General features: G+C 42.8%; 2 protein-coding genes across 2 annotated transcripts; both read left to right on the top strand.

The window, feature by feature from the left end:
• Window positions 1–51,465: 51,465 nt before the first annotated feature.
• Window positions 51,466–86,185, top strand: glis3 (GLIS family zinc finger 3). The gene is made up of 10 exons (XM_056290985.1): window positions 51,466–51,575; window positions 52,139–52,679; window positions 54,188–54,386; window positions 54,500–55,655; window positions 67,371–67,532; window positions 67,824–67,934; window positions 77,587–77,722; window positions 77,867–77,939; window positions 84,310–84,467; window positions 85,116–86,185. Exons 2-10 carry the CDS (start codon window positions 52,298–52,300, stop codon window positions 85,229–85,231), a joined length of 2,493 nt encoding a protein of 830 aa, XP_056146960.1. The 5' UTR covers window positions 51,466–51,575; window positions 52,139–52,297; the 3' UTR covers window positions 85,232–86,185.
• A 2,997-nt stretch (window positions 86,186–89,182) lies between these two features.
• On the top strand, window positions 89,183–138,847 carry rfx3 (regulatory factor X, 3 (influences HLA class II expression)). The gene is made up of 17 exons (XM_056290916.1): window positions 89,183–89,219; window positions 94,317–94,444; window positions 98,269–98,351; window positions 107,038–107,299; window positions 120,756–120,830; window positions 121,133–121,314; window positions 128,314–128,433; window positions 128,535–128,659; window positions 132,246–132,361; window positions 132,706–132,821; window positions 133,068–133,222; window positions 133,331–133,428; window positions 133,632–133,781; window positions 134,020–134,228; window positions 134,333–134,486; window positions 137,943–137,985; window positions 138,567–138,847. Exons 2-17 carry the CDS (start codon window positions 94,322–94,324, stop codon window positions 138,845–138,847), a joined length of 2,292 nt encoding a protein of 763 aa, XP_056146891.1. The 5' UTR covers window positions 89,183–89,219; window positions 94,317–94,321.
• Window positions 138,848–144,134: the final 5,287 nt, after the last annotated feature.

Raw genomic sequence — 144,134 nt, 5'->3', positions numbered from 1 at the left:
ACAATACTCAGGTAGGCTGTGGCGTTGACACGATGCTCAATTGGTACTAAGGGGCCCAAAGTGTGCCAAGAAAATATCCCCCACACCATTACACCACCACCAGCAGCCTGAACCGTTGATACAAGGCAGGATGGATCCATGCTTTCATGTTGTTGACGCCAAATTCTGACCCTACCATCCGAATGTCGCAGCAGAAATCGAGACTCATCAGACCAGGCAACGTTTTTCCAATCTTCTATTGTCCAATTTTGGTGAGCCTGTGCGAATTGTAGCCTCAGTTTCCTGTTCTTAGCTGACAGGAGTGGCACCCGGTGTGGTCTTCTGCTGCTGTAGCCCATCTGCCTCAAGGTTCGACGTGTTGTGCGTTCAGAGATGCTCTTCTGCATACCTCGGTTGTAATGAGTGGTGATTTGAGTTACTGTTGCCTTTCTATCAGCTCGAACCAGTCTGGCCATTCTCCTCTGACCTCTGGCATCAACAAGGCATTTTCGCCCACAGAACTGCTGCTCACTGGATATTTTCTCTTTTTCGGACCATTCTCTGTAAACCCTAGAGATGGTTGTGTGTGAAAATCCCAGTAGATCAGCAGTTTCTGAAATACTCAGACCAGCCCGTCTGGCACCAACAACCATGCCACATTCAAAGTCACTTAAATCACCTTTCTTCCCCATTCTGATGCTCGGTTTGAACTTCAGCAGAGCGTCTTGACCATGTCTACATGCCTAAATGCATTGAGTTGCTGCCATGTGATTGGCTGATTAGAAATTTGCGTTAACGAGCAGTTGGACGGGTGTGCCTAATAAAGTGGCCGGTGAGTGTGTATATATATATATATATATATATATATATACATATATATATATATATATATATATATATATAAGTAAAGACAGTAGCAGTTAAGCAGTGAGTTTTTCGGTATGGTGCATGAAACTGTAAGTGCAGAATGGCCTGTTTATACTTTTCGCTATCTCTTATGTGGTATCGCAAAAAACATTTTTCATCATTTGCCAGTGGGGTGCAATCATTTTTATCAAAACTTTATAAAGGGAGCGTTTTGCAGTGTCAGTCAGTTGTAGCTTGCATTGTGTTGCGCTGGTATCAGAAAAACACATTTCTCGAGATCCTGCCCACTCATTGCACATTTATTGAAAATGAAATGTATTTGTAAGCAATGTGACATTTGATTATCTTCAAGACTCAGTCCCTCGAGCTCTGATAATGAAGCAGTATTACCACATTTAAACAGGCAGGGCCAGATAGACTCTCATAACTCAGAAAGGCTATCCTCTGACAGCAGACATAGATAAATGTCAGCACTGGGGAAAGGGCTTTACTGAACTAGAGCCGCCATGCTGCTCGGCCATGATATTTACACAGCCAAGTCAACTCAGAAGGATCAGGGCACATTGCCAGCCGATAAATGAGTTTTGGTAGGACAACAAATGATATGAGAGAGTCCAGGTAGCATAGCAGTCTATTCCGTTGCCTACCAACACGGGGATCGCTGGTTCGAATCCCCATGCTACCTCCGGCTTGGTCGTGCGTCCCTACAGACACAATTGGCTGTGTCTGCGGGTGGGAAGCCGGATGTGGGTATGTGCCCTGGTCGCTGCACTAGCACCTCCTCTGGTCAGTCGGGGCGCCTGTTCAGGTGGGAGGGGGAACTGGGGGGAATAGCATGATCCTCTCACGTGCTACATCCCCCTGGTGAAACTCCTCAATGCCAGGTGAAAAGAAGCCCGGGGACTCCACATGTATCAGAGGAGGCATGTGGTAGTCTACAGCCCTCCCTGGAGCAGCGACCAGGGTGGCTTGGAAAATAGGGTAATTGGCCAGGTACAATTGGGGAGAAAAAGGGGGAAAAATCTGGAAAAAAATAAAGAAAGGAATATGATATCAAAAACAATTAAAATTAAAATAAATGGTCATAACAAATGTAAAATGAATAGTGAGTTGCCCTCACAGCCTCCCAAGTAAATAAGCGTAGATGCAAAACCTGATTAGCTAAATAGCATAACAGTAATCAGACTATCAATGTGAAATAATCCATGAGTAATAGTTTAAGTATACTGCATTGCTTCTATCCCCCTAATATCTAGAAAAGAGGGGGTCTTTGCCTCTTTATTGTGCCCAAATAATGGTGCCATAGCTTACGGACTGACGCTGTCCTCGGCCGGGTTCATTAATCCTGGGAGAACCTGAGGCACGTCTCTGTGAGAGGTTATCCCCAGAAACCCAGATGAGGGATGGGGGAGGGGGGGGGATGAGAGTGAGCAGGAGAAGGCCAATTTGTGCGTTAGCCCCTGCAGCAGGACAGGCAGCCACTTAATTCTGTGGAAGCGCATCATTATACGCACCATTTACCAGATGCCCATTTAACATGCAATAATTAGATCACTCAGTTTGGGGAGGAAAAAGTGAAGACACGGGCTACTTAAATAGAGTCCCTTGCCATAACATTAGCAACCCCCCACAGGGTCACTTGTCAAAACTGTTTGAGGAATTAATTCTTTGGAGTGTCACGGAGCACAAGGCATGGGCAGGCTCTTTGTGTTTCTCTCCTTTGTTCTTCATGCTAAATGTCAATGTCAATATGGTATTCACCAGTTGAAAAAACTGCTCTTGCAAAATTGTGGATGCTGAAGTAACATATAATAAAACATTTAATGGATTGCACTGCAGGTTAAATTTATGATTTGCAAAATGTATAAAGTGTGGCGATTAACACAAATATGTTATTTACACCTTTTGTTACATTCTTTATTAGAAGGTTAATTCCTTACAGCAACCCCTCTTGCCCTTTTTGTTGCGATCTCTAATGAAATAAGTTTATGGATTCCGCTTATTCTGTTTATTGATTTATTATTCCGCTTCCGGTGTGGGAAGATGGCGGCGCGAATTCACGTTTGCGGCAGCCTCACCCGGTACCGTTCATGCAGTGTCTTTGTCCACGTCTGCATCTGGGTTTGTGTCTTGGTTTGATGGCTGGGAGAACTGGTGCTGGATTTGCTGCAGCAGTTCTGATAATACCGAGGGCGGTCTGGCGGTAGCCTCGCCTAGCGTTGACTGTGTTTTTAGTGTCACCGTATGGAGTGCGGGGAGGTGTGTTGAAGGTGTCTGGCTGGAGAGCTAGCGTTGGACCGGCTGAGAAAGCCTGGTCTGTTGCATCCGGTGGGCTCAAGGACCACGGCCCTGCCCGGAGCTGTGACCAAAGATGAAACACCGAGGGTGGTCTGACAGGACATGGAAGCAGGGCAGGCCAAGCTAGCTGCTAGCCCATGCAGACTGGCAGTTCTGACAACACCAACGGTGGTCTGGCAGCTGCCTCGCCTGGCGTTGACTGTGGGGATTTTGGTGTCATTGTGTGGAGTGCAGGGAGGTGTGTCATGGGTGTCTGGCCTGGAGAGCTGGCATTGGATTGGCTGAGGGAGCTTGGTTTGGTGCATCCAGTAGGCCCAAGGACCATGGCCCTGCCTGGAACTGCACCAGAAGAGGAAGCACTGAGGGTGGTCTGACAGGATGCGGAAGTGGGGCAGGCTAAGCTAATTGCTAGCCCATGCAGACCGGCAGTTCTGGCAGTCATCCTGGTGTTCGTTCTCTTGAACAGGGATTTTTTGTTTAGTTTGGCTATATGTGTTAATTGGATATACTATGTGTTAGTTTGGATATGTGTGTTCTTGTTGTTCCTGTTGTTTTTTGATATGTGTTTTTGTCTTTGTGTTGCACTGCTGTGGGCTGGGGGAAATGATATTTCATTTCATTTCATGTACAGAAGTACATGAAGTAAAATTACAAAAAAGTGTACTTGATTCCTGATTCCTGATGGCCTATCTTGTCATTATAGTTCCTCCCTTATCAGTGAGGGTTTTATTTTTTCCATGTCATAATTAAAAATGGAGCCTCTCTGTCAATCTAACGTGAAATCTTTACTTTGCAACACACTAGGATTTTTGTGGTGCATCCATATACAAACCCCTTCTTCTATACCCATAAATTTTGAATGGAGAATCAATTCATTCTTCAGATAGATATCTCGCCCAGTTCATCACACACAGCCCAGAGTCCATTGATCCAATCCAGGATCAGACGATATACTACAGATAAAAGTGGTCCATAAGGTGGCTTCACAGGAGAAGTATTGCTTTGGCATGATGGACCAAATCCTGGCTGCTCTGCCGCTCCTGAAGAGCAGATGTTTCCATGCCTCAGTTCACTATCTTCTGCGTTTGCTGGTGTTGTTATGGCGATGTTAATGGTGTAATTTATGGAAGATATAAAGAGATACGGGTCTGCATCAGCTTCCAGCCCTCTTAATGTCAGTGTGTGTGTGTGTGTGTGTGTGTGTGTGTGTGTGTGTGTGTGTGTGTGTGTGTGTGTGTGTGTGTGTGTGTGTGTGTGTGTGTGTGTGTTCTCCATTTAGCTGAGCGAGGCCATCAAACACTGGCCCATTCGCTGGGGTGGGGGAGAGATAAAAGGCTAGAGTGTAACGGCTAGTGGAGGACATGGTCCACCATGCCTTTATTCTGTAAAGGTCTATTGAATATACTAATATGGTGAAAGAATAAAGAGTGTCATTCTTTTATGACAGGTGAATCTTCGGAGCGAGCCTTCACACTTACTTACTGACGTTTGAGGAGAGTAATACCTTTGTATTACATACCACAGTAAGCGTGCAAGTGTAAAAAGTTGCGCATTGAAAGTTGTGCCTAAAGAACTATCAATTTGGAAGAAAAAAAGATTGTGAAGCAATTAACTGAGACCTGTATTATTTCCTTCACAGCTTCTTCTCTGTTGCCATCTTCTTTAGCTGCTCTATCAAAATGTGGTGATCTAATCTCATGTTTCATTTGTGTTTTCATAAAATCCCCAAAAAAAGCACAACAAAGTTGACATTGGACCTGTTTGTTAATTTTTCACTCAACAAATTACAAATGTTTATTGTTATTATTATTATTATTATTATCAATCCATCCATTATCCAAACCGCTTATCCTGCTCTCAGGGTCGCGGGGATGATGGAGCCTATCCCAGCAGTCGTTATTATTGTTATTATTATTATAATTTCTTTCACGTTTCCTGTTTTACATCCTGTAGAGCCGGGTCCAAACTATGGACCTGAGGCACTATAGGGCAGATGTTACTTGATTGACAGTACTCGTCGTAATATGTGGGCTGTTCCGAGTAGGGCGATCTTCTGGACTGTATGGATGATGATGTTGCCTGGGATACGGTTGGTGAACTTTTCCATTCCCTTCTTCATGAGTCTTAGAGCTCCGATGACCACTGGTTTTGTCTCAGTCTGCATTCCCCACATCCTGTTGATTTCAATCTCCAGGTCTTTGTACTTGGTCAGCTTCTCTGTGACTTTCACTGAGGTGCTTTTTTTCAGATGGTATTGCAATGTCGATGAGCATGCACCTCTTTTGCTTCCTGTCCCTGATAATGATGTTGGGCTTGTTGGCTTTTATCTCTCTGTCAGTGTGGATATTATTATCATTATTATTATTATTATTATTATGGCCCTGTGATGGACTGGTGGCCTGTCCAGGGTGTCTCTCTGCCTGCCGCTCAATGACTGCTGGGATAGGCTGCAGCATCCCGCGACCCTACTTAGGATAAGCGGCTTGGATAATGGATGAATGGATTATTATTATTATTATTATTATTATACTAGTAGCAGTATTCATGAGAGATGTTTGTCTATATGTTTAGAATCATATAATTAAACAAAATTAAAACTAACTTGTAAATAACATTTCATTAATACATGAATTTCAACACTGTATGGTGCGTAGCATGACAATATTTAATACATGTTAGTTGGAAATGGCTGCGCCTGTGTCATTCATCCAAATGCCTATTGAAAAGCTTAAATTGTCAATAAGCTAACTGGATGCCATCACAAACCATCAGAGAGCATTGTCACCATCAGTGATAGTGAGTCAACATTAATTTAGAAATGAAAAGTGTTGTGTGAGTAATGCATCCATTGTCATCTTTGGCTGTGTCAGCGAGCAATGATATATCCATCTAATAATAGAAAGAGCTTTTATATGACTGTCATAGATTGGCAGACTGATTAGGTGGCAAGACCATTTGGGTTATCGGATGAAATTAAACCACCTTTCCCATAATTTATAGATGCAATTTTGCAGGACAGTCATATTTGATGGGACAATATAAAGGTGTGTGTTGTGGGGTGGGAGCCCACACAAATACATTCGGAATAGAGCAATTTATTTCCAAAACTGGGAAATTTAATCTGAAGAGATAACAATCGTATTTTTATTATATGCAAGTTCAGATTTGATTTTAGTCATTAAATATCCGAGAGCTACCCAAGCAAAATATGTTTTCAATTTTAAGCAATTATTAATTGTGAATGACGATGATAAAAGACAATTTACAATAAAGTCCCTAGATTAAAATGAACTGTTCATCATATTTTAGAGGCAAAGTAATCTAAGAATAACTAAGGGTAAAATTATAGTGAGCCTAGTCCACCAAGATTTTATCATTACAATTTAAAAAAAAAAAAAAACAACCAGTAACATGCAGCAGATAAGCTTTTGTTATTATGTCTTTAACCTTCAGGGCCTATTTCTGCAGAGGTGTGTGTGGGTGTGTGCATGTGTGTGTGTGTGTGTGTGTGTGTGTGTGTGTGTGTGTGTGTGTGTGTGTGTGTGTGTGTGTGTGTGTGCTTAATATTGTCAACTATGTACAGAATTAAAGTATTCCAGGCTTACCATCAGATATGTCAGTTTCTCTCCTGCAGCAGCAACAGTTGGTGCCCGCCTCTTATGTTGATATAGATTTGAACAGTCTCGGAGAACCACTGCTGCTATTGATTAGCTGTCATCTGTCAAAAAGTGAGTAGTTCTAAAGGCTAAACATCAATCACCTCCACAAACCAGTGGCCCTCAACCAGAGCGAGGGCCGGTGCAATCGCTTTCCCCGTACACTATTAAGACACATCACTTGAACTCTAATGAAATCTAATGCCCTTTTTGGCTGGACTTTCAGACAACTAACAGAATTCATATGAATCTCTGCACACAGCGGCAATTAAGTTAGGAGAGAGCAGTGCACTGGGGGGGAAACAAATAATCATGCAAGCCACAGATGTAACGAGTCAGTGCCGGGCCCCTATTCAAGATGGTCAAAGCGGGCCCTGCCCTGCCCATCACAATCAGACATAACATAGCATGTCAGTAGCAAACGAAAGAAGTGAAACCACACAGCTTTAAAACGACCAGCAACAGCGAAATGCACTGCACAGTTGATGCCTTAAATGAAAGATTACTAGGAAAACAGACCGCCGTGCTATAGAAGAGGATTCATAATAACAAAGCCAAGATAAGGTGGCATGGTGGCCCAGTGGTTAGCACTGTTGCCTCACAGCTAGAAGGTCTTGGGATCAAACCCTAGGGTTGTCCAACCTTGGGGGTCATCCCGGGTCGTCCTCTGTGTGGAGTTTGCATGTTCTCCCCGTGTCTACAGTGGGTTTGCTCCAAGTCAAAAAGACATGTGCATGCATGTGATCGCCGGTTCGAATCTCCGTGTTACCTCCAGCTTGGTCAGGCATCCCTACAGACACAATTGGCCATGGCTGCAGGTGGGAGGCCGGATGTGGGTATGTGTTCTGGTCACTGCACTAGCACCTCCTCTGGTCGGTTGGTGCACCGGTTCGGATGGGAGAGTGAACTGGGGGGAATAGCGTGACCCTCCCATGCACTACATCCCCCTGGCGAAACTCCTCACTGTCAGCTGAAAAGAAGTGGCTGGTGACTCCACATGTATCGGAGGAGGCATGTGGTAGTCTGCAACCCTCCCTGGATTGGCAGAGGGGGTGAAGCAGCGACCGGGATGGCTCGGAAGAGTGGGATAATTGGTCAAGCACAACTGGGGAGATAAATGGGGAAAAATCCACCCCCCAAAAAAAAGACATGAATGTTAGGGTTAAAACTCCTGTCTGTGCCCCTGACCTAGGCATGGCAAGACGAACTGAAGTTGGTCCCCAGGCACTGCACGGCGGCTGCCCACTGCTCCTAGCTACACAGCTAGGATGGGTTAAATGCCGAGGAAGAATTTCCCCATGGGGAATAATAAAGTAGTTTAAAAAAAGATAGTGATAAACTAGCCTACTTAACAAAATCTGGTGTTGATGCACCATAAACAGATGAAAACATCGGTGACAGCGCACTTTGACACAGATAAAAACATTATCAGTGATGGCACATCCACACATAGACAGCAATATGCATATCATTGCATAGGCCTTATAAACACAAAACAGAAACGTGTAGGTATTAGTCAAATAAATAATAAACAAGTTCTACTTACATCAGAGGCGCATTCTCCATGTTTTTCGCTGGGTCAAGTCTGGACACCACGCCAGCTAGCCAACTCCTCTGTGTGGATTTTGCTACACAGTAGAATGCATATCCATAATTACGTGCAGGCACAGTTTGAACATTTTTTAACATACCGTAAAAGAGATATCCGTGCATGCAGGCCCTAAAACATTGTGTGCCCCAATGCGGAGCGGCTGCATATATGGTAGTTTTGTTTACTCCGTCAAGAGAAATACCTTTGTTGCAGATTGCATACCACTCAATTATTTTTGCATTCTATTGTGCATATACTTACAGTTTCTATGTGATTCAGAAGCATCTGCTTTGGTGTGAAATCAAAGAGGAGGGAATTGACCAGAATATTTGTGAGTTAAGGATTCATTCCCCATCTGTAGATAAAAACTTACCTCTTAAGATGACTTTAACGTTGTGTACATCCTCTCCGATAGCCCTAGAGTTGACAGAGTCTCTTCGCAGTAGAACAGCCACAACAAATGGCTGGAGGGACGTTAGCATGTTAGCTAAGATAAAAATGACATAACTCAAAGTAGGTCACGATATAAATTTCTACACCCAAGGACAAGAGCAAAGCTATGATCTACAGTCCAATGTGTGTATATCAGTTCATCAGCAATCTATCGATGTAGTATCTCATAAATGCTTAATTTTTTCGATGAACTAATCAAATTTTGAACTAATCAAAATTTATTGACAGATAGCTTTTGTACATAAAAATTAAATTCAAAGCACTTCACATGAGAGTAACGTAATAGTGAGAAAAACCTTAACCTATACATAGAAGGGCAGACAGGGTGAAGTCAAACTTTAGATAGGGTAAGGGCCAGGTGCATGCTCGTATGCATGAGATGCTTGTGAATGTGCTGGTGGACCATGTTGGGGCAGGATATGAACATGGTTTAAAATAGAGGAAGGGAGACATTGGGTTTGGGTTTACCCTGGTTTCATATTCGCTTGAGAAAGTGAAACCTGGATGATTATTTGTATCTCAAGTCACTGTAATGCCAAAAATGTGTAAAATTGTTCAGAGTTAGACCACACCATGGGAAGTGATTCCATGACATCATTAAACTGGGAGCTCAAATTAAACACTAAACTGAAGAAAAAACATTACTCTGGTGTTAGCATGTTGTAGGCTCATGCCAGCTCAGGCTCACAAAGGGGGCAATTTGGGTCCTCTGCCAGAGGCTTGGGAGTTTAAGGATTCTGTACTGTATTTTAGCTGTCCCTAGGACCACACTCTTCTGGACAGAGACCTCAGATGTTGTTCCTGGAATGTGCTGGGGCATCTCTCCTAGTTTGGGGGTCATATCCCCTAGTGCTGCTATTACCACTGGGACTACTGTGGCTTTCACCGTACACGTCTGATCTAGTTCTAGCTTCTCGTGTGCGTTCTTTCTGATGTTGCTGTCGCTCAGGATTGCTACATTGATCACAACTGCTGTCTTCTGTTCCTTGTTGACTACCACAATGTCTGGTTAGTTAGCCAGCACCTGCTTGTCAGTCTGGAACTTGAAGTCCCACAGGATCTTAGCTCTGCCACTCTCAACCATCTTTGGTGATATTTCCCATATGGACTTGGGGACTTCCAGTCTGTGTTCAGTACAGATATCCCTGTACACTATTCCAGTCACTTGGTTATGCCTTTCAGTGCACACTTTCCCAGCTAGCATTTTACATCCTGCTACTAAGTGCTGGACTGTCTCGGAGGCGTCTTTGCACAGCCTGCATCTTGGGTCTTGTCTGGTGTGGTAGACCCCTGTTTCAACCGAGCTGGTCCTGAGTGCCTGTTCTTGTGTTGGTATGATCAGAGCCTCTGTGCTGTTCCTCAGACCAGCCTTTTCCACTGGAAGGATTTCTCGATATCAGCTACGTCTTCTCTCTGTTGATAGAGGGGCTTGATCTTCCATGATACCTCAGCTTCTTCTTCCTTTCTTCTACTGCCTCAGCAGTTCATACTGAGGGGCCATCTTTCTAATGTACTCATGGATGTTCCTTGTTTCATCCTGGATATTGGCCCTGACACTCACTAATCCTCGGCCCCCCTCTTTTCACTTATCGTACAGTCTCAGGCTGCTGGGCTTTGGGTGAAACACTCCATGCATTGTGAGGAGTTTCCAAGTCCTGTTATCTGTGGCCTTTACCTCCTCCTTTGGCCAGCTTATTATTCCAGCTGGGTATCTGATGACTGGTAGGGCATATGTGTTGATGACTTGGATCTTACTCTTACCATTGAGCTGGCTCCTCAGGACCTGCCTCACTCTCTGGAGGTATTTGGCTGTAGCTGACCTCATTGTTGCCTTCTTGTGATTTTCATTTGCCTGTGGAATACCCAGGTACTTGTAACTGTCCTGTATGTCTGTTGTCCGGCCTTCTGATAATCTAACCTCTTCAGTGCTCACCACCTTTCCTCTTTTTGCCACCATTCGACTGCACTTGTCCAGTCTGAATGCCATCCCAATGTCGTCACTGTAAATCCTGGTAAGGTGGATCAGTGAGTCAATGTCTCACTCATTCCTTGCATACAGCTTGATGTCATCCATGTATAGGAAGTGGTTGATGGTAACTCCACTTCTGAACCTGTATCCATATCCACTCTTTGTGATGATCTGACTGAGGGGTTTCAGGCCAATGCAGAACAGCAGTGGGGCTAGTGAATCACCTTGGTATATGCCACATTTAATGGTTACCTGCGTGATTGCCTTTGAGTTGGCCTCTAGTGTTGTTTTTCCCTGCTACACTGAGTTTTTGATGAAGGCTATTAGTGTCCTGTTGGCTTTGTATACTTGTATATCATCATTTGTATGTCATCTTTCATCACCATAGCTTGGTAGATAACTCCTTTCGTCTGGCATTCTCTTTCAAGGGGGCATGAGTCGTTCACATAGCAGTTGCAGTTGGGGGAGTCCTGTTGTGATGAAGGTTTCATTGATTTATTCATGAATCTTGTGTTGTGGGATTATAGTATTTGTTGAATGTTAGGCATGCAGCTGTAACTAATTTTGATGGTGTTCCTACAGAATATCTGCCTCAGCTGATGGTCCGGGGTAAAGCACTTATCCAAAAGTTAAAAAAACTGCTCACCGATGTCTGTGGTCACGGTATCACTGTAGGGCGAGTTGTACCAGTTGATGTTTCGTTTTGATGATTGCTTATGGTATGAAACAAGCTGGTACTGTCTCATAAAAAATGTACTTGACTGACTGGATTTTATATATATATATAATCCAGTGAGTCAAGTATGTATATATATGCGCCCTGTGATGGACTGGCGGCCTGTCCAGGGTGTCTCCCCGCCTGCCGCCCAATGACTGCTGGGATAGGCTCTGAGAGCAAGATAAGTGGGTCTTGATAATGGAATGGAAAAAATATATATATATATAGACAACGTTCTATTTTCAAATTTAAACACGGCAAAAGTGAAGTGAGGCATTATTCAGAGTGAATATATGAAATGTATTCAAATGCAGAAACATTTTCTTTGATATTCAGCTAAAAAGAGAATAACTGAGACAGTAATGCATTAGTCATATGGCCTACCATTTATTTTCGGACAGTTACAGACAGAAAACCTTGAAATCTTGGCGTAGCACATCGGAGTGCTTCCTAGTAATATGCTGATTGATAGTTTATAAGGAATCCTTCTTCATAGCAACTGAGTCCCCTCATTCTCTTTCAACCTTGTTTGTTTACTTAATTTTCATATTACAATTTGAATGAAATATAATAATAATAATCATCATCATCATTATTGTCGTCATCATTATTGTCATCATCATTACATTTATATAGCGCTTTTCTAGACACCCAAAGCACTTCACAGTGAAGGGGGCAACTTGCTTCAACCACCACCAATGTGTAGCACCCACCTGGGTGATACACGGCAGCCATTTTGAGCCAGAACGCTCACCACACATCAGCTCGAGGTGGAGAGGGAGGAATCATTGAGCCAATTACATGGGGGGATGATTAGGTGGCCAGATACAGAGTGCCAGGTTGGGAATTTTGCCAGGACACCGGGAAACCCCCTACTTTTTGTGATAAGTGCCATGGGATCTTTAATGACCGCAGTGAGTCAGGACCTTGGTTAACTTCTCATCCGAAGGACGGCATCTCCTACAGCAGTGTCCCTGTCACTGCACTGGGGCATTCGGATTTGATAGTTGTTGTTGTTGTTTTTTTAATTAGGACCAGAATAAAGACTGCCCCCTACTGGTCCACCAACACCACTTCCGGCAGCAACTCATTTTCCCGGAGGTCTCCCATCCAAGTACTAGCCAAGCCCATACCTGCTTAGCTTCCAGAGCCAGGGTACATGTTGGTATGGCTGCTGGCAATATCTCAGAAACTATATATTTCGCTGCCTAAAATTCGATCTACCGATAATCATGAGTCGCAAGGCATTTAGGGCTGTACCAGAGCAGCAACATCCCAATGTTGTAGAAGTGCACGCATCACTCTAATGAAATTATGACTGCTCCTTGCTCTTTGCTACATGCTCTGATTACATGTGCAACAGCTGAGGGGGCGCACAATTCATTTGAGGGGGCATCGCCGGCTTTTGCCCCCTCGTGTTGTCGAGACCAATGCTGGCTCTGGGTATGGTGTAAAACTATGGTTTGCTCAGTGCACTCTAATGGGAGCTGCCCCCTGGCCCAAAGGGTCCCATTACTTAAATCAGCTCCATTAGTGACTCTGTGGGGACCACTCCTATGCCTGAACCAAACCCACAAACCTGCTCGCAGTCTTGAAAACATCTTTTGTTATGCCATCCCTCTATAACCCTCCAGTTTCTTACTGATTTACATACAAATTGATCTTGAGGTAAATCAGATGTCACTTTACTCCGGGTCACAGAGAACACGCTGAGATAATGAAACTAGGGTCCGCTGAGTGCCACACTTGCACAGCTACCAGATGGGTCTCTCCTTTAATGCAATGCCTCAATTCGTGTGTGTGTGTGTGTGTGTGTGTGTGTGTGTGTGTGTGTGTGTGTGTGTGTGTGTGTGTGTGTGTGTGTGTGTATGTGTGTGTGTGTGTGTGTGTGTGTGCACACACATGTGAATGTGTGTATATATGTATGTGTATATGGATTAGTGATGCATTGTTTGTGTGTGTGTTGGTGTGTGTGAGAGTGCCCGTGTAAATGTGTCTGTGTGTCTACATGTGAATTTGTATTGTATTTGTGTGTGACTAAGTGTGAGTGTGCACACATGGATGTATGCAGTGTTGGGGAGGCTACTTTGAAAGCATAGCTCTGCGAGCTGCCAACTACTTCACACTGGAAGAAGTTAAATTACAGCAAAGCTCCCCTAGGCAGAAATCTAGTTTGGTTAACTAAAGCTACTTAGAAAATAGTTCAAAATACTTTGTAAAAAAATGATGAAATTGACGATGTACATGTGATACGAAATTATAACAAAACATAATACAAAAAAAGTCACATACCAGCAAAAAATTACACTCAGTTGAGTTTATTGCAAAAAGTGTTCACAGATCATACATTAACCCTAAAAATAAAATACCCCACTATTCATGGGAAAGTGCAAGGAATGTCAGCTTTGGTTTTGTATACACTCACTGGCCACTTTATTAGGTACACCTTGCTAGTACCGGGTTGTCCCCCTTTTGCCTTCAGAACTGCCTTAATCCTTCGTGGCATAGATTCAACAAGGTACTGGAAACATTCCTCAGAGAGTTTGGTCCATATTGACATGATAGCATCATGCAGTTGCTGCAGATTTGTCGGCTGCACATCCATGATGCGAATCTCCCGGTCCACCACATCCCAAAGGTGCTCTATTGGATTGAGATCTGGTGACTGTGGAAGCCATTTGAGTACAGTGAACTCATTGGCATGTTCAAGAAACCAGTCTGAGATGATTCGAGCTTTATGACATGGCGCGTTATCCTGCTGGAAGTAGCCATCAGAAGATGGGAACACTGTGGTCATAAAGGGATGGACATGGTCAGCAACAATACTCAGTAGGCTGTGGCGTTGACACAATGCTCAATTGGTACTACGGGGCCCAAAGTGTGCCAAGAAAATATCCCCCACACCATTACACCACCACCACCAGCCTGAACCATTGATACAAGGCAGGATGGATCCATGCTTTCATGTTGTTGATGCCAAATTCTGACCCTACCATCCGAATGTCACAGCAGAAATCGAGACTCATCAGACCAGGCAACGTTTTTCCAATCTTCTATTGTCCAATTTTGGTGAGCCTGTACGAATTGTAGCCTCAATTTCCTGTTCTTAGCTGACAGGAGTGGCACCCGGTGTGGTCTTCTGCTGCTGTAGCCCATCTGCCTCAAGGTTCGACATGTTGTGCGTTCAGAGATGCTCTTCTGCATACCTCGGTTGTAATGAGTGGTGATTTGAGTTACTGTTGCCTTTCTATCAGCTCGAACCTGTCTGGCCATTCTCCTCTGACCTCTGGCATCAACAAGGCATTTTCGCCCACAGAACTGCTGCTCACTGGATATTTTCTCTTTTTCGGACCATTCTCTGTAAACCCTAGAGATGGTTTTGCGTGAAAATCCCAGTAGATCAGCAGTTTCTGAAATACCCAGACCAGCCCGTCTGGCACCAACAACCATGCCACGTTCAAAGTCACTTAAATCACCTTTCTTCCCCATTCTGATGCTCGGTTTGAACTGCAGCAGATCATCTTGACCATGTCTACATGCCTAAATGCATTGAGTTGCTGCCATGTGATTGGCTGATTAGAAATTTGCGTTAACGAGCAGTTGGACAGCTGTGCCTAATAAAGTGGCCGGTGAGTGTACAGTGCCCATCAGTCAGACACCTGCCTTCCGGAAACTAGAGTCCAGTTGGGGGTATTGCAACAAGCAGGATTACTCAGTTAGCCGAGTAACTTGAAGGTTCCTTGCTGGTTCCTCTTCCTCATTCTGAACATGGGGTGGCTCACAGTTGCCATGAGGCAATTGATGCTTTCAAACACATCGTCAAACCTGAAAACAGATTAAATATATTTTATTTATTATCCAAGGGGAATTTATGAGTCTCTTACAGTAACCTCTAAAAATGGTAAAGTACAAAATATTCATTTAAGCAATAACCATAAAGAGACAAGACCAAAAAGGAAATTATGGGTAAAATAGGTAGTATATTGGAGCTTGGATTCTCTCTTGGTCTTCCACAGTCTCTCTATGAGGGTTGCAATAGTGGGCAGCAGCACTCCATAGTAGGCCATCTTGTTAGATTTGAGGATATCAAGGGCTTTTGCCAATGGAGCAACCAACTGAAAAACAAAGTGATTCAATTTTTAATAAGATGTGATATGATTGAATCTGAACATTAAAATATAGCCTTTATGATCCTGAGAAGTATCCTCTACAATGCACTGCTAGAGGCAATATTGAATTCTAATCACTGGATTTCATGTTCTAACATGACTTCAAAAATTCTCTTGCACTACAACAAATGCTGAGAGTATATTGCACACTTGTTTGAAAACTGCTATATTAATAATATTTACTGTAAACATATCCACTGATGACTGTCTTCTTTGCTTGTTTGAAGCGAGGTACCTCAAGTGTCTTGATGCTGAATAATCCAGGTAAGAAACTCAAGAAGGTTGAATCACTTCATCTGGACAGAACGTTTATTGACAGATACGTTTAATCACTCAACCAAGTGACACCTTCAGTCTAAACTGACTGCAGGTATCCCACCCTTATAAACAATACAGCTGCATAACGACCGAAACCAACAACCAATTTCATGTGCAAATACGGGTGTGACCATTAACTACAGTTTCAATGGCCATGTGTACTATTCACAGAGGATTTGGGAATGTAACTAACCGCAGCTCAAAGTCTACACCTTTCAGAATCAGAATTTGGACATGATTCAGAATCAGAATTTGAGAATTTTTGTTAAATACAGATGGTTTTTAAAAATTCAAAGTCTCTCTCTATCTGTCTATATATCTATCTATCTATATATCTATCTGTCTCTCTCTCTCACACGCTCCCCTTTATTGTTAGGTAGACCTAGTTTGATTATATAGTGTGTAAATAATTTTATAAATAAACATTTTTGATTATATGTGCTCGTGGTCGGTAGACTAGAAAAGTACTATATAAAATGCAGTCTATTTACCATGTAGTCTGTTTAATGTTGCACAAAAGTGCATGCTGTCAACCGCTACTATTCAGAACTCCAAAGACCTTCAACCTTTGCTATCTATTGATAGTTTAATATATTTTATGAGACTGATTCATGAGATTGATTTTATGAGACTGATTTGATTATTCCATCAATTTTAGTAGTTTAATTATAAAATATTAAATACCATAATTAATGGTTGATAAATTTATGGGACTGATTTTATGAGACTAATCTGACAACTCTGTTGTGCCCGCCCACACTGGCATGCCTCTGTCATCATTTCCCTCAGAGTCACTCAAGGCAACAATGGCAATCGAACAAATCGGCTCCCTTTGCATCTTCTAGGGTCTCTGATTGTATAAGTTGTGCCATGCATCTGAGATAGAAGTCCCTCACTTGATTGCCCTGTGCAAATATTCATGTAGTTAACCTACCAGCAAGCTACTGCAAAATGTGGTTAAACTACTAGTTTAATTACGTGTAGTTCACTTCTCCCCACAGTTCACTGCATGTTTGAATGTGAAAATTACTTAACATTTTCTATTTATTTCAGGTATAAAGGAGAAAATGTATGTCATCATGAGTGATCATTCGTTTGACAGCGCAGTATAGAGTACACGGCTCTACTGACTGAGTTCAGTGATTGCTTTGATGGCTTGGCGATTACCTGTGTGTCATTGCCAAGTTGGGTTTTCATCTACACCGGCTTCATGGAAGCATGTAAAAGCCATTCGTTTTTCAGTCCAAATACAACATCAGCCACCCGTAATCATGTAGCTCTACAGTATCATAACCTTTTTGCATGCATTTTTAACTTTACTTTTCACTGCCAGATTAGTCTAATTCTCAGAGATTTTGTCCAACACCAAAGAATGAATGAATTAAATGATGCTTCTCTTTGAAATAAAGAACAGTAAGAGGATTCTAGGGAGAAGGGCCAGTCAGACTATACTTTGGACAAAAACTCAGTGGACCTTCACACCCTATTAATGTTGGGGAAAATTAATGAATAAGGCATTTTGAGCCATGGTTGTGTGATGGCACAGACTGAGAATGGAGATAGTCCAAAAATGACTGGGTAAGCGGTTACTGTAAGCATTAATCACAGAAAGGTGAATCAGTTCATCTGGACACAACGTTTATTGGGAGAAAAGTTTCATAACTCATCCTAACTGGGCATTTGTCAAAGCCAGGAAGCCGCCCAAACAGTGCACCAGCTGATCGAAGAGAGAAGGACAACAGCTGTCTAGGCGAAAACCAGTGGTGATTCCATATGTGGAGGGAGTTTCAGAACAGTTGAGATGCCTATTTTCCAAACACCACGTCTCAGCTGCTTTCAAACACCAAAACTCACTGTGTCAGAAGTTGGTCCACCCCAAGGATCAGGTCCCCTGGCACAAACAGAGCAATATAGTGTACACTGTTAAGTGCCGGGATGATTGCCATGACGTGTACATCAGGGAAACCAAACAGATGCTGGCCAAGAGGATGGCACAACACAGAAGAGCTAAGACGTCAGGCCAGGACTCCACAGTCTACACCCATCTGCAGGCCAGTGGCCACTCTTTCAAGGATGAAGATGTGCACATCCTTGATAGGGAGGAACGCTGGTTTGAATGGGGAGTCAAAGAGACTATCTATGTGAAGAGGGAACGACCATCCTTGAACCGGGGGGGAAATACATCTGTCACTATCTTACAATGCTGTGATTGCAACCATTCCTGAATAGTACACATGGCCATTGAAATTATAATTAATGGTCACGGCAGTTTGCATGTGAAACCAATCATTGGTTTCAGTCGTTATGCCGCTGTATTGTTTATAAGGGTGGGGATACCTGCAGTCAGTTGAGACTTAAGAGGTCACTTAGATAAGTGATGAAATGTTTCTCTCGCAATAAACGCTGTGTCCAGATGAACTGATTCACTTTTCTGTGAATTCCTTACCTGGCTTGCTGAGCATACATAAAGACATATAAGCATTAATATGTGCTGATAAAAGAATACTTTTGAAAAAAAATTTGTTTTTTAATTTTCTCCATAAATAACATTCAGTGTTCAAGTCAAAATAGAAGATACTTTTCAGCTTTTTGTGAATATGCTGTCCTCACTGAAATAAAGACACCATGGTGGTGTGCAGCATGGCTGAGCTTGTACTTTCCCCACATATGTCCCAGTAATTGACAGTCAAAATGAGGATTTGAAACGGAAGGACTCTGTAGACCTTCTGTGTGGTAATTCCTCAACTCATCTTAGATACAATGGAGAGAGAGGGAGAAATGATGTAAGGCTCTGAAGTCATCAGTCAGACTGACAGCCTTGAAATGGAACAATACTGTGGTCCCCTCCCCTCGTGGTCTCCAGACTATTTTGGTATTTGTTAAATAACTCCTCTATTCATGAGGCTCTTTCAGAGCACTGGTTCAAAGCTGTCCTTTCACGATCAAAAAAATAAGAAAAATGACTACCCATTCTTACTTAATGGGCTCATTTCAGTTTAATCACCAGCCCGTTACATGTTAAAAATATACAGTGTGTGTGTGTGTGTGTGTGTGTGAGAGAGAGAGAGAGAGAGAGACAAATTGTAGTGTATTGTATGACAATAAATAATTAATGATTCAGAAATGGAAAACAGTTCAAAGGAACTGAGGTAAAACTTCTTGTATATCTTGCATAATGTTCCACGGGCATTTTTGTTGCCAAATTTTGTTATCAGATGGGTACAGACTGGAGGTTTCATGCTTGAATGAGCCAGTATATAGATCTTCCTCTATAATGTTGTCATCAGTCGATAAGAAAGGGGTCAGAATAGAGCAGTAGTTCATTTTACTCTCGGTGGGCAGTAGAGTAGTTCTCTGGCCAGTTCTCTGTGCTATGAGGGAAATAAATCAAAGAAAACAATAACAAAAATGATCAGGACCCTCTTAGGGATCAGATTGCACTACCGAAAGTGATAAAGGTGAAAACCTGATGATCTCTGAACCAATGGAAGCACACCCTGGGCATAATAAATTTAACACAAATCGTGTACTTTAATTGGGTTCATGATCTGTGGACCTGGGTGTCAGGAGCCTCCAGTAAAAAGGGTTGACAAATGGAACACACAGAATTCCCCAAATGGTCAATGCTTTTCTAAAGATGAAAAATATGGGGTGTCTGGGTGGTGTGGCGGACTATTCCAATGCCTACCCACACGGGGATCACCAGATCGAATCCCCGTGTTACCTCCGGCTTGGTCGGGCGTCCCGTCAGACATAATTGGCCGTGTCTGCGGGTGGGAAGCCGGATATGGGTGTTTGTCATGGTCGCTGCACTAGCGCCTCCTCTGGTCACTTCTGGGAACACAACATCTGACTGGCACCTGCTTGAGAAGGGGATTATAACTGGGTGTACCATCTCAGTTACAATCTTCACCCTTGCCATGAATATGGTGGTCAAGACAGTTGAAACTGAGTGCAGAGGCCCTCTGTCCAAGTCTGGTGTTCGAGCCTTCATGGATGACCTCACTGTCACCACATCATCACTGTCTGGTGGTAGGTGAATCCTCCAAGGCCTGGAAAAGCTCATTTCCTGGGCAAAGATGAGTTTTAAACCAGCCAAATTCAGAGCCAACGTATTGAAGCGGAGAAAAGTGGTGGACCGGTTCACTTCTTTTTGGATGGCATTGCAATCTCATCCATTAGCGAGAAATCAACCAAGAGTCTAGTCGAGGTCTTTGACTGTAGCCTTAGGGATGCAGTGGCAACCCAAGCAACCATCAGGAGCTTCAGACTTGGCTCACCACAGTAGTCTGGCCTACCTCACAGGTTCAAGGCTTGGCTTTACCAGCATGGCATCTTACCCTGAGGATCTGGCCTCTGCTGGTTTACGAGGTAACCCTGTCGACACAAGAGGCCTTGGAGAGGAAGATCAATAGCTACCTCCGGAGATGGCTGGGTCTGCCGCGCAGCTTTAGCATTGCGACACTATATGGGAGGAGCAACAAACTCCAGCTCCCTATCAGCAACCTCGATGAGGAGTTCAGGGTTTCTCACTGAGTCTAGAGGTGTATAAGTCCTGAATGGAGGGCAGGTTGGCACCAGTGATTTTCTCTGTCCATTGTAGTCTGTCCCTGTCCTGTTTCGTGGCAGATCCAAACCAGGCAGTGCTGGATGTGCAGAGAACAGACTGGGTTACTGCAGTGTAGAACGGAATCCACAGTTCCTAAGGCCGGTTGAATTTCTTGAGCTGGCAGAGAAAGTACGTCCTCTGCTGGGCCTTTTTTATGATTGCGTCTGTGTTGGATGTGCACCTTCACACCTTAGGTCCTGGGAGATTGCAGAACCCAGAAATCTGTAGGTTTTCACCATAGACACCATGCTGATGAGTATGGTGGGGGGAGGGGGGGCAGTGTTGGGGGACTCCTCCTGAAGTCCACTGTCATCTCCACTGTTTTGAGCGTGTTCAGCTCCAGGTTGTTATGGCCATACCAGAGGGCCAGCTGATCAACCTCCCATCTATATGCCGATTTGTCACCATCCCGGATAAAGCCAACGATGGTTGTGTCATCCACAAACTTCAGGAGTTTAACAAACGGGTCGCCTGAGCTGCAGTCATTTGTATAGAGGGAGAAGACTAGAGGGGAGAGCACACATCCTTGGGGGACGCCAGTGCTGATTGTCTGGGTGCTGGATGTGATTTTCCCCAGCCCCACCAGCTGAAGTTTTTAATCCACTGGCAGATGGTGACTGGTGTAGTGAGCCGGGTGAGTTTGGAGTGGAAGAGTGCAATGCAGGTGAATCATTGTTCAAAACTACTGAAATGTTAATTAATAATTTCAGCAACAGTGCCGGTGCTGCTTTGTGGTATCACAAACCTACTGAAAGCTAGCTCCATGTCCAGCACTTGGCTGCCAAAGTAGTAACACCATGGCAGATAACAAAGATGTAAGAGTACAATGCACTTATTGTCATCTCATGAGGACACAAGTTGTATATAGTTCCTCCCTGCAGTGGATATGGACAGCACCTTATTAATAATTGCCATAACATACACATTCGGTCTCAAACTCCTGAAAAGATGGACTCACATTCACACACACGAAGACGTGCACACACACACATGCACACACACACACACACACACACACACACAGATAAAATTCACTACAGCAGTGTACTTTCCCCCTGAAGACCAGTTCAATGTCAGTTTTACTCAACATACACAAACACACATACAAAACAAGCACATGAACACACATGATCTTTAATGCACTTACACAAAAGCACACACATACATACATACATACATACATACAAACAAACAAACACACACATTGATGGGGACCCTGAAGTGGGGGAGGGATGAGATACCGAGATCCATGTCCACTGATATCATCCTCTGATAACTTTGTGCGAAGGTCATTTGTCCCCCGCTTTGGCAAGCCTCCCCATAAATCACTGTGGTATTTTCCTGATGGGTATTCATGGAGGCAGTAGAGTGCCTCCTGTACCTCCCACTCCCCCATCCCCTCCTTGTCTCCCGTAACCCACGCAGATGTGTATAATAAATAATGACACATCAGGACAATTTCATCTATTACACCCTTGTACCAGTGACATGCCTCATATTCACCATCCTCCCCTCCACCCTCCCCTCCACCCTCCCCTCCTCGCCTCCACAATCACTCTTTTTCCAGCCTTGCAGCATCCTGACATTTCACTCCTTTTTTCAGTATCGTATTTTCAGTGATATGAAACTGTTGAAGTTAATCTTCTGCCTTTTTGGAGGAGTTTTACAACACAGTACAATAAGTTGCCAGAATAAGTCAAGCTTTGTTTTTATTTTGTTTTGTTTTGTAGGTTTTGTGTAAAGCCGTCCCTCGTGAGTGATTCTGGATATTCAGTCTTTGCTTTAGTAATTTGCAGTATGATGTGCACGTTCCTGTCAGCTTGTTTTGCTCAGTGAGTGTGTGTGTGTGTGTGTGTGTGTGTGTGTGATGTACGAGTGTGTGTGTGTGTGTAAATGTATAGTGTGTGTATGTATGAGTGTGTGTGTGTGTGTGTGTGTGTGTGTGTGTGTAAATTTGTAGTGTATGTTTGTACGAGTGTTTGTGTGTGTGTATGTGTAAATTTGTAATGTATGTTTGTACGAGTGTGTGTGTGTGTTTGTGTGTGTGTGTGTGTGTGTGTGTGTGTGTGTGTGTGTGTGTGTGTGTGTGTGTGTGTTTGTGCGTGTCTGCATGCACAGAGACAGAGACAGAGAGAGAGCGGCAGGTTTGGGCCCCTGAGGCGATGACAAAGCGATCAAACACCACGTGTCAGATATAAATTGCTTTGACCTTTTTTCCTCGCGGACTCGTGGCTCGGTAGTAACAAGGGACATTTTACCCAACTGGAAATATTGCTCATGTCCGCAAAACACAGGGAAATGGCGAGTGAGGAAATTAACAGTGGTAAGTATTTGTCCTCTATGGGGTCTAAACTCGCTTCTCTACTCCCCCGGTCGTGCGCTGTGCCAATTTCCCAGAAGACATCAGAGAAACCTGACAGAGAAACCTGAAGCATTTATTGATTTTTTTTTCTCAGAGTTAATGGCATTCATGCATTGCATCTGAATTCTGAAGCATATTGTTTTCTATATTAAACACTGCTGTTGTAATAAGCAGACAGCTCAGCAACGTTACATCAGATGCAACAGAAAACCCTGCCGATGCAGAATTTTACAGCATCACACCTTCCTGTGAAATGAAGTGGCCATTTTAGTTAAGACTCCTCAGTTACAGTGGCTTGCAAAAGTATTCATACCCCTTGAACTTTTCCACATTTTGTCACGTTTCGACCACAAACATAAATACATTTTATTGGAATTTTATGTGAAAGACCAACACAAAGTGGCACACAATTGTGAAGTACAAAGAAAATTATACATGATTTAAAAACATTTTTACAAATAAAAAACTGAAAAGTGCCGTGTGCAAAAGTATTCAGCCCCCCTGAGTCAATACTTTGTGGAACCGCCTTTTGCTGCAACTACAGCTGCAAGTCTTTTGGGGTGTGTCTCTACCAGCTTTGCACATCTAGAGACTGAAATTTTTGCCCATTCTTCTTTGGAAACAGCTCAAGCTCAGTCAGATTAGATGGAGAGCGTTTGTGAATGGCAGTTTTCAGATCTTGCCACAGATTCTCAATTGGATTTAGGTCTGGACTTTGACTGGGCCATTCTAACACATGAATATGTTTTGCTGTAAACCAGTCCATTGTAGCCCTGGCTTTATGTTTAGGGTCATTGTCCTGCTGGAAGGTGAACCTCCACCTCAGTCTCAAGTCTTTTGCAGACTCCAACAGGTTTTCTTCCAAGATTGCCCTGTATTTGGCTCCATCCATCTTCCCATCAACTCTGACCATCTTCCCTGTCCCTGCTGAAGAGAAGCACCCCCAGAGCATGATGCTGCCACCACCATGTTTGACAGTGGGGACGGTGTGTTCAGAGTGATGTGCAGTGTTAGTTTTCCGCTACACATAGCGTTTTGCATTTAGGCCAAAAAGTTCAATTTTGGTCTCATCTGACCAGAGCACCTTCTTCCACATCTTTGCTGTGTCCCCCACATGGCTTCTGGCAAACTGCAAACGGGACTTCTTATGATTTTCTTTTAACAATGGCTTTCTTCTTGCCACTCTTCCATAAAGGCCAGATTTGTGCAGTGCACGACCAATAGTTGTCCTGTGGACAGATTCCCCCACCTGAGCTGTGGATCTCTGCAGTTCGTCCAGAGTCACCATGGGCCTCTTGCCTGCATCTCTGATCAGTGCTGTCCTTGTTCGGCCTGTAAGTTTAGGTGGACGGCCGTGTCTTGGTAGGTTTGCAGTTGTGCCATACTCTTTCCATTTCCGGATGATGGATTGAACAGTGCTCCGTGAGATGTTCAAAGCTTGGGAAATCTTTTTATAGCCTAACCCTGCTTTAAACTTCTCCACAACTGTATCCCTGACCTGTCTGGTGTGTTCCTTGGACTTCATGATACTGTTTGCTCCCCAATATTCTCTTAACAAACCTCTGAGGCTGTCACAGAACAGCTGTATTTGTACTGAGATTAGATTACACACAGGTTGACTCTATTTAGTCATTAGGTCAACATTCGATCATTCAGCAATCATCAGACAACTTCTGAAGGCAATTGGATGCACTCAGAGAAAAGGGGGCTGAATACTTTTGCACACCGCACTTTTCATTTTTTTATTTGTAAAAAAAATGTAAAATCATGTGTAATTTTCTTTGTACTTCACAGTTGTGTGCCACTTTGTGTTGGGTTTTCACATAAAATTCCAATAAAATATATTAATGTTTGTGGTCGTAACGTGACAAAATGTGGAAAAGTTCAAGGGGTATGAATACTTTTGCAAGCCACTGTATCACAGACGGGGCAACTTTTAACCTGTCGGTTCTTCGTGGCTGTGTAACTAGCTGTCATACACAACCCTGTTGTCTGCTGTGGCCATCTGGACAGAAGTGATGGACCTCTAGACAACTTGGTGTTTTCAGCAGTCAGACATAACTACTCTGTTGGCCTACTATGATATCCATGCATTAGACTGGGCATACATTACTTCCTTTCTCTTCCTCATACTGCTGCTAGTAATTGAAATTTCTGAAGTGTGGCATGTTTAATAATAGAATTAATTTCCCATGGAAAGTGCGAGAGGTTGACCGTGCACAGCTTAGGCAGCAGGCGCTACTTCCAGAGAGAAGAAGGAAATAGCAGGCTCAAGCCATGGATGTTAGGACAGCGGTTCTCAAACTTTCTGAGTCGTGACCCCCCCAAGAATAATCAGGTTGGTGTTCATGAAACTGTTCAGACCCACGGCGCGCCTGATGCAGAATATGGGTGTACTGTCTCTTTAACTGCTGTGCCGTCACCGTATGAAAGGTAGCGCACTCAGTGCTGGCCCTCAGCTGGCATTCAGTGCTGGCCCTCAGCTGGCGTTCAGTGCTGGCCCTCGTGAAAGGTGGCGCGTTCATTGCTGGCCCTTGGTATACAGGTCGTCCTCGAGTTATGAACGAGATCCATTGTTGAGTCTGTTCTTATGTCGAATTTGTATGTAAGTCGGAACAGTTACATACAGTTCACATCTAGCATCAGTTAGTCAAATGTTTAGCTTTTTGTTTAGTGCCTATCACTTGCTGTTCCCCATCCAACATGTCTATTCTCCTTTCTTTCTTTTTTTGTGGCATACTTGGTGCATTTTCTATATATGTGCCATTATATTTAAATACTTGGCAGGAATGGTGGCCTCAGCTAGAACCAATGAAAAATAGCATATAGGCAGCCGGGTAGCGTAGTAGTCTGTTCCATTGCCTACCAACATGGGGATCGCCAGTTTGAATCCCCGACACAATTGGCCGTGTCTGCGGGCGGGAAGCCGGATGTGGGTATGTGTCCTGGTCGCTGCACTAGTGCCTCCTGTGGTCGGTGGGGGGCGCCTATTCAGGGGGGAGGGGCAATTGGGGGGATTAGCGTGATCTTCCCACGCGCTACGTCCCCCTGGCGAAACTCCTCACTGTCAGGTGAAAAGAAGCGGCTGGCGACTTCATATGTATCAGAGGAGACATGTGGTAGTGTAAACTACACAAGACTCAGCGGCCGATCAAGCGGTTAGCGACGTTGCCTTGTGGTGAAGTACACCTTGGATCGAATTCTGCACCGGACGAGAAAATAGTTCGGTGACATTGGTGGCACCGGTGGGATCCGGAAGTGTCCGGAAGCGTGCAGATCCTTTCTCTTCGGAGCGCTGGAATAACAGAGCGCGAGGGCGTGCTTCCGGGAGAGGGTGACTACTGTAAGCTACAAAAAGACTCACTGGCCGATCAGCTAGGAGGTCAGCCCCTTTAGTCGAGCACTTAGCGACGTCACCTTGTGTTGCAGTACACCTTGGATCGAATTCTGCACCGGGCGAGAAAATAGCTCGGTTACAGTAGTCTGCAGCCCTCCCCGGACCGGCAGAGGGGGTGGAGCAGGGACGGGGAAGGCTCGGAAGAGTGGGGTAATTGGCCGGATACAATTGGGGAGAAAAAGAGAAAAATCCCAAATTTAAAAAAAAAATTGAAGAGCAACCGTGTAACGCTAATACTTTAAATGGCTACAAAAAGAGGTATCAAATATGCCATCAAAAAATTGCAGATTACATCTTTAAAGCGTATATTAAAAAAGGGCAGCGGGGGAGAGGGAAGGAGACAAAAAGGGGAAAAAAACTGAAGGAGGTGGCACACAATATGCCAGGCACTTTGAAATAGGTGATAAATTGAAAAGAGAGAGGAGGGGCAAGCTGGGTTCCTTGTAAAATGTAATGATCAAACTGGTTTGACCCGTCATGCAGTTAATGTGGAGCAGACTGCTCCCGGTGAGCCGTGTCTAAATGACAGGTCATCATGGCGTGAGGACAAAGGAGGCGCTCTCACATGAGCATCTCTAACCGCTGTCTGTGAAGGCAGGGAATAACAGAACACTGTATGTCGCCCCTCGCAAGACTAACAAAGTTATGCTCGATTTTCCCGCTCTCGTGCTTCACTGCTATAGCCGCCCACATCCACGTCGTTCTGTTGTCTCCCACCGTTCTGTAAAAATGGCAGACTCTCGCCCCCCCCCCACCCCCCAAAAAAAAAGAGCAAGAAAGGAGGACCTTAGTAAAGATAACCGAGCTGGTTAAACATGTTTATCGTGCGGATGTGTGATGGCTGAGTGTTAAAAACAACTCGGTCTTCTCTGGAGACTTGTCTGAGGAGATCTTCCAGTCGTTTTTGTTTCACGTCTTGCTTTTGCTTTTTTTCCCCTCAAACATGAACCCAGCTTTGTTTTGAAGATGCTCTCAGTACTTCGTAAAAAAAGGAGATGCTCGCTTTGAGCACAGGAGAGAGAGAGAGATAGGGAGAGAGGGAGGGAGGGAGGGAGAGAGAGGGGGAGGGTGGGAGAGTGGGGAGGGAGAGAGAGCGAGACAGAGGGAGGGAGAGAGAGAGAGGAGAGAGGGGTAGGGAGGAAGAGAGAGGGGGAGGGAGGAAGAGAGAGAGAGAGGGAGGGAGGGAGAGAGAGGCAGAGCGAGAGAGAGACACACACACAGAAAGAGGTGATGGAGATTCAGAAAACCACAATTGTGTGCGTGTGTGTGCGTGCGCGCGTGTGTGTACCAGGTTTTTCTAATCTAATGAGGACAAAATGTCCCCATTTTGATACAGTCACCTGAAACCACCTCCCTGTGGGGATACTTTAGTATGGGTCCCCGTGACGAAAGAGTATATTTTAGGGTTAGGACTTATGTTAAGGTTAGGCATGCAGTTATGACAGTTAAGGGTTAAGGAATGAATGTAGTGAGTGAGGGGTCCCCACAAGTAAAGGGGGACATGGTGTGTGTGTGTGTGTGTGTGTGTGTGTGTGTGTGTGTGTGTGTGTGTGTGTGTGTGTGTGTGTGTGTGTGTGTGTGTGTGTGTAGGGGTGAGAGAGAAAGAAAGAGAGAGAGGAAAAGGAAGAGAAAGTTATAGAGAGACGTTATGTGGAGAAGTGAGCTGAATTCTAATACCCGATGATTACATCTCTTAACGTGTCAAGTACATTTCCATTTTAAGTGCTTGCTTAAACACCAGTGAAGAGGGGCTGTCTGGCTGCCACGAACACAGTTGTGACAGGGGAGTCTCCAAAGACCCTGGAGCCACACAATCTTCACTTTCTTCCTCACTCATCTACCTCATTCACTGCAAATTTACACTAATGGCCCTCATAGACCTATGCAAAATGGCAAGGTACCTAGAGATGAATATTCATAAGATGTTAGACAGCATATAGTTGAGAAGTTCTCTCGTGATGGGCACACATTTCCCATTACAATATACATAGATTGTGATTCAAGAAGTCTTTGAGAAAATAGAAAAGAGTAAAGTTAGAGTAAAGAGAGCTTCCAATTACCCCATTCTTCCGAGCTGTCCCGTCGCCACTTCACTCGCTCTGCCGATCCGGGGAGGGCTGCAGACTACCACATGTCTCCTCCGATACATGTGGAGTCACCAGCCGCTTCTTTTCACCTGACAGTGAGGAGTTTCACAGGGGGACATAGCGCGTGGGAGGATCACGCTATCCCCCCCCCCCTCCGAAAAGACGCCCCGACTGACCAGAGGAGGCGCTAGTGCAGCAACCAGAACACATACCCATATCCGGCTTCCTACCCGCAGACACGGTCAATAGCCTGGGTGCGTAAGATGGCGTCGTTCGACACCCGACGTACGAGTACTTGCACAAGAATTTCCGGTCTGATTTGTTGCGAGATGAGATGGCTTTGTTTTACACTCGCTGTTTGCAGGACTTCCCTAAAATCACGGTCAGCGATGTACATCGCATCGTGAGTGCTTCCACGGTAGCTCAGACGAGCAAAAAAGAAAGAGGTTTAAGATGTATTTTAAGATGTATATCTCGATCAAGCGCCAGATGCACATGGAATGCTCATAGGTAGCGAACCTGAGGACACAAGCCATAATATATGACATGGTAGTTTCACAGTGTATCTTCTGTACAGTTGTTAAAGTATAGCCCAGTACTTACTGCAATCTACTACGTGTAGGTGTGTGTGAGACAGGCATGGTGGGAGGTGGAGAGACTTAACAGGTGAGTTAATTTGGCAGGGGCGATTAAAGGAAATGATACAAATCGGACATACCTGGTGTAAAACCGAATGTCCTCATCGGAACCTGCAAATCGCCTCATGCTGAATTTGGACTGTAGCTGGACAGTCTCTAGTTGTTTCTGGAGCACTTCTATTTGTTTCCTCATTGACTCATTTTGGGCCAGGGCATCATCCAAAGCGGCAGGATTTGGAGCCACGCTATAGTCATGCTCTTGAAGGCGCTGCTGACATCCATGTCATTATCAGAGGAGTCCAGAGCTGGCAGAGGGGCGACAGCAGGACCTTCCCGGCACTCCCACACACCTAGCCTGGGTGCGGGTTTGGAGTACTCATTCCACGCAGAGTGTGGGGACAGCTCCTTTCTTGAGCCTCCTTAACACACCTGTAGCTGGCCCAGCAAAATCACCCGGTTCAACATGCCGACTACGCACTTTTGTACTCTTGGTGACGGTAAATGCATCCCTCCGAATCGTCGCTAGCCACTTGGCTTTCCTCGCAGTTACTAGGGAGTGAATGGAAACTTAAGAGAATTATAGCGCGCCGAATTCGCACACGGTGGCACACAACAGTGCTCAGTGGAGCCTGATCCACGGCGTTGATACTTGAACGCCCTTTTTTGCCGTTTGATTCATTGATTTTTCGGACGAAATTAAGATTTCGGACGGATAACTTAGCAGCTAGCTAATGATTCAGTAGGACGTAAGCATCCGGTTGTACCGGAAGTTCTTAGGCAAACAGACACACCCGGAAGTTCTGCAGCGCGACATTAATACGGCGCCAGGCATACCAAGCCGGAAGTAACACGGGGATTCAAACCGGATTCGAACCGGATCCCCGTGTTGGTAGGCAACGGAATAGACCGCTATGCTACCCGGATGCCCAGAGCGTCCTGTTTTTGCGACTTAATGAATGCCTTGGAAATTAATAATCCAGTCACCACTTGCAGCTCAATGTATATTAACATGCGGCGCTAATGTGTTTTGCCTTTGTGTGTGGCCTTTGTTAAGAAAGCACCCTCACCTGCTAACACATTACAGCTCGTAAACAACATGAATGATGTGCCAGGCACTGCAACGTAACACTCATTTATTAAATTACACTTTTCAGCCACACATCAGCTTTCTCCTTTGATTCATTTCCTTTAATGAGTTTGCTGATCCAGAGTGGCATGCTGTAATGAAAAGGTAAAGACAAGCAAGCAAGAGAGCCATAAATAAGTCTCCGAGCTTGAGGAATAATGACAAGAGTTTAACGTCCAATTAGATTAAAAGGCTCACTGACACAAAAGCAGGATGCTGGCCATGGTGAGTGCACTGCTCAATGAGGCTGTGAATGACATTGATTAACACTAAACAGATCTATTACTCCCGTCTATGGTAGTGACCAACAGCTCCACCTGCCACTTCCCTCACACGTAAGTGTGTGTGTGTGTGTGTGTGTGCAATTGTCGACTTTTGTGTGAGTCCCTGTTAGCAAGTTATAGATTAACAGAGTTGGTAAACGATGTCCAAAATAGTCATACACGTGTACCGTTCTCTGGGGTTTCCGGCAGATTTTTTTTCCGTTTGTGTTTTCTTATCAATTGGAATTGTAAACAAAGAAAGCAAGCTGAAACGGTTTGGTTTTACAATCAATTACATTTGATGCAAGAGCCCCATAAAGCAAGGAGGAGTTTTCGCCTTTCTGCGACCCAAGGCCTGTCAGCAGCCCCATTGCATTATTGCCTTCACCAGCTGAAATCTTAATGATTGTTTTGTGGGATCTGTCTCTCGTCACTTTAGCTTGTAAACACTCGTCGTAAGCCGAAAGATTTGAGGTGAACTTCCTGGAGGCGGTGTCTTTATGCATGCTCAATAATCCAGGTAAGAAAAGGAAAGAACGTTGAATCAGTTCATCTGAACACAACATTTACAAGGCGTCCGGGCAGCAGGGCGTCCGGGTAGCGTGGCGGTCTATTCCGTTGCACACCGACATGGGGTCGCTGGTTTGAATCCCGTGTTACCTCCGGCTTGGTCGAGCGTCCCTACAGACACAATTGGCCGTGCCTGCAGCTGGGGAGCCGGATGTGGGTATGTGTCCTGGTCGCTGCACTAGCGCCTCCTCAGCCCCCGGGGGGGACTGGGGAGACTAACGTGATCCTCCCACTTGCTACGTCCCCCTGGTGAAACTCCTCCCTGTCAGGTGGAAAGATGTAGCTGGCGACTCCACATGTATTGGAGGAGGCATGTGGTAGTCTGCAGCCCTCCCCGAGTCGGCAGAGGGGGTGGAGCAGTGACTGGGGCGGCTCGGGAGAGTGGGATAATTGACCAGTTACAGTCGGGGGAGGAAAAGGGGAAAAATCAAAAAAAAAAAAAAAAAGAAAGAAATCTTTGATGACACAGTTGGCGTTTTTCCATGCGGGACCACCATGTGATAACGCAGTCACACAAAGACAACAAAACATCGGTGAGGTCATCAGTGTTGTCCACCTTATCACATCCCTGCGAACTCCAATACATTGGCAAGACAAACAGACGACAGCAAATAAGAATAAATGAACACACGACTGCAGCCAGAAGGGGTGAACGCCACTCTCCAGTGGCTAGGCAATTCAAGGAAGCAAAAAGTAGCTATCAATTTTTTTGTAACTACTATACTATACAATGGTGTAAAAAAAGAAAGAATAGGCACCCCTGGTTTAAATCTCTGTTGCAATTCATCTCTAGGTGATCGAAAGCAAACCTGAACTCTAAATGGTACAAAGTTAAACGTGAGACCTTTCTGCAAATTTTAAAGCAATTTATTTTCATATTTTACTGTTTTTAATTATAAAAAAGGAAAGGGGCCCTGTACAAAAATTTGAGAACACTTTTGGATTGTTCTTTACTTTTTAAAAAGGTGATTGCTAAGGGGATGTCCGGTTAGCGTGGCAGTCTATTCCGTTGCCTACCAACACAGGGATCGCCAGTTCGAATCCCCGCGTTACGTCCAGCTTGGTCAGGCATCCCTACAGACACAATTGGACGTGTCTGCGTGTGGGAAGCCGGGTGTGGGTATGTGTTCTGGTTGCTGCACTAGCGTCTCCTCTGGTCGGTCGGGGCAGTAGTCTGCAGCCCTCCCTTCATCGGAAGAGGGGGTGGAGCAGCAACCCGGACAGCTCGGAAAATAGAATAATTGGCCAAGTACAATTGGGGAGAAAAGGAGGGAGGGGTGATTACTAAGGCCCAGACCCAGGTGATTTACTGGTTAGGGCTTCAGTGAGTCCGGTGAATATAATTCCTGGGCTGAACTCTTTATTCTGAGGTAACTCCGTGCCCTCTAAAGTTTCTGACTGTGGTGGTGGTTCTGTCTGATGTTAACAACCATGGGTTCCTCTAAACAGTTGTACAAGGATGTCAGAATCAAGATAGTTCATTTCCACCAACAAGGAGAAGGCTATAAAAAAACTCAACATTTCAAGCTACCTATTTCCATTATGTAACCCTGGGTTACATAGTAAGTTTCTTCTGTAACAAGTGTTTCAGTATTGTCAGAAACATTATCAGAAAATGGAAAGTAAATGGAGTAGTTAAAGTGTCAAGGCTAGGCCTGGAAGACAAAAAAAAATCAGATTGAACGGCCCAAGACCTGGTGAGAAATGCTCGGGAGATCCCACACCTCACTGCAAGAGAGCAGCAAAAAAGAGTAGCAGACACTGGTCTAGTTGTTCACAGGGCAACAACGGGGCGACATGGCTCAGGAGGTAGAGTGGGTCATCTAGTAATCAGAAGGTCGCTGGTTTGATCCCCGGCTCCTGCAGAGAATGTGTTGAAGTGTCGTTGAGCAAGACACTGAACCCTTAACTGCTCCCGGCGAGCAGGTTGGCGCCTTGCATGGCAGCCTCCACCATCAGTGTATGAATGAATGTGTGTGTGAATGGGTGAATGCGAGGCGTACACTGTAAATCCCTTTGAGTGGTTGGTAGACTAGAGAAGTGCTATATAAATGCAGTCCACTTACCATTTACAATAATACAACATGATTTAAACAACTAAGACCTACATGGCAGAATTGCCAGAAAATAAGCCTTTCTCATGGTCTCAACATAAAATTAAGAGTGTGAAGTATGCCAAAGAAAACCTTGAGAAACCTTAAGTCTTTTGGAGCAGTGTGCTTTGGACTGACCAAACCAAAATCGAACTTTTTGGCAACAACCAAAGAAGTTAAGTTTGGAGTAAAAAGGGTGAAGCACCTTGCCAACCATTAAGCATGAATGTGGATCCATTATGCTTCGGGGTTATGTGGCAGCTGGGGGCATAGGAAATATTGTGTGGGTGGAATCCATTCTTCCTTCCACGCAAATTTCAATAAATTCTAGAGTTCGAAGGTCAGTCCAGGCATTGAAGTTGAAGAGAGGTTGGGTATTCTAGCAAGACTATGATCTCGAAGCATACACCCTGAAATCAACCATGAAGTTCCTCCAGGAAAGACGGATGAAGGTTTTGGAATGGTCACCACAGTCCCCAGACTTGAATATTATTGAAAATCTGTGGAGAGATCTCAAACATGCTGTGCATGCAAGGAGGCTCAAGGATATTTTGTAGCTAAGAGGTGTTCTGCCAGGAAAAACTGGGAAAAATTCCAAAAGCAAGAATTGAAAGACTCTTAGCTGGCTACAGGAAGTGTTTGCAAGCTGTTATAGTTGCCCGAGGAGGAGTTACAAAGTACTAACTGACAGAGATCCCAAACTTTTGCACAGGGCCTTTTTCACTTTTTTATCATTTTGAAACTGTAAAAATTTTAAATAAAAAGTAATCTTGAATTAAAATTTGAAGAAATTTGTCATGTTAGACTTTGTCTCATTGCTAGGTCAGGTTAGTTTCTGCTCACCTAATTATTAATTGTAAAAGGCATTTTGACCAGGGATGCCCAAATGTTTGCACCACTCTAGTTAAAATATTTTCATAGACTGTGCTTATTTTACTCAAGAGCCAGTGGGATAATTTCAGGTAAATGAGGCCAATAGACTAAAGAGAATTGTATAAGATAAGAGGGTGTCTAAGAATGGAGTTGTAATGCAAGTTTAGATGATAATCTATGTTTAATGATTGATTTATTAAGATCTTTAAATGAGCTGCCCAATTTAGGACTGGAAATCAAACAATAGAAAGATGGAATGAGCGCCACCCAAGGGTAAACCAAGTTCATCACATACAGAACACAAGAGCTCTGGTCATTACTTCATATTTGAAAGAAAAACCTTAGACCCAGTCTTCTCTTACATGGGCCTCTCTAGAAGAAAATCACATCAGTGTCTGGGAATCCTGACGCTGTCTGAGTATCTACACTGATGCCTATCTATTTAGCCAGACTTACAACAGACCTCAACTCTTCCATGAAGACCATTCCTCTCTCATGCTTTGGTTCCCTACTCAAAAAGGCCTCTAAGCTCTTCTTTCCAGTCCATCATATACTCTCTTCTCCTTAAGATCACCCTGGTGTACCCATATGTTTCCCCCATATCTACTTAGGTACTCCATGCACACACCCATTCACACTTTTGCATACACACATACTTATTATTATCAGTTAATTATATAACTTGTGACTTGCAATACCTTGTTATACTGAGGGTAAACATCAGGTGATTTCATTAAACATCAGATTTACTTCCAAATCTGTTATCACATTTTCTACCTTGCCTGCATGACACCTATCAAACACACATCCGTCCTATGAATAAACATGACTTGACTTGACCTGACTTGACTTGACTTGACTTGTCTGACCTGTGATGCATTATCATAGTAATTAAAGCAAAAACTCAACAGGATCCATCTATAACAAAGGATTACCAATTAAGTTACCTCGGATTTGGTCTCAACCTATTAAACCTTGGGTTTCCCAGATAGCCAGCAGTGACATTAAGTGTTTCTAGAAAGAGAATGAATGATCTCAGGCTCAGAATAAGGAACAAAATATAGGACCATCTTGGAGAAAGGCATTTAAGGCATATAAGTTGGATAGTAGGTGATGATATGTGAATATATAGTGTATACTTCTGGTACAAAAGATAATCTAGGGTAATTATAGGGGGAGTACATAGTATTGTATATGGGCATGATAGGTTGTGGGGTTGTGGTATGGTACATGGTATAGTGCATGGTTAATATGGTATAATATATGGGCATAGGTTGTTGATTACTCAAACAACAAAACTCTCCATAATAGTGACATACCTGTTGTGCATACATGCTTGCCTCCAATGTCCTGCTGTTGTTCCATTTATTTCTTCTGCTTTTTTTCTTTTTTGTTTGTTGTTTTGTTTTGTTTTGGTTTGTTTTTCTCTCTTTTCTTTTTTGTGTGAGTGATGCGTTCAAATAAATGTGTATCATTGTCAAATAAAGCCAACCATTTTGTATAAACTGTATTGTGCAATGTACAATACAGTATATACAATACAGTACAATACAACTGGTATACTCTGTCATGTCCATCTACCTCAGGCATGTATGTAAGTAACCTGCTAACATCTACTATAGCATCTCTGATATATTCTCTGCACCATTGCACTTTATCACCTTATTTCACCTGTATAAGTCAATCCTTGTGTATATATCTGAAGATTGTTGTGTTGTCGTGTTGTTATTTTATGTTAAGTACACTGAGAGACCCACGTGCAAACCTACATGGCCAATAAACGTGATTTTGATTTTGATTCTGAGTGATGTCTGCAAGTCCTAGAAGCTGCTGTGTCCTAAACTAAGCAAACTAAACACACAAAAAAAATTAAAAAATCACTGTCCAGGAGAACGAACGCCAGCCAGGATGACTGTCGGAACTGCCGGTCTGCATGGGCTAGCAGTTAGCTTAGCCTGCCCTGCTTCCGCGTCCTGTCAGATCGCCCACGGTGGTAATCTCATGAGAATGTAGTAGCAATAATGTTGGTCCTTCATACTGAATCTGTAATATAGCTATTTTAAATGATAGACAAACAGTCAGAAGCAGAGAACAAACGACGTTTTACAAATGTCTTCTGTTGGCTCAACGGCGGTCTTTTTACAGTGTTTACATTAAAACGTTCCCACCTAGTCAGTGTTTCTTTTAATTTATTTTTTTCTAACAGGTGATAGTCACACCCACCCACACATTTCTATATATGTATCTTCTACCTTTCCACCTCTACATGGAGTCTCAACTTAATATCACCTACGAGTAGACATCTCTACTGCCTAGTCCATGAAATCAGCAAAGTTTGCTTTTCAATTACTTTTTTCTTTTACTTTTACTGATACTGTCATATTCTTGGCATGTACCCACAGATGACCGAGTAGCATCATCATTACTTCTGAAGCAAGTCTCTTAGAATGTTTATACTATATATGTATATATATATATATATATATATATATATATATATATATATATATATAATGTTAATGAAAAGAGTAAAGACTAATCTCCACACACAAGACAGTCATTTTCTGAAGAAGAAAAGTCTGTTATCCCCATTGCAGAAGAAGAACAATGTCTGTTATCCCCTTATGGTAATAGGGAATTAGCTTTATGGAAGAGTAGAATAACAGGTTACATCACTGCAATGGCAGAAAAACTTAATTAACTAGGTGAGCCTTGGGGGCTCTTACAAAATGCCTCCCCAAGCAACGGCAGAGAGCAAGAATGACCCCCAGCTACCACAGACCTGCTTACTGATACAGAAAATATGATTGCTTTTCATATTCCACTGAATTTTCAACATTTCCCATTTTACCTCGGGACACACAGTCGCCCAGAACACATTAGAAAGGGTGCATTGCGGGAAAGGGGGCAGTGCATGTGGGCGTTATTAGTTAAATGCATTTTAATAAATAACAGTGGAATATAATGAAACATAAGACAAAATAAAAGAGGAAATTAAATGATTGTTGAAGTATGCAAGATGTATAATAGGATATAGTAACAGAGGCAGATTAGTTTAAAGAGGTGTGTTAATGCCGCTTGTTCAATTTATATGCAAATCCAGCCACCTAATGGAATGACCTCCACCAGGTGCCAGAGGATAGGAAAATGATCCCACCCAAAAGCATTTTAAATTCGAAAATCTCATGAGCCTTTTCGGGAACAGGATGTCATCCTGTTATTACAGTAACCCATTAGAGAACAGACTAATAATGTGATCTATTTGTGTTTCTCTGTGTACCATCAGAGAGTGCAGAGCAGCATCCAAACTGTCTATGCAGCCACAGACAGTACGCTTGTTTGTGCCTCAGTCTGCACAGGGTACCCACATGATATTGCACCCATTAGAGAGCAAATTGCCCCTTTCACCCTTTAGTGTGTGTGAGCATAAGGTGGATTGATGTGTAAGCCTCATTTTACCCCTATCTGCCACTTCTCCCTGTCACTTTGTTATCCTGTCCAAAGGGGACAGAGAAATACTATGTGCCTGTTATACCGACTCCTCATTAGAGAGACAGCAGACAATAATCAGTAGTGAACAAATGACAATGTGATCCCAAGGAGAAAGACCTTTGACCCTATGTGTTCCCTCGACATAACAGCATGGCTACCTGATTTCTTTGGCTTACACTACCTAGATGAATGCATGTGATAGGTAGATGGTGTGCATCGGAAAATTCCAAGATCTTCTCTTTTCCTCGACTGCAAAATGTGGGAGTGTGTGTGGGAGTGCAGGATAAAGGCGTCAGTCCCACCGTCAATCAGTCACTAATTGTGTGGAGCAGAGGGAGGCCAGGACACCTGCATCTGCTAGCTGATAATGAATATGATGAAGATGGATAACACTTTTGCCTTTCTGAAGCCCTGTTCTCAGCTAGGGAGTGATTACTGCAGTAATTGGTATCCATGGTGGCTGCCGCTGGAGAAACTCATGATGTGGCTGCTCTGGCTAGACATGTAGATAACATTGACATTACTCATCTCCCTTCTGAACTCGAGACAGAGAACCTCACAAATCATGATCTAATGTGTGTTTACCAGATTCCCAGCTGTGTTGATGTTACATCTTATATGCTTTATATAGATAAAATTATGAATTGATAGGTTTTCAGAAGCTTGGGAATGATATAGTAAGGCTGCATGTTTGATGTTTCAGGTTTCAAAAGATTCAGATGAAGAGATCCTTCCCTCACACTGCCAGAAAAAAAAAAGTCCCTCTTCCAGTGTGGGAAGATGGTGGTGCGAACTTACGTTTGTGGTGACCTCAAAGTTGTCTTCGTTTGATGGCTGGGAGAACTGGCGCTGAATCGGCTAGGAGAACCTGGTCTGCTGTGTCCTGTGGGCCCAGGGACCACGGCCCTGCCTGGAGCTGCACCCGAAGAGGTAACACCGAGGGTGGTCTGACAGGACGCAGAAGCGGGGCAGGCTAAGCTAACTGCTAGCCCATGCAGACCGGCAGTTCCAATAACACCGAGGGCAGTCTGGCGGCGGCCTCACCTGGCGTTGGCTGTGTTTTTGGTGTTGTCGTGTGAAGTGCGGGAGGTGTGTCGAGGGTGTCTGGCTGGGAGAGCTGGCATTGAATCGGCTGGGGGAGCCTGGTCTGCTGCGTCTGGTGGGCCCAAGGACCACGGCCCTACCGGAGCTGCACCCTAAGAGGGAGCACCAAGGAAGGTCTGACAGGATGCGGAAGTGGGACAGGCGATGCTAACTGCTAGCCCATGCAGACCGGCAGTTCTGACAGTCATCCTGCCTGGCGTTCGATGTCTTGGACAGTGAAAAGCTTTTTTGGATATGTTGGATATATTAGTTTTTGTAGTTTTTGTTGTTGTTTGGTTTTGTTTTGTTTTTTGTAGTTTATGTTCATAAGTGTTCTTGTAGTTTGGATATGTGTTTTTCTCTTTGTGTTGCACTGTTGTGGGTTGGGGGAAATTATATTTTGTTTCATTTTATGTACACAAGTGTATGAAATGAAATAACAAATAAATGTTTCCTGGTTCCAGATCACACATACACCTCAATGTAGTGGGATCACAGAGCTGAAAATTGGACCGAATTAGTAATCAGACTTTTTACTCCCCTTCTCTTGCCTAAAAACCTTGAACATAACAGAATAAAGCATTCGGCATCATCTTACTTATTTGTAAACAAATGATTTTGTGTTATTTATATATTTATCTATAAATATTCTCAATTGTGTCAAGACGAGTGAGGGATGGATCTAGTCCTCAGTGATATCCATGAGCTGACCTTTGAGTGACAATTGCAAGCAAGGGCTAGCTGCAAAGGTGGGTGGTGTTTCATGTTTTGACGATTTAATGTATAGACTATATGTAAGTGAGTGTGTCTGATGACATCATGACTTTCAGAAAAAATGGCTTTGAGAAGCTGAATGAGGGGGAGAATTTCCATCCATCCATCCATCCATCCATTATCTGAACCGCTTATCCTGCTGGTCACAGGGGATGTTGGAGCCTATTCCGGCAGTCATTGGGAGGCAGGCGGGGAGACACCCTGGATAGGCTGCCAGGCCATCACACGGCCAACTCACATTCACACCTAGGGGCAGTTTAGTATGGCCAATTCACCTGACCTGCATGTCTTTGGCCTGTGGGAGGAAACTGGAGCACCCGGAGGAAACCCACGCCGACACGGGGAGAACATGCAAACTCCACACAGAGGACGATCCGGGATGACCCATCAAGGTTGGACTACCCCAGCCGGGGCTTGAACCCAGGACCTTCTTGCTGTGAGGCAACCACGCTAACCACTGCGCCACCGTTCCGCCCGGGGGAGAACTTAAAAAAAAAACAGAAAAACTGAATTCTACTTTGTTTTTCAGTGGAAAGAGACAGGATGCATGACGATTAAACAACTATGAAATCTCACTCAGGTTGAGAAGGGAAAGACAGAAAGATGTACAAAAGGACTTAAAAAAGGAAAGAGTCCTCTTCTAAGAAGAGGAAGAGAGTATCAGGGGTAGAATAGAGGAGGGGAGTATAACCCCATCCTGGAAACACTGCTTCTTTTGGTTGTAGGGCTCTGATCACTAAAAACCAAACACAAAACTCGGTCATAGAGGTTAATCTCAGTTGTTTTTGAATTATTCCACCCCATGAGCTATCATCACTCCTCACACTATTGTTTTGAAAATACAAGGATGCCCGGTCACCATCATCATCGGGTGGTCTCACGGGGCCCTCTCCATCCTCTCTGGCGACGTGTACCAGGACTGTGATGGGTGTCCTCTAGGTACTGTCCTGATACATGGAGGGTGTGCCCAATGGGGTGGGGGTTGTTAACGGCCATCTGCTCAGAGAGCAACCTTTTAATGAAGACTGATGTTGGACGAACCTGACCAGGAGGTGCAAGGCAGGGGTCCTAATGACACACCCTCCGATGTCTGATGGTCTGCTTCTTACCTTCATCAGCGCACCCCGCCACGTTGGCATCTATACATGCAGCTGATTGAGACCCCGCCTGGAGCTACACCACTGGCATCAAAGCAGACATGTCTACTGTACATACACAGTACCGCTCAGCTGGGGTAATTATAATCATATGCCACATTCATCCAAGGGCCTTTAAGATATTCATGTCTAATATATTCATGTCTCCAACCATACTCCCATAGCTTTTCATATACCATCGATGTGATGTAATAAATGCAAGCTATGAAATACTTCCATATGAGTCTCCTCATTAATAGAAGAGCAGATTTGCTCATCCATTAATGTCGTCTTCAAGCACAACGACAGGAGGGGAAATCTGCAAAACGTTGTGCTTTAAATGGACTGCAGGCCTGAAATGCAGAGTTGCTGCATTGTTCTCCTTCACTTATTTCCTATTTGTTTAATGTTTGAGCGGGTCCCTGTTCAGTGTTAAAATGATCACGTGGGTGGGTTTTACACCTTCAGTGAGGACCTTCAACCTTCAATAAAACCAAAAAGTGTAAGTAGATAGATAGATAGATAGATAGATAGATAGATAGATAGATAGATAGACAGATAGATAGATAGATAGATAGATAGATAGATAGATAGATAGATAGATAGATAGATAGATAGATAGATAGATAGATAGATAGATAGATAGATAGATAGATAGATAGATAGATAGATAGATAGATAGATAGATAGATAGATAGATAGATAGATAGATAGATAGATAGATAGATAGATAGATAGATAGATAGATAGATAGATAGATAGATAGATAGATAGATAGATAGATAGATAGATAGATAGATAGATAGATAGATAGATAGATAGATAGATAGATAGATAGATAGATAGATAGATAGATAGATAGATAGATGTCTTCTGCTTTAAAACTGAAGCGCTGGATTGTGTTTCTTTTGTTTGGCAGGCTCAAAGTCAAAACTGTGACTATGATCACAGAGAGTTGAATCAGGACACAACGTTTATTGAGAGAGAAACGTTTCATCAATCATCCAAGTGTCCTCTTCAGTCTCAACTGGCTGCAGGTATCCCCACCCTTATAAACAATACCGTGGCATGATGACTGGAAACAATGATCGATTTCATATTGTCACCTTCTTAAAATAATGGCCCTAAGTCATATTTTCAACTTTTTAAAAAAAAACAGAATAAACTGAAACAAATATAGAATATATGATATTTCTTAATCATTTCACACAAAAAGGTTATGACAATGTACAACTATTGACATACAAATAATTGACAGACAGCGTTATTTCCAGCGTTTATTCTGGTTATTTTAAAACTTGGAAATATGACTTAGGCCATTATTTTAAGAAGGTCCTGGACTGTCCCCATGGCATCTGGACACTGCTTGGTATCCTGTGCATCATATTCTTCATACATTTTATGTCCATTATAATTCTGTTATCCTCTTTCAGTGTTGTATTCTGTCAATTGTGTAAACACAACATCCATTGCACGTTGTCCATCTTGGGAGAGAGATCCCTCCTCTGTTGCTCTCCCTGAGGTTTCTTCCTATTTTTTCTTCCTGTTAAAGGGTTTTTTTCAGGGAGTTGTTCCTTATCCGATGAGAGGGGTCTAAGGACAGGATGTTGTGTTGCTGTTAAGCCCACTGAGGCACATTTGTGATATTGGGCTATACAAATAAAATTGATTTGATTTGATTTGATTTGAAGGTGACAATATGCAAATATGGGTGTGACCATTAACTAGAGTTACAATGGCCATGTGTACTATTCATAGACGCTGGCTAAGAGGATGGCACAACACAGGAGAGCTAACACGTCAGACCAGGACTCCGCAGTCTGCACCCATCTATCTACAGGCTAGTGGCCACTCTTTCAAGGATGAGGATGTGCACATCCTTGATCGGGAGGAACGCTGGTTCGAACGAGGAGTCAAAGAGGCCATTTATGTGAAGAGGGAACGACCATCCCTGAACTCTGTGTGTGTGTGTGGGGGGGGGGGGCTAAGAATACATCTATCGCCATCTGCAATGCAACTATTCCACCTATTCTCCCAATAAACGTTGTGTCCAGATGAACTGATTCAACTTTCTGTGATTTCCTTACCTGGATTATTGAGCATGCGTCAAGACAAACCGTGAATGTGCTTCACGGGGTCTCATCATACATGCAATCCCAGAGCTGCTCCGTTAATAACGTTCAAAATGAAGAGAGGACGCCTTCAGCACATGCACCCCCAAGGCTTCTCCCCGCAGCTGTGCTCAAATTAAAAACAAGCCCTATGGCCCAACAGCGGCGTTAAACATGGAGGGTGTTGTGTCAGCAATCTTTTATTAGAGTCACCCTGTTCATAAAGAAAATAAGGCCGGGAAAATGAGGAGCCGAAGGAAGTCGTATTTCCTGCCGCCCATTTATTTTCATCAGCTGGTTATTATTTCTCTGCAAAGGTTATTAGTGAAATCAAACGAGATTGATGGATAGGAATAAAAGACATGCGGGAGCTCGTCTCTCTCCTGGTCGCCTTTGTCTGGAAGTGAAGGCCAACATTAGAATAGTAAGGAATTGCTAGAATAGTTACTTTTCTTTCCCTACCTACTGCTAATTAATATTCAGTCAGCGGGACAATACTCATTGCTTTGAGGAGACTGCATAAGATGGCTACCCTGCATGTGTCCTCGTTAGTGGTGAAATCAGATTAGATCACATTACTTCAACACAGACGGCTACAATTTCCATTTTAATGTGACTCTGCAAAATTAAATGCAGTTTCAGATACTCCTGTATTCCAGGCTGCTGAGTGTGAGCATCTATTGTACCTAAGGATAATAGGAGCTTTGGTGATGAAAGATGCCTCTGATAACATAATATCTGTAAATTGCCACAGCTCTCTCTCTCTCCTCTCTCTCTCTCTCTCTCTCTCTCTCTCTCTCTCTCTCTCTCTCTCTCTCTCTCTCTCTCTCTCTCTCTCTCTCTCTCTCTCTCTCTCTCTCTCTCTCTCTCTCTCTCTCTCTCTCTCTCTCTCTCTCTCTCTCTCTATGCCGCTATGGTAAAACAGTCGACTCAGAGTTCACTAACCTTGTGTTTGCCCAGGACTGTCGTTAGCAAATCAAAAGTAGATTAATGAATTTGAGGTCTGAAGGGGCATGTATTACCCTAAGTGACTATTGTAATATAACTCCAAGACAAACGACCAATGATCTCGCTTCTTGATACCAAAATGAGTGCTTTACTACTTCCAGTTCCACCCATGCTGTCATCAAGGATATGGATTTTTTTTTGAGTGTTATTGAGCCAGTTAAAACATTAATTCTGTATAAAGTGGGCTCTTTAGTTGCCATTGACCCTGCCATCCCAATTCTCCTTCCTGGATTCCCTCTATTATTCTGTCCTTTGTATTTTACTGATTGCATTTACCTATTAGCTTATTCACACTTAATCGATAACTCCTCATTGGTTGAATCTATTAGTCTACAGTAAGTAGGAACAGTACACTTTGCACAAAGGAGCAGATGGAGACTATATCAACAACGTTTTTTTAGAAACAAAGTGTTAAAGTGCTTGAGTTTGACTGAGAAGGTAACTTTATGAGTTATGAGCATGGAAGCTCTGACTCCAGGTTGTGTCATTGAGAGGAAGACGGCGCAGCTATATGTCTGTGTTGTTGATCTGCCTCCAGCTCCGGTGATATTCCTGCTGCACACTCCTGACATTTGGAAACACACCATGACTCATTTAGCGAGGGAAAGGAGAGGCCAGATCACCATGGGAAGGCTGAATCACTGCTTGATGCAGACAGATCCTACCAAGCTTATCGCATTTCCCGAAATCATTCAATCAACATCCACACTAATCTTTATGACCTTCACAAGTATCAGACTTGCTCATTTCTGATGTCTTTTGATGGTCTGCTTGATTACATATGATGGATGCATGTAAGCCATGTTGCGTTCATGTTATTGGTGAGCTAAGAGTAATCCCTGCTGGCGGAAAAGGGAACTTTTCACTTTAAACTATGGTTTGGGGGGGAAGTCATGGCGTGCTGTTATCTGTTCTGTCTGAAAACATTGCCATGATAAACATTTGTTGTCAAGCAGCTTTATAACCAAATGTGTAATGGAGGGGGGAAAACTATATTATAAGCATCTGACAAATTGGAAAAATATGAGAACGTGAATGCGGTGGGAACTACCTATGTGCAGCCACCAGAGGGCAGTGGTATATTCACTAGTTCAGACCACGGTCCTAACCTGAAAACTACCTTCAGTTCATCTGGATACAAGGTCTATTGACACATTCAACCTTCTTTGATTTGCTAACCTGGATTATCGAGCATGCATCAAGACAGATACCTTGCAGTGCCACTCGGCTGGAGGTGGCGAGCAAAAAAAAAAATCACCACATTTATCACATCTTAATGTGATAAATGCACTTAGAGCACTTAGGTGTACGTCATAGATTTAAGAGAGAGTTACAGTAGGCAAGACAAGGCAAATTTATTTATATTGCACATTTCAGCATCAAGGCAATTCAAAGTGCTTTACATAAAACATAAAATACATTAAGAGAAACAACATAAGGCAATAAAAATTTTAAAAACCAATAAAAAGAGAGTAAAAGTTACAGTGCAGTGTAAGATGAAAATCAAAAGCTTAGAGTTTTATTTAATAAAAGGCAGCAGCAAACAGGAAAGTATTCGGCCTTGATTTAAAAGAGCTGAGAGTTGCAGCAGACCTGCAGTTTTCTGGGAGTTTGTTCCAGATATGTGGAGCATAAAAACTGAAAGCTGCCTCTCTGTGTTTAGTTTTGACTCTGGGGACAGAAAGCAGACCAGACCCAGATGAGCTGAGAGGTCTGGATGGTTCATAGTGTAGCAGAAGATCAGCAATGTATTTTGGCTCTAAACCTTTCAGTGTTTTTTAAACCAAGAGCCGAGTTTTAAAATCAATTCTTTGACGGACAGGGAGCCAGTGTAGCGACCTCAGAATCGGAGTGATGTGATCCACTTTCTTGGTCTTTGTAAGAACTTGAGCAGCAGTGTTCTGAACCAGCTGCAGCTGTCTGATCGATTTTTCAGGGTTAAAATACTGTGGCGAGCTGGCGTGGAAGAAGGAGTCAAGAGGCAGAGATCTCTTTTTAAATGGCAGCTCCTGTGTCTCATACACCGCACGACTCCGGCAGGGCTCTTTTATTTGCCCCCAAAATAGCTGCCAAACAATGGCTTTCCCCCCGACCTCTCTAATAAAAACATCAGTCTTAAGTCACGGTCCTATAGTCAGTCAGTCAGTCAGTAAAATGGTCGTCTACCCAGTCCAAAACTAAATCCCAAACAACACAACACAACAATGACCCAAAATATGAACACAGCATCCCTAAAACACAATTTTAACATGAATGTTAACAGTCCCATCAGCCTTTGCACTCCCCCAGCGCAGACCCACTGACAGTCAGAGTGACCGCCTCCTCTGGTCACTACATAGCCCCCACCTGAGGAGTCAAATGTCCTCAACGACCCTGTCTTCCAACAGATAGTCCCTCAAATGTCCAGGGTGCTGACACTGGTGAACAGGCTGCCTGGGACTCACAGGAAGCACTACTGGGGGAGAGGCACATTGATCGGTGCATAATGTGCTACTGTCATCCCCATCCCCAACAACAGTAGGAGCAAGGGGGCAATATGGGGAGAGTCTGTCCTGGTGCAGCACCCCTTGCCAGGCCACCCGATACACCACCTCAGACAGCCGGCCCATGACCGCGCCAAGCCCCTGTCAGTGGCTGTGAAGCTTGGGGGAAATCCCTTCTTGCGAACGGGACAATACACCCATACTTTGTCCCCTTGCACAAAGGCCTGTGTGTCATGGGCTCTCTTCTGCTGCTCTCCGAAGTTGGTCTTGGCCCAGCGGGTGTAGTTGTGGACCCCCTGCAGGCAATCCCTCAGTCTCCAGAGCTAGTCCATTTCTTTTCCCCCGGTAATCTCAGGCTTAGCCGGGGCCCCAAACACCAAGTCCACTGGTGTCCAGAGCTCCCGCCTAAACATGAGGGCAGCAGGCATGCATTGGCTGGACTCCAAGACAGCAGACCAGTAAGACCACAGGACCAGGGCAGGTGGCGGCCCCAGTCCCACTGGTGTTGGCTGGTGAGGATGGCAAGCTGGGTGACAAGGGTGTGGTTGAACCGCGCCGCCAACCTGTACTTTTAAGGATGAAGTGGTGTCATCCTCATCTTTTTCACCCCCAGCCGCTGGCAGACCTCACTGAACACCTGGGACTCGAAGTTCTGCCCCTGGTTGCTGTGGAACTTGGCAGGAACGCCAAACTGGGCAAACATCTTGCCCGCCAGCCTCTCTGCAGTTGTGATGGCGCTCTGATCTGGCATCCCATATGCCTCTAGCCACTTTGTGAAATAGTCCATAGCCTGAAGGACGTAACAGTTGCCAGAGTCAGTGATGGGGAAAGGCTCAAGGATGTCTACCCCTACTCACTCCATTGGGGCCCCTACCAAGTAATGCTGCAGTAGGGCGTGGGAGCGCTGGGTCGGCCCCTTCTGAGTGGTGCAGGAGTTGCAGCAGTGCATGTGCAGCTCCATGTCTTGTCGACAGCCAGGCAGTAGAACCGCCCCCGGAGGCGGTGGATGGTATTGGTGTTCCTGTAGTGCCCCGCCTCCACCAATCCGTGGACCATCTGGAGAACCTAGGGATGGAGCACACGGGGCCCCAATAGCTGCAAGAGGTTGCTCCCTCATCCGGGAGCTTGCCACCTCTGGTACGCCAACCCATTGTTGAGCTCGAAGTTGCCCCATTGAGAGTGGTAGACCTTTAGCTCAGGCTTAGCGCTGACACTTCTGCACACTCGGGGCACTGCCCCATCTCCAGTCAGCCCCTCACCAGCACCAGGGTCGAGTCTGCCTCCTGCTGCTGCCTCAGTTGCTGCGTGGTCAACGGGAACCACCTCTCCTCATTGCTGGCGGTCTGGACAGCCACCACTGTCGGCATGATCTGTCCCCACTCCTCTTGCTGCTGGCAGTAGTGGCACTCCAATACCAAACAGGGGTGCCAGGAGAGCACGTCGGCATTGCCATGCTGTCGCTCCACCCAATGCTGGACTTCAAAGTCATACCCTTGAAGGGCCTTCAGCCATTGGGCCACCTGATCCTCAGGGAGCTTAAAGTTCAGGAGCCAGGTAAGTGAGGTGTGGTCAGTGCAGATGAGGAAGTGGCTGCCACACAAATATGGCCGGAAGTGTCATACTGCCAGAACCACTATCAGCAATTCACATCGGGTGATGCAGGCTGCAGCACAGGGGTTTTCCCAGTCGAATGGCCAGCCTTTGTCGGTCAAGTGGTGGAGTGGACTGGCGGTGGTGGTGAGGTTCCGGATTAAACAGCAGTATTATGACGCCAAATCCAGAAAACTTCACAGCTCGCTGAAGTTAGAAGGGGTTGGTCACTCTTGGAAAACAGCCACCTTATAGCTGGGGCAGTGGCTACACCACGCTCACTGACTTCATGACCCAAGAACTTCATCTCCCTCATCAGCAGGTGACACTTTACAAGGTTCAGCCGCAGCCCGGCCCGATGAATGTCAGCGAAGAGCTCATGCAGGTTGGATAGGACTCCATCAAAGTTGTTGGCATGTACCAGCAGGTCATCAAGGTGCACGACGCAACAGCTCTGGGGTATGTCCATCAACACACTCTCCATCAGCCACTCAAACATAGCTAATGCATTGCAGAGCACGAATGGCATGCCATGGAACTGCCATAGACCCTGCCCAATGGTGATGGCAGTCTTTGGTCTCACGTCGGGGGCCAGCTCCACCTGCCTGTAGCCACTGCGCAGGTCAAGGTAGCTGAACCAGCTGGACCCAGCGATGTGGTCGAGGGTGTTGTCAACTCGAGGGAGTGAGTAAGAGTCCTTGTTTGTGACGGCATTAATGCGTCTATAGTCCACACAGAACCATCAACTGCCATCCTTCTTCCTCACCAAGATGGCCGGAGCCACCCATGGACTGTCGGAAGGCTCAATCACCCTTGCAGCAGCTATCTTAAAGATTTTGTCCTCTGCCACCTGTTGCTTACCGAGGACCAGCCGATGGGGTTGTAGATGGATGGGCCAGGCAGGGCTAGTCTCGATGGCATGCTAAACTAGCCCAGTCTGCCTGCAGTCTTCATCTCTAGCAGCGAAGATGTCAGCATCATCATCAATGAGGCATTTTAACTGGTGGCGCTGCTGTGGGTCAAGGCCATTACTGCCGTGCTGCCATAACTCATGTATGGCCTCATTCATCTCAGCAGAGGGTAGGACGGCAGGCTCAGTGATCAGGGCTGAGGCAGGTTGGGGTAGTGCAGGGCTATTGGTGGTGGGCATTCTGGCATACGGCTTGGATTGTGGTCTGAGCCGCTGGGGCAAAGACGCACAGGGTCTCTGTGCCTGCTGGGGGGTGGCTGCTTGGCAACTGGCTCATTGGTCTTTGGGTGTGTTACTCTCCCGACTGGACTAGAGTGACACGGTCTTCATGCTGAGTGTTATGGATGCCCTTGACACATTAACACGGGCTCCCCAGTGGTCAGCAGGTCCAGGCCGATGATGCATGGGTCCCGGATGTTGGCAAGCCAGAACTCGTGTGTCAGCTCCTGGTCTCCAGCCTGGACTCACAGTGACTTCTTCCCTCTCCTGCCAGACTTTTCCCCTGTCATCGGCTGGGTGTTGGTTGGTGACCATGCTGCTGAGTGTGGGTGCCCGGGAGAATGCCAGGTCACACCAGGGAAATGGTATACCCCATGTCCACCAGGGCCTGGCAGGATTAACTGTCAAGTTGGCAGTCCTGATACAGACTAGAGTGGCAGTCCCCTCACTAGACCACTCCCCATAATTTCCCACCAGCCAGGTGACTCTGGCCTTCTGTACTGGTGCTGGGCAGTTGTAGCGGTCAGAAAACAGGGGCCTTCTGCTGGGTAAGCCGTGTCGAGCCATGTTGCCAGGTTTTCCAAGCGCCAAATGGTCTGGTTGATGTCCTGTTCCAGTCTCTGGATCCCCTTAGCGAGATCCCACTTCAGACACCAGTGTGGGGAGCTGGCGTGGAAGAAGGAGTCAAGAGGCAAAGATCTCTTTTTAAATGGCAGCTCACGTGTCCCATACACTGCACGACCCCTGGAGCACTCTTTTATTTGCCTCCAAAATGGCTGCCAAATAATGGATCCCCCTGATGTCACTATTAAAAAACATCAGTCTAAGTCACAGTCCTACAGTCAGTCAGTCAATAAAATGATCGGCTTCCCTGTCCGAGTCAAACCCTCAAACAAACTACACAACAATAACCAAAACATGAACACAACAGCACCAAAACACAATTTTAACATGAACGTGAACAGTCCCATCAACCTTTGCGCTCCCCCAGTGCAGAACCACCGACAGTCAGGGCGACCGCCTTCTCCGGTCGCTACAACACATTGCTGCAACATAGCCTAGGAACTGTGTGGTTTATATTCTCACCAATGGCAATGCAACCAGTGTGTAGTCACCTGACCAATCAATCGCCACACCAGATGCAATAATAACTGACCAATAGCCTCTCGTGGTGTTGCTATAATCGTTTTGAGGTTGCAGTCACTCATGGACGCTAAATAGTTATGATTGATCGTGGAGCGGTTCCTTCACATGCTCCTTGAGCACAGCCAGCTTTCCTCCCAGTGTAAACACACTGGTTTCCATGGCGACCCGGGCTCCCCTCCACAGAGCAAACAGTCCGCAGGCAGAAGAAAGGTTCTAACTGTAGAGTCTGAGCTGGAGTCGAGGGTTTAGAGGAGGAGCCGTAGGAGGACAAGAAAGGGAGGGAGAGGAGAGCAGGTAACAGATTTTAACACACCACACAAAGTAAAAAGCGAAATTCACACCATTGGTCTGCCGCGGCACCTTGTCATTTCCCCCCCTATACTAATAATCTAATAATCTATACTAATATTCTAATCTGTAATAATAATCTATAGGTAATGAAAATGAGAAACACGAAAGACGGAAACATAAGCTAATAATCATCTCGTGCTCAAGTAGATGTCATCTGCTTGGAATTGGCATTGTTTTGATTCGCTTCAGTGTTGTTACTTTAAAGTATGAAGTACTGAAAACTCCGTCTTAAATGAGTGGAAAAAATGAAAGCGTGTATTTATAGTGAGGACTGGTGAAGTTACAGATCAACTGCAACTTGAAATAGACCAATGGCCATTATTTCCGGAGACAATTTATCTGGACACAGGACAGAAATGGGTTTGCGTAGCCGTTCAGTCCTGTCACCATGCGGTTAATCAAGATAGACATTTTACTTTATTTTACTTACTTGAATGTGTCGTCTGATTTCGACTAGCCGACACTTTTTCTGCAGGTGTTACGAATGTGCCGACCGTGTTTACAGTCAAAACGTTCTCATCTTCACCTAAAACTTCTCCGTTGTTACCAACTGTGCATTGAGAATGTCAGAAATGAGTTGTGGAGAAACATGTTGAATGGGACTGGGCAAAATGCATGCTTCAAATTTACCTTCGTTTTGAACTCCTTATCTAAGAGCCACACACTTGCCAAAAAAGAAAGAAATTAAACACGTTTAAATTGTTATTAGTAGATGTGTCATAGTAGAGCGCCTCAAACTGGTGACGGAAGTTTGTCCAGGTTCACGCGCAACCGAAATAATCAGCCTGTACATCCGCAATATTTTTTGATAGGCTATAACCGTAAGATAAATGAGGAATTAATGACATTATTTAAAAAAACTGGAATTTATTTTCCGTTTCGCCTTTTATGAGACCATATCTTTTGAATAATTTGTTGAGAAGTAAGAGTTGTAACCAAAAAAAAAAAAACAACTCCTAAACGTTGACCAGAGGAGGGAGGTGGGACGTCAGACGTGCCAACTGAGTGGGGGGTTTCAGCCAGACGTGACTTCATTGCTTCATTTTCATTATGTGAACCCATTAGACACACCGAGACAAACTCGTCGCGAGAGAAATGGTTTTCTAAGGACTCTATCCAGACTGGAACAGCTCCGGGCTCGAGGAGTCACTCGGTACTTCGGGACGCGAGCAGGAGGTAAGCGCGCGCGCGCCGTCAGATAAGCGGCGTGTTTCAGCGTTTGCCATTTCCCCTAACTTTAATTAACAGTTTAATAACCGTCCCGTCGGAGAGCGCTGAGTGATTTAAACGTGCAAATTCTTGCTTTTTCAAAATTAACGTCTGTCAAAAACCCTGGAGGGTTTTTTATTTTGTATTTTATTCGCATTTAGCCAGATATGTCTTTATGCTCTACTATATAGGCTTACTGGTTTTCCTATGCTGCTGACAATGCCAGTCAGAGTTAAGAGTTCCCCTAACAGCAGCACAAACGGAGTGGGTTGAATTCACTTGCTGAGCATATAATATTCTGGCTTGGTTTTTTGTTTTTCATAACATCCGAAATTATTCTTTCATTTATTACGCCACAAACAAATAAAGAAATATAAGGCTACAGTTAACATGATACTTGTAAGACAGAAATTAGTCCCTTTTATGTAGATGAAATAAAAATGTTTATTGAGATTTTTTTCCATGTTTTACAACCTCATATTCTTTATAAATTCTTCAATTTTTTTTATATGTCTTCATTTATTTCCTAGGTACAAACAGAGGATTTTCCCTCACGCAACTCATCCTGCAACAGTTGGATCGGAGAACCGGTACTACCTGCAACAAGTCAGACATGGCCTCCGCTAAAATAAGCCCTGCAGAGCGAGGTGTGTCGACATAGAGTTTCTATGTAAATACACCCTGCAGTCATGAATGGCAAGGGCTGTCAGCTCCTCGTGTCTCCCTGCAGTGTGTCCCCATCACTGAGCATGATTACAAGACATCAATCGCCATCCATCAGGATACCCATGCGTACCAATCTATCCCCCCAAGGGCCCAACGTTAGGTCCTTACCAGGTGTGGACAAAGCAAGAGGGGGAGCTATAAAGCCCTTCACTTGTGGGAACCCGAGTGGGAATCCTGTTATCCTTCCAGCCCTGAGCCTCTGCAGGCAGGTGTTAACCAATGGCAAACAGCTAACTGTGTCAAGTCCCTCGTCAAGCCATCAAGGCCCTAGTCCTAATCTTTCCACGACCACGGTGACATCTGCAATTAGGACAGGACTGTGCCCTTCTAATAGCAGCTTCAAAGGTAAAACATCAACCACCACCATGGGTAAAAATGCAAGCGTAATAGTCTATTCTGTTGCCTACCAACACAGGGATCGCCAGTTCGAGTTCCCGTGTTACCTCCGGCTTGGTCTGGCATCCCTACAGACACAATTGGCTGTGTCTGCAGGTGGGAAGCCGGATGTGGCTATGTGTCCTGGTCGCTGCACTAGTTCCTCCTCTGGTCGGTCGGGGCGCCTGTTCGGGGGCTGGGGGGAATAGCGTGATCCTCCCATGTGCTACGTCCCCCTGGCGAAAGCCCTCACTGTCAGGTGAAAAGAAGCGGCTGGCGACTCCACGTGTATCGGAGGAGGCATGTGGTAGTCTGCAGCCTTCCCCGGATCGGCAGAGGGGGTGGTGCAGAGATCATCGGGATGACACGGAAGAGTGGGGTAATTGGCCGGGTACAATTCAGGAGAAAAGGGGAGAAAAAGCCCCCCCCCAAAAAAAACGCAAGGCCAGTCTAAAGGGTTTCAGTTAAGTAAAGAAGTGTGATAGTATCTAGATATTAATTTTAGCACCTCAGCAGTTTTAAGGGAATCATTAAACCAATTATTGAATCTACTTGGCTGTAGACTCTAGCTCCACACAAGCTCAAACTCAGTGTTGTAACCAGGCCTTTCCACTTGAACAGAATTACAACTGATATGCATGTAAATCTCACAGTGCACCTCCTCTCAATGTCGCCTTCACACCCCAGCTGTCTTTTTGTAATACCTCTTGTTCTCCTATTTATCGATGATTAACTAAGCATAAAGGTCGTCCCTAAATTTTCCACAGAAAGCATAAAGAGGAGAACAGCTCATTGGTTGTTAACTGAGCAGGCTCTCTTTTAATGTCTGTGAGGGGAACTCCAAAATGTGAAGTTTATTTTGATGAAGACAAAATGGGCCACATTTTACAAGTCAAAATGGGTGTCCTTGTTGGACAGGTTTGCCACGCTCATATTGTGAGTTGATATGTAGAGGAAATATATTTCAATGAAGTGCTTTTGTAGAGCTGTGTTTTAGATGTTTGATTATGCAGTAGTTATATTTCTGGAAAAAAAAAGATCTTTGATATTTACCTATTCTAATAGATTTAGCACTTGCAATCACTGATTTATTGGTGAATTATTCATATTGCATTTGTAATTTGTTGTTAATCTGAAATGATTAAGATAATGATTGGGTTTGATTGGGCATTGATGAGATAAATACTAAACTTACATTAAATGTGCAGCACATTTAAGGTAGTTTACCCCATCAGTGCGCCAATAGGCTTCCTTACCATTTATCATTCAGTTAGTACTGTATATTATTGATAGCATTTTTTAAGTTATTGATCTGGCGTAAATGCATAAACTAATCTTTAGATAATGAGGCTTCCAGAATTTGACTTGCATGCATTGCATGGAATTTAATTGAGATTTTAAAGCCTGCTGGAACTAAATTGGACTATACTAATAAATCTGATTTGACTTGCCTCTGACTTGACGTTTGTGTCAAGCAGGCAAATCTATGTCCCGGCCTACTATGGAGGTATTTGGCCAGCCAGCTGGTGGTAATTTACGGGTGACCAGTAGTCCCATGATAGTCCAGAGCTCGGGTCCAGCCTCTCTAGTAACAAGTGAAGCGCATACTTCACGTCTAGTGCCACCACATCCCCCAGCTTATCCACAAGGTGCATTGGTTCCTTACATTGATGCAAGGTGAGTATAAATGAATTACTAATGTACTCATTGATATAATAAGAACACAAGGAATTATAAACACTTCTGTGGCCTGTTTATAAGCAGTGAATCTGCCATATTATATCTTCCAGATCCTTACTATCAAGAGAATCCCTAGCATCTACAACCCTCAGTTTAACTGAAACCCAATCAATGTTGAGTGCCAGACAGGAGTGGCCCTATGGGTACCATGTCCTTCCTCCTCTGGGTCCTCCACAAGGCACCATTCAGACTTGTGAGGGTGGTGAACAGTTACCCCCAGGCACTGCCACATCTGACACGACCATATCAGGTGGTACCAGCAATTCTGCTTCCTTGCCCTCCTATCTCTTCACAGGTGATCTCAGTAGCCCAAAACAGTCTACACTTTCTAAGAAAAGAGCTCTCTCCATGTCCCCTTTGTCAGATGTTATGGGTGTTGACTTTAATTCCATCATACGCACCTCCCCTACCTCATTAGTGGCTTATATCAATGGCTCCCGCACATCTCCAGCCTCCCACTCCACTCTCTCGCCTGTCCATTCTGACGTTTATGGTCACTTTCTGGGCGTGAGAGGCTGCTGTATCCCTCAGGTCTCCTCCCCCAATATGCAATGCTCTTTTCTGGGTCCACCCCCACGGACAGATTTCCATTCTACAACAGAATGTGGCCGCATGCAGATGCTAGAAGTGGGAGGAGCTATCGAGTGTCAGATGGCTAACATGGTGGTGGAGCAGCAATGCCTTCCTGAGGATGGAGGGGCACTGGAGAAGGCCATATGCAGTAGCAGTGAGCCTATCAGTAATCTTCTGCCATCACTACAGTTAGAGCCAGCACTATTGACTGTTGTCCCAACGGATGTTATTCCCCATGGAGAGCCACCACCCTACCACTCCCACAAACATATCCATCTCCATAGACCCCACAGCCAAAAACAGGCTCCTTCCCAGGACCTTCTATGTCAGACAGTCACAGCTCACAGGCACGGATTCAGCTTTTTGCCACAGGTTTCAATGCTGGAGGAAGAGGAGGAAGAGATAGAAGGCTATGGGAGCCACTGCTGTAGATGGTTGAACTGCAGTGCTGTCTATGACCATAAAGAGGGGCTGATAAAGCACATAGAAAAGTTACACGTGGACCAGCGCAAGGGTGAGGATTTCACATGCTACTGGGAAGGGTGTCCTCGCAGGTTCAAGCCTTTCAATGCCAGATACAAGCTTCTCATCCACATGAGGGTCCATTCAGGAGAGAAACCCAACAAGTGCACGGTACGCACCATTACACCATTTCAGATCTTTTTTTTCCCTTCTCATGTAACTGAGTAATCCTTCCATGGTCATATGAATACAATAAATCTCTTTCCATAGAGAAGAGTACTCTATCACCCTATTGACTCTGCAAGATTAACACTATCACAGATCTTACTCAAAGAGATGAATATTCCCTACCAATTTCTGCAAGTGGGCTGACAGAACCTCATCAAGACAGAAAGGTGATGAGGGACAAAGGTTCACTAACTGAAGTTCTCATTTCTAACTTAAACACCATGGTTTCATATTGATGACCTTTAACCCTCCTGCTCCTACAGAACAGATACTTCTCCAACTCTTCAGTGTTTTGTTTTGGGTTTTTTAGCTCTGTTCATGGTCAAGGTTAAAGCTGCTGTTGGTAACTTTAGAGAGGTGAGCAATTATAGCATAACACCAGCCAAATCCACCACCCCCCTCACTCTGCTTCCTCTTTCCCTTCCCTCCCTCAAAACTAGCTTCATGCACGAGCATGCATATGGCCATCGTAACTGGCAAGATTCATATTGTCGTTGATAATCTATGCACATGAAAAAAAAAGTTTTTCAGCGAATCTCCTAGTTAATCCAGCATTGTTGTTGTGAAGCATTGTTTTACTTATAGGTGAAGTTTTTATAAAGATCCCTATATCCAAAGTACCATGCAGCCCTGTGTGTGCACACAGCATAATTGGCAATTAGTTCCGGACAATCCGTAGCAGTGATTGGTTGTTTCATTTGGACCAAATGGATTTTTTTTAATTTATTTTTTTCAAATTAGAATACAACCCAGGGGCAGCCAGTACATTTACTTAGATACTTGTGGGTATATCATGGGAATTTGACAGAAATATGACAAAATTGGGGCGGCATGGTGGTGCAGTGGCTAACGTGGTCACCTCACAGTGAGAAGGCCCTGGTTTCAAACCCCGGGGTTGTCCAAACTTGGGGGTCATCCCATGTCATCCTCTGTGTGGAGTTTGCGTGTTCTCCCCGTGTCTGCATGGGTCTCCCCCGGGCTCCGGTTTCCTCCCACAGTCCAAAGACATGTCGGTCAGGTGAATCGGCCATACTAAATTGTCCCTAGGTGTGAATGTGTGTGTCGGCCCTGTGATGGACTGGGGGCCTGTCCAGGGTGTCTCCCCGCCTGCCGCCCAATTACTGCTGGGATAGGCTCCAGCATCCCGTGACCCGAATTGGGATAAGCCGCTTGGATAATGGATGGATGGATAGATGACAAAATTGTGTTAAAAGAAAGTTGCCTACAGCAGCTTTAAGGTCAGAAAAGTGGCCTCCCTCTTCACTCTAGCCGAGTACTAATTAGTGGAACTCTTTGATAACTGACATGGAGTTAATTCAATTATATAGTTATTAAATCAGCACAATGGCAGCCTGGCACTTTAATTCTTGTGGGGATGCATTTTTGGTCCCTCTTTCAATCTCAGAGTGTTTTCTAGTAGCCGCTAGGCCTGTCAGCAGGAGAGTGCTTGCCAGACTATCCTCTGACAAACTTGGCTGTTGTTCTGGGAAGATGATGCCCCCTAGCCTGGCCCTGGTCAGGTCTGGGTCTATCACCAAAACCACAGGAGCTTCAGCTTAACTTACAGCTGAAATCCATGATTTCCCTGATCTGTCCATCCTCGGGCAGTGAGAACTATCAACAACATGTAGCGGCCATTGTTGCCTGTGTGCCATCAACTAAGCAGTAAACAGTTCCCACCCTTGTAAAACTGGCATCGTTGGACCAAAGCTAACACAGGCAATTTAATGTATTACAAACAACATCAAACAATATGGGAACACTCTTATAGTGTAATATTGATTGTAGAGTTGGTAGATTATCTGTCCAACAAAAGCATCACCAAATCATCATCATGTTTCAAAGCTTTTTTCTGTTTGAGTAGGAACGGAGTAGGGTGGCATGGTGTCCCAGTGGTTAGCGCTGTCGCCTCACAGCAAGAAGGTCCTGGGTTCGAACTACGGGGTTGTCCAACCTTGGAGAGTCATCCCAGGTCCTTTCTGTGTGGAGTTTGCATGTTCTCCCCGTGTCTGCGGTGGGTTTTCTCCGGGTGCTCTGGTTTCCCCCACCATCAAAATGAAACATGCATGTTAGGGTTAATACCCCTGTCTGTGCCCCTGACCAAGACGATGGGAAAAGAACTGGAGTTGGTCCCCAGGCACTGCATGAAGGCAGCGGCCCACTGCCCCTAGCTACACAGATCACAGCTAGGATGGGTTAATTTGCAGTAACTGAATTTCCCCAAGGGGATTAATAAAAGAAACTTGGGAAGAAAAAAAAACATATTTGTCGTTGCACCAGTGTTCATCCTACCTGGTCAAAGATTTCAGCAGCAGTATATGGCGTGCTTCTCCAACTATCGTAAAAATGCCAGTTTATATTATGTAACCTGGCTACATGGGCCAGATGGATAAAAATAAGTCATTATTAATGGCACAAAAATCATGGATTTCAGCTTTAAATTCATCTAAAACCGTTTATCTGTAGCATTCCTTACTCGTGAATTACTGATTACTGATTACGTATGTTGCGAAATGGCAAATATCCTTAAGTTCAGTTGCTCTTTTGAAGAATATCTAAAACTATTTCATGATGACATGACCTCATCAGTAACACTGGTTGTCCATGGAGTGGCGTCTTCTTGAGAGTTATAGTTTGGTTTTGGGTTTGCTGTCTTGGTTGTCCCAAGACCTTGGGCTTATTGTAGAATAAATACAGAAAAATATTGTCCGAGTAAAAGGAGCGTACATGCCTGCTTCCCCCTTCCTCCTCACCTCACTGCCACAAGGAAATTACAAGAGAATCCGATGAGTAGGAGGCAGACCGTTCTCATTCCTTGTCTCATGCCACTGCTTTCATCATGTCAATCATTAACTGCTGGCATACCGACGGTCAACCTTTTGTACCAAAATACTTACTTATTAGTCAATGCCAGTTCGGTTGCTATGGGGCTGCAGTTGTTGGATGGGCCTGTGTACCAAGTAATCAGGCAATAATGAGGAAGGTATTCAGGGTTAGGACCACTTGCTAAAAGCAGGATAAGCACCGTTTGGCATTCATTTTACTATGAGAATAAAAAATAAATGATGCTATATGAACTGGTGTAGCCGAGTCTGGAGAAATAATAATATAATAATAACATAAAGGACATTTGAAACCCTCCCTCAAATCACAACCCCCCCCCCCCCCAGTGAAAATGTTGTTCACAAGAGAGGTTAGAGAGGTGTCAATCACAGATACACATTTAACAGAACCCGCCTTTTAAACCGTATGAACCATGCGGTTACCCTACTTGCACAGGTAAGCTTTCTGTAAGAAATGATTGGCGAGGAGCTGGACTGATGAATTGCAAATGAAGCACGAGCTAGCGAGGGACAATGAGGCGGCTCTTGTTACTCACCAAACATGCAGGGCAAGCACAGACCTGTGTACCTGTCATTTCCCCGTCAATTTAATGATGACTAAACAATATCTTGAAGACTTCCACATTCCTTACGCCGCAGCGCTTGTCCTTGTGATTCTAGTGCATCACAAGATGTTTACTACTAACCAAAAACATTCTACAATCATTGTGTATCAGCACATGGCTTACAGGTTTTGGTAACATTATTTAAAAAAACAAAAAACAGGGGGTGTCCAGGTAGCGTGGTGGTCTACTCCGTTGCCTACCAACAAGGGGATGCCGGTTCGAATCCCCGTCTTACCTCGGGCTTGGTCGGGCGTCCCTACAGACACCGTTGGCCGTGGATGTGTCCTGGTCGCTGCATTAGCGCCTCCTCTGGTCGGCCAGGGCGACCAGAGGTCTACTTGTTCGGTGGGGGGGAATAGCGTGATCCTCCCACGCGCTACGTCCCGCTGGCGAAACTGCCCACTGTCAGGTGAAAAGAAGCGGCTGGCGACTCCACGTGTATCGGAAGAGGCATGTGGTAGTCTGCAGCCCAGATCAGCAGAGGGGGTGGAGCAGCGACCGCGACCGCTACGGCTCGGGAGAGTGGGGTAATTGGCCAAGTACAAAAGGGAGAGGAAGAAAAAAAAGTTGCGATGTTAAATAGAATTTAAGTTTCTATTATATATTGTTTTGTTCTTTTATTAACATCTGTAAATAATTTAATTTACAGGTACTAATGAGGAGCACGGTTTGGTTTCCAAGCAGGCATCTTCAATTATCTACATCAAAGAGATCATATATTGTAGCGAATTGGGGGGGCAGTCCGAGATACCGTCGCCACAGCCGGGACGCGAACCCGTATCTCCTACACCGCAAGCGACAACGTTAACCAGTCGACTAAAGGGTCCGATCCGTTAGTCAAGGACCAACGTGTGTACTTACCCATGCACGTTACAATATTGTAAAAATTCACGAGGCTATCACGGGGACTGCCGCGGCCGGGACGCAAACCTGTATCGCCCGCACCGCGGGAGACATCGCTAACCGCTCGACTAACGGGTCCAATTCGTCAACTAGCGGCCAACGTGTCTACTTATCCATGCACGTTACAATATTTTAGTCGTTTCTTCTGATGTTACTTGCCTACCAGCTTACTTCTAACTCATCCTCATTAAACTGCAAGATGTTTTATAACCCGTGGTTATTACATCTAGCAATAATCAAATATTAACAGGTAGCTGGTTTACTGCTATTTGTTTTCCACTATTAATATTTTAATCCTCGAAGCTTTTAATCAATTTAGGCACTATGATAATGTCACTGTAGTTTTATTTTTCCAATCCACTTAATTTCCCAATGATGCTCACCATCACTTTAAAGCCTTTATGATAACTGTACATACAGCACTGAGATTTGCTGATTTCTTAAGTTTGTTTTTAAAGACCTAAATCTACCCAGTGTTGGTTTGCTGAGGACAAAGACTTCTTATTTTTTTAAATTTTATTTATTTGTTGGATTTTTCCCCCCTTTTTCCTACCCAATTGTATCCGGCCAATTACCCCACTCTTCCGAGCCGTCCCGGTCGTTGCTCCACCCCCTCTGCCGATCCGGGGAGGGCTGCAGACTACCACATGCCTCCTCCGATACATGTGGAGTCACCAGCCGCTTCTTTTCACCTGACAGTGAGGAGTTTCTCCAGGGGGACATAGCACGTCGGAGGATCACACTATTGCCCCCAGTTCCCCCCCCCCCGCCGAACAGGCGCCCCGACCGACCAGAGGAGGCGCTAGTGCAGTGAGCAGGACACATACCCACATCCGGCTCCCCACCCGCAGACACAGCCAATTGTGTCTCTAGGGATGCCCGACCAAGCCAGAAGTGAGACCGGGATTCGAACCTATGCTACCCGGATGTCCCGACAAACAGTCTTTTTCAGCAATACCCGACTTAAAAGTCATAGTGACATACCTCCACGCCTGGGAGCTGCCTATACATCCAGTCTCCTACTGTTGGCAACCAATCAGCTTCACGCGAGCTTCAGTGCCTTGCTCAAGGGTACGTCGACAGTAAGGGAGGCTACAGCATCATGTATTCACTTTTTTGTTTTTGAAACAGTTCAGGGGATGCAACCGACAACCTTCCAGTCATAAGCCCACCTCCCTAATCTCCAGGTTGCTGCAGTGCTGCCCCACAGTGATGCAGCTTTAATGCTGCTGGGGGGGGGGGTGATGCGATATTAAAGCCAAGAGACAGACTGTTTATAATTAGGAATATGTTTTCCAAAATAGGATGTTAAGTAATTATTTTGCCTCGTTTGCAAACATCATTTCCAATTTCCCCAAAAAAAACAAGTTCCACAGTGACTCTCAACAAACATACCAAAGCGTAGCCGACTGCACGCTCAGCATCACTTCCATGCGGCATTATTCATACACACCTCCATACAAAGTAAGATAACATAAATTAGACACGTTTGAATGACCCGACTTGTTTGTACTTTAGTGGTCAAAGGAGACTATTCGAGTGGCGTTATGAAGCTAGACAGTGAAGTGTGTTCATAAGACCGATGACATTCTCAACCCCAAATTAATGCTATGACGTATCTACATTGTCGATATGTCATCCATTTCCTAATGTGTTGAGACGGTTGCTGTTTCTTCTCGTCATCTGTCAGCGCTGGAGCATCTTTGTTTGCTTGCTTTGCCCGTTACGGCCTCCACATCACTTGTCCAAGAGACCGTAGCATAAACGAGACACCGCTGCCAAGAGTTGCAGAGAAAAACGGAAACCATATATTTTACCATCGGGACCCACATCAGAAAAAGTGTGTAGCATGTAGGCATGTGGGTGGCGAAATAGGAAAGAAAAGAACAGAGATGAGAGAGAATTGAAGTGAGGGTACAAATGGGCACTAGACTGACTCTGCTGGCACAGGCTGCTTGACCGGGGTGTGGGGGCCTGCCAGGGACTGTCAGCAGCTGGCAGGCGGCGGCATCCAGCAACATGTTGCAGCCTTTCAGCCTGAATGTCCCTCACCACAACTACAAAGGTCTCCACGCTTTATGAGAGCTTCGTTTGAGCGAGAGAGAGAGAGACAGACAGACAGAGACAGAGAGAGATGGGGGAGGGAGAGAGACAGAGACAGAGACAGACAGACAGACAGACAAACAGACAGAGACAGAGAGATGGGGGCGAGAACGAGAGATGCAGAGAGAGACAGAGAGATATGGGGGGGGGGGACAGACAGACAGAGAGAGACGGGGGAGGGAGAGAGAGAGAGACAGAGAGAGATACGGGGCGGTGGAGAGAGAGACAGAGACAGAGACAGACAGACAGACAGACAGACAGACAGACAGACAGACAGACAGACAGACAGAGAGAGCAAGACAGAGACGGAGAGCGAGAGAGATAGACAGACAGACAGACAGACAGACAGACAGACAGACAGACAGAGAACTGACACACCAGCCACTTCTGCGCCAGTGGGCATCTGCTAGACTTTTATGCTGATTCTCTCTTGTCTTTGCTCTTGGGGGTCTGAATGACTATTTATCATGTCTCTCTCTGACCGTCTGTGCTGCTTTGTTTTGTTTTTGTTTTTTTTGTTTTTTTGGGGGGGTGATTTTGTTTCGTTTTGGGGTTTTTTTTTCATCTTGCCCAGTCTGAATGTTTTATTTATTTTTCTCTACCCTCTTTCCTCGCAATGGCTGTTGCTGACGTGCCATTGTGTATGTGGGTATATGACACAACGTATAGAAAGCCAGACCCTCTCCCAGTTGCAGAGAACGATTATGTAGCATGTCAACTTTTTCATTTCCAAATAGTAACAGTACCATGAACCATGACGTATCATGCGCGTGTTAAACAATGTTTCGTTTTGTTTTGTTTTGTTTTGTTTTGTTTTGGCCATCAGGAATGGTTGCTGACACAGCAACACCCCCTACTCTAATCATTTCGATTCGCCCTCTGGGATTCGGAGTAGTCAAACCAAAGTGACATCACAGATGCTAGTTAGTTAAACAAAACACTGATCTTCAGGACTGTAGCTCTAAACTCTCTGCTCTAAACTTCCCTGATGATAGCGAGTATCATCAGCGAAAACGACCATGTTTGTTCTAGTGGAAATGTAGGTCAAACCGATAAAGGCTAGTGCAAGGTTGATTTCTGTCTTCAGATTCGGTGCTGTATGGGACAGGTGAGGGTTGTTATCTCCTTAGAACATGGTTAACAGGAAATGTCATATGCATAGTCTTCCTCTGTAATTCAGTTAAAGGGAATGTATATGCAATGTATCCCCAGAACGCGCAGGAATGCAGGTAGCTGAGTGTTGAAGGAAACTGTTCAGTTTGTTGGTTTGGCTCCGGCATCGCTGGGGAGCGATATCAGTATTTGAAGAATTCATTCCCGGATGAAGAATAACCAAATGGGTCACGGTCTATTACTCTTCTCTAAGGAGCTTAGTAAGGGCATTCCAACCCCACTGTGACCAGAGAGAAGGAGAGCAAAGTCCTAGCCCTGCAGTAGGAAAGCATTATGACTCACATATTTTAAAGATGACATAACCACAGAGGTATGATCATGGAAAAGGAGTACTGTTATTCTTACTAGGATGAATAAAAAAAAAAATCTCCCCAAACCCCATAAGTATAGTCACATTAGCTAGTTCACAATGTTTACGTTATGATAATACAGTGGAGCCAATTCACAGTCTGGTCTTTGATGTGATCTTTTTATGTTCATTTTTTTAATCATATTTTCATAAATTAATCTATTCGGTTGAATTAACTGATGATTTTTATTCCGTTTGCGGGTACCAACAGCTGCTAGGTGATGATAGATGGGGGTGGGGGTGGGGGGGCGAGCGAGAGAGAGAGAGAGAGAGAGAGAGAGAGAGAGAGAGAGAGAGAGAGAGAGAGAGAGAGAGAGAGAGAGAGAGAGAGAGAGAGAGAGAGAGAGAGGGAGAGAGAGAGAGAGAGAGAGAGCGAGAAACAGTGCTGGGTGTATTAACACTGACCTCTGCTGGTCACTCCCAACAACCCTCAAATTACAGAGCATCTTGGAGTGTGGCAAAACATATCTTTAGTCTAAATTTATGATATTGGTAATTTGCAGATGTAAAAGATACAATTGAAACAGTAAAATTACCACATCCATGTCAATCTGACATGTCAATGATGAGATAAAGATTTGACAGTTATTCTATGAAGCGTCCCAAAACCAGTATACATTTGATATGGTGATGTTCTCAAACCCTTGATGAGAACTATGTGAAGAAAAGATTTGAATTTTATGATAATAATGCACTCTGGTTACTTCAAATATTGTATTAACCAGTTTGGAATAGCATTGTAATAGTCACGGGGCAGGCCCATATTTGCCTTTCATATTAGCTCATGCCTTATTACATGGACCTTTAAACTGATCATTTGGGTATCACCGAATCTCACTGCCCTGACTTATTAAATAACCCACAACAAGTTGGTATATAATTTATGGAAATATGATTTATGTCAGGAAATTTCCAGGAAATATATCAATGCACTGTCTTCAGAGTTCTTTTGTTACTAATTACATCATGATTTTTGTCATACTTTTCAAATAAGAGTGACAGATTACACAGTGTGGCCTAAATAAATATGGCAACGAGACTGGAGGAGACCATGATAACGGCATTATGCTTGTGCACAAATCAAACATGTGCTGTAACAAGAGTTTTTGTTCCCAAATGAGCAATATGCTATAATTGTGGGGGGAAAATGGAACAGATACTCAGGAAAAAGTAAACAAGGAACAGAAACTCAGCAAGAGTAAAGTCATGCCAAGGAACAAAAAGCACACATCCCTGGACCCGCTGAACTTTGAACATCACCCATCTTCAAAACAATGCATGCCTTTCTTCAGCAATTAATAGCCTTTGAAAAGGGAAGTTGTAAACTTTGGTGTCAGTTTGAAGGAAATTGTTCTATTTTGGACAAAGTTATAGCCAACAAAAAACCCGATTTCAACCCAATCACTTCTAACTTAACCAGGTCATGTTGCCCTCCTTGCTGGAAAATGTCATTAACTGCAGCTGTTTTGTTTTTTTGTTTTTTTTCATCAAGTGGTTGAGGGGCATACATGTAAAAAATTGCACTAAAAACAATAAGCCTCAGACGTCCGGGTGGCGTAGCAGTCTATTCTGTTACCTACCAACACGGGGATTGCTAGTTCGAATCCCCGTGTTACCTCCAGCTTGCTCGGGCGTCCCTACAGACACAATTGGCTGTGACTGCGGGAGGGGAGCCGGATCTGGGTATGTGTCCTGGTCGCTGCACTAGCGCCTCCTCTGGTCAGTCGGGGCGCCTGTTCGGGGGGGGGTGCTGGGGGAATAGCGTGATTTTCCCACACGCTACGTCCCCCTGACAAAACTCCTCACTGTCAGATGAAAAGAAGCGGCTGGCGACTCCACATGTATCGGAGGAGGCATGTGGTAGTCTACAGACCTCCCCGGATCGGCAGAGGGGGTGGAGCAGCGACCGGGACGGCTCGGAATAGTGGCATAATTGGCCGAATACGATTGGGGGGAAAAGGGGAGGGAAATCCAACAAAAAAGTTGAAAAAAACCCAATAAGCCTCAAGCTTGGAATGATTCTTTATTCTTCTGAAACTTAAAATACTTCACTTTCATGTTCAGGTCCTGCACTGGGGCGGTATATTGTTTGCCTTGACTAATAAGCTGTGCCTGATAAGACTTGACTAATAAGATTACTAAGGCTTGCAATTAGTAGTTGGAGGTAACTTGAATGTTTGAGTAATTCCAGCACCTGTGATATTATCCACCAAGGGCAGAAGCCCTTTGTCACTAGCGGGCTCCAGCAAATGAGCTCAGCTAGCTCCAGGTAAACTACATGGCCAAAAGTATGTGGACATCCATTCTAATTAGTGGTTCTGGTTATATCAGCCACACCCATGGCTAACAGACACATAAAATCAAGCATAAACCCGTGCAATCTCCCTAGACAAACATTGGCAGTAGAATGAGTCACACTCAAGAGCTCAAGATGCCACCTTTCTAACAAGTCAGTTCAGCAAGTTTCAGCGCCGCTAGAGCATCCCCTGTTAACTGTAAGTCTGTTATTGTGAAGTGGAAACATTTATGAGCCAACAGCTCAACAGCTAGGCAACACAAGCTCACAGAATGGGACCGCTGATTGCTGAACCATGTAAAAATCATTTGTCATCGGTTGCAACACTCACTACCGAGTTTCAAACTGTCTCTGGAACCAACATCAGCACAAGAACTGTTTTGTCTGGAGCGCCATGAAATGGGTTTTCATGGTCCAGCAGCTGCACACAAGGCTACGATCTCTATGCGCAATGCCAAGCATTGGCTGGAGTAGTGTAAAGCACATTGCCATTGGACTCTAGAGCAATGGAAACGCGTTTTCTGAAGTGATGAATCACCCTTCACTATCTGGCAGCCCGATGGACCAATCTTGGTTTGGCAGAAAGCAGGAGAATGCTACCTGCCAGAATGCATAGTGCTAACTGTAGTTTGGTGAAGGAGGAATAACGGTCTAGAGCTGTTGTTTGTGGTTTGGGCTAGGCCTCTTAGTTCCAGTGAAGGGAAATGTTAATGCTACTGCATACAATGACATTCTAGAGAATTGTGTGCTTCCATCTTTGTGGCAACAATTTGGAGAAGGCCCTTTCCTTTTTCGGCGTGACAATGCCCCTGTGCACAAAGCGAGGTCCATAAAGACACAGTTTGCTGAGTTTGATGTGGAAGAACTCGACTGGCCTGCACAGAGCTCTAACCTCAACCCCATCCAACACCTTTGGGAGGAATTGGAATGCCGACTGTGAGCCAGACCTTCTCCCCAGCATCAGTGCCCGACCTCACTAGTCCACTAATGAGAATGAGTCCCCGCAGCCATGTTCCAAAATCTGGTGGAAGACCTCCCAGAAGAGTAGAGGCTGTTATAGTAGCAAAAGGAGGACCAACTCCATATGAATGCCCATGGTTTTGGAATGAGATGTTCACCAAACACATTATGGGTATGATGTTCAGGTGTCCACATACTTTTGGCCATGTAGTGAATGTGTGCTGCCTCCAGCTGGAGCCACATGTTGCTCCCATTTGATACTGGAAAGAGCCAATGTGCTGAATCATAGCAATCTTCCCAAGCCCTTCAGTCCCACATGATGTATAACTGAAATAGAAGTTGTAGAAATAATGTCCATCTGTGGCAATTGTGTAACTTTCCTTTTTATTTCAACTAAAGTTTCTGTGTGTTAATATTTGGTTACAGTTTGAGGGCTGTAATAAGGCCTTCTCTCGGTTAGAAAACCTAAAGATCCACATGCGTAGCCACACAGGTGAAAAACCTTATCTTTGTCAACACCCTGGCTGCCACAAGGCCTTCAGCAACTCCAGTGACAGAGCGAAACATCAGCGTACACACCTGGATACAGTAAGTGGAAAGCATCACGCACAAACGCACACACATACACACTCAGTCAAGCACATACACTCGAACTTGCATTCACACTTCACACACAAAATTGTATGAAAGCATAAACACACCCATGTATTCATGAGGACAGCTCTGTGATGGCACACATACGTACATATTTAAAGGTGATGTTTCAAGACTGTGTGTAAGATTTTATGTTCAAAAGTGTGTGTGTGTGTGTGTGTGTGTGTGTGTGTGGGTGGGTGGGTGGGTGGGTATCTCGTATGTCTTGTGTCTGTGATTGTGCAGAAGCCCTATGCATGCCAGGTCCCTGGCTGTGTGAAACGTTACACTGATCCCAGTTCACTGCGGAAACATGTGAAATCTCACTCATCTAAAGAGAGACAATTACGGAAAAAGGTAAATCATAAAAAGCATGTCCTCATTCTGTTAATAAGATACTACTACATTGTTTTTATTATTTATTATAGTATTATATATTAATATTAATATTAATTATATTATTATATTATAGTGTTTATTATATATTTATCATTTTTTTATTATTGCAGTTGTTGTTTTTCTGTTGATTTTTTTTCCATCATTGATGTCCTCCTTCTCCATTCATTTGTACAATTTACCCTGATATGGTTCACAGGCTTGAAACTATCAATACTCGTCATAAATGTATGAAATAAGGACTTCATGTATTGTGGTCTGAATTGGTCACATGGTGGTGCTATAATTAAAGCTCCAAAAATTCTGCTTTTGTAGACGTAATTCCCACACTGTGTGATTGACGTGAAACCTGGTGCACATATTTTCCTGAGTGTGTTCTACAAATTTGCAAGTTGGACCACCGAAGTCAGCCAAGAGTTCTGTTTTTTTTATTATTATTATTATTTAATAGGGGTAAACCCCTATTGATTTCCTATGATTTTTAGTTGTTTTCCTTGCTCTCCATATATTTGCTTAATTACCCGTGAGATGGAAAATCGCAGAGACTTGACACCTTGCAAATTCATAAATGTGTGAATGCAAGAGAGCAGCAAGGTATATGGAAAATAACATAGGCACTAGAACACAGCCTTGCTTTACTCCAGAAATCCATGGGGAAAGACTCGGAAAGGGTTCCACGGAAACAGACACAGCCTTTCATGTCATCATGGAGGGCGTGAATAATCTGGATGAAGTGGTCAGGGCATCCAGATTTGGATAGCACGTCCCACAAAATTGCTCTCGGAAGAGAATCAAATCCTTTCTCAAGGTCGAAAAAGATGAAAAACATTGTCTCCTGTTATTCTCTTGCTTTCTCCATGAGCTGTCATGACACAAAGATCATATCGGTGGTCCCTCTGTGGGATCGAAAACCGCTTTGAGATTCGGGAGAACTTCTTCGGCCAGGGTGGTGAGATGAGTCAGAAGGATCAACGACAGAATTTTCCCAGCTGTTGAGAGGAGGGAAATTCCTCTGTAATTGCCGCACACTCCTCAGCCCCCTTTTCTGAAAATGGTAATGATGTTTGTGTCTCTGAAATCAGCTGGGGCGATACGGGTTTCCCAGATCTGCAGGATGATTTCGTACAGTCGCTTCTGAAGAGGTAGTCATCCATACTTGTACAGTTCTGCAGAGATTCCGTCGGGACCAGCCGCATTGTTGTTGCACATCTGAGCGATCAGCGTTTGAAGCTCCTTAGTGGAAGGAGGTGCAGCCATCCACGGTTTTTGCAGCAGAGTAGGTAACCCATCAAGGCAGTCCAGAGACACTCGTGATGGTTTGCAGAGGAGCTGGTGGAAGTGCTGTTTCCATTGTTGACTGATGGCTACGTCATCCCTCAGAATTGTTACGTTGTCCTCTGCTTTCATTGGTGTTGGTGCGGTCTTGATTGGCCCGTAGATGGCACGAGTAGCACAGAAGAAGTCGTGGAGGTGGTTCTGGTCTGCATAGCCCTGGATCTCAAGGGCTTTACTTTGCCACCAAGCATCCTTCATCGAGCGGAGTTGAGCTTGGGTGTTGACTTCGGTTTCTTTAGATGCTCTTCTTTCGTCTTGGAGGGTCTATCTTTCTCCCAGGAGAGACGAGCTTGATTCTTTGTGCTGATCAGGTTGAAAATTTCCTGGTTGTTCTTATCAAACCAATCCTGGTGATGTCTTTTCAGAATACCAATTTCAGTTTCAGCTACAGCGAGGAGGGTTGTTTTTAGGTTTATCCAGTTTGATATGGGGTTGTTTTCGATTAGGGGAACATCCTTCAGGACTTTCGTGACCTTATGTCAGAAGCTTCTTCTTACGCTGAGATCCTCAAGCTTTCGGACGTCGATTTTCTTTAGTGGGATGGTCATGGCAGGGCGTCTAGGCTTGGGTTTGAGTCGCAGATGGAGCTTGGAGATGACCAGTCTATGATCGGTCCAACAATCATCAGCATGCGGGAGTGCCTTGGCAACATGGACGTTGGATCGGTCCTTCATGCATACAATCACAAAGTCAATGAGATGCCAGTGGTGGGATCGTGGATGCATCCAGGTAGTTTTCTGGCTCATTTTGAGTTGGAAGATAGTATTTGTGATGGTGAGGCCATGTTCCGCACAGAGGCCAAGGAGAAGGCTTCCGTTTGAGTTGCATTTACCGACTTCATGCGTCCCATTGATGTTGCTTCATGTTGTACTGTCTCTGAGGTCACCCATAAGGATGAGGTTGTCAGCCACTGGAACGGTGGAAATAGTTCTTGATAGGGTTAAAAAGCTTTTTTCACCTCATCGTCAGCATCAAGAGTTGGAGCATAAGCACTGATGGCAGTCAGGAAGTATCCATTTTGAAGTGGTAATCTGATGGAGATAATGCGTTCATTAATGCAGACAGGTGTTAGATTCAGGTCACGGACAAGTTTGGATTTGATCGCAAAGCCGACTCCGTGAATTCGGCGGTCCGTTTCTGGTAATCCTTTCCATATGAACGTATATTCGAGACCTTTTTCTTTGAGCTGGCCTTCATCTGCAAGTCTTGTCTCTTGGAGAGCTGCAAGATCAATGTTGAAATTAGAGAGTTGTTGTGCAATAAGGGCAGTTCGTCGTTCTGGTCTATCAGAGTCATTCCAATCAAGAAGAGTCCTAATGTTCCAGGTTCCAAAAGTCAGTAGTGTAAAAATGTCCTTATTTCGCCTGCAAGAAATTGATTTCCTACTGGACACAGTATTCCAGTCAGCAGACATGAGAAACAGCTGTTTTTAGCCCACATTTCCTAGGGCCTTCCCCTGATTAGGGGGGGGGGGGGAGCAGCATTGTCCCTAAAAAGGGCTGCTCCGTCGCAAGGTTGCTGCCGAATCCACACAAAGTTTCCCGGGTTCATGGAGAGACGACCATCAGATCCTTGCCACCAATTGTGTGCCTTTGGAGCTAGGAGCTTCCAGGATGATCATTCTGCTCCCGTCGCTTCACAGCATTGCCAATGGACTTTGTGCGGGGTGGGGGTAAAGCACGGTCCTTGAAAAACTCTCGGAGCCATTCGCTAAAGCCTTGATTAAAGTGGTGATCAGGTCGCGACGCTGGTCCACACTGCTTGGTCTGGGAGGATCTAGTTCCATGGCAACACCAGAGTGAAGACGATGGGATCCACCACAGGTTGTACCCAAGTGATGGTCGGATTGGGAGTCCGGACTGCCCACCTGTTAGGCACTTACGAGCCAGAGATGTGTGGAATTTTTATAACCGCCAGCCTGCTGTCCCGTTAGGCAATAGCCAGCTGAGTGCTGCCCAGGTTACGCCAACGTCACAAGTGAAGTCCCGTCAATACAACGAGGAGTGGCCTATCCGGGTGTTGTCAGGCATGCAGGAATCGGTAACCTGTACCTTTCAGCCTACATCACAAGACGCTTCAGCAGCCCAAATTCCTCATGAATTCCTCATAACAAGTCTTATAGTCATGAAACAATTAAACTTTCTTGAAACATCTGCCAATGGAATAAGAACATCTTACTAGCAATATCTAGATAAAAGCATTATGATACTTAAAACAAGATGAAGCACCTTAATAAGCTCGTCTTTTGGCAAAATCTGCCTGCCAACGCTTCTAATTCCCGAAGACAACGCCGTTACTACAACCATTCCCAAATCCCCTGCGAACAGCACACATCACCATCGAAACTCCAGCCAACGCTCACAGCAATTTGCACCTGAAACCAATCGTTTTCGGTCATTATGCCACTGTATTCAAAGAAAGTTGAATCAGTTCATCTGGATACAACGTTTATTGACAGAAACGTTTCATCACTCATCTAAGTGACCCTTCAGTCTAAACTGACTGCAGGTATCCCCGCCCTTTAAACAATGCAGTTGAATAACGACCTAAACCAACGATCAGTTTCATATGCAAATAGGTGACCATCAACTAGAGTTTCAATGGCCATGAGCACCACCCACAGAGGACCCGGGAACGTCTGCAATCACAGTACTGCAAGATGGCGACCGATGCACTTCCCCCTGATCAATTTTCCAGCCGCTCGTATCGATGTATACAAACAATTATTTGGAGTCTTTTTAGTTCAGATAAAGTACCACATGTTTTCAGCTCATCACTGCAGTTAGTCCACAAACCGGCTCCTTTGGTTGTAACACAGTGATGTTTTGCATCTGTCCTTACAGATGTTTTTTTTCTTCTTGTCTCTCTCTCAAATTGTGTTTACTTTCTCTCAGTTGGAACAACCCTTGGATACTAATATTGATAATAATACTTGTTGTAAAACTTTCTGCTTTCATCATAAGGGTAGCCTGGCTGTAGCTTGGCTATTTCAAATCACAAGTAGCTTGTAGTTTGGCATGCTACGGTTTCAAAAAGATTCCCCAACATTGTTTATACGAGAGACTATGACAATATATCATGGTGGTTACTACCTGTAACTTGCTAGTTACCATTTATAATGGAAATGCATGCCATTTTTGTTATAGAAACACATGTTGTGAACATCTGCATTGTCCCATAGTATCTTTAATCCACTGCAGAAATTCAAAACTTAACACCCAATCGTTATTAAGGTTTGCTCTCATGAAATGTCAACAAGAATAGTACCTGCACTTATTTTTTCCACTTCAAAATTGGTTCTATGTAAGTGACTTATTCTATTTCATTTCTTGGTTCACTGGAGGTTATGTCACCATAGATACAGATAGAGAGGTTGGGTTGTTACTAAAAAAGAGTGATATTTTACAAAGTCTCCCACACACACAGTTTTTTTTATTAACTAGTTAAATAAAAACTCTGTGTATGTCATCTGTCTGTGACGGTTGCCTTATGAGGTGGACTGTGTATTATATTTGTTTCCCACAGGCATGATTTTAAAAATCTAATTCAATAGAAAACTTCAATATATTAGGAAAAAGAAATGTGTTTTTCTTATTAGGAAATTTGTGTTTCTTTTCAGTGAAATTTTGATTTTGTTTTTGAGACTTTACAAATTGACAATGTAATGTTCAGTCGCAGCTCTTATTGGCAAGAATGAAGCCTTTACTACACTTTATGCACAAACAGAATAATAGAATTATTTTATATGTTTGGAGTCAGTGGCGTGCTCAGTCTTCTCTGTAGTTAAGTAATATATTTGTTAGGTGCTCTTTGGTCCAAGGTTAGTAGTTTCAGATGAGAAAAAGAGAACAAATCTCTCTGACCAAGGCACTCCGTGTAATTAAAAATGTCTTTATTGAAACTTAGACATATCCAAAAAGGACCTAAAAATGCCCACGGCTTGGGCCTTCTTCAGGGCATAGTGAGACAAAACAGGAGTGAATGGTTTTTGTGCAGGCACAGAGCACAGGTGTTAGTTGCTTGATTGGATCTAAAGCAACCAATTGCTAAGACCCGCCCCTCACACAGATCCTAGAGAGCAATCACATGCCAAACACGGTTCTTTATGCAACCATGTTTTTTCTTTTGTAAACACTGTTGCATAAAGACCTTTGGGGAACTTATAAGTGCGGGTCATGTAAACTCTGTTAGGGTGTCATTCAGTGCAAGACATTCCTTGACCTGAAAACCCAAAAAGAATACAAAACCAATGGCTTTATTAATTGTAATTCTGAGTTTGTTGTATATCGCCTACAGTACCCATGTGGGTGCTTTTACGTAGGTAGGACAAAGAGGAAATTAAAAGAACGTTTTTCTGAACACAAATATGCAATAAGGATCAACAATGAAGATTATCCAATGGCCAAACACTATAGAGAAATGCACCATAGCGACCCTTCATCCTTAAGAGTCCAGGGTATTGAGATGATAAAGAAATCTGTACGTGGGGGGGACAGATTGAAAAAGTTGCTGCAGCAGGAAACTTTTTGGATCTGGAATTTTAAGGCAATGAAATATCCAGGTTTGAACGAGGAGATAGACTATAGGCCTTTTTTGTAAAACTGTCTAATTTATGGTCTACTGTTTTTCCGAGTCACTGTGAACATGTACCTTTATTGTGATATAGTTGTGGGTGTGTGTACACTTAATCTGTGTTTTTGTTTTCTTCTTTACAAAGAACCGTGTTTGGCATGTGATTGCTCTCTAGGATCTGTGTGAGGGGCGGGTCTTAGTAATTGGTTGCTTTAGATCCAATCAAGCAACTAACACCTGTGCTCTGTGCCCGCACAAAAACCATTCACTCCTGTTTTGTCTCACTATGCCCTGAAGAAGGCCCAAGCCGCTACGCGTGGGCATTTTTAGGTCCTTTTTGGATATGTCTAAGTTTCAATAAAGACAGTTTTAATTACACGGAGTGCCTTGGTCAGAGAGATTTGTTTTCTTTTTCTCAATAGAATTATTTTATTTTGTTCAGAAACCTTGTCGTGTGCAGGTGCGTGTGTACACTGGAAGCCGATATGAAAAGAATTCAACTTGTTTAGCCAGCATGCCTGTGCACACTACTGGTACTAAAGACAATGAATTTATTATAAATATATTAATTTGTTCCAATACAAACCAACTTATATTATACTATATTTTCCCAGTGAGTATAGGTTTTCATCAAAAGGCACTTTTGCTCTTATAATTTGAGCAAATTACCAGCAAACTATGTACATTGTTTTAAGGCACACGTTTTGTATACTCTCAAATACTAACACATTGTTTCTCATTCTATTAATTTGTGAAACATTATTATTATTATTATTATTATCATTATTATTGTCAAGTCAAGTCAAGTCAATTTTGTTTGTATAGACAAATAACACAAATTACAAATTTGCCTCAGTGGGCTTTACAGCAACACAACATCCTGTCCTTAGACCACATCAAATAAGGAACAACTCCCTAAAAAAAAAAAACTTTAACAGGGAGAAAAAATAGGAAGAAACCTCAGGGAGAGCAATAGAGGAGGAATCTGTCTCTCCCAAGATGAACAGATGTGCAATGGATGTTGTGTGCTCATATTAAACCACAATTTACAGAATACAACATTGAAAGAGGATAACAGAATTATTATGGAATTATAAGATATGAAGAATCTGATAAGGAGGGTGCCAAGCAGTGTCCAGATGCCACCGGACCTAGCACCTGAGCCACGCGACCACCATCACCATGTAGACCTGACAAAAGGACAGGCTACACATGCAGACAAGAGAGACTCACATCACACCATTTATATACACAGGAGAAGAGACAAGAAAAAGACATTAGTCACGCATCATAGTAAGAGAATGATATAACATTGAAAGAGGATAACAAAATTATATGGATTTATAAGTTATATTAAAAAATGTGATGAGGGGGATGCCAAGCAGTGTCGAGGTGGCGACCACCGTCACCATGGAAACCTGGGAGGAGGACAGACTGTGCGTACACACGGGAGAGACACACATCACACCGTTTACATACACAGGAGAAGAGAAAGGAAAAGACGTGAGAGAAGAGAACAGTTTGCAATAATCTATACGCTATAATCTCGTCAGCAGAACACTGCTTGGAAAATTAATTGAGACAGAAACCGGCCTGACATGCAGTACACATAGTGAAGTATTCAATTTAGAGGCAACTGATTGTAGGTTAATGCAAAAAATTGAGGTTTAAGTTTGGATTTAAAGGACTTAACGAACTCTGATTATCTGATGGCAGCAGGCAGGTTATTCCATCAGAATGGGGCCTGATAGGAAAAGGCCCTACCACCAGCTGACTTCTTCTTAACTTTGGGTACACACAGGAGCCTTGTATTTTGAGAGCAGAGAGCTCAAGGTACAATGTACGGTTTAGGGAGATCAGACAGGTATGATGGAGCAAGCCCATTTAGGATTTTATAAGTCAGCAGAAGCACTTTGAAGTCTGATCTAACATGAATGGGAAGCCAAAGAAGGGAGGCAAGAATTTGTGTAATATAGTCAAATTTGCTAGTTTTAGTTAGTTAGCTATGCTATATGGTTTGGAGACAGTGGCACTGATGAGAAGAGAGGAGGCGGAGCTGGAGATGGCAGAGTTGAAGATGCCAAGTTTTTCATTGGGAGTGATGAAGAAGAACAGGATTAGGAACAAGTATATTAGAGGGACAGCTCAGGTTGGACGGTTTGGAGAAAAAGTAAGAGAGGCAAGATTGAGATGGCTTGGACATGTGTGGAGTAGAGATGCTGGGTATATTGAGAGAAGCATGCTGAATATGGAGCTGCCAGGGAAGAGGAAAAGAAGAAGGCCAAAGAGGAGGTTTATGGATATGGTGAGAGAGGACATGCAGGTGGCTGGTATGACAGAGGAAGATGCAGAGAACAGGAAGAGATGGACCAGCCTAAAGTAGTGGTTGTAGTGGGAGCAGCCGAAAGTAGTTGTAGTAGTAGTAGTTAGGATTCTAGCTGCAGCATTTTTAATCACCTGAAGGCGTTTAGTACTAGCATGTGGCAGGCCTGAAAACAGAACATTACAGTAATGAAGTCTGGATTAAACAAATGCATGCTTTAGAGTCTCTGCGTCGGCCATGGACAGGAAACACCAAATTTTAGCTATGTTACGTAAGTGAAAAAAGGCAGTCTTGATGATTTCTTTAATGTGCTTATCAAAGGAAAGGCTGGGATCAAACGTAACACCAAGATTTTTGGCTGCCACACTGTGAAATCACAGAGTTGTTCAGTGTTATGGTTACTTGATCAAATTGATGTCTGTGTCTAGCAGGGCCAATGACCAGCATCTAAGTTTTACCCGAATTTAAAAGCAGGGAATTTAGTGACACCACATTTTTCACAGCAGCCAAGCAATCCTCTAAATTATTAATTTGAGTATGAGCAACAGCCTTTACAGGCACATACAGCGGAGTATAGTAAATGGAAATTTATTCCATGACTGCATATAATTTGGACCAGATGTGAAATATATATAGAGAAAAGTAGACGGCCAAGAACCAAGCCCTGGGTGACGCCATATTTGACAACAGAGAATTTTGATGCAATATTATTAAAGCACACACTGTTATTTCAGATAAATAGGAATTAAACCAAGAGAGAGCTAAACCAGAGACACCAAAATTAAAATTTATTCTGTCTAATAGTATACAGTGATCATTGGTATCAAAGGCTGCACTGAGGTCCAGTAGTAGAAGCACAGAGGTGAAATCAGAGTCCATAGCAAGTAGAAGATTGTTCACCACTCTGGTCAGAGCAGTTTCAGCAGAGTGACAGGCCCTGAAAGCCAATTGAAAAGGTTTCTATATATAGTTTTCTTCTATATGAATCGAAAGTTGTTGATACACAACTCTCTCTAGTACTTTAGAAACGAATGGACAATTAGAGACTGGTCGATAGTTATTAATAGACCCTGGCTTGAGATGCAGTTTCTTAAGTAGAGGTTTGACCAAAGCTGTCTTACAACTGCTGGGAACAGTGCCAGTATTAAGTGATAAATCAAAAATGTCCAGCATTGTGGGTTCCAGGAAAAGCCAGAGGTCTTTAAAAAGGTTTGCTGGTAAAGGGTCAAGTAGTTGCAAGTAGTTGGTTCATAAAATGTAAAAAAGAAAAAAAGAAGTTCTACTACCTCTTTAAAATATTGTCATTGTTTGCTGCTGCTTTGTATCATCTTCAATTTGTTTCATGTTGATCAGTAATGATTATGATCTTTTTTGTGTCTCCAGCTGAGATCCTCTGTTGAAACGACCCAGGAAGCACTAACAGAGTGTTTAACAATCAACCCCCTACAACAAAGCCTTTCCCCATTAGCGAGGATTGAAGGCAACTTGGACCCATCCCCCAGCACTGCCCATTACACTGGTACCAACATTTCATATACTAATATAAATTACTTACATAAATATTAGCCCCTGGCATGTATACAATGAGTTTGTTTGTTCAATAGATTTAGCATGTAATGGATAGGTCCTTGCCAGATTTTCTGTGTCTATCCCTGTTCCTCAGCTGTTCCACAGAGGCAAGACACATCTAGTAATCCCCCCCTGGCTATGATGTGTTCCTTAAAGGAGAATTACAGGTAGGTCAATGAGAAAATTTCCCTTAAAATGTCAAGTTTGAGGTTTTTTTATGTGAATTAGGCAAACCAACAAATTATTTCATTGCTCTACTACTATTATGTTCGGCTGCTCCCGTTAGGGGTCGCCACAGCGGATCATACATTTCTATTTCTTTCTGTCCTCTGTCTCTTCCCTAGTCACACCAGCCATCTGCATGTCCTCCCTCACCACATCCATAAACTCCTCTTTGGCCTTCCTCTTTTCCTCTTCCCTGGCAGCTCCATAATCAGCATCCTTCTCCCAATATAGCCAACATTTCTCCTCCACATGTCCAAGCGATCTCAATCTTGCCTCTCTTGCTTTGTCTCCAAACCGTACAACCTGACCGGTTCCTCTAATATAATCGTTCCTAAACCTGTCCTTCTTCATCACTCCCTAGGAAAATCTTAGCATTATTTATTTATTAATGTATCGCTAACGAGTGTTATTCAAGTGAAATACTTGAAATTAAAATTCAGACATCCGCTACAAGCAAGATCGTCCATAACTTAAATGTGTTACTGTTACTGCTTGGATAGTGCTGCTTTTTTCATCAAATACTACTACTGCTACTACTTTCAACTGCTCCCATTAGGGGTTGCCACAGGGGATAATCTGTTTCCATCTCTTCCTGTCCTGTGCATCGTCTTCTGTCACACCAACCACCTGCATGTCCTCCCTCACAAGCCTCCTCTTTGGCTTCCTCTTTTTCTCCCCCCTGGCAGCTCCATATTCAGTATCCTTCTCCCAGTATACCCAGTATCTCTCCTCCGCACATGTCCCAACCATCTCAGTCTTGCCTCTTTTGTTTTGTCACCAAACTGTCCAACCTTAGCTGTCCCTCTAATTTACTGATTCCTAATCCCGCCCTTCTTAATCAATCCAAATGAAAATTTTAGCATCTTCAACTCTGCCACCTCAAGCTCCACCTCCTGTCTTTTTGTCAGTACCACCATCTCCAAACCATATAACATAACTGGTCTCACAACCATCTTGTAAACCTTCCCTTTAACTCTTGCTGGTACCCTTCTGTTTGCAAATCACTCCTGACACTCTTCTCCAACTACTCCACCCTGCCTGCACTCTCTTCTTCACCTCTCTTCAACACTCTCCAGTACTTTAAACAGTTGACCCCAAGTATTTAAACTAATACACCTTCATCACCTCCACTGCTTGCATCCTCACCATTCCGCTGACCTCTCTCTCATCAATGCATTTATATTCCATCTTGCTTCTATTGACTTTCATTCCTCTTCTCTCCAGTGCATACCTCCACTTCTCCACACTCTCCTCAACCCGCACCCTACTCTCGCTACAGATCACAATGTCATCCGCAAACATCATAGTCCATGGAGACTCCTGCCTGATCTCGTCTGTCAACCTGTCCATCACCATTGCAATCAAGACAGGGCTCAGAGCCGATCCTTGATGTAATCCCACCCCCACATTGAACCCATCTGTCATTCCAACCACACACCTCACCACTGTCACACTTTCCTCATACATATCCTGCACCACTCCTACATACTTCCCAGCCACTTCCAACTTCCTCATACAATACCACACCTCCTCTCTCGGCACCCTGTCATATGCATTCTCTTAATCCATAAAGACACAATGAACTCCCTCTGGCCTTCTCTATACTTCTCCGTCAACATTCTCAAAGCAAACATCGCACCTGTAGTGCTCTTTCCTGGCATGAAACCATACTGCTGCTCGCTAATCATCACCTCTCCTCTTAACCTAGCTTCTGTTACTTTTCCCATATCTTCATGCTGTGGCTGATCAACTTTATACCTCTGTAGTTGCTACAGTTCTGCTCATCCCCCTTATTCTTGAAGATCTGTACCAGTATGCTTCTTCTCCACTCCTCAGGCATCCTCCCACTTTCCAAGACTGTGTTAAACAATCTAGTTAAAAACTCCACTGCCATCTCTCCTAAACACCTCCATGCCTCCACAGGTATGTCATCTGCACCAACCACCTTTCCACTCTTCATCCTCTTCATAGCTGCCCTCACTTCCGCCTTGCTAATCCACCACACTTCCTGATTCACTATCCCATCAGCCAACCTTCTCTCTCTCATTTTCTTCATTCATCAGCCCCTCAAAGTACTCCTTTCACCTTCTCAACACACTCTCCTCGCTTGTCAGCACATTTCCAGCTCAGTTCCTCTGTCTAGCCAATCGGTGGAAGTTCTTTTCTTAGTGTCTAACCTCACCATACGCCTTTTCTTTTGCCTTCGCCACCACTCTCTTCACTTTACACTGCATCTCCTTGTACTCCTGTATACTTTCTTCATCTCTCTGACTATTGCACTTCTTCTTTGCCAACCTCTTTCTCTGTATACTTTGCTGTACTTCCTCATTCCACCACCAAGTCTCAATGTTTTCCTTCCTCTGTCCAGATGACACACCAAATACCTTCCTAGCTGCCTCCCTCACTATTTCTGCAGTGGTTGCCCAGCCATCCGGCAACTCTTCACTACCACCCAGTGCCTGTCTTAACTCCTCCCTGAACTCCACACAACAGTCTTCTTACTTCAACTTTTAGCATCTGATCCTTTGCTCTGCCTTCACTCTCTTCCTCTTCTTGGTCTCCAAAGTCATCCTACAGACCACCATCCAATGCTGCCTAGCGACAGTCTCCCCTGTCACCACCTTGCTTTTTCCAACCCCTTTCAAATCTCACCTCCTACATAAGATATAGCCCACCCGTGTGCACTTTCCTCCACTCTTACACGTCACCCTGTCCTCCCCCCTTCTTGAAATATGTATTCACCACAACCATTCCCATCCTTTTTGCAAAATCCACCACCATCTGTCCTTCCACATTCCTCTCCTTTACACCATACCTGCTCATGTCTGTGAATGTTCTCATTCATCCAGGTCGTAGTTATCCAAAGGAGTTGAAACGTCTTCACGGATATACACTCACCGGCCACTTTATTAGGCACACCTGTCCAACTGCTCGTTAACACAAATTTCTAATCAGCCAATCACATGGCAGCAACTCAATGCATTTAGGCATGTAGACATGGTCAAGACGATCTGCTGCAGTTCAAACCGAGCATCAGAATGGGGAAGAAAGGTGATTTAAGTGACTTTGAACGTGGCATGGTTGTTGGTGCCAGACGGGCTGGTCTGAGTATTTCAGAAACTGCTGATCTACTGGGATTTTCACGCACAACCATCTCGAGGGTTTACAGAGAATGGTCCCAAAAAGAGAAAATATCCAGTGAGCGGCAGTTCTGTGGGCGAAAATGCCTTGTTGATGCCAGAGGTCAGAGGAGAATGGCCAGACTGGTTCGAGCTGATAGAAAGGCAACAGTAACTCAAATAACCACTCATTACAACCGAGGTATGCAGAAGAGCATCTCTGAACGCACAACACGTCGAACCTTGAGGCAGATGGGCTACAGCAGCAGAAGACCACACCGGGTGCCACTCCTGTCAGCTAAGAACAGGAAACTGAGGCTACAATTCGCACAGGCTCACCAAAATTGGACAATAGAAGATTGGAAAAACGTTGCCTGGTCTGATGAGTCTCGATTTCTGCTGCGACATTTGGATGGTAGGGTCAGAATTTGGCGTCAACAACATGAAAGCATGGATCCATCCTGCCTTGTATCAACGGTTCAGGCTGGTGGTGGTGGTGTAATGGTGTGGGGGATATTTTCTTGGCACACTTTGGGCCCCTTAGTACCAATTGAGCATCGTGTCAACGCCACAGCCTACCTGAGTATTGTTGCTGACCATGTCCATCCCTTTATGACCACAGTGTTCCCATCTTCTGATGGCTACTTCCAGCAGGATAACGCGCCATGTCATAAAGCTCGAATCATCTCAGACTGGTTTCTTGAACATGACAATGAGTTCACTGTACTCAAATGGCCTCCACAGTCACCAGATCTCAATCCAATAGAGCACCTTTGGGATGTGGTGGACCGGGAGATTCGCATCATGGATGTGCAGCCGACAAATCTGCAGCAACTGCGTGATGCTATCATGTCAATATGGACCAAACTCTCTGAGGAATGTTTCCAGTACCTTGTTGAATCTATGCCACGAAGGATTAAGGCAGTTCTGAAGGCAAAAGGGGATCCAACCCGGTACTAGCAAGGTGTACCTAATAAAGTGGCCAGTGAGTGTATACCAAGTCCAATTGCACTTGATTCAACTCCTTTGGACATACCTGCTCATCACCTCCTTATCCCCTCTGTTCCCTTCACCAACATGTCCATTGAAGTCCGCTCCAATCACCACTCTCTCTTCCCTGGGTACACTCTCCACCACTTCATCCAACTCACTCCAGAATTCTACTTTCTCTTCCATCTCACACCCAACTTGCAGCGCATATGCACTGATAACATTCATCAACACAACTTCGATTTCCAGCTTCATAATCACTCTGTCCGACACTGTCTTTCACCTCCAGCACACTCTTGACATAGTCTTCCTTCAGAATTACCCTTACCCCATTTCTCCTCCCATTCGCACCGTGTTAGAAGAGTTTGAACCCTCCTCCAATTATCCTGGCCTTACTCCCCTTCCACCTGGTCTGTTGCACACATAGTATACCTACCTTTCTTCTGTCCATCATATCAGCCAGCTCTCTCCCTTTATCAGTCATAGTACCAACATTTAAAGTTCTGACTCTCACCTCCACACTCTTACCATTCCTCCTCTCCCGCTGCCTTTGCACATGCCTTCCGCTTTCCTTCTCTTTCACCCAACAGTAGCATAGTTTCCACCGGCACTCTGCTGGCCAACAGTACCGGTGGCGGTCGTTGGTAACCTGGGCATTGCCTGAGCCGGTATGGATATCTAATTTATGATCCCCATATTTGATTTGGCAAAGATTTTATGCCGAATTTCCTTTCGTATACAACCCTCGACACTTATCCGGGCTTTGGACCGACATTAAGAATGTACTGGCTTGTGCATCCTCGGTGGCTGGGTTTTTTTTTTCATCAAATAGAGTGGGTACGTGTCACTAAAATGCTTTTTACTATAATTCTAGCAATATGTAATGTGTCAGTGCCCATCTGACTGCTCATAGCCAATCATCAGCACGAAAACACAAGTATTGCTTATTTGTTGTCGAAGATATTGTGGAATCTAAGCAGGTTCAGACACTTTTTTCACAAATGCCAACTGTGGGAGCAATCGGTTCTACTGGGCAAGTCCATTAGTATTTTCTTTTCATTTTCAATTCCCATTGGCACAGTGTATATCGACCATGACCAATTTAAATGCACTGTGGACCCTTTTTTCTCTTTTTTTCTACTGATTTGCAACAAATAACTACCTAAACATTGGTTTCCATGGCTTCATGGCTATAAGCTCATAGTTGAAATAATCTGATTAAAATAAAGTACTATTTTATTCAATGATAAAAGACTCTAAAGCGCTTTTTTGTGGGGGCCACACCTCCACTGTGAAGGAAACGGCTGGGAAGAGATTTTACAGGTTGGGAATGGCCAGCAACACTGTTGCCTGGCCAGTCTACAGGAAAACATCCCTTCATGCATATACTTCAAAGCTTGTGATGGAGGATATTTGCCATTCTGAGAAGCCAGATGCTCATGGCTCCTCACTGGCTGTGATTGTCCTTGTAGCAGCAGTAGGCCAAAGCATTCACTGCAGGATTCTTGGTAGACAATTGGCCTGTAAAAGCAGGCCTTGCCTTGCCTCATTGGTCTCAAGGGTTAGTATCAATGGATGCTATAGCCACCAACAAGAGTGGCTAAAGAATTCGATAAGTGAATCATAAAATCCAAGAAGTAAATTAAGGTCTGGTGGGAGATGAGAATTGTTCTAATTACTTTTTTAGATGTTAAATCATTTGTAAAATCCTCCTATGATTCTTTTTTCTTTTTTGCTACCACTCAGCTTATGCATAGTGCCAATACACTCAGACCTGCACAAATGTGTTAATTAACAAAACCTTACAGTTATATAAGATAACCCTGGAAATTTGTTCTCTAACTTGCCTTTCCAAATATATAGTTGCACGTACTAGGGAAAATACGACATAATGAATGTTAGCTTCACAGTCTTCATCAGTTGAAGATTGAAAAAAGAATGAAACATCAGCTGTGGATGCATATTTGAATTGTTTTAAAGAAATATTTACTGCAGCACACATTTAATAACAACTTAAAAATATCATTTTGTACATAGCATCATTTGATACTGGATCAAATTTGTTTTAATTATCCTGACATCTTAATCTCGCAACCTTTTTTGGGAATAAGTTAAAACAGTTGATACACTTCTTCAACTGTTGACTTCTTCAGTTTCATTTATACATCAAGGAGACTATTTACTCCAGTCTGAAATATTTCAGGTTTGTTGATCCTTCCCCACACCAGCTCATCTCTGGGGACCAATGTGGGCCTTGCACTGCCATCTACACTCCCCGGCCTCCCACTGGTGCTTCTCTGCAGAACAACCAAGATCTGAGGCATCCCATTACACCCTCTACACTGGCAAACAATAACCAAGGTACCCAGAGCGGCTGATCCTCACTACATTTTCAGGTTTTGTAAATGAATACTAAACATACAAATGCTGACTGCAGAGCTCAATAGTTAGACAGACACTCGTATATTTGTATTGGGGGGGGACCTTTAGGGGAAATATTGTTCCATTTGGGAGTTTCATGTCTAAATGGCCTTTATGCAAATGTGTGTGTCAGTGGGAGTTTGACAGCCTATAAGGACAGAATTCATCGGAAACACAAGCAGATGGTTGGTGTTTTTTTTTTGTTTTTTTTTTCTTCGTCGAAAGAAGCAGGCACATCCACTCCATGTAGCTTTAAATAGATATCACCCTTTTCCCCCTGGACGTCAAGCCACAGCGATGTTGACAAGGTGTTCACAAACACTCAGCTCTGCTTTTGCTTCTAAGATAGAGATGATGATTGAAATGATTCAAATATATGTGTGTGTGTGTGTATATATATATATATATATATATATATATATATATAATTAGGAATATCACTGCCTTGTAGATGCTACACAAGAAGGTCACATTTTCTACTAAATAATCAAAGGGGGAAAAGTTATGAACTTTAAGTCAAAGATTTTCTTGTTCTTTGATGTTAAGCGACAATGTAACCTATGTTTAAAAATGTGTTCTTTGCTGCAGTGATCCCAGGGCAGATCAAGATGCAGTACTCTTCTCCATTGTACAGCGAGATTAAACCACATGCCAGTTCATGTCATCTGATGCAAACTCAAGCATTTTGTGACAACACTCAATAATAACACAGGGGATGACCCCTCACAGAGTGCCTTGTCTAGCATTACAAATGATGAAAAGATAACCTAAACACAACTGTTTTTTAATCTCTTCTATTAATATAGTTGCTGAGTGTATGAATGTATGTATACATACATACATACACTATATATATAGATTGTGTGTGTGTGTGTGTGTGTGTGTGTGTGTGTATGTACAGATTTGGATGACAACAAATCACAGGATGAGCATGTTGATCAAGTAATCCAGGAGGGAAGACTTTTACAGTGCATTTATTTGGTCCCCAAGCCAAATCTCCGGGACCTTTATTGACAGATAATTACTACTGTCACGTTCATTTGCACTATTTCATGTATTCAACTGAATTAAGTGGTGGCTGATGGGAGTTCAATAGCTGTTGAGTGGTAAAAATAGCTGTAGAATTGTAATGATTGACCTATGATGTCCCCTCTTAAGACAAAACATTCAGCAGAGAGCTATGAACGTAATATAGTTAACACAATTTTAACCTGGTCCCTGTAAATGTCCTATCCCAAACACAAAACTGTCTTGTTACATTTGCATAATCCATCACAATAACAACAGCGCTTGCAGAATTTAGATGTTTACTTTGATTTTTGATTTTTTACATTTGTATAACAAATAGTACTTAACTGAGTTTTTTTATAGCATTTTGCACTGCATTCTTACTATGCAAATGAGAGAAGTAATGGATGATGTATAACACTTTTGGTAAAGCCATGTCATTGTAACTATAGTAACAAGAGAGCCTTTACACTTCACTTTAACAAGCACAAGTAACCTTTTTTTTTACCTGTATGAAATATTGTGCTTTAAGGCAATGTTTTTTTTCTGTTTCTGTTTGTTTTAATAATGCATATTTATGTTATTTTTCAAACATATTTGCAAAAAAAAAAAAAAGACATCAAATAAATCATTTGCACTCCATTTGCCAGACCTTATTTTTTATGTTGCAAGTTTTTTGTTCTTTATTTAATATTATTCTCTAATATGATGACATATTGAAATTTCCCCTGGACGATTTGATGACTATTTTACTATTAAAAAAAATTAAAGAAAATTTTAAAAGTTTAATTAAATTTAAAAAAATTAAAAATGTTTAATTAAAGATAAACATTAATGCGTGTCCTTTGCTATCACAATGACCATTGTTTACTAGACAACACCTCAACGTATCTGACACAAAATGTAAGCCTTTGTACACATTAACAGAGTTTAGATGTGTACAAACTAAGAATTACCACTGTTTGTTCCTACAAGAGATATACAAAGTTAGGCAGATGGGAGACCCTTAAGTAGACTACATGCTGAGGAATAAAGAAACAAATAAGTACACATGCATTCAAAATTCATTTAAACAAGAAGTTTAACAACTTCAAAGAAGGTTGAATCAGTTCCTCTGAATACAACGTTTATTGTATACGTTTCATCACTCAACTAAGTGACATCTTCAGAGGTCACTTAGTTGAGTGATGAAACGTATCTGTCAATAAATGTTGTATCCGGATGAACTGATTCAACCTTCTTTGATTTTCTTACCGGTATTATTGAGCATGCATCAAGTCAGGTTTAACAACTGATTCCAAAAAAGTTAAATTTAACAGCAGCAAGATGTTAGTGGTCAATGGTGAATGACGTCAGTTTGTAAATCTTTCAGATACCCAAATTTTCAAAATTTCCAGGCTGTCTTTCTTTAGAGTTGGTGGTTTGTGTTTTTTTTTTAATTATATTGAATTAAGAGAAGAACATGTTGTATATTTTTAGCTGCACTAAGACCTAAGCACGTTTCTTAAACTCAGACTGCACCGAGCACTAGAATAGTGCAACCTTTGCTAAAAAAAAAAAGAAGAAAAAAGTGCAGTTCATCAAACAGGTTTTCTGAGTTGCTAAGCAACAACAAAAGCTTCTGCATAGCATCTTTTAAATGTTGCTTAGCACTAAAGGGGTGCCCAGTGAATAGTGGTGCTTCGGCTTCTTATCAACCTGGAACCTTGCAGTATTGACTTCATTTGTCTGACGTCTGTCAGTTTTTTGCGTGCATTTACTGCTGAGCACTTGCAAATACTTCAACTCACAGCAAAACAAGGAGTCACTTCAATGGCTGTTCACAAAGAAAATGTCTCTGTGGACACTTGAGCTTGCCGTTGCCATAAAGGCTATAGCTTTTAAATTTCTTTACTAATACTACTTGTAGGAGTGTAATTCGAATAACCATTTCTCAGGTTAAGAATAAAGGGAACAATGTTGGTTTTCTATATAATCAAAATCATGAACAGTTCCAACAGGCTTTAAGAATAATAATGATCTTTTCCCTTACACCTGGGGGTTCAAAAAGTCTTCTTGACACAATTTAACAAAGGATTTTTTATATTTGAACAGTGAAATGCCTGAATATCAAATTGTCATTGCATTTCTTAACAGAAATTTCTTAAAAGTTAATATTCTCTGCACCATTGCACTTCATCACCTCTTATTTCACCTGTATGGATCAATCCTTGTGTATATACATCTGAAGTTTGTTGTGTGTAGTGTTGTTATTCTATGTTAAGTACACTGAGAGAGCCACGAAACCGGAGTCAAATTCCATGTAGTGCAAACCTACATGGCCAGTAAACATGATTCTGATTCTGATTCTGAACACTAATGGGATTTATTTTCATGTATTAAACAATATTGTCATTCTGCACACCTTGGAGGTGGGTGAACTCGTCATGTGGTCCATCCCTATGCTAAAGCTGTTGGAGGTGGATTTTTTTTTCTTTTTAATTCGAAAGCATCTGTATCAGTAAAGCATAACATAAGCAACATTATAGCCATCTCTTTAGTGTAAAAAATCATTAATTATCTATTATAGTTGAAATAAAAAAGGAATCAAAACAAAAGCTACCATCAGAGCTGTCAGACTGACAAAAATCAGAGGGACAAATGTCATGTAAAGACAATAGGCAGCGGGTTTGTGCCTTCTCTTTCTCTGCATAGACTAACAAAGATCAAAATGTGTGAATACGTGATTTAATGCATACAGTTCAACAAGAGGCTGAGACTGACCAGTGCAGCAGTCTTACTCTTAACCCAGATACATGACTTCTAGATCCCAAACAAGAGGCAGCGTGCAGCAGTCCTTAAACTTCTTGCAACTTTACAACTTCTCAGTTGTAAATTTGCAGTTGTTAACTTCTCAAAATGACATTTTATCTTTACAATCTTTACATGACCTTTGTGGAAATAACACTGCTTCATTATTAAATAAAACAATTTCTTTATTATTATTCCATTCCATTATCCAAACTGCTTATCCTGTTCTCAGGGTCGTGGGGATGCTGGAGCCTATCCCAGCTGTCACCTGGCGGCAGGCAGGGAGACACCCTGGACAGGCCAACAGGATGATTTATTACAAGTATTATGAAAAACTAAGAGTATGTTCATCATCGATACCAGCCTATTAGCACTGAGGCTTGACAAGAGCAATAATTCGAGCAGGTCTGTGTGGTTTGGGCGAGTCGGGCGACGTCATCATAAGGCCCAGACTGGAGGTAAATCTTTTAATGCTCTATCCGCGAAAATTTTCAGTTCTGTTTGTGGCTTTTTAAATACGACTCAAAATGTAAAAATAAATAAAATAAAATAAAAACCTAAATGATGCATGAATTCTGTTTCATGCATAATATTCCGACAAATAACGTTAATAGTATGTTAAAAACACACACATGCGTTTCATTTCACTTTATTCTTCTTAGAGACCTTTTCACTTCGCACGGGGGGATGCTCTCGTTCTCTAATCTCCGCCCACCGTGATCAGCGGGCAGGTCCGCGCGCCCGGTGAGTTTTATAGCAACTGTTGCCCGGTGAGGCAGCGCCATAGTCACCGTAGTCCTGACGACTGTAACCCACCTACAACAACAACCTCTCTCCATCATTACCACCTCCTCCACCACCATCCTCATCCTCATCAACCAGTCCTCAGCCCAGGTTTGAATAACCTTTTTTCTTTGTAGTTAATTTCATTTCACCCACCTTTACTTTCAATAATTTCGCATATTTTTACAAGTGTTAACGCGTAAGTTTTTTTTTCTCCCGAAGCAAGGTTAAGTGAATAGCTTGTTAGTTTGCTAGCTATAGGGTGTTTCTTTGTAGCAAGCTAGCTACAACAGCTAGCCATCTTTGGCTAGGTAATCACAATTGTAAAAGACTGTAGCTTGCTAGCCGCATGTCCCGTTAAAACACGTTTTGAACAGGTGTAATTGATTAATACATATGTTGGCAAAGTAAGAGGCTGCTTTAAATCGCGTTAAACTTAATGATGCCAAGTTGCACGGATCTATGGTAGCTACTGATGCTAGGTGATTAGCTGGAGAAGGAGCAGGTGTTTTGTGGCTAGCTAATGTTGCTTTACAATGGATGTTGTCTCATTCTTCAGCTAATGTTACGCCGATGATGCAAGTTTCAAACTCCACTGTTTCAGTCGTCTTGCCTTTTAAACGAAAGTATTGATGTCGAACCGCAGTAGAAAGCGCTTTTTAAAAAGAGGTGTATCAGCACAGTATTTGCTGTCCAGAATAGCAAATCCATTACTTTCCCTTTTGTCTTTAAGAACAGATTAGCTTGCTAGGCTAGTAGTCTATCCTCATTTTAAAATCAGAATGGTATAATCTATTTACGGCTAACTTGCAGTCGTCTAGCTTTAAATAGATCACCGGGGCTGGCTAATTTACAACACATTTTGTCCCCTTTATTCGTGTTCGAGCTCGTCATTCTGTGGAAACTGGGCTTGGTGACGGTAGGCTGCATCCACCCTAACTGCAGCAGGTATTGGTCAGTGTAAATGAGGACTGCCAAATAAAGTGAGACTTATAATTGGGTGCGTGCGTTCGGCAAACGTGAGACGAAAAGGGGTAAAATGAACGCAAACGTATAGTCATGAAAACGACTTGTAATCGAAAAATTAATGATCCAATCCGGCGTCAGATGGTGTAGTAGTAGATTAATTGATTTTTTTTCAAAATTATTTTAGAATTATTTCAATCTAGGATAAATCTTTCAGCAAATGCTGCTGTAATTCATTTTGTTATACCTGATTGAGCCAACTCATATCTGGGCAAATTCGCTCTTCTAGGGTACTGCTATAGGATGGGGTGATTTAGGAACGCTAGCTTTCGGATTTCTTAATGTTGCATCACAATTATTCTGTGTCCCTTTGGGTCTCGTGTGTAGCTGCAGACTACCATTCCCATTAGGGGAAAGGACAGGTGTGTGTTGAGGGGTGGGAGGGGGCAGGTGCACATTGAGCAGTGCAAGGACTGACCAACCTAGCTGTGTTTATGAGCCAACAAACATTCAACTGTAAATTAACCGAGGTGCTCCATAGTCATGTCAAGATTTCTGTTTCTCTTTAATTCCGTAACAGTAGTAAATTCTGGGGTGTGAAACTAACTTCAGTTGCATGAGAAAGGCTAGTCATGATTTTTGACTGGAATCCTGACAGCCTAATACATGTAATTCCCTCTGTGATCTAACAGTAACATCCCATTGTTCATGGCTTTGTGTTTTTCCCTTTACATCACTATCAAGGGTAAGGCGGTAAATTAAATCAACGTCACAAAGTTTTCACAGGGTAGAGAAATGGGAAATCAAAATTTGTTCTGTGTCAAGATTAAGTACAAGTCTAAAGGCAAATTCTTACCTTCCTCTCACCACCCGTAAGCCGAGGCTACCTTTTCTGTGCTTTTGCAGTACTGCTGTTGCCGTTTATTACAAGATTTGTTCTGCAATGTGTACCTTTATTAATTAGAGTAGATCTCCACATTATTTAAAGCTTACTATTGGTAATTGCACCAGCTATTGCACTACAAAACATTTTAATTAAAAAGAACATTGTGCAATTCGAACAAAGGCTGCATACATTATATATTTCAATGGCATTGCATTGAAACTTGCCCTTCAAGAAATGTCATGCCTTTTTATGTAAAAAATGCACTGATTTTTTTTTTTTTAATAATCTACACAAAATGTTGGTCCTTGACTTAAAATTATTACTTAACTGAGACCCTCTGCATCCCATGAGAGAGACACACAACACAATGTTTGGAGCTTCTAGTTATCAGATCATGTTACCACTTACCTGCAGTAAGGTAGTGCAGAAATAATACCAAACCAGCTGCTGCCTGGATCATGTTCCGTTTCCAATCACTTAAAGAGGGGCAGATTAATTCAATTATTCAGTCATATGTTTTCATGGCTTTAGCAAAATAAAGCATGTTTTGTCTTGCTTTGCATCAACTTGCCAACTATATGTATTGTTGATGAAATAGGAGACTTCAACATCCACGTTTTTCCAATAAAACTCTGTAACACCTCTTGCAATTTAGGCCCAGTAAGCTACTTAATATAGGAACCGCTCTAGTAGCTCCAGTGTGCTCCAGAAATCTTTATCACATTTATTTTACCATAAGGAATATGTCTGCATAATACCGATGTAAGCGGTGGAAACTAGTACTGTCAATATAATTAACTTTATTTACAGCGATCCACTTTGTAAATCAAAATGTTCTACAGGAAAGAGCTCTCCTTGGCCCTTTTTTCAATGTTGTTGTCATCTCAAAGAATTGCCTAGCTCATATGTACACATGTACCGTTTCCATGTTGTAAGTCTCAAAACCCTCTCTCCGAGAGATACTTCACACAGGCGCACCTTTCTTGCTTGTCCCTATTACAATCCCGCTTCCTAGTTTTCTTCCTCTACTTGCTCCTAATATTTATCCTGTCCTAGTTGTACTTACCTAAGCAAACATATGATATGAACTTCTGCGCTTTTTGGCTTGGCGTTTACATTATAGCCCAGCAGCACTTAATCATTTTAAGGTCACCAGGATACTCGTTACATTTACATGCTGTGACTTTGAATCTTACAGTCCTTAATATTTTTTTTTTTTTGGTTGTAATGTTGGCAAGTGGGATTTGGGAGAGGAAATGCAGGGCAAAATGTTGCCCTCCTTGGTGGCTTTTGTTTCTCTGTGTCTTTGTAGGGCTTGCACTTGCTCAGTGGAGCACAACATTTAAGTGGGCCACAAGGGAATGCCTGAATGGGGAGACAAGAGGAGGTGGGCGGGTGGAGGGGGTGGGGGGGGGGCAAGGCAGCAACATTGTGTTGTGATGCAGGGGCTTTTTTTCCCCACTCTTCGATTAGGTAAGCTCAATTGTGGCCATGCGTTTAAGCTTTCAAACTGTTTTATAGAATTTGAGTCATAATCTAATTTCTACCCTCAAGTCAGTTTTTAAGATCGGATAACATCCTGCTAGCGGCTCCAGTTTTACACTGTTTTGTACATCATTTTTAGTTCAGTTCAGCTAGTTCAATTAGGGTGCCTGCACCTCTTGGGCTGCAGATTTTTGCCACGGCTATGGACTATAGTAGAATTTTATGTGGTACATTTTTTCCACTAAATTGGTGAACATAGGTCTAATTAAACATATAAAGAATGCCAAAATGTTGCGTCATAAATAATGAAGGAAGTGAATCTTTACTTTGTGATACGAGCTTGACATATTTTTGTGAAAATATTATCCCAGGTTCCTGTAATGTTAGCGATATTGTGAAATTTAATTGAAAAAATCCGCCTGCTGCCATACACACTACACTCCCTTGTATTTTGCCAAGAGCAATTTCAGTGTGTGTGTGTGTGTGTGTGTGTGTGTGTGTGTGTGTGTGTGTGTGTGTGTGTGTGTGTGTGTGTGTGTGTGTGTGTGTGTGTGTGTGTGTGTAAAACCTTAGGCCAACAGAACACATGCATGATGCTGAAGATATAGAAAGGGGCCGGCCTTCCCTGTAGACATTCAGAGCTGTTAGGAGACCCAGTTTAATTAACCAAGAGAGGCTTGGTCATGGAAACTATGATGAGATGTGGGGGGTGCTTGTCTTGGCAGAGCAGAAAGATTTGACCATACTACCGTGAACTCACAGTGTGAGCCCTCTAAGTTGAATATTGTATTATACACTTAGGCCTATATGCTGAGCTCTGTAGCCAAGCTCTTTGTAACCCGGGGTTTGTAAATATAAATGCTGTCTTTAATCAGTGAAACTAAATTCCGCTTGAGCTCATGTTAAAATAGTCTGCAAACATCAACAAGGCAAAAAATACACATTAGTGGCATTTATTATGAAGTGAAAACAGTTACATAAAAGATACTTATGAATGAGAAAGAAACAGTTATTTCTTGGTATTAATTTGGGAATATCTGTCACAGATAACAAAAGCTGGGAAGGTGGGAACTTTATCAGAGCCGAGAGTTAACAGTTATTTGGGGCTTGTTAAATATTAACTTGTTTTATAGCTGTGAACATGGAGACGTGCCTATGTCACTGATGCATGAGACTCTCAGTACATTGAGTACACGGCAGAAACAGATGTTGTGGTAGCATAACAACATTGATTTGAGCAACGCGGACAAAAGTCTGTGGCAAAATCTCATGTCCTTCATTATAGTGTGATTATTATCTCATTGGGACATATCTCCTGTTTTGGTCCAACCAAATCATTGAGGTAATTGTGACTGTCTTCCCCATACAAAGATTTTGCCATTCAGTCTAATAGATTTGCCTTTGTGATATTGAACAGAAACTGCTGGAAAGCGTCATTAGGGTAAGATTCACAATTTTGAATCTGGAAAAATATTGAATGGAGCCTTTATTGCCTCTGAAACTGATTGATTAGTTGGTGAAATTGCGTAGTGCTATCTGTGAGGTCTCTGTCTTATTTAAAGTTCTAGGGCTGTCCTTAATATACTTGGGAATTTACCATAACCAGAGGAATACAAAAAACCCAGGGATGTGTAAATGGTGTACTTGATAGGATGAGCCAATCAATTTTTGATGCTACTTAAGTTCGTCATAATGAAGCATTCACACACTTTCTCACTTAATACAAATTTTAGACGGTTACCCCAGGGACCATGTTTTTTTACTCTTATTTTTGGCCCCTCTAGTTTTATAACTTTCACTATTATCCAGAGTGTCCTGGTATTTGCTGATTTAGGCCATCATCTATGAACATTTTCCCTGTGATTTTTCAGGTGCCATGCAGACCCCTGAGGCAGGTGCTGACTCCACCTCCACTGTTCCTCTGCAGACCACTGTGCCTGTCCAGCCTACTGGCTCCACCCAACCGGTGCCTGTCCAGCAACAGGTACGGCCTTTTATTGTTTGTGTATTCATGTTTTTGTGGTTACCATACAGACATTCATGATTTAGTTTTTTTTTTTTTAATATTTTGGGTTTGTTCATTAATTGTTGTCCATCCTTATTTTTGGATAAATATTATTGCCTTCACCCTTAACTATATGTTGTGAATTAAAATTGTGAATAAGTTAATATTGATAAGTAAATAAGTTGATTGAAGTATGCTTATGTTTGACATTCATATTTACATGAGAGATCCCTGCTGTATTATTATTTCAGATACAGACTTTTATTTTGAAGTGCATCGCTGCCAGAAAACTTCCTTCCTATTTTATTGGTGCCTAGAGTGAGTGATTTCTGATGACATGGTTAGATTAAGAATAAGCAAAGTAGGTTGGATAGCTTGTGTTAAAACTTTGTTTTATTTGAGTCAGTAAAGTGCTTTTGGAATGTTCAACACTGGTACAGGCAGTCTTTACTAACTTCCATTACATTTTTTGGTGCCGAAAGCCGGGAAAAGGAATTCATTTGGACTGAAAGAAGTTGGAAGCTAACTGGTAGAAATGGCTGAATGATATGATAGGTTGAAACCTAAACGTGCTGCAATTCGCACATTTAAAATGAAGCTATTGAATCGGGTTGAAGAGGAAATGAGCAAGGAAGGGGAAAAAAATGAATACCAAAATCAAAACCGAATACCAATGAAGGAATATCCAACTACTCAGTCATTTGGGTCCAGCCTTACTAGTAATGCACTGCAGAACTGTGTGTACTGTGACAGTCTGGACCATAAACCAAAATGCTGCTCAGATAAGTTAGTGTCTGCTCGCAAAGAAAATTTGAAAAAACTGGGATACATTTTGTGCTTGGGTCCAAAACACATTGCCAAATTCTGCAAAGTAAAAGGCATCACATGGGCTTTGTGTGGTCTCAGACATCACCAGTCAATCTGGGATCAAGGTGAAGTGCAACCAGATGTGAGCAGTGGCAGTACAGATGCTGTGGTGTCTTCAGTATCTAGCACACTATGAAACCAAAGACTAACGGACAGAACGCAGTGTTGTTGCAGACAATTAAAGCATGGACAGAGGTACCGGAAGGAAGAAAAACTGTGCGATATCACTGAAGCCCTGTCGTTCGAAGTTACCGAAGTAGACTTTGCAGGGCCATTGTATGTAAAAGCGGATGGGCAGTCAAAAAAGGCATATGTTGGGCTTTTCGTATGCGCCATTTCTAGAGCAGTGCATTTAGAATTAGTATCGGATCAGACAACTAAGAACTTTCTTTTGGCATTAAAGAGATTCCTTGCGAGAAGAGGGCTTTGTGAAGTTATCTACTCAGACAATGCAAAGACATTTAAAAGAGCAGACCAGGATTTAAGAGAACTGGAATTCTATTAAGGAGTCTAAGCTCACAGTTTTTTTCTGAAAGAGGAATAAAGTGGAAATTTATTGCAGAGTGAGAAGCATGGTAGGGCGGTTTCTGGGAAAGGCTTGTTAGATCAGTTAAGACATGCTTAAAAAAGGTCTTAGGTAAAGCCTCGCTGAACTTTGAGGAGTTGACTAGCATGCTTACTGAGGTAGAGGCAGTGCTAAATTCCAGGCCCCTCTCGTATGTGCACTCTGATGCTGACAAACCTCAGCCAATCACACCCACTCACTTTCTGGTAGGGAGCAGACTGACTTATCTCCCAACAAAGACTGCGTTACAGGAGACTCAATCGACCAACCTTAACAGGGAGAAGATGGTCCACAGGTGGAAGTACAGACAGAGACTTTTGAACGGCCTGTGGATCTGCTGGCGTAAGGACTATCTAATGAACTTAAAATACACTCACAAATGTGAGACCCCTACACCTACTATGCTAAAGGTGGGAGATGTTGTTATTGGAGAGGACAATGCGCCATGCCAAACCTGGAAATTAGGGAAGGCTGGAGAGCTGTTTCCTGGGCATGATGGATTTATTCATTCATGTACTGTTCATACTTGTACAGGAAGTGTTTTGAGAAGACCTGTTCAACTGATATATCCTTTGGAGATGGTTGAATAGAGATGAGGAGTTATAACTGTTTAATGATGAACTGTTATTCATCAGGTGGGAGGATGTTGTGAATTAAAATTGTGAATAAGTTAATATTAGTGGGTAAATTAGTTGATTGAAGTATGTTTATGTTTGAAAAGTATTTTTACATGAGAGATCCCTGTTGTATTATTATTTCACGATACAGACTTTTATTTTGAAGTGCATCTCTGTGATTTCTGAGGACATGGTTACAAGAAAAAGCAAAGTAGGTTTAATCGTTTGTGTTAAAACCTTGTTTTATTTACAACTGAAGAGTCAATAAAGTGCTTTTGGAATGTTCAACACTTGTACTTGAAGCCATTGATATCTTCCACTACACTATGTATAGCTTTTGTTCATTTGTCTGCACTGCAGTCGGTAGGTTACAAAATTGAACTTTCAGTACATAATGACTTTGTCAACTGCAATTCTGCCTCACGGTGTAAAATTTTATAATTGGGTTTTTAAATTCTAACAAAGAGTATGACACATCTGTTGTTTTATTTTTCACTCAAACATGTTTAACAATTTTCCCCGTGTTACCGCCGGCTTGGTTGGGCGTCCCTACAGACACAACTGGCCATGTCTGCGGGTGGGGAGCCAGATGTGGGTATGTGCCATGGTAGCTGCACTGGAGCCTACTGTAGTTGGTCGGGTGCCTGTTCAGGGGGGAGGGCGAGCTGGGGGGAATAGCGTAATCCTCCCACGCACTATGCCCCCTGTGGTGAAACGTCTCACAGTCATGTGAAAAAGAAGCGGCTGGTGACTCTACATGTATCGGGGGAGGCATGAGGTAGTCTGCAGCCCTCTTCAGATCAGCAGACGGGTTGGAGCAATGGGGTACTGGCCGGGTACAACTGGGGAGAGAAGGGGGGGGGACATGTTTAACAACTTTAAATTGCATAGGCCTACCTAGTTTTTCTGTTTTGTTTTTGTTTTTTTGTTTGTTTTGTTTTTTGAGGAGTTTACACATCTTGCGTATAAAAAGCTTCAGCCTGCTTGGCCAGACAGGCTGAGTGAATGAACGTTTCCTCGGCTTTCTTTGCTTTTAAAAGCCAGTGTGTTCCTATGGACACATTTTGGTTGCAGTGAGATTCAAGGGAAAAACTAGCTTTAGGAGAGCTACATTGTTTTCAAACTGTGGCACACAAAGCTCAGGTATTTTGGGAACAGGGCCAAAATGAGAAATTGCTTTGCACAGTTTCACAGAGAGTTGGAGGTAGATAAAATTGCGTGATGGCTTTGCAGTCTATCGACAAACCATTGAACTGTTCCCAGTACTTGCACACAGTTTCAGTGGGCAAAGGGAATTGCATATTACAGTTTTTATGACTAATGATTTGTGGCAGAGCTCTGTCACTGAAAACCAAGGCTTCTGCTAAACGGTTCTTCTCTGTTATTTCACAGTACAGTTGTGCACACGTTTGATATCACAAGACAAAGGGTCAAATTAAAGAATAACTCAAGAAAGCTAGTGTGAAAGCACTCATATGCAATGTGTGGATTTCCAAAGCAACAGACTCTTATGCCGCTATGAGATTATTTTAATCCTGATTTATAAATGACACTATCTTCTTTAATAAGCAGTCAAAGGGTAAAAAAGTAGAGCTATATATTTAAACTTAATATTGAGATTCATTAAGAATCAATGGGTCAAAACTGAATTGCAAGGGGCGTGGAATTCCGAGGTCCATTGTGAATGTTGTCCTTATTTCGGTGTTTGCACTAAATCACTTGTACAATTTCAATTTGTAATTCTTGCCATTTGTCTTTACCAGGCCCAGACTGTTCAACAGGTTCAGCACGTTTACCCAGCACAGGTGCAGTATGTGGAGGAGAACAGTGGCGTCTACACTAACGGCACCATGTGAGTCCCTGTTCACCCTGCTCTGCTTTTACATCATTCCACATTATCAGTGTACCATCTCTATAGCCTCTCTGTCTCCTCTCAAGTCACTTCACACCACCATTCATGCCAGATGCACATGACATAAGTGGGGGTAGCTTGGTGACTTTGGGGGTAGTGGGTTTGTGTGTTTGATTGCGCTCAGTCACCTGAAGATGACCAGAAGTATCTGTTAAGTGCTGAGGGCTGTTCCAGTGTCCCCTGGGTCTAAGGAATGGGCTTACACACACACACACACACACACACACACACACACACACACACACACACACACACACACACACACACACACACACACACACACACATCCTCACAAATGTATCCTTGTGGGGCCCCCTTATTGACTCCCATTCGTTTACATCCCTTCCCTAACTAACTCTTAACCCTAACGTTAACCATGCCAACTACATGCCTAATCTTAAGCCTTACCCTAACCTTAACCAAACCCTAATTCTAACCTTAACCCTAAAACAAGTCCTTACCCTAAAATAGACCTTTTTTCCCCTTGTGGGGTCCAATAAAATGGCCCCACAAGGTAGGTGGTTTCTGGCTTTTCTATCCTAAAGGGGCCACTTGGGCCCCATTGGGTAAGAAAAACGAGTACACACACACACACACACACACACTCACACACACATACGCGCGTGTATGCACAATCCATTGAGAAGCTTAAACTGTATTCATTGTGATATTATGTGGCTCCTGGTGGCAGGTTCATGGCCAGACCTAGTGCCTGTACACCTGAATACATTAATAAATACAAAAAAGTCACAAGAAACTGAACACATGAGCTTGTCAAGGGACTTGGATCAACAAAGGAATAGTTCAGAAATTTTTTAAGTCTATCTGTATTTCATACTCACCACTCAAGTAGTACGTAGTAGTACATATAGTTGACATTTTTCACAATCATCCGTCCTTTTGTTGATACTTCACATGCAGCTCCAGCTTGCCATACAGTGTTCATTGCAATAATTGGGGGCCAAAATCAATGTCCTCTTTACCTTCAAAAAAGTACTCCACAGTTCAGTCAAAGCCAACATAATGCTACTGCAGTCTATCATAGCAAAATCAAGTGGTCATTTCAAAATTTTCGTTTTTTGACAGTCAGTTGCGGTCAGTTCCTACCATGCTACTTCCTGCATCTCATCCTACAAGTGATTACCAGAAGTCACTTTGCCGCAGCACTGTGAAACAAACACTAAGTGGGAATTTAGCAATAAAAGCAACTGTCAATTCTTAGAAAGTCCACTCGAATTCACTCTGATAGACTGCTGTGGCATCAAGTTTGCCATGGCTGAAATGTGGAATGCTTTTTTGCACTGAATAAGAATTGAGGATTTTTTTCCCCTATTACTTGCATTGAGCTCTATATGGCAAGCTGGAGCTGTATGTCCAGTAGAAAGAAAAGGATTGATAGCTATGAAAATGAAAACTACCTATACTACATGAGCACTACATGGGGATAGCAGGGATCAATTTTAAGGAAAATTTCTAGTTGTACATGGGCAACCAGGAGCTCATTTTAAGTTGTCCCTCAAGAGTCAAGGTCGTCCCATGCAAAACTGAGCCAAACCACCACAGTGAGGACTTCATTCTTTTATCTACAGCAGCGAAAAGTATTTTTGAATAATTGTTGTGTTGCTCAGGTGTTTTGTAATAGAATGGAGTAACAAAGTAAAGTTGAAAGACTCAGATGATCAGTTGAATAATTAGAGCACAAGGCTTGATGTTTTCAGAAAACACCTCGATTCAAAAACACTGCACATCACAAAGAACTTTTCTCTAGTAGATTTCGAACGTGATTTTGTCCATGTTGTAGGCTAAGCAACATGTTTAATTGAGAACAGTTACATAAATTGGGTGGTAATTTCTCATCTGTGGATTGGCTGAATTCATTTCAGAAATTTGCAGTTTGTTTATCTAACCAGCAATCAAAGCTTAGGACATGACATAAAATGTAAATAAACAAAATGCTAGACGTTGAAATGACACTGTAATTGATAACAGTCCATCAAAAACTTACTGCTAAAAGCTGAGCAAACATGCTGTAGCACCTACTGTTTCATTATGAAATCGAGCAAACATGTTCCGTCTTACAAATGAAACGTAAATAAACATAAATTTTTGAATAACTGGCAAATCTGATGCTGAATATAATTGTGTAAATACTACTATGTCTAAACAGCTTGTTTTTAGTCATCCAAAGGACGCCTAAAATGTCCCATCTTGGTTGCCCGATGGAAATTCCAGTTGTCACATACAACCAGACGATTATAAAAGTTGATCTAAGGATAGACTTCCGAAATTCTGAACTATTCCCTTAATCTTAAGTGTTTGTTTTAATGTGCTCAGATTATCAAATATATTGGCTTTACTATATAGAGCAATGCTATGAGTGAGGTAGACCTTCAACTATTACTGCAAAATATGTGAAAGTCAATTTAGTATTACAGGGCTCAAAAGTGCTACCATTTTAGCTGTTTATGCAACTGAAATTGAGAGCATTGGTGCAATCACAAACAATTTTCCTGTCACATTTTCATGTATTATTTTTATTATTATTGGAGCAGCATATTACAGTCAGACAAAGTACCATGTTTATTTTCCCTGAAGCCATCCTAACCAAAAAAACATCTACTTTACATGGCTCTATGCTGGTTTTAAATTGGCTATAATTTGTCAGGCTAGCATTCCCAAACTCTAACTAATGTTAAGTAACAATCACAATTTTTTTCCTCAATGCTGATAAAATGAAATGAAGAAATCACAGTTTTTGCTTAAAAAAAAATGAAGTAAACCTCTCTATTAACCACCTTGACCTGTGGTGAGGTTGATGAAGATGTTCAACCAGCAGCAAAGAAAGAGAATTTCTACATCTTTCATTAAGAATTCTGCTAGTTTAGGTACTAAGTAGACAAAAGTACTGTGTACACTGCAAACAATGTGGTGTGAATGTAGCGTGTAAAACCCAGTTTGCAAATGGATCACAGCACTTCAAACATGAGTTTACTGAAGCACAGAAGCAGCATTACACACAAGAAATGCCATGATTCAGTGGCATATTACAGTGTGGGACTGACAAAAAAAAATGCCATTAGTTTTTTTTTTTCAGAAACAAGAGTCCACTGTATGTTCTTGTAAGAGGCTGAACTGAAGATGAAATTCAATAAGGGGCTTAGCATCACTGAGAGAAATTACCCTTTACAAATTAAAGCCAATGCTGCTTCTAGTAAAACAAGAATGGTTTTGATATTAACATCACCTACACAAACAATTTACCCTGTGCAGATATAATTTGATGTAACTGCAGAGCCCATAAGAGATCAGGTTGCTGCTTAAGTGGCTTCTTCTGATTACATTTCTATCATGATGGGAACACTGACGTGTCAGGTAAAAAATGCTTAACTGTTAATGCTAATGTCCTTAATGATGGATATCCAAAAAATATGCTGATGGGACAGGTGGAGGTGAAACATGCAACTTCTAATTGTAAGGATATTTTGTCTTTCAAAATCATATTCAGTCAGTAAGGAAAAGTGGTTGCAAGATTTTCAACAAGCCAGGAGAACAAATTTCAAATCTTGACCCCAAACATATTAATATGAATATTAAGCAAAAAATCCTTTGAGTCAGCCTGACAAAACCATACAGAAATTGGGGATGGGGTTCAGCAGACATCTGTTTTCTGTTTTTGTAAGATCCAGGTAGGGCTTAGAGGTATCTGGGAAAAATATTACAAAATACAAACAAGATATGAATGGCTTTTTCTATAATGATATCAAAATGTCTGCTTAGGTAAAGCAATCTCATGTTAAATAATTCATTGTAAATTGATGTTCATCATCTTAGAAAGCATTGTGATAGGAATTTGATACTGTATTAAAGTGAGGCTTTAATTTTCAGCAGACACGCTACTGTTCATTGTTCAATAAAAAGAATTGCTGATGCCCCTTAAATTTTGCTGATGCACCTAACTGAGTTTGAGAGTACCGGTGCTACTAAGTAAAAGGTTGAATTTGAGCACTGATTAGTATACATATTGGTGTGTGATTGAAGAATTACTTAATACTTTAACTTGTCTCCTCACCCCACCTATTTTATACTTCATGGGTAAGGACAAACTTTGCACAAAATTATTTGTACACTAAACCATATGTGATGTTAAGATAGATTCTTTTTTGTCCTACTTAAGGAAATTTGTTGCCACAGCCTGTGCATCAAAAAAAAAGTTCATTTCCAAACATTCAAATACAAGTTCATCACACACCTTAAACATACGTACATATATCCATCAGTACAGTTGACTCTTAAACAGGTACGACCACATACAAACATGCATGCCATTTAATGAGACAAAGGTCAAATATGGACAAACACAAATCACCAGAGTACTTCCTTTAAAGTTGCTATAACAGAGGGTAAAAAACTCCTGTCAAAGCAGGCTTTTTTCAGGCTGTTGACCTCTATCTGCAACTGGATGGGAGTACAGTGAAGAATGGGTTGAAGGGGTGCCCAGGATCATGTGTTATAGTGAGTGCTTTGCATGTCATGGCTCTGCTATTGTGGTCTGAAAGGTTGGGGGTGGGAAGGCCAATGATTTTGGAGGCAGTATGTGTGATACGGTTGAGTATGTTCTTGTTGGCAGCTGTTGCCATAGTGAAGAAATGGATGGAGCAGTGCTGTAGTTTGGGGTGGATTATACTTTTGTAACGCGGTGTGAGAAAATGTTGTGACTTTGCAGATGACAGTATTTGCTGACAGCCCTTATGGATGTCAGTGGTATTGGTTTAAACTGGGTTTATAGTCAAAAGTGAGTCCAAGATATAAAGCATGCCACCATCTCAACAGTCTTACCATCGATAGAAGTGTGGTTATGGGCTGAACAGTCTGCACTTGGTGAGTTGATGACCGGTTCTTTTTTTTTGGTGACATTAAACTACAGGTAGTTCTCTATGAAGTGAGAAATGGAGTGCTCATAGGTTATAACAGATTCGTTTTCATTAAGGATTGCAAGTATTGCAGTGTCATCTGAGTAGGTAGTGAGGAATGTGGAGGTGGGTGAGGGGCTGATGTAGTCATTTGTGTGTGGGTATATAGGAGTGGTCTCAGAATACAACCTTATGGGGGGCTCTGGTGTTGGTGATGATGGTTGGGGATTTTACATGCCCACTTTTACTATCTGTGGTTTGTTGCTGAGGAAGCGTTTTACCCAGTGGATAAGAAATGGGGAGACATTTAAAAGGTGGAGTTTCTTCATCATCTGATGGTGTTGGGTAGTGTTGAAAGCAGAACTGAAGTCAACAAAGAGGACTGTGGCAAAGTTACCCAGTGATTTTAGGTGTTGTAACTGGGAGTGGAGGAGGAATGTCCCAGGATCTTCTGTTCCTCTTTTGGCCTTGCAAGTGAACTGGAGGGGGTCGAGTAGTGATCCAACAACTTAAAGGGTGGAATTCTGGACCAGTACGTCCAAGCCATTTTTTATTATTGAGATGAGTGCTACTGGCTGGTAGTGGTTTAGTGCTGAGAGACAGGGAGGTTTTTTGGACACTGGAATGATTGTGGATTTTTTCCAGAGGATGGGTATTGTGGCAGTCTTGTAGGAATCACAGAAGTTGGAGTGGAAGATAGAGGAGAACTCCGTTGCACAGTCTTAAAGCACCCTTGCCTGAGTGCCATCTGGCCCTGGGCCCTTGCTGGGCTTGCACTAACTCAGCTGCTGATGGACATCCTCCACTGTGAAGGAAGCATGGTGTGCTGACTCCAGGATGGGTAAAGTGGGTAAAGTTCAGTAATTCCTTACACTCCTTTGAGCAGTTGGTGGTGTCAAAAAGTGCATAGAATGTTTGGGTTTTCAGCAAAGGAGGAAGGGTCCGTTGTTATTGATAGACTTAGTTTCAGATCACACCCAGCGAGTGTTCTCATTTTTCGAGAGGCATGATTGGTATTCATGCCGCTGAATTCCTGTTTCAGTTTTATATAGATTTTGGTTTGGCTTTGGTGATCTAATTACTTAATTGACTTGAGTGAGGCCCAGTCCTTATCAAGAAAGACAATGTTTCTTCCTGAGAATGTATTTCATGAGTGTAATTCAAGGTTTGGAGGTAGGGTGTTTCTTAAAAATACTTTCAGGTATGGTAGTGGTGATGCAGAATATGACATAGCCTGTTATGACAGAAATGCTTTAGTTTAATTCACCATCAAAAAATGTCCCAGTCTGGGCATCTGGGTGGCGTGGTGGGTCTATTCCATTGCCTACCAACACATGGATTGCCAGTTGGAATCCCAGTGTTACCTCCGGCTTCGTCGGGCATGTCTATGGACACAATTGGCCGTGTCTGCAGGTGGGAAGCCAGATGTGGGTATGTGTCCTGGTTGCTGCACTAGCACCTCTTTTGCTTGGTCGGGGCGCCTGTTTGGGGGGAAGGGGGAACTGGGAGGAATAGCGTGATCCTCCCACGCGCTACGTCCCCCTGGCGAAACTCCTCACTGTCAGGTGAAAAGAAGCAGCTGGCAACTCCACATGTATCAGAGGAGGCATGTGGTAGTCTGCAGCCTACCCGGATTGGCAGGGGGTGGAACAGTGACTTGTATGGCTCGGAAGAGTGGGGTAATTGGCCAGATACTTCTGGGGAGAAAAAAGGGCAAAAATCAACAACAACAAAATGTCGAGTCTGTACATGATGTAAGTGAAACCTGTAGCTGTGCAGTGGTGTCCTACAACCACTGGAAGACATTATGGGGTTGAGGCTTGTGGCTTTTCAATGCCTGTCTGTAATGTGGAATAGGGCTATGCGATATGACGATATATATCTTGTGACAATAGAAAAATGTCTATCATTTCATGTTATGTTCTATTGCTTATTTCGTTGTGTTGCAAATCATACTCTTTGCGGCAATATTTTTCATCATTTGGAGTCTTCATCTGTTGCGTGGATTACAATAGCAAATTACTCATATTGGCTTTGTTCTCATGAAGCTTTTATTGCACGTACAGTAACGTAACTAGTGTAGTTGTCTTCAACTCTCCAACTCTCCACTGCTGTCTGTCTCTCCTCCGCTCCGCTCAGCTCTGTGTGGAGGGACTGAACCCCACCCGTGGTAAAACAGAGGAGAGGAGGCGAGAAACTAACACGACCATAAATGACAGCAAAACACAGTAGAAACTATGTTTATTTAGGTTATTTACCTAATTGATGTGCACCATTTCATTTCAGTTCAGTGTGAGAGTTTCTACTGTGTTTTGCTGTCATTTATCTCTGTGGTTCAGCAAGGGGACTATACCGTGATATATATCGTTATCGGGATATGAAATAACCTATATCGGGATATGAGATTTTGGTCATATCACACAGCCCTAATGTAGAAGCAGGGCAACATAATTTTGGCTTGTGAAACTGAGCAGTGGGTGTGCACGACTGTTGTTTGCATTGATAATGTTACTGTAACATAAGTCAAGAATGTTTCTCTTTCTTGTTGGAATGTTCACATAATGGTGAAATGCAGGAAGAACACTGTCTGCAATGAGTCTGCAACTGTTTAGTAAGTCACAAACGTTGCTGCCTGAGAGTATTTACCTAGCTTGTTGCTAGCACATTCAGCCATCTGTTCACCTGCTGCTTTGGTGTTAGCACTAGGTGGGATATACACAGAACTGAAGACAACATTGGGAAATTCTGTCAGGCAATAAAAGGAATATAGATATATGGTTAGTATTCCTAAGTTTGGAGCACAGATCCCTCCACCTTTCTCCTTGCCCGGCTGTCTTGTTCTGTCAGCCCTAATGATAGTAAAGTTATCGAAACTTACTTCAGCATCTGAGACCACCATGTTGAGCCAGATTTAAGTCAAGGCAGTGATGCTAGCCTCCTTGAAGGCCGTCTGCATGAAGTATTTGGTGCGAAGTACATCCATTTTATTCTGGAGAGACCACACATTTGCCAGGATGGTGGAAGGAAGAGGAGGCCAAAGGGGCACTTCCTCAATCTGGTTCATACCCCTCCGTGCCAACCTCTTTTCTTAAGTTGGATGCCTGCTGGAGGACAAAGGGTGGTTTGATGTGGCAAAGAATGGAAGACTGGAGTAGTAGCAGCTCTTGCCATGTGTTGGTGAGTCCATGGTTCTTGCTGTGAAACTCAAGCCATAGCACAAAAGAGTCACTGAAAATCCAAAGAATAATTAATGCAATCCAGATCACTTTGTGCAGGCCGGTCATCCTCACAATTGCTAACTTGCTATACAACAAGAGACAACTAGGCAATACCATAACTATACAACATGTGACAGTAGACACAGACCAGACATGGACATGGGGGTAAACAGGAAGTGGAGTACAGGATGTGTCACCACGCAGAGCATGCCCAAAGAAAATCCAAGAATCAATTAAAAATAATCAATATATTTTTTTTGTACATTGCGAATTTCAGGTAATGAATTCTAATTGATGATTAGACTATAGTTATTTTTGCTATCAGAAAGCTAGTTACTTTCACTAGCATTCTGAGATGCTCAGCTAATTTACACACAGTAATTATGATGCCATTTAAATTTGATATACCTTAAAGTAAAAAGAGGCCCTTTGTCACCCATTTTCCCCCACTTGACGATTGTTTTGGGCACAATCCTAACTGCTAGCTTTTCATCTGAGCAGAAGGACCTACTCATACTCGGAACCCCAGCTGTACAGCCAGAACAGTGGAGGGAGCTACTTCGACACACAGGGCAGCTCATCGCAAGTGTCCACTGTAGTGACATCTCATGGCATGACCAACAATGGAGGAGGGGGCAATGGAGGAATGAGCATGGGAATGGCAGGGGGGCAAGTAATCAGCAGCAGCTCTGGGGCCTACCTCATGGATAACTCTGCCCCCCACCCTGCTACTCAGACTGCACGAGCTTCTCCAGCCACTGTGAGTGTTTGGATCTCTCTCACTTTCTCACTCACCTTGGCCTGTCTGTCTGTCCGTCTCCGTTTGTCTGTCTGTATGTTTTTCTGTATTAACTGTCTTGAAACTTTAACCTCTTGTTTAAATCAAGAAAGTAACTGGAAAGAGTATCTTTTATATTGTCTTTATCCACACAGAAGTTAGACCCAAAGTAGTTTACCGACAAACGACAGACCGTCTCACAAAAGTCAGCTCAGCTTGTACTTCAGTTCAGGGATCATAGTTTTGGTTACGGAGGAGTAAGGATGGCTGTCGGTGCTGTTGATTACAATGTTATTTGAGAAGTGAGAAAATAATTTCCTTTTCAACTGATTATTAAGAAATACAAAATAATTCTTATAATCAACATAATCACTTAAATTTAACAGGTGGGCTATTTCAAATGCAAGACAGCTCATGGGCCTGAAAAGGAACTCACTCACTTACATATTCACAATTAGCTTGTCCATCTTTCTCAGCTCAGTGTTCAGCCCCCTCAGATAGACCATACCATTTTTCCTCCTACAACCTACTATGAAGTTGTCTCCAGAAGCCCTTTTGTGAACTATTTGCTTATCAACCCCATGCCTGCAGAACATGGGTAGAATGAGGTGATGGTGCTGGAGGCAAGCATGGGCAGCACTTTGAAATGCTTTTTTTCACCCGCTAGCTTCTCAGGGGGAAGCTAATGTGTTGTGTTGCATGTTATGAAGGTCATTGCTGTTTCACCCAGATCCACCCACAGCTGTACAGGCACTGCAGGAGTTGCTAATTGCAATGGTTGAACAAATTACTACATACTGGCTCCCCACCCAGGAACAAAACAAATATTCCCTGTGACGCCCTGGCCAAGCCTGAGACAACACTTGGGTTTGAACCCTTAACCTTAGCCTTGGGCTGCTAGCATATTAATCTGGTGTGTGACTGTCCATGTACATGATTCAAATGTAAAAGGGGGGGGGGGCTAAATAAATGTTGAGGAAACACCTTGTGTTGTGTGAGGTGAAAATGTTGGTGTGTTGATAAAGAGAAGTTGTGATAAAGGGTAATAGAAATGGAGTTTGCAAATAAATGATCACGTTGGGGATGAAGTTAATAGTCATTGCCTCTGCCATTATAATACTGCCCATTACATTTCCTCACCTTTTCTTTGGATAGCATCAAATTAAACCAGGTACAGCTGACATAAACTTAGAAGGGAGAATGAAAACACTCAATTTCTCTCCTCCTGCGGTTAGCACTTGTTAGCTGTTGTCATGAGAAACCATTATCTAAGCTCTTTTTATGATGTAGTTTTGTTGCACCCATGTGTACAGAGAGACAGTCTATTTTCATAATGCTAATTAATGGAAATACACACTAATTCCGATATTCTTCTGTCAACTTTTAAAAATTCACTAAATGTTTGTAGAACATTTTGATAGAAATATGTTCACCAAACTGTGTCCTTATTTATAAGCAGGGAAGGTTTCACATAATTTAAATTGAAGCATAATATATTTAAAAACAGTACAATAAAATTGAAATATTTAGCAATATTTAATTACAATAACAATATTTATCAGTACATGTTCAATTCTTTGTGGTCAAATGAAAATGTAAAATATATGAAAAATAGTAATAAAATAAAGTTAGCCTTGGCCTACTGAGTTTGAAACATGAAATTGTCATTACGTTCTCTCTCCATTCCAGTAAAAAAACACTATGCACACCAGCTCTTCTTGCATGCTTGTACCTCACATAAGAAGAGGTAACTGCGAACTGATCACCCATGAAGAGCACAGTGTAGGAATAAACTTCTACAAGTATTAAAATAAAGCTTTTCACATTATTAGTGAATGTTATTTACAAATAAACATTCATGGAGCTGTGTTGAAAATGAAAATGTTCTGTTTTAACATTTCTGTTTTAGCAAACATTAGCACTGAAAGTTAGCTTTGCTACAATTTAGCTTGGCTTCAGGATACCACCAACCTACTGAGCTATTTTTTTATCCTTTCCCTAATCTGCTGCATATCTTTCCCAGCGCGGTCCTTCTGTCTAGCCAGTCAGTACAAGTCCCTTTCTCTTTCCTCTGTGTCTAACCTCTCATACAACTCACCATACACCTTTTTTTTTTGCCTTCGCCACCTCTCTCTTCGCTTTACGCTGCATCTCTTTGTACTTTTGTCTACTTTCTTCATCTCTCTGACGATCCCACTTCTTCTTTGCCAACCTCTTTCTGTGTTTACTTTGCTGTACTTCCTCATTCCACACCAAGTCTACTTGTCTTCCTTCCTCTGTCCTGATGACAAACGAAGTACCTTCCTAGCTGTCCCCCTCATTATTTCTGCAGTGGTTGCCCAGCCATCCAGCAACTCTTAACTACCACCCAGTGCCTGTCTTAACTCCTGCCAAACTCCACACAACAGTCTTCCTTCTCCAACTTCCTCCATTTGATCCTGGCTCTGCCTTCACTGTCTTCCTCTTCTTAAATGTTATTTCTGATTTTTCCCTTTTTCTCCCAATTTAGTGGCCAATCGATCCCTATTTTAGTTCAAACACCCACCCTCGTGCTGCATGCGTTCGCCAACTGCATCTCTCCGGCCGGCAGTCTCGAAGGAGACACCTCACCACTTTCATGACGAGGCGAATCCAGGCCGAACCACTGCTTTTTCCGACACACACAGAGACGCATTCATGTGATGAGCATAAGCTGACTCCGCCCCCTCCCGAAGACGGCGTTGCCAATTATTACTGCTTCATCGAGTCCAGCCATAGTCTTATCTGTCGAGACCGGGGCGGGAACCCCGGTCCCCATTGGGCAACTGCATTGACACAAAGCCGATGCTTAGACCGCTACACCACCGTGGACCCCACTCTCTTCCTCTTCTTGAGCTCCAAAGTCAACCTACAGACCACCATCTGATGCAGCCTAGCCACGTTCTCCCCTGTCTCCACCTTGCGGTCTCCAATCCCTTTCAGATCATGCCTCCTACATAAGATATAGTCCACCTGTGTGCACTTCCCTCCACTCTTATACATCACCCTGTGTTCCTCCCTCTTCTTGAAATATGTATTCACCACAGCCATTTCTATCCTATGTGCAAAATCCATCACCATCTCTCTCTCCACATTCTTCTTCTTGACGCCATGCCTGCCCATCACCTACTCATCACCTCTGTTCCCTTCACCATCAAGCCCATTGAAGTCCGCGCCAATCAGCACTCTCTCCTCCTTGAGTACCCTCTCCACCACTTCATCCAACTCACTCCTGAATTCTATTTGCTCTTCCGTCTCACACCCAGCTTTCGGGGCATTAGCACTGATAACTTTCATGATCACACCTTTGATTTACAGCTTCATTCTCAGCACTCTGACCGACACTCTTCACCTCCAACACACTCTTGACATACTCTTCCTTCAGAATTACCCCTACCCCATTTCTCCTCCCATTCTCCTCCCAGACTTTGAACCCACCTCCGATGCATTTGGTCTTTCTCCCCTTCCACCTGGTCTCTTGCACACAAAGTATATCCACCTTCCTTCTCTCCATCATATCAGCCAGCTCTCTCCCTTTACCAGTCATAATGTCAACATTCAAAGTGTTCTGACTCTTGCTTCCACACTCTTACCCTTCCTCCTCTTCCACTGCCTTTGGACATGCTCTCCCCCTGTCCTTCTCCTTCACCCAACAGTAGCATAGTTTCCACCAGCACCCTGCTGGCCAATAGTATTGGTGGCGATCGTTGGTAACCCGGGCCTCGACCGATCCGGTATGGAAATCTGATTTTTGAGCGGCATATTTGATTTGGCTGATGCCCTTCCTGATGCAACCCTCTGCATGTATCCAGGCTTGGGACCAGCAGTAAGAATGCGCTGGCTTGTGCATCCTCAGTGACTGGATTCACAATCTACCAAAAAATCCCTCTATACTGCTGAAATGGTTGGAATAAATTTACAGAGATCAGGCTCACATGCCTACAAAACTGGAGGGACTGCATATCTGCAGTGCTCATTTTAGTGAGGAGTGTTTCCATAACCTTTCGCAAAAGTCCCAAGGAATGAGTTTTGAAATCTGATGCTGTGCCGACTATTTATCCCGGGACTGCGACAATGAGCTGGAGTCAGTATGTAAGTTATGTATTGCATCTGTGTGTGCATCTGTGTCCGGGTCTGACTGAGGCTCAAACATGTATGGCTGAATCCCTCTGATGTTTGCTCTAATGCTGGCCATCTTGATGTCCACTGCTTTTTAACCAGTCAACTTAGAGCAGGTAGCAGCGGTGGGCAGGGCATGATGCCCATGATATTTTCATATTCATTGATCCTGAATTTCTCAAAGAGGGAGAAAGAGTAGTTGCACTTCCAGCCTCTTTTAAGAGTTCTCTTCTTACTTTTTATATGGGAAAACCATGTTAAACGTGTCTGGAGGGGTACTCTGAATGACTTGCGGTCAACGCGAGATTTACACCAAATCACTATTTATGATTAACACAAGACGTTATTGTGGGATATTCTTTCTTTTCTTGAAAGAGTGTTTGTATCGATATCAAAGAAATATCAAATGAATGTAAGATTTTGTGTAATCTCCTGAGTATAGTAGATTTTCATTAACAATCACATAAGGACGTCATGGGATGTGCATGCTAAATTTACAGCTTGATTTACAGCTTGCATTTATCTTTATCATAGCTAATCACCTAGCGACGGCTCCTTGACCAGCTTCAGGCCATTATTGTGTTTTCAAAATTCATTGACAATGGTCTCATCTTCAAACCATATTTCAGAAGAAAGTTGATCAGTTATACTACTTCTTTACATCCCTCAGAAAGCTGAAAAGGGAGAATTCTACTGATTGATTGCAGCAGAACATGGCTGCGTAAAACGGAGGCATTTTAAACCATGAAAGGCATTAGCTTGATGTAGCACGAGAGGCTTAAAATAATAAAAAGTCAGTGGTTCAAATATATTACATTGTCAGCTCTCTCTTACTTAAGTGTAACTGTTTTTTATTTTTTGGAGGGAATTCACTCAGTCTTGACAGATTTGTCAATCTAAGTGTAGGCTGTCCAATCACTGGGAGATCTATCTCCAAACAGCCAACATTTCTGGACACTGGAAAGGATAGAATATGCTTCAGTTAAGATCTTTATTGTCCCACAGAGGGAATTTCATTTTGTAGGAAGGCACAATAGAAATAGATAAAAACACAATACCACATAATACAATGAATCTACAATAATAGTCCATACAATAAGGTCAGTGGTTAAGTATGGTAGCCTATGTTTAATATGAAGAGGTAGATTTTCTGCTCCACTTTGTTGTATGAGGATATACCTCTTGAGATGTAGCATCTCATTTTCGAGGGGTCCTAAACATTATAATAGAATACAGTACTAAGTAGGCAAAAAAATTTGCAATATTTTACATTGTGTGCAAATTGAGCATACTTATTGCATGTCGGATAAAGAATTCATATATCTATTGCCCTTTACTCTTGGGAGCCCCTATCTTTGACCTGAAGGGAGAGGGTCAAATTCCTTAAAGAGAGGGTGTATCAATGATCACATAAGACCATCTGGCCAAGAGGCGCTGGTTAGCAACTGTGCTAGTATGTGTTGGGAAGAATTATTTCCTTTCAAGAATGACTGCTAAAAATCATGTAGACCATATTATTTTGGGAAAACTGCATGGAGTAAATTCCAAAACTGCGAAAATATTGACGTTCAAAAATGTCATAATCATATGAATTGCCATAGCCATGTAGCCTCATTCATTCTTCTTTTTTTTTTTTTTTAAACAAGTGGAGCTAAAAGGTGCTAATGATTTTAACATTTTATTGAAGGAATAGAGAGTTTGAATCTTCCTGCTAAACCGTTTTTGGTCCAGGGCTTAAAATCTGATTTTTTTTTCCCCAATCGCTTTGTTCTGAGCATAACCAATATTTCAACATTTCCGTTCTGCATTCCACCCCCAACTTGATGTTCCTAAACAGGTTAGAACAAATAAAATTCCATTTATAATATCGTTCTATTTATCATACATACAAATTGGAAAAAACTGAACTTAGGAAAAAAATTTAAAATACAAAAATTTCACAAATTTCATAGGGCCTACATATGCGACATGGTTTAAACAGAATTTCTGTGATGCGGTTATTGTGAATCATAAAATTGATGTTGTATAATGTCAAGTAATGTAACTTGTATAATGGGCCGCTGCTGAGATAAATTTGATTGGCATTGCCATTGGATGTGGAAAAGAACTGGTAATTAGCGAATAAAGCTAAATATAATGCCGTACATGTAAATATAATAATGTGTCACATGTACATTTGTTGCTTTGATAAGGTCAATAAAGAATGTTGATGGTTTCTGTTCGTCTGTGTGTTTACTCCACCTCCTTCCCCACTGCCAACCTCCCAGCATTGCCAGTAAATCAGATAAAAGGCGCTGACAAATAGGGTATGCAAATATGCAGAATCAACTGTATTTTAAAGAGCATTTGAATAAACCTGTAATACCTTGATTAGAGGTACAGTCCGTCCGTGTGCCACCATGGCTGTGTGGAGTACTGTGACAACAAGAGCACACTACTGATAACATTCTTGTTATCAGTAACTAGAGAACGTTGTGTATTTGTTTGAGAAATGGAGACAACTGAATGCCTCAAAAGGAATTAATAATAATCACCATAATAATAATACCTTTTATTTGTGGGCGCCTTTCAGAGCACTCGAGGACACCTTACAGAACACAGTAAAAAACAAGCAGCACTGTATCAGACAGCATATCAAAACAAAGCAGAGTAGACGATAAAAAGTTAATACAACAGATAAGTATAAAATCATCATCTGACGCGTGTATCAGACTGAATATGCCAGTTTGACAAGGTACATTTTGAGATGGGATTTGAAGGTTGAAAGAGAGTCAGTGTTACGAATTTCTTGTGGGAGAGCGTTCCATAGGCGGGGGGCAGAATGACTGAAGGCTCTAGTCCCCATGGTAGTCAAGCAGGCTGATGGTGTAGTGAGTTGGAGAGCAGAAGAGGATCTGAGAGTGCGGGAGGGCATGTGGATATGAAGGAGTTCAGAAAGATATGAAGGAGCTAGGTTATTAAGGGCCTTAAAGGTGAGGAGCAGGATCTTGAAGTCAGTACAGTATTCAACAGGGATTCAGTGGAGTTGCTGAAAAATAGTAGTGATATGATCTATGGAAGGAGTTCTGGTAATGATACGGTCAGTTGAATTCTGGACCAATTGAAGTTTATAAAAACACTTGAGGGGAAGACCAAAGAGGATAGAATTACAGTAGTCAATACGGGATGTAACCGGGGTGTGAGTGAGTATGGCTGTGCTTAAGGTGCAAGTGAGGGTCGAAGACGATTAATACTGTGTAGGTGGAAGTATGCACACCGAGTAACATTGTTGATGTGAGCTTCAAAAGATAATGTGCTGTCCAGGATGACACCCAGACTCTTAACCTGAGGGGATGGAGGAACTATGGAATTGTCAATAGTCAGAGAAAAACTATCAGGTTTTGCCAAAGTAGATTTAGTGCCTAGTAGGGGGACCTCAGTTTTATCACTATTAAGTTTGAGGAAGTGATATGAAAACCAGGATTTAATTTCTAGTAAGCAGTCAGAAAGGGAAGTGGGTGAAAGAGTGGAGGCAGGCTTGGTGGATAGATAAAGCTGGGTGTCATCCGCGTAGCAGGGAATTTGAATGCAAGATTTCCTGAAAATGTGGCAGAGATGTTGTAGGTAAGTAATAAATAGGAGTGGTCCCAATACAGAGCCCTGGGGAACAGCGGTAATAATGGGAAAGGGCTGTGATCTCAAATTTAAGTTGGACAAACTGAGTGCGGCCAGAGACATGATCTAAACCAGTCAAGGGGGGTGCCAGTTATTCCAATGGAAGCTAGTCTTTCTAGGGGGTTGTTATGTGAGATGGTATCAAAGGCTGCACTCAGATCAAGGAGGACAAGTATGGTTAAGAGCCCAGAGTCAGCTGCCATCAGCAGATCATTGGTGATTTTCACCAAGGCTGTCTCCGTACTGTGCATGGAGTGAAAACCAGACTGGAATTGTTCAAACAGATTGTTGTAAGTCAAGTGAGCGTTTACCTGAGATGTGACTGCTCTTTCAAGTGTTTTAGAAAGAAATGATAAATTGGGGTTTGGGCGAAAATTATTCAAATTGTTGGGGTCTGCAACAGGTTTCTTGAATATTGGAGTTGTTGCAGCTGTTTTGAGAGATGAGTGGACAAGACCAGAGGTAAGGGAGGAACATATGATATCAGTTATTAAAGAGGATAGAGAAGGTAGACAGGCTTTTACTAAATGAGAAGGAAGGGGGTCTAACTGACAGGTAGATGATTTGGATTTGCAAATAAGACCGCATATTTATGCAACAGTTGAGAGTTTAAAACTAGATAGTGAAGAAGAGAGGGGAACATAGAAGGGTGAATAAGATGAACTGTATGCAGTATTGTTTGACGAGGTCAGTTGCTGCTGAATATTTTCAATTTTGGCATTAGAAAATGGAAGTGACGCCGCATTGGCTGTTTTTCTCATTTGGAAATGGTAAAGCGAACAACGTTTGCGAAGTCCAACCACAACAACGGCAGAAGTGGGCAGGCAGCAGTTTCAGATTGTGCCTTTTAAACATACAATATGTAATTTATGCTGCTAGGGGTCTCTCAATCAAAACAATAACAAAATACTGAGTTTGATGACGTTGGGAAGTAGTGTGGGATCATGAGAGTTATCTTCATTCTTAAACAACCACCATTGCCGATTAAAATCTATCTGACGTGACTCAGGCAGAAATCATATTGATGGCATATTGATGTATTAAAGTTTTATTCCTGTTACCGGGAGAGGCCTGCTAGAGTAAAGCAACACACGCTAGTGATAGGAGACTCCATTACCGGCAATATCAGATTAACTTCGCCAGCCTTGCTTTACTGTTTTCCTGGGGCCAGAGTCTCCAACATAGATGATAATATTAGGGTGTTGGCATCACAGAGGGACAATCAGAGAACCCAGGCAAACAGCACCACTACTTTCTGCACATTGTTATTCATTTCGGCCCCAATAATGCTAGGATGAAGCAATCAGAGGCCGCAAAAGCCAGCCTAGTCAGGATGCTTGAGTTTACCAGAAAGATGTGTTGGCATTCATTAATTGTCTCTGGTCCTTTACCGGTGAGGGGTAGTGATGAGATGTATAGAAGGCTCACCTAATGAACTGCTGTTTGGCTCGTTAATCTAATAAGCACGGATTTGGCTTTGTTGATAACTGGCCTTCTTTCTGGGGCTACCTTTACCTGCTGAAAGCGAACGACATTCACCCTACTGGGGGTGGCACCGCCCTTGTCTAGCAATATAGATGGCTGTCTACATTTAGTTTGACACTAGGGACTTATCGTTCAACAGGTTGCAGGTGATTAGAGAGCCTGCTAGGTTTAAATCTAGTGTGGATGTGGAGTCAGCTAGTTTAATTAATGTGTTTAGTCAGGGAATTTCTCATAGTATAGATTATCAGATTGACAGCTTGAACTATAACATTGAGACTGTCTCCCTACCCTGCTGTATTGCTCCCAAGCTCTCCTCCACAGATTCCACTTCTGTTTTCCTGCTATTGGACCTCAGTGCAGCCTTTGACACCATTGATCACTGTATACTACTAGACAGAATAAATTGTAATTTTGGTTTCTCTGGCTTAGCTCTCTCTTGTCTTAAGTCCTACTTATCTGGAAGAACACATTGTGTATGCTATAATAATATTACAACAAAATTATCAGACATTAAATATGATGAATTCCTGGCCCTCTACTTTTTTCTCTTTATATTTCACCTCTTGGCCAAGTTATATGCAGTCAGGGAATAAATTTCCATTGCTATGCTGATGATACTTAGCTTTATGTGCCTATAAGGGCTGATGATCGTATTCAAATGGCTAGAGGCCTACTTTTCACTTACGTAACATAGCTAAAATCCGATCTTTCCTGTCCATGGCTGACGCAGAGACTCTAAATGCATTTGTTTCATCCAGGCTTGATTGTTATAGTGTTCTGTTTTCAGGTCTGCCATATGCTAGTAATGAAAGTCTTCAGATGGTTCAGAATGCTCTAGAATCCTAAATAAAACTAGAAAATTACACCAATTCTTGTCTCCCTTCATTGGCTTCCTGTCTATGTTAGATCAGACTTCAAGGTGCTTCTGCTGACTTACAAAATCCTAAATGGGCTTGCCCCATCTTATCTGTCTGATCTCTTTAATCCATACATTCCATCTCAAAGTCTTTGCTCTCAAATTACAGGGCTCCTGTGTGTATCCAAAGTTAAAAAGAAGTCAGCTGGTGGCAGGGCCTTTTCCTATTGGGCCCCGTTCTTGTGGAATAACCTGCTTGCTGCTGTCAGACAATCAGAGTCTGTTGAGTCCTTTAAATCTAAACTTAAAACTCAAACTCATCTTTTTGTCTTAGCCTACAATTAGTTACCTTTACGTTGAGTGTTTCACAACCTGTACTGCATGGCGGGTCGGTTTCTGTCACAAGGAATTTACCAATTCACTGTTCTGCCGACAAGATTACATATAGATTACATATCTATAGCATATAGATTATTAAATATTGCAAACTCTTCTCTCACATGCCTTTTCCCTCTGAATTATGTCTTCTCCTTTCTCTTGTTCTGTTTGTGTGAATGGTGTGCTGTGAGTCGCCCTTGTGTTCACGTGCAGTCTGTCCTCCTCCCAGGTCTCCATGGTGATGGTGGTCGCCTCCTGGACACTGCTTGGCATCTCCCTCATCCCATTTTTATTTTACATATCTTATAAATCCATGTGATTTTGTTATCCTGTTTCAATGTTTATCATTCTCTCACTCAGACGTGTGACTAATGTGTTTTTTTTTTCTGGGGGGGTAGTCTACATGGTGATGCTGGTCATGTGGCTCAGGTCCTGGGCTCTTTGGTTGGCATCTGGACACTGCTTGGCATCCTCCTCATCATGTTCTTCATATATTCTATAATTCCATTGTAATTATGTTAGCCTCTTTTAGTGTTGTATTCTGTAAATTGTGTAAACCAACATCTATTGCACATTGTCCATCTTGGGAGAGAGATCCTTCCGCTGTTGCTCTCCCTGAGGTTTCTTCCCATTTTTTCTCCTTGTTAAAGGTTTTTTTTAGGGAGTTGATCCGATTCCAATGCGAGGGTCTAAGGACAGGGTGTTGTGTTATTGTAAAACCCCTTGAGGCAAATTTATAATTCTTGATTTTGGGTTATATAAATAAAATTGACTTGCTATTATGACTCTTCTTCTATAGCATGGTGGTCCCTAGTAATCATTTCAGTAAGTTGTTAACTGTGCAGTGCATTTAGCTTTTGCTAGTTTTAAAGCTGCGTGCTTTCACTTCTTTCATTCGCTACTTACATTACGTTATGTTAGTCTGATTGTGATGGGCAGGCCGGGGCACTATTTGACCATCATCCATTACGGCCTGGTGCTGGCTCATTATGCCTGTGCATGACCCAGTCACTCCAAACCAAAACAAACTATTCTGCAATACAAGCCACTTGAGACATGTTCTCTTTTTCAGCATGTGCATCATTAAGTTTTAAGTATTTCACTGGAAAAATTTGGGGGGGGGATCAATACGTCCAAGGTCACATGACTGACTCACTCAAAAATCAATGCCAAAATATTCTACAATACAAGCCACATAAAAAATACCTGTTTTCTTTGTCAGCATATTTCTAAAATATTTTATGGTTTATTGGAAAAATTTGAGGTTTTTCTTCAATAGCTATGATGTCACTGATGTCACTAATCACTCCAAACCAATGGCAAAATATTCTACAATACAAGTCACAGAAAGTTGAATCAGTTCATCTGGACACAAGGTTTATTGGGAGAAATGTTTCATCACCCTAGACGAGTGATGAAATGTTTCTCCCAATAAACGAACGTGGCTTCTTCAGTCTCAACTGACCACGAGTATCCCCACCCTTATAACTAGCACAGTTGCATAACGACTGAACCAACAATTGGTTTCATATGAAAATTACCGTGACCATTGACTAGAGTTACAATGGCCATGTGTACTATTCACAGAATTGGGGAATAGTTGCAGTCACAGCATCATAAGATGGTGACAGATGTACTCTTACCCCCCCCCCCAGTTCAGATAGTTGTTCCCTTTTCACATAGATGGCCTCTTTGACTCTGTTCAAACCAGTAATCCTCCCTTTCAAGGATGTGCACATCCACATCCCTGAAAGAGTGGTCACTGTTCTGTTGATGGATATAGACCGTGGAGACCTGGCCTGACGCATTAGCTCTTCTGTGTTGTGCCATTCCCCTTTGCCAGTGTCTGTTTGTTTTCCCTAATGTACAAGTCACGACAATTCTCCTGGCACTTAACAGCGGACACTATATTGCTCAGTTTGTGCAGAGGGTCCCGATACTTGGGGTGGACCAGTTTCTGGTGCAGTGTGTTTTGGGGTTTGAAAGTAACTGAGACGCGGTGTTTGGAAAATCTGGGTTTTGTTTTTTTGGGTTTTTTGCCAGCATTTGCATCATTTTATTTGTGTTTTAAATATTCTGTGGGAAAGTTGAATCTTTTTTTCAATAGCTTTAAGTTTACGTAACCTCCTTCTTCGTCTTCTTCTTCTCCTCCTCCTCCTCTTTTTCTTATTCAGCTGCTCCCGTTGGGGGTCGCCACACCTTATCACTCCAACCCAATGCAAAAACATTCTGCAATACAAGCCTCTAAGACACCTATGTGTCACATTAATTTTAAAATAGGTTATCAAATTCAAATATTTGTCACTTATTTATTTATATAAATATTATTCACTACATTTTATTACATAAGGAAAATTGGACATATGACCTGCTCTCATTTTGTCAGAATGATTTTAAATATTAACAATGACTCATCAACTCAAACTACCCAGCAATTAATTTTTTTAGCACAAGTATGGTGAGACGAATAAAAGTGAACCTCAGTTGTTAATTAACAAAAATCCCAATAGATTTGCATTAAGATGAGGGGTGTATTAATTTGAAATTATTTTGCAGAGTTGCAGTGTCTAGTTGACATCTATGAAATGTATGCTTTAGTATGTGTGGCCACTGAAAGACTTGAAAGTCAAAATTGAATTGTACACATTTGCTGATTATCAAGGGAACTTTTTTTTGCAGATCTGTATAAATTGAAATGTGAACTTTTTTTTGGGGGGGGGTACTAAGTTTTATTTTGTTATTTGGTTAAATGAAAGAGGGTTCTGCTGTGCTTTGGGTTTAGCGGTGCTTGCTTGAGGAACTTCCAATGACTGTCTTTATTTTTTAGTGATCACTGGTGAAACGCTCTAAAGCAACTGCTTATTTTTCTTGCTTTTGTTTTATTTTCCCCTCTTCCATTTTGTTTTTCCGTGCTTCTTGGTCTATCAGATTGAAATGGCGATTGAGACGCTCCAAAAGTCTGAGGGCTTATCCAGTCAGAGAAGCTCGTTACTCAACAGCCATGTAAGTCGCTATTATAGATACGTGAATATGCCTGGTTTTTAACTTTTACTAAGCTGACTATTTACTTTTTCCTCTTACTTTCTCAACTCTATTTCCATCACTGTTTGGTATGATGCCCAGTAGTTATTGTTGCTTGTTTTTATTGCTAGTGTTGCTGTTATTTTATTTATTTATTTAATTTAATGCTGCTTCAGGAATGCTTCTGCAGTGCTGTAGTGGGGGTGACAATATAACTGCTAGCTGTTGGAATGTGTAATCAGTGTGTGAATCCCTTGGTGAAATAACCATGTCTTCCCATATAGCTGCAATGGCTGCTGGACAACTATGAAACAGCAGAAGGTGTAAGTCTACCACGATCTACACTCTACAATCACTACCTTCGCCACTGCCAGGAGCAGAAACTTGACCCCGTCAATGCAGCCTCCTTTGGCAAACTCATTCGCTCCATCTTCATGGGACTCCGTACACGTCGCCTTGGCACTAGGTGAGTTGTCGTCCTCCATCCAGAAGCTGCATTGCTAATACACCCTTTTTCTCTTCTAACATGGCCTTTGGGAACGGGCCATGTCAGAAAAGAAAGGGTCACACTTTTCATTCATAAATTCTAGTCTTTGTCACCCCAGTTACTAAGCACTGTTTGGTATTTTTACATCCAAATGGAACCATTAACTTAACCTCACTGGAGCACAGGCACTTAAAAGACTTGATGTGCTAGCCAGCTGAATCATTCTGATTTTCTTCACAAGTAACCATGTTCTAGTTTGGTCTAATGGATGTGAGAAACTCAAAGCAATCTGACTGATGCTGACCAAATCTGGTTGGACATATCTTGCCCTATCCTCTCCAAGCCCCCTCTGTTACATATTTCAGCATCCCCAAAGCAACACTAGGAAATTTTCAATATTGATAGCTATAGCAAAAAATGTATTGATTGTGCGCTCTTCAAGGCACATTTGGCTCATTCTGTCAGCAATATCAAAGATTTGAAAATAATATTTACTTGGTTTCAAATCGCAATGTCCTCGCCTGTTTACCCAATGGTGACAGTTAAAGTCTGACTTTTCATGGCGCTTTGCATTCACCACTACTCCCTTTCCCAAATCACCAACATGATACTCTTGAGCTCCACAGTGAAAACATCCGGTTCCCAGCTGGTGGTTTATTTGTGTGTTGCTCTGCTTTCTTTTAATTTTTTAACTATAACTTTAACTTTAATAGCCAATAACTTAACAAACCCTTGTTGGATTTTATTCGATCATCGGCTCCTGCACTGACTTGATCACACTGAAGCCGCTGACTCTGTAGTGCTGGGGCTGTATGTGGCCTGTTTCTGTCCTGTGGCTAAGCTAACCAAATAATTATGCCAACTTTGCCCTGTGAGGGCTGTGTCTTACTACAGAAAGCAAATCGTAAGATCGCTGACCTTGAATAGGCTGTTCGACGGCTTTCTGATGAACTCCATAAGAAAGACTCCCTTTTGACCAGCTTCATGGACGTGGTTTCTGGGCAGTCCAAACGGATTATCTCTCTCAGTGCAACCATCCAGGACACAGTTCTGTAGGACCCCTCCACTTGTCCACGGCTTTCCTTCTGCCCCACACCTAACCACCAGTTGCCAGTTGTTTAGTTTGTTTATACCTTAGTTTATCCCTTCCACATATGATCTAGTTCATCCTGCCGCCCTTGGTATTTCTCTAGCTTCTCATGTTCTTTTTTAGTGATGTTGCTGTTGCTAGGGATTGCTACATCGATCACTACTGCTGTCTTCTGTTCCTTGTCAACAACAACAATGTCTGGTTGGTTAGCCAGCACCTGCTTGTCAGTCTGGAACTTGGAAGTCCCACAGGATCTTGGCTCTGCCATTCTCAACCACCTTTGGTGGTGTTTCCCATTTAGACTTGGGGACTTCCAGTCTGTATTCAGTGCAGATATTCCTGTACACCATCCCAGCCACTTGGTTATGCCTTTGTGTGTACACTTTTCCCAGCTAGCATTTTATACCCTGCTACTAAGTGCTAGAGTGTCTCAGGGGTATCTTTGCACAGCCTGCATCTTGGGTCTTGTCTGGTGTGGTTAGACCCCTGCCTCTTGAGCTGCTATGATCAGAGCCTCTGTGCTGTCCTTCAGTCCAGCCTTTTCTAGCCACTGGTAGGATTTCTCGATATCAGACACATCTTCTATCTGTTGATGGCATATCCCTTGGAGGGGCTTGCTCTTCCATGATACCTCTTTTTCTTCTTCCTCCCCACTCTGTCTTCTGCTGCCTCATGTCCTCACTCGGCAATTTGTCCTGGGCGGCCCTATTTCTGATGTACTCATGGGTGTTTCTTGTTCCATGCTGGATAGTGGCTCTGACACTCACTAACCCTCGGCCCCCATCTTTTCGCTTATCGTACAGTCTCAGGCTGCTGGACTTTGGGTGGAACTCTCCGTACATTGTGAGGAGTTAATGCATCCTGATATCTGGCATTTACCTCTTCCTTTGGCCAGCTTATTATTCCAGCTGGGGCATATGTGTTGATGGCTTGGATCTTATTCTTCCCATTGAGCTGGCTCCTCAGGACCTGCCTCACTCTCTGGAGGTATGTGGCTATCACTGACCTCCTTGCTGCCTCCTCGTGCTTTCCATTTGCCCGTGGAATACCCAGGTACTTGTAACTGTCCAGTATGTCTGTTATCCTGCCATCTGGTAATTCAACCCCTCAATCCTCACCACCTTTCCTCTTTTTTCCACCGTTCGACCGCACTTGTCCAGTCCAAATGACATCCCAATATTGTCACTGTAGATCCTCGTGAGGTGGATCAGCGAGTCAATGTCTCACTCATTCCTGGCATACAGCTTGATATCCTCCATGTATGGAGGTTGCTGATGATAACTCCACTTCTGAATCTGTAACCATAGCCACTCTTTGTAACGATCTGACTGAGGGGGTTCAGGCCTATGCAGAACAGCAGCGGGGATATTGACTTGGTATATGCCACATTTGATGGTTACTTCTGTGATTGTCTTTGAGTTGGCCCCTAGTGTTGTTTTCCACTGCCGCATTGAGTTCTTGATGAAGGCTATTAGTGTCCTGTTGGCTTTGTATACTGCCAAGCACTCCAGTAACTATCTGTGGGGCATTGAGTCATAGGCTTTCTTATAGTCAATCCAGACTGTGCCCAGGTTGGTCTATCTGGTAGAGTATTGAGTGAGTGCTCTATCAACCAGTAGCTGATGCTTTGACCCTCTGGTGTTGTTCCCAATTCCTTTATGGGTTTCGCTCATATATTTACTCATGTGCCCTTTCAGCTTAGCTGCTGTGATGCCTGACAGGATCTTCATGTTATGGAGAGGCAGGTTATCGGCTGGTAGTTTGAAGGTGTTGTACCCTTGTGGGGATCCTTCATGACCAGTATTTTTCTCCCTTGTGTTAGCCAGTCAGGGTGAGACCCTGATGTTAGGATCTGGCTCATCTGTATCACCAGATGCTTATGGAGTGTCGTTAGCTTCTTCAGCCAGCAGGCGTGAATCATGTCAGGGCCTGGTGCAGTCTAGCTCTTCATGCTTGAGACCTGTCATTGGATGTTGGCCACTGTGATGATAACTGTTTCTTGCTCTGGAATATTGCTTTGGTCTGCTCATAGGTCCACCACCCACTGGGCATTGGTGTTGTGTGATGCCTCCTTTTCCCATATATCCTTCCAGTATAGTTCGGTCTCTGCTTTGAGTAGGTCTGATGTTGTTCCCTTGTTACTCTGCAGCTGCGAGTACACTTGGATGGTTCTTTGAGGAACAGGCCATTTACTCTTTTGGCTTCTGCTTCTCCAGTGAATCTCTTCAGCCTGGCAGCCAGAGCTGTGAGCCTTTCTTTGGTAGTTTCCAGGGCCACATTTATGGACATCTTGCTTTTCTTCTTCAACCAGGACCTGTCTTTCATCACACCTTTCTGCATATCTGTTAACTGGCTAACATCTCTCTGTGCTGCTTTGATCTTGGCTTACGGCCTTCTCTTTTTAATCCTGTACCCAAGCATCTCCAGGATTACAGTTGCACTGGCATATACAAGTTCATGGTTTCTGTTATGGTGGCAGTCGAGATATTGCGTAAGGCTATGTTCACATCTGTTAGCAGGCTTGTTGGTGGTACTTTGTCACTGAGTCATGAAAGCTGAGCCCGGGGGTTAACTGTCTTTAATCTGGGCATCATTCTCATTTGAACCTCAGTAGCTTCATCTGTCATGGCTGGTAGGATTACTTCAACTGGTTGGAGTCTGTTCCCATGTATCCCCTGCCCACTGTGTGGCCATTCAGGGTGCTGAATTGTATAGTGATCTTGTTGGAGCCTCTCTTTTCTAACGTTAGTATTCTAAGCCACAGATTCTTACTCGATACTAGTCCCAACCAGGGTTTGAACTACCGATCTCCGGCGGGAAAGCTGGCATTCTTACCTAATGAGCTCATCAGCTGCCAACTTGGCAGCTGATGAGTGAACCTCCTCTTTGGCCTTTCTCTTTTCCTCTACCCTGGCAGCTCCATAGTCAGCATCCTTCTCCCAATATACCCAGCATCCCTAGTCTGCACAAGTCCAAACCATCTCAATCTTGCCTCTCGCTTTGTCTCCAAACCATCCAACCTGAGCTGTCCCTCTAATATACTTGTTCCTTATCCTGTCTTTCTTTGTCACTCCCAACGAAAATCTTGGCATCTTCAATTCTGTCACCTCTAGCTCTGCCTGCTGTCTTTTTGTCAGTGCCACCGTCTCCAAACCATACAACGCAGCTGGTCTCACTACCATCTTGTAAACCTTCCCTTTAACTCTTGCTGGTACTTTCTGTTTCAAATCACTCCTGACACTCTTCTCCACCCACTCCACCCTACCTGCACTTTCTTCTTCACCTCTCTTCCACACTCCCCATTACTTTGAACAGTTGACCCCAAGTATTTAAACTTATACACCTTTATCACCTCTACTCCTTCCATCCTCACCATTCTGCTGTCCTCCCTCTCATTCACTCGTCTTGCTCCTAATGACTTTCATTCCTCTTCTCTCTAGTGCATACTAGAGAGAAGTGCATACCTCCACCTCTCCAGGCTCTCCTCAACCTGCACCCTACTCTTGCAAACAAGAAAGGGCTCAGAGTCATTGATGTAATCCCACCTCCACCTTGAACCCATCCGTCTTTTCAACCACACACCTCACCACTATCACACTGCTCTCATACATATCCTGGCCACTCTTACATACGTCTCTGCCACTCCTGATTTCCTCATACAATACCACACCTCTCTTGGCACCCTGTCATACACTTTCTCTAAATCCACAAAGACACAGTGTAACTCCTTCTGAACTTCTCTATATGTCTCCATCAACATTCTCAAAGCAAACATCGCATCTGTAGTGTTCTTTTGTGGCATGAAATCATACTACTGCTCCCTAATCATCACCTCTCCTCTTAACCTAGCTTCAACTGCTCTTTCCCATATCTTCATGCTGTGGCTGATCAACTTTGTACCTCTTTAGTTACTACAGCTCTTCACATCACCCTTATTCTTGAAAATTTGTATCAGCATGCTTCTTCTCCACTTCTCAGGCATCCTCTTACTTTCTAAAATTGTGTTAAACAATCTAGTTAAAAACTCCGCTGCCATCTCTCCTAAATACCTCCATGCCACCACAGGTATGTCATCTAGACCAGCTGCCTTTCCACTCTTCATAGCTGCGCTCACTTCATCCTTGCTAATCCATCACACTTCCTGATTCACTATCCCTACATCATCCAACCTTCTCTTGCGCTAATTTTCTTCATTCATCCGCCCCTCAAAGTACTCATTCCACATTCTCAACACACTCTCCTTGCTTGTCAGCATATTTGCATCTCTACCCTTTATCCTCCTAACCTGCTACATATCCTTCCCAGCTTGGTCCCTCTGTCTAGCAAATCGGTACCAGTCCTTTTCTCTTTCCTTAGTGTTCAATCTCATACAACTCACCATACCCCTTTTCCTTTGCCTTTGCCCCCAGTCTCATCACTTTATGCCACATCCCCTTGTATTCCTGTATACTTTCATCATCTCTCTGACTATTGCACTTCTTCTTTGCCAACCTCTTCCTCTGTGTACTTTGCTGTACATCCTCATTCCACCACCAAATCTCAATGTTTTCCTTCCTCTGTCCAGATGACACACCAAGTACCTTCCTTGTTGTCTCCCTCACTATTTCTGCAGTGGTTGCCCAGCCATCTGGCAACTCTTCACTACCACCCAGTGCCTGTCTTAACTCCTCCCTCAACTCCACACAACAGTCTTCCTTCTTCAACTCCCACCATTTGATCCTTGCTTCTTCCTTCACTCTCTTCTTCTTCTTGATCTCCAAAGTCATCCTACAGACCACCATCTGATGCTGCCTAACTATGTTCTCCCCTGTCACCACCTTGCAGTCTCCAATCCCTTTCAGATCTTGCCTCTTACATGAGATTTAGTCCACCTGTGTGCACTTTCCTCCACTCTTACACGTCACCGTGTTCCCTCTTCTTGAAATATGTATTTACCACAGCCATTTCCATCCTTTTTGCAAAATCCACCACCATCTGGCCTTCCACATTCCTCTCCTTGATTCCATACCTGCCCATCACCTCTGTTCTCTTCACCAACATGTCCTTGGAAGTCCGCTTCAATCACCACTCTCTCCTCCTTGGGTACACTCTCCACCACTTCATCCAACTCGCTTTCTCTTCCATCTCAACCAAATTTGTGGGGCATATGCACTGATAACATTCATGATCACACTTTCAATTTCCAGCTTCATCTCATCACTCTGGCTGACACTCTTCACCTCCAACACACTCTTGACATACTCTTCTTCAGAATTACCCCTACTCCATTTCTCCTCCCATCCACACCATGGTAGAAGATTTTGAACCCACCTCCGATGTTCTTGACTTTACTCCCCGCCTTCCACCTGGTCTCTTGCACCCACCGTTTATCTACCTTCCTTTTCTCCATTGTGTCAGCCAGCACTCTCCCTTTACCAGTCATAGTGCCGTCATTCAAAGTTCCAACTCTCACCTCCACACCCTTACCCTTCTTCCTCTCTCACTGCCTTTGGACATCCCTTCCCCCTCTCCTTCTCCTTCGCCCAACAATAGTATAGGTTCCACCGGCACCCTGCTGGCCAACAGTACCAGTGGCAGTCATTGTAACCCGGGCCTTGATCGATCCGGTATGGAAATCTGATTTATGATCCGCATATTTGATTTGGGAAAGGTTTTACGCCAGATGCCCTTCCTGATGCACCTCTCTCCATTTGTCTGGGCTTGGGACCGACACTAAGAATGCACTGGCTTGTGCATCCTCAGTGGGTTTTTTTTTTTTTTTTTTTTTGCTGTTTACTATATTAATGTCCTAATGTTCTGGTTTTTTTTCCATGCTTAATTGTTGCAGAGGAGCATGTTTAGAATTCATGGACCTCACCCATCTGCCCTTTCTTGGCCTTTTCTTGTAGAGGGAACTCCAAATATCACTACTATGGTATTCGGGTAAAGCCTGACTCCCCTCTCAATAGACTACAGGAGGATATGCATTACATGGCTCTCAGACAGCAACCTGTCCAGCATAAACAGAGGTATGACACAGGTGCATGTGCTCTCGCATGCACACGCGCACACACACACACACGCACGCATCAAACTTTTATAGATACTGAGGTGAGAAATGTGTTTCCAGGTTCAAGCCAATGCAGAAGGTTGATGGTGGCTCTGGGGAGAACTACTCAGGGGGAGGGCAGCACCCTCCCAATGCAGCAGAGCAGACAGTCATTGCACAGAGCCAGCACCACCAACAGTTCCTGGGTTAGCTATTTTTCTCTTTACTTTTACTCTCTGCAGGCCTGATTCTCATTCTTAATGTGTTTGTGTGTTGTATTCTTGCTCTGGGTGTCTGGTAATTTTCTTCACTTTGTCATGAAGATTGAAAAATTAAGAATTATTTCTGCATGTATTTTCAATTAATGCCATACAAGGTGAATATTCTGGCAATGGCATGAAATGACATGTACATTCTTTAAAATAATGAATCCGTTTAGACAATGTTATATGTGACAAGTGCTAATTACCTCATAATTTATTTGCTCATTTTTTCCTTTCCCCATCAAGAAAACTCCTCTTCTCTATGCTCGCTAAACAACTTCACTTTACTTTCTTGTTATACTTCATTTGCAGCTCCCAGAAAGTTGAATCAGTTCATCTGGACACAACGTTTAGTGGGAGAAATGTTTCATCGCTCATCTAAGTTACTTTGTCAGTCTCAGCTGACTGCAGGTATCCCCACCCTTATAAACAGCACAGTTGCATAACGACTGAAACTGGCACAGTTGCATCACAACCGAAACCAGCAATCGTTTTCATATGCAAATTGCTGTGACCATTAATTAGAGTTTAAATGGCCATGTGTACTATTCAGAGACAATTGGGGAATAGTTGCAATCACAGCATTGTAAGATGGCAACAGATGTACGCTTTGTACCCCCTCCTTGGTTCAGGGATGGTTGTTCCCTCTTCACATAGATAGCCTCTTTAACTCCCCATTCAAACCAGCTTTCCACCTTGTCAGTGATGTGCACATCCTCATCCTTGAAAGAGTGGCCGCTGGCCTGTAGATAGGTGTAGACCGCGGAGTCCTGGCCTGACGAGGTAACTCTTCTGTGTTGTGCTATCCTCTTCACGAGCATCTGTTTGGTTTCCCCAAGTACAAGTCACGGCAATCCTCCTGTCACTTAACAATGTACTATATTGCTCTTTTTGTGCTAGGGGACCTGATCCTTGGGGTGAACCAGTTTCTTGCGCAGCATATTTTGGGGTTTGAAAGCAACCAAGACACAGTGTTTGGAAAATATGTGTCTCAACTGCTCCGACATTCCTACCACATACGGAATCACCATTGGTTTATGCTTAGACAGCTGTTGTCCCTCTCCTCTCTCCAATCGGCTGGTGCACTGTTTGGGTGACATGGCCATTTTAACTCTAATTAATGGTCAGGCCAATTCGCATATGAAACTGATCTCTGGTTTCAGTTGTGACGCAACTGTACCCGTTTTAGGTGTTATGCAACTGTGCTGTTTATAACGTTGGGGATACTTGCAGTCAGCTGAGAATGATGAAGTCACTTAGATGAGAAATGAAACGTTTCTCCCATTAAATGTTGTGTTCAGATGAACTGATTCAACTTTCTGGGATTTCCTTACCTGGATTATTGAGCATGCATCAAGACATTCATTTGCAGCTGCTTAAGCAATGAACAGCACACAGTACTCAAGTTTTGTATCTGCAAGGTGCCTTTTTCTGAGCTACAGAGCATTTTTTCAGTTGTTTTCAATGGGAATTGAGTGATTGTGACCACCTGTAGTCACGTCTAGAAATGGTGCCATACCTGTCATGTTTTTCCAGATCACTCAGCATTTTTTGGTAATTGCTTTTGTAAACAGTGATGTCATATCAGTGACATAAAATCCATGTACAGTACTTTTTCTCATAAAACACCAAAGTGCTTTCTCCAGGAAATGGCAAGGAGTTCACTCCCAGCACTTTCCAGGACCCTGGCAATGGTTTTCTGTCAGAAAAAGCCACTTACTAGACAGCCAGCTTTATTCTCCAGCTACTCTTAACAAGTACCCTACAGTTTGCAGAACTGCAAAAGTTCTTGTTAACTATGAACATGTAACCTTTCCAATCCAAATACATTGGATTTCCACTTCCAGTTGCCAGCTGTGGTTTGTTTGTTTGTGGTTCTGCTTGCTTTTTAACTTCTAACAACTTTTAATCAGAGGGTGTGCTCCAATTATCGGGGCCTCACACGGCTCAGCCTCCCTGGGAAAGTCTACTCAAATTCAGTATTCGTGAAATATGAGTGGGACAGTATTATTTTGACAATTTACTTCTCATGTATAGAACGTGTCTCATGCATCAGGCGGGCATAGTATGTGAGGGACAACAGCTTTCACAACTTAAGTATAAGCCTATTTGTTATGGTTGGTTACACTTTGCAACTGTGATTTGATTACATTAATTGTAGAATAGATATCAAACAGTTTCTAAAATGACACACTGAGAAACTATGAACATGCTTTTAAGTAGAAAAAAAAGAGAAAAGAAAGTAGCCAATAGTTTACTGCTACAAAGCTCATCATTTACAGTGAACTGTTGTTTGGGCTTATTTTTTAAGTTCAATCTTTTGAACAATAAAGGTAAAAACCTTTTACAGCCAGCAGTAGCATAAAATAGCATACAAGTTGAAGGAACACAATATTCAGAGATGTTGAAAAAGTAATCAATGGACCCAATGACAATTCAGCCCATTGGCCACTGATGAGGGCCCCTTCATTTGCAGCTCCGGGCCCTCATCAGTGGCCAATGGGCTGAATTGTCATTGTGTCACCTTGTTTGGTGAAAGATTGTAACTTAACAGACATTTATTTTAAGTGAGAACCTTCAAGGTTACCACTTTAGATAAATTGTTTTATATGGTCATTCTACTTTATTATTCTATTTATTCTCTATTATTTTAGTTTCAGATTTGAATATGAATACAAAAGGAAAGGTCAGTTGCAAAAATAATGATGCAAGTCTTCATAAGAATTAAGAAAACAAGGGATTTGTAGTTCTTTTATGATTCACAGGCATCAAAAACTATTAGATCCTGGAGCTGCGACCACTTTTGCATGTGTCAACATATTTTGCTGCGTCCTTTCCACTTTAGAGGGCTAATAACCAATAGATATTCTTTTTCTACAGTAGGTGGGGAATACCGTAATACTCAGTGCCTTTCCTGGCATATTGTTATTTCTGCTGTTAGACTGCAACTCTTGGTGAAAAATGTTTTGACACCATTAGCAAGAATCTTGTGAAATATTGCTGCAGTTCCTTCTTTTTAACAATACTTGCTGCACTCCTCAATGCCAGTATATGGCTCCTCTTGTACTTGTAGTACATAGACACCATCTTGTACTGAACCCTTCCTCCTGCTTCTTGTGCAGCCTCTTCTGCAGTGTTAATGGTAGTGTCAAAAAATAAGCTGTAGCTATTTGAAAATTCTCTGAAAGCAGCTGCAAATGAAACAACGTTGTGACGTCAACTGAAAGAGATCATAACCTAAACTGCTACAAAAACGACACTAGTAAAGTAACAAACACTTTAAATTGTTTGAGGTGATGGCTGGATTCTACTGGAATACCCCTGATAAGGGCTGTGTGAGCCTTTGTTTAGGAAATAGTTTGGTTTCCTTTTTCAACAAAATGTCTTTCATTCCAGTCATTTATTACAAACTGTTGTATGGTTTAAAATGATTCAACATTTCATACTCTTATATTCGTTAATTTCCTACTTAATACTGAATGTCCTTTTATTATGGTATGGGATGAATTTTATTGTTACCACCCAACAGATGCATCGAGAGCACTGCCTGAGTTTGTGGAGCTGAATCTGGGAGAGAGCAATGCAGACAATATCAGCCCAGAGGATGTAAAAGCTCTCCAGTCCCTTTATAGAGAGCACTGTGAGGTCAGAAATTCAGTTTATTCTGTCATTCTTTTTCAAATGTTCCATTGTTAACCATAAGGAGCCCTGGAGAGGGTGAGGTGGTAGAAAACAAAGTTGATGTGGAAATCTGTGCTCCTAGTTTTGAAATCTGTCCCCGTAAAACTACAAATATGTTCCCTGGAATTAACATCCATACTCTCAAACTGATCATTTGTACCCTCAAATTAGTAACCTATACCAACAAATTAACAAACTGTATCCTAAAATTGATAATCCCTTTCCTCAAAGTAGTAATCTCTGCTCGCAAATTAACAAACTATTCTGTCAAATTAATGAGTGCCCTCTTATCCCTGGTTTTGTTTTAGGCCATCCTAGATGTGGTTGTAAACCTCCAGTTTAGTCTAATTGAGAAGCTGTGGCAGACATTCTGGCGTTATTCTCCCCCTGAACCTGTAGAGGGTGCGACAATAACAGAAAATAGGTAAGAAAATCATTTTAAATTTAAGCGATTATTATCAATTTACAGGTGGTAATTTGTGGATGTTGATCTTCTTAGCAGTAGACTTTTTGCACTTTTGAATTTGGTCAATTCACTGAATAGAAACATTAGTTTAATAAGCTCATTCAAACAGAGGAACATGAAGCATGGCCTTCAACCTAACTGTTCTTATAAACCTGTTATGAAAGAGATGCTACTATGTGCAAGCGTTGTTTGTCATTTCCACAGTAGTGTAAGTGAGATTGAAGACCGGCTGCCCCGTTCAGAGCTACTAGTGTTGTGCAGAAATGAGACTGTACTCAAATGGATGAGCACCTGTGACCATCTAATGTACCAGGCTCTTGTGGAGATCCTCATCCCTGATGTCCTCAGACCCATTCCCAGTGAGATACACAAACGTATACCCTTATTTTGTATTTACAGTTTGTCATTAGCACTTGGACTAATTTGATTGTATGTTTTTTTTTTGTTTTTTTTTTTTAATTCTGTAGGTGCCTTGACCCAAGCCATCCGCAACTTTGCCAAAAGCCTGGAAGGTTGGCTCAGCAATGCCATGAATGCCATTCCACAGAGAATGATCCAGACCAAGGTACATGAGTAATATTCCAACATTCTACCTGATTCTACCTGTGCAGAAGCACTGCAGAGAAAGCAGCTTTTTAAGTAATTAATTTGTTGGAATTTTTTCAATCTGTGCAAAATCATTTTCCACTAAGAATATCTTATTTTTGCTTGTTTTAAAGTACATATGGGATGACATGACAGCTAGTTATCTATGTGTCCCTTGCTTAGGTTGCTGCTGTTAGTGCCTTTGCCCAGACGCTGCGCAGATACACATCTCTGAACCACCTGGCTCAGGCTGCACGTGCTGTATTGCAAAACACCACACAGATTAACCAGATGCTCAGTGATCTCAACCGTGTTGACTTTGCCAATGTGCAGGTCAGAACTGTGTTCTGTTATTGGGCAAAGACGGTTTTGTTGCATTGTTATATTCTTTAGTATGCGTTCCTCAAAAGTGCTTGTCCATCATCAATTCTGCCCTCAATTATAAAGAATAGAATTTTTTATCTTTTTCTATTCTTTCCTCTTTCTTCCTATAAACCTAATCCCCAAGAATTATACATATCAATCACCAATTCTTAACCTTTTCTCTCCCTCTTTCAATTTGACTTTTTAGGAGCAGGCATCGTGGGTGTGTCAGTGTGATGAGGGTGTGGTGCAACGCTTGGAGCTAGACTTCAAAGCCACACTGCAACAGCAAAGCTCTCTTGAGCAGTGGGCTGCTTGGCTGGACAATGTGGTCACCCAGGTGCTCAAGCCCTATGAGCATCGACCAAGTTTCCCCAGGGCAGCTCGGCAATTCCTGCTAAAATGGTCCTTCTATAGGTCTGCAACTAACAAGCCATACTGAGATACATGTGACAGATAGTGCAGTTTATTTGCAGAGCTCAAACAAAATTGCTGATGATGTTTTGTCACATTTCTGTCAGTTCTATGGTGATCAGAGACCTGACCCTTCGCAGTGCTGCCAGCTTTGGATCCTTCCACCTGATCCGTCTGCTGTATGATGAGTACATGTTCTACATGGTGGAGCACCGTGTGGCTCAGGCTACCGGAGAGACTCCTATTGGAGTCATGGGGGAGGTAAGAATGTGGGGTTTTATTACTCAGTGATAACGGCCGGGGCCAGTTGCACCAGCGTAACGTATTTTGAGCACAAGTTGGTAAAGTCGGTAGTAAGTCTTACGTCGTCACTAATTAGTTTCAAACTAAAGTCATGTCTTCGTTCAGTTGCGTCATTGGTACTTGCACTAAGTCTTGACTAAATCATCCATCCATCCATCCATTAGACAAAACATTCTCACACATGAGAAGTTTTCATCCTCTTGGTCAGTGACTGTATAATGAAGCCTTCATGACATAAGGGAAAGATTAAAGGATAAGGCCAGTTTATTTTTATGTTTTTTGTAAGTCTGACTTGGTCTATGGGACGATTGAAACCAACAATGGTTTTCTTCTACTCACCAGCAGTCGCATTGTAGCCAATGTGTGAGACAACCACATTTTGCAAGCCATTGAACTCCATTGTATTCCAAAAAATTGTTTAACCAGGTCACAGAGCTGTATCCTTGTTTTGGACAACACAATTCATCATTACGAACAACACACACATTGTGGGGTTTGTTTGTTTTTTTTTCTGAATGTGTGAAAACAGACGGCCACAACAATAAGTGTCTTTTCGATGTAAATAACCTGCTGCGCATGCTCAGGAACTCCAGCACGAACAGGAACTCCGGCACTGATATTTTGTTTAACTTTCACTCTCACAAAATTCTTTGCACAAATAACAATGTCGGGGTCAGACTGATCAGTATAACAATTTTGAGGAAAAAAAGTGAAAATGGAGAAGATAAAATGGTCAGATTTGGTGGACACAATGCAACAATATTTATATGAGCCATAATATTCCAAAGAGGAAATACAGCAACAAAGGACTGAGAGGGAAAGACTAAAGGCAAGAATAAGTAAGCGTAATCCATGAAGGATTTGTTTTAGCAAAATCTTGAGTCCATAGGGCAGAGCACTAATGAAATTGTCATTGCTTTGTGTAAGTCGCTCAGCAATGCATGAAGAAGGCTGGACAAAACCTGTTTCTCAAACTTTGAAACTTTCTCAGACTTGGGTAAGGCATCCCCCAGCATATCATTCCTTTCCAAACCATGACAAGTCTGCAGGTAGCCCAGTTTACAAACTGCCCTCGGTGTTTGCCCACAATCCAGATGTATGTTGCTGTAGAAGACAGGGGTCTACATTTTCAGTCTGATAAGTAGTGCATGCGCTGATTTCTCCATCACACATATCACGCACAAACACAAAGTACAGTCGTAGCTACAGTAGCAAGCAAACTAACAGGTATTCTTGTGGAAGATAGAGAGTGATACAGAATCATAACAAACGGAGTGGTCATTTGAGGTGAAGGATTTCTCCCCACCAGTCTCCAGCATCTGTTAAAGATAATCTGGATGACAGAGGTCACCCAGAGCCCTATCAGTTTGAACCTCTTGCTCTAGCCCCTTTGGTGGAGGCATATCCCAGTCCTCTTGGAGCCAAGGCAATGGTAGGGGAAACGTGCATGGGAGAAGTGTTAGAGTGGTAAATGAAGTTCAGTCAAATTGCTGCTCAGACTAAATTTATAATGTCAACCACTGGGGCGTCCGGGTAGAGTAGCAGTCTATTCCGTTGCCTACCAACACGGGGATCGGCGGTTCGAATCCCCGCGTTACCTCCAGCTTGATCGGGCGTCCCTACAGACACAATTTGCCATGTCTGCGGGTGGGAAGCCGAATGTGGGTATGTGTCCTGGTTGCTGCACTAGCGCCTCCTCTGGTCAGCCAGGGTGCCGGTTTGGGGGGGAGGGGGAACTGGGGGGAATAGCGTGATCCTTCCACACACTATGTCTCCCTGGTGAAACTCCTCACTGTCAGGTGAAAAGAAGCGGCTGGCAACTCAACATGTATCGGAGGAGGCATGTGGTAGTCTGCTGCCCTCCCCGCATCGGCAGAAGGGGTGGAGCAGCGACCGGGATGGCTCGGAAGAGTGGGGTAATCGACCAGATACAATTGGGGAGAAAAGGGAGCAAAAAAAATCCCAAAAATAAAGAAAGAAAGAGAAGCATGATTCAAAAATCAGGAGCAGCTTTTGGGCAAATGGGTATCTAGACAGGAGTCAGGACTGGGATGATGTTGTCAGAGCAGGGCTAGACATGAGATGCAGGAAACGTGGCCGCAACTGGGAGCGTCCATGACAATTGCAGCTATTCTGATTCTATATATATCTTACTTGGTCATTTAAAGATGTAGTATTATACCTCTAGGTGCACCGGTAACGATCCATACAAGCTATTTCAAAATCTAGCCAGTTATGACATCACATTGGGAAGTAACTGATCAAATCCAGGCAATCAGTTCACAGTTACAGTGTCGCACAGTGGCACAATACCAGGTCTTTAATATTACTTGATGCTAATACTTTTCCTTTTTTGTCTTCTAGTAGAAAGCATAGAAAGTTGTAACAGAGGTCTTGAAACATTAAAAACAATGGTCGTCCGGGTGGCGTGGCAGTCTATTCCATTGCCTACCAACACGGGGGTTGCTAGTTCGAATCCCGGTGTTACCGCCGGCTTGGTCGGGCGTCCCTACAGACACCATTGGCCGTGTCTGCGGGTGGGAAGCCGAATGTGGGTATGTGTCCTGGTTGCTGCACTAGCACCTCTTGTGGTTGGTCGGGGCGCCTGTTCAGGAGGGGGGGGAACTGGGGGGAATAGCGTGAGCCTCCCACGTGCTACGTCCCCCTGGTGAAACTCCTCACTGTCAGGTGAAAAGAAGCGGCTGGCAACTCCACATGTATCGGAGGAGATGTGGTAGTCTGCAGCCCTCCCCAGATCAGCAGTGGACCAGAGACCGGGACGACTCAGAAGAGTGGGGTAATTGGCCGGGTACAAATGGGGAGAAAAAGGGTGAAAAAAATCCAAAAAAAGGGATGCATTCAAAATGTAATTTCCATGTGACCTGGCCTGAATACAACATAAATTCACTTCACGTGTGTGTGCAAAATAACAGCTGCTTAATTGCCTACCAACAACACTAATAATTAAAAGGCAGGCACCCATTGCAATTTTCTGGAGGGTGTTGCTGTAAATCACTTGTGGCTTTACATCTGATAGGATGCAGAAAGTTTTAAATTTACGGTACACTGGAACTTGCTTGTATGGTGCAACTGGTCCATACTAAGTTATAGTAACTCCAACCCTTTTGAGCTTACATAGAGCTGGTGCTATAGGCTACAATGGGTCTGCTCTCAAACCCTCAAATTTTGTCATAAATTGAGTCAATACATTTGACTTGTTTCAAATATTTTAAATAGGAACTTAGCCTGGGCACCTGGTTGTGAGACAGATCTATATTTGGGGAACATAAGAATTATTATTTCAAATCTAAGTTTTCTTCATCACTCTATCTAAAGGTTTGGGATAATTTTGTACAGTCATGGTGCATGGTTTTGTAGTCATCCTTTAATCATGTTTTTTTTTCTAATATTCAGTTTGACAGCTTCAGCACTCTGTCTCTTGATAACATTGACAAAGGTATGTGGCTGTATATGATTTCTCTCTAATCAAAGCTATGTTATAAAATTAATTTTCTATTGGTTTTATGCCTTAGTCCTTTTTGTATTAGCCTTTGGTAGCCTGGTCACTGCTAAAATGCTGGCCGCATGCTGAAAAAAGAGAATCAGTGTTACTTAACAACCTCTACAACATTTCTGGCTATATTATACACTTATTCAGTGTTTTACACCATTTAATTCCTAGAAATACTTGATATGCAATAAGTTCAGAGGAATTGTATGGTCATATTGCAAAGTCATGAGTGATGATAGGCTACTGTTCAGACCAAAATGACCAGGAGGGAAACCAGATCTCTGGTTTTCCAATGGTGTTTCCTAATGTAATCTTTAATACATGTTTGTAAGTATGACAAAGTTTAAGACCTTTTTTGACTCCAAACTAAATAACAAATACTCTGATTAGTAATGTCACATAACAATTACTCAAATTCTCATGATTGAAATACTGTTATTTCTAATGTTATTAAGCCACTCTTACTGGAGTTGCACAAGGGGCATAATTCTTTGCTTTCAGTGACCTCTGAGCTTTGTACACTCCAGATGCAGCAAGTGAGATGGACAGTGACCTGGAAGATGACACAGAGGAGTCTGGAGAGCCTCTTGCCAAGAGGGAGAAGTCAGAGCATGAGGTGATTCAGGTTATCCAGGTTGGGGCTCTGGAGGATGGCTCCCACCCCGTAGTGGGGGTGGTTCAACCAGGCGTCCTTCACTCACTTCCCCAGCCCCTGCAGGACCACACTGAACACATATTGACACCATCTGCTGGTACACCCACAATCCGCCATTGCAGCGCCACAGGCAACACCTATGCCTCTGTCTGAGGGTCTAGGTGGCACAGCCAACTTTGGCTGACCTCTCCATCTTCTCACACTGCGCATATCTTTCTTCCTGTATGTCTCAATGTTTCCCTCTCTTTCTTGGGCTTTGCATCTGTCTACGCTTATATGGACACAATGCTCTCTCTATCCAGCCTGGTCAGTGGAGGAGTGTTTAAATGATGATACTTTGGGCAAGATGTGCTGTCAGTGTCTGACTCTTATATTCTGGATTGCTGCTGTCAAAACATTAGTCTTTGCGCTGTTAGATTGCAGCAACTGGAGGAGGTGACCTGAGGGAATAGGATTTTCGCAACTTACAATGTTGCCTGATTTGGCAAATGTTACTGGCTCTATCTGTGTATAGAGGCAACATCTGTCTTTGTGGGTAATTGAACTTTTTTAAGCTTCTGATGTTTCAAAGCTCAAATCCATGTCACTTGTACCAGAGGAGGAAAGTCAATCATTGACTCAAGACTTTGTAGTCTTGCCTAGTGTACATAGTTTTACTGTATATGTTAAGCTCATATTATTAATTACTGATGGTGCTAACATCTTTTTTTTTCTTGCCTTTCTAGTTATTCCTCCCAATTATGCTAGGATTTATTTCAGTATGCTGACTGAGTTCTGTTGGCAAATCATGAAGACTAAAATTTAGAGAAAAAATGCTGACTTTTAGTTATGTTGGAGAGATTTTTTTTTTATGTAGCTAACAATCAAAAGGATTGCATTTACAGTATGTCTGACATTTGAAATAAGATCTATGTGAGCGTTGTCTGGTAGCCATCAACTGATAATAGACAATGGCTTTTAGCCACCTAGAGAAAGAAACCCCCAAAAGAAATATCTGTGCTGCTGCTAGTGTAAATAAAGCCATGGTTTGAAAGATTCAATAATGCATTGCCATATCAACTTTACAGTTGATTTGGAATTTGTTTCGGTGTGCTCAAAGATAACAACAGTAAACATATAATCACACAATACATCATGTAATCCTTGCATTTATATCTGAAGATTGTTATGTTGTGGTGTTATTCTATGTTAAGTACACCGAGAGAGCCACGAAACCAGAGTCAAATTCCATGTAGTGCAAACCTACATGGCCAATAAACATGGTTCTGATTCTGATACATACAAGGAGTGTCCACAAAAACATACTGTTACAATTATAATTCAGTTAATGCAACCATATGGCCCATGCCCTTAAAGTGACCAATTAAAGTGCATGTGCTTAAGGAGTCTACACTTGTACAATCAGTGAAACATTTAGGATGTGGATTACTGCAGGGTAAGTGCTATTGTGGAAGCGAGCTGGTCTTTTGGTCTTGATACTGAGGCGTCTTCCACCTGAAGGAAGATGATTAAATAGGGGGTTGGCTAGGTGTGAGGAGTCCTTTGGATTTTAAAACCTTTCCGCTGAATGTGAATATAGTATAATTCAGAAATGGTGGGGATTTTGCAGCCAAATATTTTTGAAGCTGTGCGCATGATTCTGTCCCAACATTTTTCTTCTCATGGGCTGTAGAATCGCCATACAATAGTTATTGAGAAAGTGACTACTCTTTCTATTTCAGTTTTGAAGAACTGTGACATTGCAACTCTTGACACTCCAAATTTCCTAAGCTGCCTTAGAAAGAATAGTCTTTGGTGAGCTTTCTTCTGGTTGATTGTTAAGTTGTCTCACCATTTCAGGGAGTAGGAGATTGTAGTCCAAAGGAATTTGAAATGATCCACTCTCTCTGCCACCTGGTGTTTATGGCCAGCAGTAGTAGCTCTCCCTGATTTTTATGGAAGTCAACCACAAGTTCTTTAGTTTTGTTGATGTTCAATTCCAGATTGTTATTGCAACACCAGTTGACAAGAGAGGAGACTGCCTCTCTATAAGCTGTCTCATCATTACAGGATATCAGTCCCACCAGTGTTGTATCATCAGCAAACTTGGTCATTTTTACAGTGTCAGAGTGTGAAATACATTCATCTGTGTATAATGAGTAGAGCAGAGGTGAGAGGACACACCCCTGAGGGACACCTGTGCTAATGTTCAATGAGTTTAAAAATCTGTTGTTGAATTTGAAAACCTGTGTTCTGCCCAGTAACAAGTCCAAGACCTAGAGACATAGGGACTGATGGAAACCTAGCTGCAAAATTTTATTGTATAGCCTTGTGGGTATTATTCTATTAAACGCTGAACTATAGTCAATGAACAGTACCCGAATAAAGGTGACAGGTGCTTCTAGATGCTGCAAGATGGAGTGGAGACATAGAGCTACAGCATCATCCACTGCCCTATTGGCCCTTTGTGCAAACTGACTGAGCTCTTGCACAACACTGGACAGATGTTCACATACCATATGCTTAAACACTTTCATTACATGGGCTTGTAGTCGTTTAAACAGCTAGCTTTTTGGGCACAGGAATCATTACTGCAGATTTAAAGCATGCTGGTACTTTACACTGGTTGATAGACCAATTAAAAATACAAGTGAGAACAACAGCAAGTTCAACAGCACACCATTTTAAAGTGGCTGAGGACACAAGATCAGGGCCTGCAGCTTTCCTGCTGTTCTGATTGCACAGCAGACACTTGAACTCACACCCTCCAGTCACAAAAGGTGGACTCAGGGGGGCTTCCACTGTAGGCAGACTGTTGGTGGGTTGACGTTTCATCAAAACGACAGTAGACCAAAACGACAAGCTGTACAAAACAACCTCCTTAATGCTAGCTTTTCTCTGCACTCAGTGCGTAATGGACTGCTTTTGATAAATTTGTTCATTTCAGATGCACTGTAGTGGGGTAACTTAGTGGGTATGTTTTCCCTGTGTTATTGCAGTTTTCATTATATCAAGAATTCTTAAATTCATTAAGGACCAAAAACAAACCAACAATAGGAAGCTGAGAGAATTAGCCATTTTTGATCACCATAGAACTGTTACTTGTCCCTCAGTGCCATTTTGCAGAACCGAAGGAATGTCAGGGAATTTATGTACCTCGGCTTTATCATAGTGCCTTATTCTAAATGCAGCTGTCCTTGTAGTCCTGACTGTGCGGCCCCTCACCGTTGCCCCAGCCATAGTTTTGTCTTTCTGGTGACTTGTGACTGGATTTGGGCTGGCTCATCAGTGTTGACGCTTGGGAATGCAGGCTCAGACACCTGTTGGTTCCTCTAGATCAACTCCTAAGCTCATTTTAGATCCCAAAATCATAGTCTTAAGTCTTGCTCTTGCTTTCACTCCGTTCAGATGAGGTCTTTTTGTACATTGGCCTCTGCTTATTGGGTGAATTGTGTTTATGCCTGTGTCTGTGTGTTTGTGCATCTAGGTACATTGATGTGTACTTAAATGTATATCTGGATACATGTGTGTATGTACGTGTGTCCATATGTTTGACTTTGTGTGTTGGAACACATCCATCAATCACCCTACCTCAAACCAGTGGTGCCAGCCCTTTGACTCATGCAGAACAGTCACAAAACCTTATTGCACACACCACTGTACTGCACAAATCTCAACACAACACACCATACAGAAGACATGCATTGTTTTTTTTTGTTTTTTTTCCACCTCCCCTCACATCAGTTTTTAGTCCACAGATCTTTCATCCCTTCTTTCCTGTCCAACATCTTCTTTGTACAGTGGACCAAAAGCAAATATTTTCACAAAAAAAAAATTTGAAGATATAACTTGGTGTGTGTGTGTGTGTGTGTGTGTGTGTGTGTGTGTGTGTGTGTGTGTGTGTGTGTGTGTGTGTGTGTGTGTGTGTGTGTGTGTTTGTGATACACTACATTTATTAGCTTTTTTTCCCCACCATGTGGTTGATCTAATTTTTTACTATTGCTTGTTGTGGGGGTGGCAAAGTTACTTTTTTGGTTTACACTGTTGCCCTCACGGCAAGAGGGTCCAGAGTTCGATTCCAGACCATCGTTGTGGAGTTTGCATGTTCTCCCCATGTTTGAGTTGGTTTCCTGTCATGGTCAAAAGACACAGATGTTAAGTGAACCGGAGTCTTGTCTCTTGAGTTGTTGTCCGTAGGTGTGAATGGTGTGGGTGTGTGTGTTCATGTGTGGGCCTCGTGATGGACTGGCAGCCAGCCCAGGGTGTCTGTCTCCCTGCCTTCTGCTCAATGCCTGCTGGGATAGACTCCAGACCCTGCGACCCCCCGAATCGCATGAAGTGGGGTATAGAAAGTGGGGTGGATGTTTCTTTTGGTAACTCTTCTTTACTTGTTTAATAGACTGTGAATCAGGAGAGAAGCGTGGACCAACTTGCGACTTCATAACAAACGAAACTGTTGTCAAAACTGTCTGCAGTTGCCTTTCATGACATGGAGAGTTAAGAAAATAAACAGCAGAATTTTGTCATAACAGAATTTTTTTATTCATGTCAATGTTTTTTTTTTTCACTCGTGGAGATCCTGTCTATACTATTCCTCTGAATATAGCTTTTATTTATTGATATTTATTGTGGTTTAATTTGACTGTTTGTGATATTTTTCTTACACACCTGTATCTAGCAGTTATCTTCATGAAATGGTTTGTGAGTCATACCACATAAATAAAAATGTTTCTCTACAAATTTTGGGGAATGATTTCAGAGGATCAAGGGATTTTTATTTGAATTTCTATTATTATTTATTTATGATTTTTTTTTTCGTACTGCAAACCTAGTTTGTTGGTCATATACTGTACGTCAGCTTTAGATCCTTTTACTAGCTAAGCGTTTTTCATTATTCTATTCGGCGAGGTCGAGTGCCTATGTATAGATCCCCGTTTTGGATGTAAAGGACAGTGGGCAAGTGCAAATATGTCGTTGGGGTCGGGTACTTTCTAGCACAGATGTCCTGTTAAATCAGGTCGGTGACATTTTCATGAGGCTCGGCAGTAAAAGCTGTTATCCCAGATACCCCGTACACACTTCCCACACACACACACACACACACACACACACATGGGCTTTGTATTGGACCCTACAGCCCAGTCTTATTGTCCATTTGAATCAACACTAATTGGTTGAAACTTGGGGTCTTTTTTGTTTTATCTGCCCCAATTCTTAATTTTTTTTTCTTCTCCTGTGTTGCTGAATGACATTTCTCCATAGCATTCTATAATTTGTGCAAAAAGAGGTCAGTGATCCTACAGACAGTAGCAGATAGTCGGAGGCCTGTAGCATTTTTATTTTTTTTATTTTTTTTAATTTTTTTTTTGACCACAGTGAAAAACGGAGGTTCGGCTTAAAGCCTGAAGCTGACAGTTTATGCCGCAAAAACAAAACGAGATTTCAAAACATTTTTCTCAAC

Source organism: Lampris incognitus, chromosome 12, assembly GCF_029633865.1.
Source record: "Lampris incognitus isolate fLamInc1 chromosome 12, fLamInc1.hap2, whole genome shotgun sequence".
Lineage (NCBI taxonomy): Eukaryota > Metazoa > Chordata > Actinopteri > Lampriformes > Lampridae > Lampris > Lampris incognitus.
This window is presented reverse-complemented; position numbering and strand designations above follow the sequence as displayed.

What these genes read in the sequence shown, in the direction of transcription:
- glis3 (XM_056290985.1), top strand. Translation starts at nt 52,298, where the DNA reads ATGAATGGCAAGGGCTGTCAGCTCCTCGTGTCTCCCTGCAGTGTGTCC. An exon ending in TTCTAATAGCAGCTTCAAAG is followed by an intron (nt 52,680 to 54,187) that starts GTAAAACATCAA and finishes TGTGTCAAGCAG; the next exon opens with GCAAATCTATGTCCCGGCCT. An exon ending in AGAGACAATTACGGAAAAAG is followed by an intron (nt 67,935 to 77,586) that starts GTAAATCATAAA and finishes TTGTGTCTCCAG; the next exon opens with CTGAGATCCTCTGTTGAAAC.
- rfx3 (XM_056290916.1), top strand. Translation starts at nt 94,322, where the DNA reads ATGCAGACCCCTGAGGCAGGTGCTGACTCCACCTCCACTGTTCCTCTG. An exon ending in CACGAGCTTCTCCAGCCACT is followed by an intron (nt 107,300 to 120,755) that starts GTGAGTGTTTGG and finishes TTGGTCTATCAG; the next exon opens with ATTGAAATGGCGATTGAGAC. An exon ending in GCGACAATAACAGAAAATAG is followed by an intron (nt 132,822 to 133,067) that starts GTAAGAAAATCA and finishes TCATTTCCACAG; the next exon opens with TAGTGTAAGTGAGATTGAAG.